At 43.5% G+C, this 125160-nt stretch overlaps 3 protein-coding genes across 8 annotated transcripts; all 3 read left to right on the top strand.

Annotated features, from left to right (window-relative positions):
- Nucleotides 1–14340: 14340 nt before the first annotated feature.
- LOC123995163 (centrosomal protein of 170 kDa protein B-like) lies at nt 14341–43207 on the top strand. 4 transcript variants are annotated; one of them, XM_046298567.1, is made up of 20 exons: nt 14341–14619; nt 16664–16801; nt 26429–26518; nt 27502–27580; nt 27723–27781; nt 27929–28040; nt 29494–29598; nt 29770–30297; nt 30399–31675; nt 32018–32206; nt 32633–32741; nt 32831–34609; nt 38218–38476; nt 38623–38794; nt 39047–39085; nt 39677–39814; nt 40067–40155; nt 40278–40371; nt 40485–40536; nt 40735–43207. In XM_046298567.1, exons 2-20 carry the CDS (start codon nt 16697–16699, stop codon nt 40989–40991), a joined length of 5532 nt encoding a protein of 1843 aa, XP_046154523.1. In that variant the 5' UTR covers nt 14341–14619; nt 16664–16696; the 3' UTR covers nt 40992–43207. The 4 variants fall into 4 exon arrangements, with proteins under 4 accessions (XP_046154523.1, XP_046154524.1, XP_046154526.1 ...); XM_046298568.1 differs by lacking the exon at nt 39047–39085; XM_046298570.1 differs by lacking the exon at nt 32018–32206.
- A 1270-nt stretch (nt 43208–44477) lies between these two features.
- Nucleotides 44478–64438, top strand: LOC123995164 (G patch domain-containing protein 2-like). Of its 2 annotated transcripts, none has more exons than XM_046298571.1 (10): nt 44478–44959; nt 46136–46379; nt 46757–47316; nt 47578–47642; nt 49774–49950; nt 50207–50330; nt 50464–50503; nt 50657–50721; nt 50862–50950; nt 61987–64438. In XM_046298571.1, the coding sequence occupies exons 1-10, from the start codon at nt 44910–44912 to the stop codon at nt 62154–62156; spliced, it is 1584 nt and encodes a 527-aa protein (XP_046154527.1). In that variant the 5' UTR covers nt 44478–44909; the 3' UTR covers nt 62157–64438. The 2 variants fall into 2 exon arrangements, with proteins under 2 accessions (XP_046154527.1, XP_046154528.1); XM_046298572.1 differs by having other exon boundaries at nt 44480–44959; nt 46757–47313.
- Nucleotides 64439–64771: 333 nt separating this feature from the next.
- On the top strand, nt 64772–113057 carry LOC123995166 (estrogen-related receptor gamma-like). 2 transcript variants are annotated; one of them, XM_046298574.1, is made up of 9 exons: nt 64772–64947; nt 69664–69844; nt 96010–96252; nt 96403–96560; nt 97818–97934; nt 105531–105641; nt 105791–105973; nt 111107–111376; nt 111548–113057. In XM_046298574.1, exons 3-9 carry the CDS (start codon nt 96023–96025, stop codon nt 111790–111792), a joined length of 1314 nt encoding a protein of 437 aa, XP_046154530.1. In that variant the 5' UTR covers nt 64772–64947; nt 69664–69844; nt 96010–96022; the 3' UTR covers nt 111793–113057. The 2 variants fall into 2 exon arrangements, with proteins under 2 accessions (XP_046154530.1, XP_046154529.1); XM_046298573.1 differs by lacking the exons at nt 64772–64947; nt 69664–69844 and adding an exon at nt 90194–90568.
- Nucleotides 113058–125160: the final 12103 nt, after the last annotated feature.

Raw genomic sequence — 125160 nt, forward strand, 5'->3', positions numbered from 1 at the left:
GCGTCAAAACAACATTAATGCGTGCAGCATTAAAACAACAATGCTTGCAGCATTAAAAAACAACATTAATGCGTGCAGCAGCATCAAAACAACATTAATGCGTGCAGTAGCATTAAAACAACATTAATGCGTGCAGCAGCATCAAAACAACATTAATGCGTGCAGCAGCATCAAAACAACATTAATGCAGCAGCATCAAAACAACATTAGTGCGTGCAGCAGCATCAAAACAACATTAATGCGTGTAGCAGCATCAAAACAACAATGCGTGCAGTAGCATCAAACAACATTAATGCGTGCAGCAGCATTAAACCAACATTAATGCGTGCAGCAGCATTAAAACAACAATGCGTGCAGCAGCATTAAAACAACATTAATGCGTGCAGCATTAAAACAACAATGTGTGCAGCATTAAAACAACATTAATGCGTGCAGCATTAAAACAACAATGCTTGCAGCATTAAAACAACATTAATGCGTGCAGCAGCATCAAAACAACATTAATGGGTGCAGCATTAAAACAACAATGCTTGCAGCATTAAAACAACATTAATGCGTGCAGCAGCATCAAAACAACATTAATGCGTGCAGCAGCATCAAAACAACATTAATGCGTGCAGCAGCATTAAAACAACATTAATGCGTGCAGCAGCATTAAAACAACATTAATGCAGCAGCATTAAAACAACATTAATGCGTGCAGCATTAAAACAACAATGCTTGCAGCATTAAAACAACATTAATGCGTGCAGCAGCATTAAAACAACATTAATGCGTGCAGCAGCATCAAAACAACATTAATGCGTGCAGCAGCATCAAAACAACATTAATGCGTGCAGCAGCATCAAAACAACATTAATGCGTGCAGCAGCATTAAAACAACATTAATGCGTGCAGCAGCATTAAAACAACATTAATGCGTGCAGCATTAAAACAACATTAATGCGTGCAGCATTAAAACAACAATGCTTGCAGCATTAAAACAACATTAATGCAGCAGCAGCAGCATCAAAACAACATTAATGCATGCAGCATTAAAACAACGATGCTTGCAGCATTAAAACAACATTAATGCGTGCAGCAGCATCAAAACAACATTAATGCGTGCAGCATTAAAACAACAATGCTTGCAGCATTAAAACAACATTAATGCGTGCAGCAGCATCAACACAACAATGCATGCAGCAGCATCAAAACAACATTAATGCGTGCAGCATTAAAACAACAATGCTTGCAGCATTAAAACAACATTAATGCGTGCAGCAGCATCAAAACAACATTAATGCGCAGCAGCATCAAAACAACATTAATGCGTGCAGCAGCATCAAAACAACATTAATGCGTGCAGCATTAAAACAACATTAATGCGTGCAGCAGCATCAAAACAACATTAATGCGTGCAGCAGCATCAAAACAACATTAATGCGTGCAGCAGCATCAAAACAACATTAGTGCGTGCAGCAGCATCAAAACAACATTAGTGCGTGCAGCAGCATCAAAACAACATTAATGCGTGTAGCAGCATCAAAACAACATTAATGCGTGCAGTAGCATCAAAACAACATTAATGCGTGCAGCAGCATTAAACCAACATTAATGCGTGCAGCATTAAACCAACATTAATGCGTGCAGCAGCATTAAAACAACAATGCGTGCAGCAGCATTAAAACAACATTAATGCGTGCAGCATTAAAACAACATTAATGCGTGCAGCAGCATCAAAACAACATTAATGTGTGCAGCATTAAAACAACAATGCTTGCAGCATTAAAACAACATTAATGCGTGCAGCAGCGTCAAAACAACATTAATGCGTGCAGCATTAAAACAACAATGCTTGCAGCATTAAAACAACATTAATGCGTGCAGCAGCATCAAAACAACATTAATGCGTGCAGTAGCATTAAAACAACATTAATGCGTGCAGCAGCATCAAAACAACATTAATGCAGCAGCATCAAAACAACATTAATGCGTGCAGCAGCATCAAAACAACATTAATGCGTGCAGCAGCATCAAAACAACATTAGTGCGTGCAGCAGCATCAAAACAACATTCATGCGTGTAGCAGCATCAAAACAACAATGCGTGCAGTAGCATCAAAACAACATTAATGCGTGCAGCAGCATTAAACCAACATTAATGCGTGCAGCAGCATTAAAACAACAATGCGTGCAGCAGCATTAAAACAACATTAATGCGTGCAGCATTAAAACAACAATGTGTGCAGCATTAAAACAACATTAATGCGTGCAGCATTAAAACAACAATGCTTGCAGCATTAAAACAACATTAATGCGTGCAGCAGCATCAAAACAACATTAATGGGTGCAGCATTAAAACAACAATGCTTGCAGCATTAAAACAACATTAATGCGTGCAGCAGCATCAAAACAACATTAATGCGTGCAGCAGCATCAAAACAACATTAATGCGTGCAGCAGCATTAAAACAACATTAATGCGTGCAGCAGCATTAAAACAACATTAATTAAAACAACAATGCTTGCAGCATTAAAACAACATTAATGCGTGCAGCATTAAAACAACAATGCTTGCAGCATTAAAACAACATTAATGCGTGCAGCAGCATCAAAACAACAATGCATGCAGCAGCATCAAAACAACATTAATGCGCAGCATTAAAACAACAATGCTTGCAGCATTAAAACAACATTAATGCGTGCAGCAGCATCAAAACAACATTAATGCGTGCAGCAGCATCAAAACAACATTAATGCGTGCAGCAGCATCAAAACAACATTAATGCGTGCAGTAGCATTAAAACAACATTAATGCGTGCAGCAGCATCAAAACAACATTAATGCGTGCAGCAGCATCAAACAACATTAATGCGTGCAGCAGCATCAAAACAACATTAGTGCGTGCAGCAGCATCAAAACAACATTAGTGCGTGCAGCAGCATCAAAACAACATTAATGCGTGTAGCAGCATCAAAACAACATTAATGCGTGCAGTAGCATCAAAACAACATTAATGCGTGCAGCAGCATTAAACCAACATTAATGCGTGCAGCAGCATTAAAACAACAATGCGTGCAGCAGCATTAAAACAACATTAATGCGTGCAGCATTAAAACAACATTAATGCAGCAGCAGCATCAAAACAACATTAATGTGTGCAGCATTAAAACAACAATGCTTGCAGCATTAAAACAACATTAATGCGTGCAGCAGCGTCAAAACAACATTAATGCGTGCAGCATTAAAACAACAATGCTTGCAGCATTAAAACAACATTAATGCGTGCAGCAGCATCAAAACAACATTAATGCGTGCAGCATTAAAACAACAATGCTTGCAGCATTAAAACAACATTAATGCGTGCAGCAGCATCAAAACAACATTAATGCATGCAGCAGCATCAAAACAACAATGCTTGCAGCATTAAAACAACATTAATGCGTGCAGCAGCATCAAAACAACATTAATGCATGCAGCATTAAAACAACAATGCTTGCAGCATTAAAATAACATTAATGCGTGCACCATTAAAACAACAATGCTTGCAGCATTAAAACAACATTAATGCGTGCAGCAGCATCAAAACAACATTAATGCGTGCAGCAGCATCAAAACAACATTAATGCGTGCAGCATTAAAACAACAATGCTTGCAGCATTAAAACAACATTAATGCGTGCAGCAGCATCAAAACAACATTAATGCGTGCAGTAGCATTAAAACAACAATAATGCGTGCAGCATTAAAACAACAATGCTTGCAGCATTAAAACAACATTAATGCGTGCAGCAGCATCAAAACAACATTAATGCGTGCAGCAGCATCAAAACAACATTCATGCGTGCAGCAGCATCAAAACAACATTAATGCGTGCAGCAGCATCAAAACAACATTAATGCGTGCAGCAGCATCAAAACAACATTAATGCGTGCAGCAGCATCAAAACAACATTAATGCGTGCAGTAGCATCAAAACAACATTAATGCGTGCAGCATTAAAACAACATTAATGCGTGCAGCATTAAAACAACATTAATGCGTGCAGCATTAAAACAACATTAATGCGTGCAGCATTAAAACAACAATGCGTGCAGCATTAAAACAACATTAATGCGTGCAGCAGCATCAAAACAACATTAATGCGTGCAGCAGCATCAAAACAACATTAATGCGTGCAGCAGCATCAAAACAACATTAATGCATGCAGCATTAAAACAACAATGCTTGCAGCATTAAAATAAAATTAATGCGTGCAGCATTAAAACAACAATGCTTGCAGCATTAAAACAACATTAATGCGTGCAGCAGCATCAAAACAACATTAATGCGTGCAGCAGCATCAAAACAACATTAATGCGTGCAGCAGCATCAAAACAACATTAATGCGTGCAGCATTAAAACAACAATGCTTGCAGCATTAAAACAACATTAATGCGTGCAGCAGCATCAAAACAACATTAATGCGTGCAGTAGCATTAAAACAACAATAATGCGTGCAGCATTAAAACAACAATGCTTGCAGCATTAAAACAACATTAATGCGTGCAGCAGCATCAAAACAACATTAATGCGTGCAGTAGCATCAAAACAACATTAATGCGTGCAGCATTAAAACAACATTAATGCGTGCAGCATTAAAACAACATTAATGCGTGCAGCATTAAAACAACATTAATGCGTGCAGCATTAAAACAACAATGCGTGCAGCATTAAAACAACATTAATGCGTGCAGCAGCATCAAAACAACATTAATGCGTGCAGCAGCATCAAAACAACATTAATGCGTGCAGCAGCATCAAAACAACATTAATGCGTGCAGCAGCATTAAAACAACATTAATGCGTGCAGCAGCATTAAAACAACATTAATGCGTGCAGCATTAAAACAACATTAATGCGTGCAGCATTAAAACAACATTAATGCGTGCAGCAGCATCAAAACAACATTAATGCGTGCAGCAGCATCAAAACAACATTAATGCGTGCAGCATTAAAACAACAATGCTTGCAGCATTAAAACAACATTAATGCGTGCAGCAGCATCAAAACAACATTAATGCGTGCAGCATTAAAACAACAATGCTTGCAGCATTAAAACAACATTAATGCGTGCAGCAGCATCAAAACAACATTAATGCGTGCAGCATTAAAACAACAATGCTTGCAGCATTAAAACAACATTAATGCGTGCAGCAGCTTCAAAACAACATTAATGCATGCAGCATTAAAACAACAATGCTTGCAGCATTAAAATAACATTAATGCGTGCAGCATTAAAACAACATTGCAGCAGCATCAAAACAACATTAATGCGTGCAGCATTAAAACAACAATGCTTGCAGCATTAAAAAACATTAATGCGTGCAGCATTAAAACAACAATGCTTGCAGCATCAAAACAACATTAATGCGTGCAGCAGCATCAAAACAACATTAATGCGTGCAGCATTAAAACAACAATGCTTGCAGCATTAAAACAACATTAATGTGTGCAGCATTAAAACAAAACTGCAGCAGCATCAAAACAACATTAATGCGTGCATCAGCATCAAAACAACATTAATGCGTCCATCAGCATCAAAACAACATTAATGCGTGCAGCAGCATCAAAACAACATTAATGCGTGCAGCAGCATCAAAACAACATTAATGTGTGCAGCATTAAAACAACAATGCTTGCAGCATTAAAACAACATGAATGCGTGCAGCATTAAAACATCATTAATGCGTGCAGCAGCTTCAAAACAACATTAATGCGTGCAGCATTAAAACAACAATGCTTGCAGCATTAAAACCACATTAATGTGTGCAGCATTAAAACAAAATTGCAGCAGCATCAAAACAACATTAATGCGTGCAGCAGCATCAAAACAACATTAATGCGTGCAGCAGCATCAAAACAACATTAATGCGTGCAGTAGCATCAAAACAACATTAATGCGTGCAGCATTAAAACAACATTAATGCGTGCAGCAGCATCAAAACAACATTAATGCGTGCAGCAGCATCAAAACAACATTAATGCGTGCAGCAGCATCAAAACAACATTAATGCGTGCAGCAGCATTAAAACAACATTAATGCGTGCAGCAGCATTAAAACAACATTAATGCGTGCAGCATTAAAACAACATTAATGCATGCAGCATTAAAACAATGCTTGCAGCATTAAAACAACATTAATGCGTGCAGCATTAAAACAACATTAATGTGTGCAGCATTAAAACAAAATTGCAGCAGCATCAAAACAACATTAATGCGTGCATCAGCATCAAAACAACATTAATGCGTGCATCAGCATCAAAACAACATGAATGCGTGCATCAGCATCAAAACAACATGAATGCGTGCATCAGCATCAAAACAACATTAATGCGTGCATCAGCATCAAAACAACATGAATGTGTGCAGCATTAAAACAACATGAATGTGTGCAGCATTAAAACAAAATTGCAGCAGCATCAAAACAACATTAATGCGTGCATCAGCATCAAAACAACATTAATGTGTGCAGCATTAAAACAACAATGCTTGCAGCATTAAAACAACATGAATGTGTGCAGCATTAAAACAACATTAATGCGTGCAGCAGCTTCAAAACAACATTAATGCGTGCAGCAGCATCAAAACAACATTAATGCGTGCAGCATTAAAACAACAATGCTTGCAGCATTAAAACAACATTAATGTGTGCAGCATTAAAACAAAATTGCAGCAGCATCAAAACAACATTAATGCGTGCATCAGCATCAAAACAACATTAATGCGTCCATCAGCATCAAAACAACATTAATGCGTGCAGCAGCATCAAAACAACATTAATGCGTGCAGCAGCATCAAAACAACATTAATGTGTGCAGCATTAAAACAACAATGCTTGCAGCATTAAAACAACATGAATGCGTGCAGCATTAAAACATCATTAATGCGTGCAGCAGCTTCAAAACAACATTAATGCGTGCAGCATTAAAACAACAATGCTTGCAGCATTAAAACCACATTAATGTGTGCAGCATTAAAACAAAATTGCAGCAGCATCAAAACAACATTAATGTCATGTTTTGTCATTTATTATCTTGTCTTGTCCCTGTGCTTCCCATTCTATTCGTTTCCCTCTGCTGGTCTTATTAGGTTCTTTCCCTCTTTCTATCCCTCTCTCTCCCCCTCCCTCTCTCACTCTCTCGCTCTCTCTTCTCTCTATCGTTCCGTTCCTGCTCCCAGCTGTTCCTATTCCCCTAATCAATCATTTAGTCTTCCCACACCTGTTCCCGATCCTTTCCCCTGATTAGAGTCCCTATTTCTTCCTTTGTGTTCCGTTCCTGTCCTGTCGGTTCCTTGTCTAGATTTCACCGTGCTGTGTTTGTGTATCGCCCTGTCGTGTCGTGTTTTCCTCAGATGCTGCGTGGTGAGCAGGTGTCTGAGTCTGTCTGGTTCAAGTGCCTTCCCGAGGCAACCTGCTGTTCACCTGCTGTTCAAGATCGAGTCTCCAGTTTGTCCTCGTCATTTCGAGTGAAAGTTGTGTTTTTTTGTTTGTATTCACTTTACTGGATTAAAGACTCTGTTTTCGCCAAGTCGCTTTTGGGTCCTCTTTCACCTGCATGACAGAAGGAACCGACCAAGGAATGGACCCAGCGACTTCAGACGCTCGTTACACTGCCGTCGAGATCCAAGGAGCCATGCTCGGCAGACACGAGCAGGAATTGTCTGCTGCTCGCCATGCCGTGGAGAACCTGGCCGCTCAGGTTTCCGACCTCTCTGGACAGTTCCAGAGTCTACGTCTCGTGCCACCTGTTACTTCCTGGCCTGCCGAGCCTCCAGAACCTAGGGTTAATAACCCACCTTGCTACTCCGGGCAGCCCACTGAGTGCCGCTCCTTTCTCACGCAGTGTGAGATTGTGTTCTCTCTCCAACCCAACACATACTCTAGAGAGAGAGCTCGGGTTGCTTACGTCATTTCACTCCTTACTGGCCGGGCTCGAGAATGGGGCACAGCTATCTGGGAGGCAAGGGCTGATTGCTCTAACAAGTTCCAGAACTTTAAAGAGGAGATGATTCGGGTTTTTGACCGTTCAGTTTTTGGTAGGGAGGCTTCTAGGGCCCTGGCTTCCTTATGCCAAGGTGAACGGTCCATAACGGATTATTCTATTGAGTTTCGCACTCTTGCTGCCTCTAGTGAGTGGAACGAGCCGGCGCTGCTCGCTCGTTTTCTGGAGGGACTCCACGCAGTGGTTAAGGATGAGATTCTCTCCCGGGAGGTTCCTTCAGATGTGGACTCTTTGATTGCTCTCGCCATCCGCATAGAACGACGGGTAGATCTTCGTCACCGGGCTCGTGGAAGAGAGCTCGCATCAACGGTGTTTCCCTGCTCCGCATCGCAACCATCTCCCTCCTCTGGCTCAGAGTCTGAGCCCATGCAGCTGGGAGGGATTCGCATCTCGACTAAGGAGAGGGAACGGAGGATCACCAACCGCCTGTGCCTCTATTGCGGAGTTGCTGGACATTTTGTTAATTCATGTCCAGTAAAAGCCAGAGCTCATCTGTAAGCGGAGGGCTACAGGTGAGCGCAACTACTCAAGTCTCTCCATCAAGATCCTGTACTACTTTGTCGGTCCATCTACGCTGGACCGGTTCGGGTGCTACATGTAGTGCCTTGATAGACTCTGGGGCTGAGGGTTGTTTCATGGACGAAGCATGGGTTCGGAAACATGACATTCCTTTCAGAGAGTTAGAGAAGCCTACGCCCATGTTCGCCTTAGATGGTAGTCATCTTCCTAGTATCAGATTTGAGACACTACCTTTAACCCTCACAGTATCTGGTAACCACAGTGAGACTATTTCTTTTTTGATTTTTCGTTCACCGTTTACACCTGTTGTTTTGGGTCATCCCTGGCTAGTATGTCATAATCCTTCTATTAATTGGTCTAGTAATTCTATCCTATCCTGGAACGTTTCTTGTCATGTGAAGTGTTTAATGTCTGCCATCCCTCCCGTTTCTTCTGTCCCTACTTCTCAGGAGGAACCTGGCGATTTGACAGGAGTGCCGGAGGAATATCATGATCTGCGCACGGTCTTCAGTCGGTCCCGAGCCAACTCCCTTCCTCCTCACCGGTCGTATGATTGTAGTATTGATCTCCTTCCGGGGACCACTCCTCCTCGGGGTAGACTTTACTCTCTGTCGGCTCCCGAACGTAAGGCTCTCGAGGATTATTTGTCTGTGTCTCTTGACGCCGGTACCATAGTGCCTTCTTCCTCTCCGGCCGGGGCGGGGTTCTTTTTTGTTAAGAAGAAGGACGGTACTCTGCGCCCCTGCGTGGATTATCGAGGGCTGAATGACATAACGGTTAAGAATCGTTATCCGCTTCCCCTTATGTCATCAGCCTTCGAGATTCTGCAGGGAGCCAGGTGCTTTACTAAGTTGGACCTTCGTAACGCTTACCATCTCGTGCGCATCAGAGAGGGGGACGAGTGGAAAACGGCGTTTAACACTCCGTTAGGGCATTTTGAGTACCGGGTTCTGCCGTTTGGTCTCGCCAATGCGCCAGCTGTTTTTCAGGCATTAGTTAATGATGTTCTGAGAGACATGCTGAACATCTTTGTTTTTGTCTATCTTGACGATATCCTGATTTTTTCTCCGTCACTCGAGATTCATGTTCAGCACGTTCGACGTGTTCTACAGCGCCTTTTAGAGAATTGTCTCTACGTAAAGTCTGAGAAGTGCTCTTTTCATGTCTCCTCCGTTACTTTTCTCGGTTCCGTTATTTCCGCTGAAGGCATTCAGATGGATTCCGCTAAGGTCCAAGCTGTCAGTGATTGGCCCGTTCCAAGGTCACGTGTCGAGTTGCAGCGCTTTTTAGGTTTCGCTAATTTCTATCGGCGTTTCATTCGTAATTTCGGTCAAGTTGCTGCCCCTCTCACAGCTCTTACTTCTGTCAAGACGTGTTTTAAGTGGTCCGGTTCCGCCCAGGGAGCTTTTGATCTTCTAAAAGAACGTTTTACGTCCGCTCCTATCCTCGTTACTCCTGACGTCACTAGACAATTCATTGTCGAGGTTGACGCTTCAGAGGTAGGCGTGGGAGCCATTCTATCCCAGCGCTTCCAGTCTGACGATAAGGTTCATCCTTGCGCTTATTTTTCTCATCGCCTGTCGCCATCTGAGCGCAACTATGATGTGGGTAACCGTGAACTGCTCGCCATCCGCTTAGCCCTAGGCGAATGGCGACAGTGGTTGGAGGGGGCGACCGTTCCTTTTGTCGTTTGGACAGACCATAAGAACCTTGAGTACATCCGTTCTGCCAAACGACTTAATGCCCGTCAAGCTCGTTGGGCGTTGTTTTTCGCTCGTTTCGAGTTTGTGATTTCTTACCGTCCGGGTAGCAAGAACACCAAGCCTGATGCCTTATCCCGTCTGTTTAGTTCTTCTGTGGCTTCTACTGATCCCGAGGGGATTCTTCCTTATGGGCGTGTTGTCGGGTTAACAGTCTGGGGAATTGAAAGACAGGTTAAGCAAGCACTCACGCACACTGCGTCGCCGCGCGCTTGTCCTAGTAACCTCCTTTTCGTTCCTGTTTCCACTCGTCTGGCTGTTCTTCAGTGGGCTCACTCTGCCAAGTTAGCTGGTCATCCCGGTGTTCGAGGCACTCTTGCGTCTATTCGCCAGCGCTTTTGGTGGCCGACTCAGGAGCGTGACACGCGCCGTTTCGTGGCTGCTTGTTCGGACTGCGCGCAGACTAAGTCGGGTAACTCTCCTCCTGCCGGTCGTCTCAGACCGCTCCCCATTCCTTCTCGACCATGGTCTCACATCGCCCTAGACTTCATTACCGGTCTGCCTTTGTCTGCGGGGAAGACTGTGATTCTTACGGTTGTCGATAGGTTCTCTAAGGCGGCACATTTCATTCCCCTCGCTAAACTTCCTTCCGCTAAGGAGACGGCACAAATCATTATCGAGAATGTATTCAGAATTCATGGCCTCCCGTTAGACGCCGTTTCAGACAGAGGCCCGCAATTCACGTCACAGTTTTGGAGGGAGTTCTGTCGTTTGATTGGTGCGTCCGTCAGTCTCTCTTCCGGGTTTCATCCCCAGTCTAACGGTCAAGCAGAGAGGGCCAATCAGACGATTGGTCGCATACTACGCAGCCTTTCTTTCAGAAACCCTGCGTCTTGGGCAGAACAGCTCCCCTGGGCAGAATACGCTCACAATTCGCTTCCTTCGTCTGCTACCGGGTTATCTCCGTTTCAGAGTAGTCTGGGTTACCAGCCTCCTCTGTTCTCATCCCAGCTTGCCGAGTCCAGCGTTCCCTCCGCTCAAGCGTTTGTCCAACGTTGTGAGCGCACCTGGAGGAGGGTGAGGTCTGCACTTTGCCGTTACAGGGCACAGACTGTGAGAGCCGCCAATAAACGCAGGATTAAGAGTCCAAGGTATTGTTGCGGCCAGAGAGTGTGGCTTTCCACTCGCAACCTTCCTCTTACGACAGCTTCTCGTAAGTTGACTCCGCGGTTCATTGGTCCGTTCCGTGTCTCCCAGGTCGTCAATCCTGTCGCTGTGCGACTGCTTCTTCCGCGACATCTTCGTCGCGTCCATCCTGTCTTCCATGTCTCCTGTGTTAAGCCCTTTCTTCGCACCCCCGTTCGTCTTCCCTCCCCCCTCCCGTCCTTGTCGAGAGCGCACCTATTTACAAGGTACATAAGATCATGGACATGCGTTCTCGGGACGGGGTCACCAATACTTAGTGGATTGGGAGGGTTACGGTCCTGAGGAGAGGAGTTGGGTTCCGTCTCGGGACGTGCTGGACCGTTCACTCATTGATGATTTCCTCCGTTGCCGCCAGGATTCCTCCTCGAGTGCGCCAGGAGGCGCTCGGTGAGTGGGGGGTACTGTCATGTTTTGTCATTTATTATCTTGTCTTGTCCCTGTGCTTCCCATTCTATTCGTTTCCCTCTGCTGGTCTTATTAGGTTCTTTCCCTCTTTCTATCCCTCTCTCTCCCCCTCCCTCTCTCACTCTCTCGCTCTCTCTTCTCTCTATCGTTCCGTTCCTGCTCCCAGCTGTTCCTATTCCCCTAATCAATCATTTAGTCTTCCCACACCTGTTCCCGATCCTTTCCCCTGATTAGAGTCCCTATTTCTTCCTTTGTGTTCCGTTCCTGTCCTGTCGGTTCCTTGTCTAGATTTCACCGTGCTGTGTTTGTGTATCGCCCTGTCGTGTCGTGTTTTCCTCAGATGCTGCGTGGTGAGCAGGTGTCTGAGTCTGTCTGGTTCAAGTGCCTTCCCGAGGCAACCTGCTGTTCACCTGCTGTTCAAGATCGAGTCTCCAGTTTGTCCTCGTCATTTCGAGTGAAAGTTGTGTTTTTTTGTTTGTATTCACTTTACTGGATTAAAGACTCTGTTTTCGCCAAGTCGCTTTTGGGTCCTCTTTCACCTGCATGACAATTAATGCGTGCAGCAGCATCAAAACAACATTAATGCGTGCAGCAGCATCAAAACAACATTAATGCGTGCAGTAGCATCAAAACAACATTAATGCGTGCAGTAGCATCAAAACAACATTAATGCGTGCAGCAGCATCAAAACAACATTAATGCGTGCAGCAGCATCAAAACAACATTAATGCGTGCAGCAGCATCAAAACAACATTAATGCGTGCAGCAGCATTAAAACAACATTAATGCGTGCAGCAGCATTAAAACAACATTAATGTGTGCAGCATTAAAACAACATTAATGCATGCAGCATTAAAACAATGCTTGCAGCATTAAAACAACATTAATGCGTGCAGCATTAAAACAACATTAATGTGTGCAGCATTAAAACAAAATTGCAGCAGCATCAAAACAACATTAATGCGTGCATCAGCATCAAAACAACATTAATGCGTGCATCAGCATCAAAACAACATGAATGCGTGCATCAGCATCAAAACAACATGAATGCGTGCATCAGCATCAAAACAACATGAATGCGTGCATCAGCATCAAAACAACATGAATGCGTGCATCAGCATCAAAACAACATGAATGCGTGCATCAGCATTAAAACAACATTAATGCGTGCATCAGCATCAAAACAACATTAATGCGTGCATCAGCATCAAAACAACATGAATGTGTGCAGCATTAAAACAACATGAATGTGTGCAGCATCAAAACAACATGAATGTGTGCAGCATTAAAACAAAATTGCAGCAGCATCAAAACAACATTAATGCGTGCATCAGCATCAAAACAACATTAATGTGTGCAGCATTAAAACAACAATGCTTGCAGCATTAAAACAACATGAATGTGTGCAGCATTAAAACAACATTAATGCGTGCAGCTGCTTCAAAACAACATTAATGCATGCAGCATTAAAACAACAATGCTTGCAGCATTAAAATAACATTAATGCGTGCAGCATTAAAACAACATTGCAGCAGCATCAAAACAACATTAATGCGTGCAGCAGCATCAAAACAACATTAATGCGTGCAGCATTAAAACAACAATGCTTCCAGCATTAAAACAACATGAATGCGTGCAGCATTAAAACAACAATGCTTCCAGCATTAAAACAACATTAATGCGTGCATCAGCATCAAAACAACATTAATGCGTGCATCAGCATCAAAACAACATGAATGTGTGCAGCATTAAAACAACATGAATGTGTGCAGCATCAAAACAACATGAATGTGTGCAGCATTAAAACAAAATTGCAGCAGCATCAAAACAACATTAATGCGTGCAGCAGCATCAAAACAACATTAATGCGTGCAGCATCAAGACAACATAAATGCGCGCAGCATCAAAATAACACGCATTAATGTTGTTTTGATGTTGGTAGTTCTTACGGATTTTTGCGCTAGAGGTTACAGCGGAAAAATAACTCTGAACAGTTTCTAAAGTTGTGATTTGTTTTCAGCAACCACATCGAATGAATAGCCGACTGTTGGCTACTACATAAATACGGGCGCGTGGATTTACAGGCCACCCAAAAGGGCGTGGTAAAGACATGTAGCCTAGCCGAACCTGACAGTTTGGATGGGATGAGAAAGCATACCCTTTTGGCCTACGTGCAGTCAATATCCGTAATAATAACACGTGCAACATTTGAAATCATGTCAGCATCTCCAAATTTGCTGTTAGTCTACACTACAATATTAATGTATTATAAAGGAAACAAAAGACTTGACGACATCACAGAAAGTGACCAATGTCCCTCACTTGAATAATAACATTTTCAAAAACATATTTTCTATATGCAATGCTATTTTCACAGGAATCCTCAACATCGTTTGATAATATTTATTTGACATAGACATAGCTAAATTCCTGTATTTGGCCTTCATTACAGCAGGTGCACCACCCGATAAAGCAGCGTTTGATATTCGCCTCTGGTGGTGTTGCGTCAACAACCTGCCGAGAGCTTGGAGGCGGCGCTGGTCCACGGTCGGCGACTCACCGTCACAGACAGAAATGCCATAACAGCAGCATCAATATCCCCACCCGAAGTTCGCATGTTATTCACCTGGACCCGCGTTACGACAATGATTTCAAGCCACATTTGACCACAAACTGTCAAGGGATTGCGCCAAGGCTGTTGCTGTCTAGTTGGTGGTGACATCGTTTGTTGCTTTCTGGTGTGGAGCAGCATCTGGAATATTGTAGGTAGGTCGCATGACTGGGCAAGGATTTCTGTAGTAGAGAATTACGTTGGTTTATGATGCCAGTAGCCAAGGCCTATCTTTGATGTGGTCGGCGCGGATATACTTGGGGTTAAAAGGAGAAAGATCTAGCTCGTCCGTGCTTCCATGAATGGGCCAGCAGCCTGCTACAGACTAGTATTGGCGTTTAACACGCATTTTTTATGTTACATTGTATCCAAGCATTCTTTCCATGGCATTTCCGACAGTGGCACCCTCTGCTTATATTATGCTATAGCGCCCTATATAGGATGTGTAAATAGCAATACTGTGTATCGTAGTAGCCTATGTGAAATAGCAATAGGGCTAGGCATATAAACCAGACATAGCATCATCATTATCATCCAGTCGTCTCGGTTTCTCCCTGATCCCTGATGCATTCGGGACCACAGCTGCGCTATCTGATTTCTCAAATGAAATGCTTTGGATTGAATTTTCACTGTCCTTCGTATTGGATAAACGGGTCGCCTCAAGAACACATGTAGGTTGAGCTTGAATGTAACCGGGACGGTGATTCAATTAGCCTGTATGTTTCAAGTAGGGCCTACAGACGAACGTGTTGAATCACGTGCACCCTATAGCCTGCTGACACTGGCGTGTAATGGAATGTGAAAATTGATGGGAATCGTATTCTCAGTGTGAATAATGAATCAAATGTGTATGAAATATGAAATATAATATTATTTGCTTACAAATATGTTTTATTGTTTCCATATGAGTTAGGCCTAACATGTGCTAGTCAATAGGATAAAGCTTATAACATACTAATAATAGCTTACTTATCACCATATAGGCCTACATTGTTATTTTGTATATATACAGTATATATGGTTTTGGGTGTCTTTTAGGGCCTATAGTATCTTTGTCTTGGTGTCAGAGCAACACCATATATGTCCATTAATGGACATCCTGTAGGCTCTCATTAAGTTTACAAGGCATCTGATGCTGTTTGCTGCTATCAAATACCCATTTATTCCTCAGTGAAATGGCTGTGCGGTATTGCGATCTCCTCCTAGCAGTATTAACACCCCTGATCTAACACACCTGATTCAGCTAATCAAGGTCCTGATGAGCAGCTGATGAGTGAAATCAGGTGTGTTAGAACAGGGCTGGAACAAAAGCCTGAACACCCAGTAGCTCTCCAGGAGAGGACTGGCCATCCCTGGTCAAGGGTGTGGTTTGAGTGTTTTTGATACAACATGTAGCATCTTGGCCCCTCTCAGTTTCACCTCCCTTGGCACCAGTACCAAAGCGCCCTGTGTCATATCAGATCTGACTTCTACCCAGGGGGCTGTGGGCTTACGTTCACCACAGCCCTAGCCACAGTACCGTTTTCTGTTGGTGACATTGAACCAATACAAAGGGCACACAGACAGTAGTTACTGATCATGCTCACCGAATTATTACTTATGGTGTCATTTAAAAATAGGCTCACAGTCATGTTTCCACCCAAGCATGTCTGCCATTGATTTTTCGATGATACCAATACCACCACCCTTTCTCATGTCATTTCCTGTGAATCAGCATCCTGCATAGCATTTTGGGAATGTTTCATTAGCCAGTGAAGTCAAATAACAGGTCAATCAATTGATGTCCTGCTCCCTCATATATATACATATCTAGCTAGGCCTACAGTGAGCTGATGGATGTACAATGTATATTGACAGAAAAAGCTTTGAAATCAGCTATTTATTGTTTGTTGGTTGTGGATGAGTGGATGAAGTGCTCTGAACTGTATTTGAACTTTATTTGCTGATGTAGCGGTATCTACAAGGCTTGGCAGTGTGCAGCACTGTGTGTGTTACCACCAAAACAATGGAACAATAAATGTAAACAATCAATATGTTCCACAAAATGTCTATGTAATGGAGAGATCTGTCCAATGTATCCCTTTTATGATGGAAAAAAGGTTTAGCATATTTTAAGGGACAATTGGTCTGTGGACCGATGGTTATGGCCATCGTTGTGTCCTACTCTGACTTACTTTATTTGTCCCCTGTGTGTCCCAGGATGCAAAGGGGTTTCCTAGGGGGCCTGTAAAGATGAGCGTGACATCATGGTTCCTGGTCAGCAGCTCTGGCACCCGCCACCGCCTCCCACGGGAGATGATCTTTGTGGGCCGGGAGGACTGTGAATTCATGCTGCAGGTAGGCGACGTGACCCTGCCCTCAACCGAAGACCTTCTTAAAGGCTTGATGTTTATGTTACTCTAATCAAATGTATAATTTTATCCTTAGGCACAGATAACTAGAGACAACATTGTCTGCTGCTATTGTATTCTCTGTGGTCCTCTTCTTCATGAGGAAGAGGAGAGCTCTGTGTGTAAAACATGGTGACTACTAAGATCATTCAGAGATGATGTCTGTGGCTGAAGTAAAGCAGGGCAGTAGATAAGGCTTCTGGTAGTTGTGCCCTTTGAACAGTGAGTAGTCCACCCAGTCAGACAACCCTCTTCAGCCCTCCTTAGCCACTGTCTCTTTCCTCTGTGTAGCATGAAAGACAACAAATTACTCAAAAGTCAGAAGATGTCTCTAGCTATCCTCCCTCAGAATGCATGCTCAGTTATTATCCCATCATGTCAAAGTTTGCTGTCTGGAGGAAAAACAATCTTTGACCTGTGTTTGTGTTTGTACAGTGCAGTAGCATAGACCAGTGTTTCTCGATCCCATTTAATTTTCAAGCCCATGTTTTATCATAATTATTAATCAAAAGATCTGTCTGCAGTTTTTTGTGGAGGGGGCACTGACTGGACCAGGCAAAGAGTATCCCCCCTATTCTCCCGAGTAAGGCAGGATGCTAGATACTCTAGTACGTGCAGTGTTGTCAGTGGAGGAGAAGAGAGAGTGTAGAGTGACACACAGCATTTGATTTACATTTTAGCTGCCTGTCATGGGCAGGAGTCACAGGAGGTATTATTGTACATGAATTATATCAAGCTATGTAGTCTATTCATTCCTTCTTGATAAATAAATAAAACAAAAACGTTTGTTTGCTAGATACTAGCCATCTAGCCATTTTATGAAGATGGCTTTAGCGAACAAGCTAAATAGGTTCCCAATCTCCCAACCTCATAATTAGCTACCAAGCCATTTCAGGCTATCAATCAATTTAGAGTAGTTTGTCTAACTATCTGGCAAGGTTGCTAGACTATAGAAAAGGAAGTAATTACTAAATGTACTAAATAAGACTCACATTCCTTTCAATCTTTGAACCTGATTTTAGCAGAGAAGCATATTTAGTTTCTTTAAATGAACAACCACCAGTCAGGTGGATACAGATAGCTCAAGGGGTATGCTTAGATATGCAGAAAAATACTTGATTTAAATGTAATCAGGTACCTTATGATAATATCATTATATTTGTGTATTAATTATGATGCTATGATATGTGTCTGTATTGATGATGCACTGTGTTGTAATTTGGATGTAATATCCTACTAATGTTAGTGTAGAATATTGAGATGTGTGATTTACAAAAGTCAGAATGACACCCTCATTAAAATGAAATGTAAACAGTCAATTGGGTATGCTTAGTGAACCTAGGCAGAAAAATAGTTATATATATATATTTTTTTTTTTTACATAGAATTCGGCATAATGATTATCTCACTAGATTGCAGCATAAAGTTGTTTAAAGTTCTTGAAAAATTCTCCAAATTCACCCACTCCCCTCACATCATCACATGCAGTGCCTTCAGGATTCATATCGCATGATTTATTCAACATGTTGTTGTGTTATAGCCTGAATTAAAAATGGATTACATTTATTTTGATATCACCCATCTACTCACAATACTCCATAATGACAAAGTGAAAACATGTCTTTAGACCTTTTAGCAAATATATTGAAAATGAAATACAGAAATATGTCATTTACATATGTACAGTAGAAGTCTGAAGTTTACATACACCTTAGCCAATTATATTTAAATTCAGTTTTTCAAAATTCCTGACATATAATCCCAGTAAAAATTCCCTGTTTTAGGTGAGTTAGGATCACCACTTTATTTTAAGAATGTTAAATATCAGAATAATAGTAGAGAGAATTATTTATTTCAGCATTTAATTCTTTCATCACATTCCTAGTGGGTAAAAAGTTTACATAAACTCAATTAGTATTTGGTAGCATTGCCTTTAAATTGTTTAACTTGGGTCAAACATTTCGGGTAGCCTTCCACAAGCTTCCCACAATAAGTTTGGTGAATTTTGTCCCATTCCTCCTGACAGAGCTGGTGTAACTGAGTCAAGTTTGTAGGCCTCCTTGCTCGCACACGCTTTTTCAGTTCTGCCCACAAATGTTCTATGGGATTGAGGTCAGGGCTTTGTAATGGTCACTCCAATACCTTGACTTTGTTGTCCTTAAACCATTTTGCCACAACTTTGTAAGTATACTTGGGGTCATTGTCCATTTGGAAGACCCATTTGCGAGCAAGCTTCCTGACTGATGTCTTGAGATGTTGCTTCAATATATCAACATCATTTTCCTACCTCATGATGCCATCTATTTTGTGAAGTGCACCAGTCCCTCCTGCAGCAAAGCACCCCCACAACATGATGCTGCCACCCCCGTGCTTCAGGGTTGGGATGGTGTTCTTCAGCTTGCAAGCATCCCCCTTTTTCCTCCAAACATAACGATGGTCATTATAGCCAAACAGTTATATTTTTGTTTCATCAGACTAGAGGACATTTCTCCAAAAAGTATGATCTTTGTCCCCATGTGCAGTTGCAAACCGTAGTCTGGCTTTTTTATGGCGGTTTTGGAGCAGTGGCTTCTTCCTTGCTGAGCAGCCTTTCAGGTTATGTCGATATAGGACTCGTTTTACTGTGGATATAGATACTTTTGTAACAGTTTCCTCCAGCATCTTCACAAGGTCCTTTGCTGTTGTTCTGAGATTGATTTGCACATTTCGCACCCAAGTACGTTCACCCAGAACGCGTCTCCTTCCTGAGTGGTATGACAGCTGCCTGGTCCCATGGTGTATATACTTGAGTACTAATATTTGTAAAGATGAATGTGGTTCCTTCAGGCGTTTGGAAATTGCTCCCAAGGATGGACCAGACTGTGGAGGTGTGGATGTCTACAATTCTTTTCTGAGGTCTTGGCTGATTTCTTTTGATTTTCCCATGATGTCAAGTAAAGAGGCACTGGGTTTGAAGGTAGGCCATGAAATACATCCACAGGTACACCTCCAATTGACTCAAATGATGTCAATTAGCCTATCAGAAGCTTCTAAAGCCATGACATAATTTTCTGGAATTTTCCAAGCTGGTTAAGGGCACTGTCAACTTAGTGTATGTAAACTTCTGACCCACTGGAATTGTGATACAGTGAATTATAAGTGAAATGATCTGTCTGTAAACAATTGTTGGAAAAATTACTTGTGTCGTGGACAAAGTAGATGTCCTAACCGACTTGCCGAAACTATAGTTTGTTAACAAGAAATTTGTGGAATGGTTGAAAAACGAGTTTTAATGACTACAACCTAAGTGTTTGTAAACTTCCAACTTCAACTGTATTTACATCCCTGAGTCAATACTTTGTAGAAACAACTTTGGCAGCGATTACAGCTCTGAGACTTTCTTGGAAAGTTTCTATGAGCTTTCCACACCTGGATTATGCAACATTTGCCCATCATTCTTTTCAAAATTCTTCAAGCTCTGTCAAATTGTTTGTTGATCATCGCTAGACAACCATTTGTAGGCCTTGCCATAGTTTTCAAGTAGATTTAAGTCAAAACTGTAACTTGGCCACTCAGGAATATTCAGTGTCTTCTTGGTAAGCATTTCCAGTGTAGATTTGGCCTTGTGTTTCAGGTTATTGTCCTGCTGAAAGGTGCATTAATCTCCCAGTGATGATTCCTCTAGGATTTTTTTCTTGTGCTTAGCTCCATTCCATTTATTTTTTATCCTGAAACTCTCCAGTCCTTAACAATTACAAGCATTACCATAACATGATGCAGCCACCGCTATGCTTGAAAATATGAAGTGGTACTCAGTAATGTGTTGTATTGGATTTGCCCCAAACATATCACTTTTTATTCAAGACAAAAAGCTAATTTCTTAGCCACATGTTTTTCAGTATTCATTTAGATGCATGTTTTGGAATATTTTTTATTCTGTACAGTATTGTGGAGTAACTACAATGATAGGAGAACTATCAGAGCCATTAATCTCTGTAACTATTTTAAAGTCACCATTGGCCTCATGGTGAAATCCCTGAACGGTTGGTTCTCTTCCTCCTCAGCGACTGTGTTAGGATGGGCGCCTGTATCTTTGTTGTGACTGGGTTTATTGATACAGCATCCAAAGTCTAATTAGTAACTTCACCATGCTCAAAGAAATATTCCATGTCTGCTTTAAAAATAATGTATCTACCAATAGGTGCCATTCTTGCGAGGCATTGGAAAACCTGCCTTTGTGGTTGAATCTGTTTTTTGAAATTCACTGCTCGACGAAGGGACCTTACCGTTAATTGTATGTGTGGGTCTATGCAACTTATGTGACTTGTTAAAGCTACAATATGCAGAACAACCTCTGCCATTTCCTGATTGGTAAAATTTGAATAGTTCGCCTAATTTCAGTTTATGGGAGTAAACAAACAATAGAGAATACAGTGTAGAGAATCATTGTACCATCTAAACCGCTGTAAAAAAAAAAAATCCTTTCAGTAACCTAAAATATTGTATTTTCAGCTGTTTTAAGCTGGTGTACAAAACCAAAAGTATAAGATGCAAAAACAAAACTTAAGAATAGGAAGCATAGAAATAGCAAATAGAACTCATCCAGAACGCCGCAGCCCGTCTGGTGTTCAACCTTCCCAAGTTCTCTCAGACTGGCTTCCAGTTGAAGCTCGCATCCGCTACAAGACCATGGTGCTTGCCTTGTGAGGGGAACGGCACCTCAGTACCTCCAGGCTCTGATCAGGCCCTACACCCAAATAAGGGCACTGATCCACCTCTGGCCTGCTCGCTCCCTACCACTGAGGAAGTTTCCCGCTCAGCCCAGTCAAAACTGTTCGCTGCTCTGGCTCCCCAATGGTGGAACAAACTCCCTCACGACGCCAGGACAGCGGAGTCAATCACCACCTTCCGGAGACACCTGAAACCCCACCTCTTTAAGGAATACCTAGGATAGGATAAAGTAATCCTTCTCACCCCCCTTAAAATATGTAGATGCACTATTGTAAAGTGGCTGTTCCACTGGATGTCATAAGGTGAATGCACCAATTTGTAAGTCGCTCTGGATAAGAGCGTCTGCTAAATGACTTAAATGTAAATGTAAATGTAGAACAGATCTACATCTTCCTAGACTTGCTTTCAATGAGACTGACAGATCTATAACTCACTTGTCTATGTGAATTTGGTATTGTCGCCCAAAAAGTTACATATTGCAGCTTTAAGCCTAATTTACCTCCTGAACATATTTCAAATTTGCCATAACAAAGGGGTTGAATACTTATTGACTCAAGACATTTCAGCTTTTCATTTTGAATAAATGTTAATACATTTCAAAAACCATAATTCCACTTTGACATTATGGGGTATTGTGTGTAGGCCAGTGATTTAAATTAACTTTTATTTATTATTATTTATTTTTTTTAATTCAGGCTGTAACCAAACACAATTTTGAAAAAGATGAGGGGTGTGAATACTTTCTTAAGGCACTCTGAAATAATGGGCGCATGGGCTGTGTTATGGTAAAACCTTTTTTAGAACAATCTGATTGACTACCATACTGTAGGAAGGGGCAGGAAGAAGGGGAAATGGACATCAAGCATGACAGAAATCAGGAAGCATACGCCTCTCAACAAAGGACTCTTATGTTGGGATGTTTAATGAGATGGTGTACTGTATGTCGAAATTGGTTGTCGTCCGGTTAGGGCTAGTGCTCTGTCTGTCGGCTGGAGATCACTACCTTATTGATATGTGGGTGGAACAGCAACAGTTTTATTTACATACTGCTATTTATAGCCAGATTGATGTCCCATTTCACTCCATAGCTCAGACAACTGTACTGTGAAAGACACGACTGGATTTTGAAATAGACGCTTTTTTTTATTGGCTTTTCTATTATATGTGTCAGGCTTTTGTCAGTCAAAGCCTCAGCCCTGGATATTCCAAAAATCAACCCCTGGATTTCAATACAAAAGATACACTCTGGTTAATCTTTCTAAAGACACCTTTAGAATGATTAGCCAGTCATCCATTTGTCTTGAACCAGAACTGCAGTGAAAAAGAGGCCATTAGAGCACAGTGTATATATATATACAGTGGGGAGAACAAGTATTTGATACACTGCCTATTTTTCAGGTTTTCCTACTTACAAAGCATGTAGAGGTCTGTCATTTTTATCATAGGCACACTTCAACTGTGAGAGACGGAATCTAAAACAAAAGTCCAGAAAATCACATTGTGTGATTTTTGAAAGTAATTAATTTGCATTTAGACGCCGTGGAGAACGTTCTGCTGCCTGCAACATCCTCCAGCATGACCGGTTTGGCAGTGGGTCAGTCATGGTGTGGGATGACATTTCTTTGCGGGGCAGCACAGCCCTCCATGTGCTCGCCAGAGGTAGCCAGAGGTAGCCTGATTGCCATTAGGTACCGATTTAAGTTCCTCAGACCCCTTGTGAGACCATATGCTGGTGTGGTTGGTCCTGGGTTCCTCCTACTGCAAGACAATGCTAGACCTCATGTGGCTGGAGTGTGTCAGCAGTTCCTGCAAGAGGAAGGCATTGATGCTATGGACTGGCCCGCCCGTTCCCCAGACCTGAATCCAATTGAGCACATCTGGGACATCATGTCTCGCTCCATCCAACAACAATGATGTTTCACCACAGACTGTCCAGGAGTTGGCGAATGCTTTAGTCCAGATCTGGGAGGAGATCCCTCAGGAGACCATCCGCCACCTCATCAGAAGCATGCCCAGGCGTTGTAGGGAGGTCATACAGGCACGTGGAGGCCACACACACTACTGAACCTCATTTTGACTTGTTTTAAGGACATTTTCCACTTTAATTTTGAGTGTGACTCCAAATCCAGACCTCCATGGGTTGATAAATTTGATTTCCATTGATAATTTTTGTGTGATTTTGTTGTCAGCTCATTCAACTATGTAAAGAAAAAAGTATTTCATAAGAATATTTCATTCATTCAGATCTAGGATGTGTTATTTTAGTGTTCCCTTTCTTTTTTTTGAGCAGTGTATATAAAGATATGGATGGCAACAATTTTTCACAATACAAGCTGGGTTTAGATACAAAGTATATATATATATATATATATATATATATATATATATATATATATATAGTCCCTGGCAGTTGCCGTGGCACCAGTTTGTAGATCCCGACGATGCAGAGCTGTCAGCCCTGCAGCTTCCTCTGATCTGGCCAGCCGTTGCCTATAGCAACAGCTGAGGTGGACTTTTTCCTCACACAGCGAATGGTGGGCCTGTTGCTATCCCAGTATAATATTGTGTTATTGGACTAATGCTTCCTCACCTGCTCTTTGTATCTAAACCCAGCTTGTATTGTGAAACATTGTTACCATCCATATCTGTCTCCATACCTGCACTTAAAGTCTTCTCATCCTCCTGGACCCCTCTGTAGCAGAGAAAGGCCTTCTCTTCCCCATGTTGTGTGTAATTTACACCCCCTCCATATTGTTGGCCACAGATAATAGGCCTTTGTCCTACCTACCGAGGCACAGCAGTGTCTGTGACTGAGGCCAGCACTATTCATCACCCCCCTTTTTGTTTAGAGGTGAAAGCTACCTCATACATCTGGCAACAATGATGTTATTGTGTAGCTCAAAACACTGTTTTGAATATATGACACACTGGTGCAGCTACACCATTTTATTTCACTGGATTATTTGTCATGATTTTATCGTTCATTAAAATCAGATACAATGTGTGTTCAAAAAGGTACTGTTTTGTTTCATTTTTATTTTATTTAACTAGGCAAGTCAGTTAAGAACAAATTCTTATTTACAATGACGGCCTACACCGGCCAAACCCAGACGACTCTGGGCCAATTCTGCGCCACCCTATGGGACTCCCAATCATGGGCGGTTGTGATACAGTTTTAAGAGACTGCTATTGTGGACCCTTAGCCATTTTAGTGCCATGACTGCCATAGAGTATTTAGTTCAGTCTTAAGGGGCCCACATCTGAGGTGGATCATGACTACCATCCTTTGTCTATTGTATCAGGCTTCAGAGTCACTAAGTCTTTCATCACTATATGTTTAACAGTGATTTCTGCAACTAACCCAGCAACTTGGCTTGGCAGAATGCTTCAGGTGACTGTCCGAAGCTCTCTGGATACTTGTCTGGAGAATGACTCCTGTCATGTGGTGGTTGAGTTTGTCTCTGACCCATTTCACTTCCTGGAAGAGACCCTATTGTAGCATTTCCCTTTTCCTTCCACTGTCTAGGCTTATCACGCATCATAGTAGGGATATCTTTATCAACTGACTTGGCCCACTGTTTAGTACTGTACTCATGAACTTGGTTTGTTGGTGGGAAATGTATTGAGAAACACTGCTCTTTATGAGTGACCATCAAGACAAAGCTTGCCATTGCATTAGTGCACGCTGCACAGCCAGGCACCTCCTAGGGTCTGACCTTTGTTGTTCACATTCAAGTTGGCATGTGAGTCCGTATAATGGAGGGATGGAGTGAGGGATGAATAAAGACATGAATTTCAACAGAAAGTCCTGTGATGAGAGATCGCTGTATGGCTGGCCCTGTTTGAAGTGTCATGCTGGAGTAGGTAAATAGGAGCGAGAGAGCTCAGTCGCTGGTAATCACCGGTTTTCATTATGAGGACGTTCTGTTCAAGCACAATTGTTAGTAGGAGGATGTGAATGTAGAGTATATTTTGCTCACCATTCATGCAATTCACCAAATACCACGAGATACCATTCATTATCTACATGTAAATCAAATCAGCGTTAATTTGTCGCGTCCACAGATTAGCTGATGTTAAAGCGGGTGCAGCGAAATGCTAATGTGTCTAACGGTGCAATACTATTACAAAAATACAAATACAAAAAAAAGAAATGAAGAAATAAGCCAGCCATGTCTAGTGAGTCATACTCCAGTTCACTTACCTCTGTAGAGGCCTGTTGGGCATGCATCTCTCACATTCCTGAGACAAAGACACAGAATGCGACAAGGCTTTTAGATAGTACGGTATAATTGAATTATTTGTCCTTAAATGGGTCTATGGTTGCGAGAGTACTCTAACTCTGCATAGTCAAGTCTCACAAACAAAATAAAACATGTGTGGTGAAATGGATGCCACGTGGCTTTGTTTGATGAGGCGTGTTAATGGTGAACTGTATTGAATGTAGCTCGTATTGAATTAAGTCTTTCCCTCACATGTAGTTGAGCTACATAGCTTCTTGGCCCAAGTTTGCACTTGGTTCAGTTCCATTGGTTCCAATAGGGACTGAATCAAGTGCAGAATAACTATTGTACATATGTACCTGTACCCATAAACTTCCAAGCATGAGAGTATTGAGTATCATACACAGTATTGACATGTTGCTTACTTCATACGAGTAATGGAGATATTGCTGAGTATTAAAAATAGTCTTGCAAATTGTATCAGTAATTGTGAGGAATTCCAGTCACTGTCCTATATATGTAATAATGGTACTTATTCATGTAGTATTGCATTATTTGAAAACATATTATAATTGTAGGGCACAGGTGAAGTAAACCTACTCTTTAAGTAACCATCCATGGTTCTCTCTTATCTCTTTCAGTCTCGAAGTGTGGACAAGCAGCACGCCGTCATCAACTATAACCCTGCTACAAATGAGCACCTGGTCAAGGACCTGGGCAGCCTCAATGGAGTGAGTATCCACGGGAGGGAGGGGCGGGGAAAAGTTGAAATGGTTTTCCTTTCTGTCTTTGGTACAAGGACTCCCCTCTCTTACTATACACAAAGACAATTATATCAAAAAGGCCCTATATGTTTCAGTATTCTATTAAGTAGTTCTAAGCCTGGCATCGTAGATAACCAGCTTAAGCAAGCACTCAATGGCACTTATCTCTTTTACATATGTAAGTTACTGCTAGCTAAAAGAAGCAGGTTTAATCTCTGTCCTATGAAGATAGTTTCTGCTTTTCTGTCCGCTGAAACGTAGGCTACTGTGCAGTAATAATGTAAATGCTGTGTCTTTGCTTGTTATGATTACATACATGCAACATGACAAATGCGGTCCAAAAGTGTTGCTTCCGTAGTAGGTGGAAACATTCCAAGTAGCTTTCACTGGACTGGATCGATCATGTCCAACTAGCACTGCGCTACAGTTAGGCTAAGGGCCTGTATCTAATTGTCTGTAACTACCTGGGGCGGCAGGCTGCCTAGTGGTTAGAGCGTTGGGCCCGTAACCGAAAGGTTGCTGGTTTGAATACCCGAGCCAACAAGGTGAAAAATGTGTTGATGTGACCTTGAGCAAGGCACTTCCCCCCCGAATTTGCTCCAGGGGTGCTGTACCACTATGACTGACCCTGTAAAACAACCTCTTTCACTGCACCCATCTGGTGTATGTGACAATAACAAATATCTATCATGCATCATGTGCATCATTACATCTCCAGTTGTTTTCTCTTTCTATGTGGTACAGTGGGCTTTGCCACTATGTTTCCCTGGCCTTAACCATACAGTTACTCATCTGTACTGGACTGAAATACCACTGACACTCTTGCTCTTGTGTTGATTGTTGAAGGTGCACAGTGTCTATCCCAGTACCTCATGGAGACTGTTGTCTTCATTCTTCATCCAGTATCTCCAATTTACAGTAACAACCAACTATGTTGTGTTCCCCTCTAGACCTTTGTGAATGACCTGAGGATCCCAGACCAAACCTACATCACCCTCAAACTGTCTGATGTCATTCGCTTCGGATATGATATCCTTTTTCCTCACGCATGTCATAAATGCATCATTCTTGTGCCATTTATGCATAATAACCTATATAAACATCAGCATTGGAATTTCATTGAAATGTTTGTCTGTGATGTGATTGGCTATTGCCTTAACCTAGTATTTACATTCCCATGTGTACATCCTAGAAAGGAGCCAACACAAAGTCCCAGAGGAGGCACTCAAGGTCAGCTTTCTATGCTAATGCTAACATCAACTATAATAAAACACTAAACCCTAACCTGGACTAGCTTTTTAGACAGTTCTAGTCTACCATCAATTCACTTTACTCTCTTTGGCAACTTGAGTTGTGTTGTGCCTCCTACTGTTTCAGCATGAGAAATACACCAGCCAGCTGCAGATGGGTCTGAAGGCCTCAGAGGGGAAGATGGCTGAGCACCTGGAGTCCAAGCTAGAGAAGACAGAAAGGAAATCTCTGTCTCAAGGTAAGTGTTAGTGAAGGCTTCAAACCTGTTTAAATGCTATTCCACCATATATTCCCTCTGTATATTTTTCTCTCTCAACAAAGCTCATCGCCTACTGGGGGGGGGGTCTAGGAACATGTAGTGCTCATATTGATGTAGTGCTCATATTGATATACCTGTTTGGATAGCTACATGCTTTGATATTATCTTTGAGCTCATGACAACTCTTGGAATTGGGTCACCATGCGACGTTAAACATGACCTTGGTTGCTTTCGCTTCATCATGCCACTGCTTAATGACACAGCTGTTTAACTTGGCAGAATATCCTAGATTGAATAGGTTTGATCATTCTGCTTATCAATTGTGACTCACTAATACCTGGAATGGTATGGTGTGTGAGGATCATGAGTATTTTAGCCTTGCTTTGCTCCTCTAAAGAAAATGAAAACGTCCCTGTCCTTTGACTATGATGTCAGCGTCAGCTCAACCTCTTTCAGTCAGAACATGTTCCCCTCCCCCTCTTTGTCACCCCCTCCCTCCCTCGCCCTCCATCCCTCTCTCTGCCACCCTCTCCCCCTCTGGCGGCTGCATTTGGTCACATAACGTCTCCATGGTGACAGCTTTAGCACCCATAGTCACAATTCAGCACTTACGGCCTGCTTGATATTTGCTCTATGTTACTCTATGTTATTCACACTGGCATACCCCCGTCAAGCTCTCTGCCAGAGGGGTCATTTCATCCAAGAAGCCATAAACATTACCTATTGACTAGTGGACGCTGATTCAACAGCTTTATCAGGATAGGCTGCGTTGTGCCCTCTCCTGCTGATGTGTTGTCCCTGAAAAACATTTTGCTTGCCCTGCGATGCTGTAATGACATACATATAAATGACTGGAATACTGCTGAATCCACACTCAAATCAACGCAGAGTTAATCTCCTTGTTTACGGCAGCCTCTGTGCTCAGATAAAACCCTGAATAAACACTGCCTAAAGGACTTCCACTGGATGGGTTGGACACACTGGATGAAATACTGTGTCATAAATAACACGCCTTATGCGTGTCTGATGTTAGCACTTGTCTTGATTAGCATCAAAAGTTATAAAAAGAAACCCTGAGTGGAAACATGGGTTGAATGATGATAGGGTATGTGAAATAAATCTGATACTGAAGAAAGAACAGATTCATAGGGTGTGATATCTAACATACTTTATCTTCATTTGGGTTTTCTACCAGTGCTCCCATAGTATCTAGCTTAGAGATGGATTCTAATCATTTTCCTGCAGTCTGATGATTTTATGTATTCTAGTGGGGTAAAGACAAACCTTGAATATTCTTCCTCTAAACTCCCAGTGGACCAATAGTAGATGGATGACTGCTGCAGTTCCGAAAAATTACTCCTCTCTCATTTGGCTGTGTGTGTGTGCTTGCGTACGTGTGCGTGCGTGTTTGTGTGTTTCCGTGCATTTTCAGAGGCTCCAACCTCCCGACCCACCCCATTATATGGCCAGCCCTCGTGGTGGGGGGAGGAGGATGCGGCCGGCAAAGGACAGCACAGGCCAGAGGAGGGTCACCCAGGTCGGTCCCACGTTACTAGAGGTCCTTTCCCTCAAATACTCTTAAAACTTTGGAAATTTCAAGTGAAAATGTTTCCAGTTCCTTTTTAGGGAATAGAGATGAACAAAACATGGTTTGTGGTTGTCCTTTAATTTGCTTGTTGGTGCTAATTGGTGCTTTATCCGTTTCCAGAGATTCCAAAGGAAGGTTCAGGCTTAGATCCAGAGGTGAATGGCTCCCTGTTAGAGTACAGAGACAATCAGGGCAAGTCCATCTTCCCCTACCACCGGGAGCCTAGCTACTTTGAGATCCCTACCAAGGAGTTCCAGCTGCATCCCAAGTCCCTGGGGGCAGAGCTCCATGAGATCCCCACCAAGGACACAGACACGCCCTCTGCACAAGCCCCTCCCACCCCCACCACACCCAGTCCCCCTGTGGTGCAGAGCCACGCCTCCTTCACCATAGAGTTTGATGACTGCACGCCAGGCAAGATCAAGATCAGGGACCACGTGACCAAGTTCTCCTCGCGCCAGAGGAAGCAGCAGCAGCAGGCATCCGGGAAAACTCTGGCCACCACACCCACTGAGGTGATGTCAGCTGAGTGCAAGGTGGTAGATTGGTTGGTGCACAGTGATGTCAGAATGATGAGGAGACGTCCCACGTGTGACGATGTTTACAGTGTCAAGAGTGACCAGGCCGTCAACATCAAAAGCCTCAAAGGTCAGAAGGGTACTTTTAGATAAATCTTTTATAGAAATCTGTAAGGGGTTGGTTATTTGTTCCCTGTCCCTTATTTGCGGTTTGAATGGTTCTGTTTCTAGGACACCACCATGACGATGGGACCCAGAGTGATTCTGAGGACCCGGTCTTAGGGAAAGGGAAGCGAAGCAAGTCACACCACCGGGTCCAGTCGCAACATTCGATCCAGTCAAAGGGTTCCCTGTCTGAGCTGTCGGAACCGTCACAACAGACAGTGCTGTCATACCAATTAGTCAAGTCACAACACACACAGCAGACAGTCCAGTCACACCAATTGATCCAGTCTGAGCAGTCAGTTATGTCAGTCCAGTCACACCAGACAGTCCTGTCAGTTCCGTCGCAGCAGTCAGTTTCGTCACAAAGGTTACTTCAGCCTCAGTTTTCCCCTCTCAAACTGACCCCAGTTTCTCCTGTGGCCCCTGAGAGGCCCCTGTCTCAAAGCCCGCCTGAGGCTCGCTCCCCCACCATGGGTCCCTCTAAGCCCGGCCCCCAGGAGCCCCTCACCCAGCAAGCCTTCATTATAGAGTTCTTCGACGACAACCCGCGCAAGAAACGCTCGCAATCCTTCACGGCCAATCCTGCCCACGCAGACTCTTACTCAGCCCTCAAGGCCAAGCTGGAGCGGAGGAAGGGTGGAGAGAGGCCAAACTCCATGCACGGCCACATCCCTCCCACCCAACAGGTGACTGTTCCTCTGAAGAGTCAGGGCCACGGCGGGTCCCAGAGGTCTAGCTCCCTGAAGAGAGAGAAGACGGAGGAGCCCCTGAGTGGAGGCAGTGCCTCCTCTTCCTCCGGTTCTGGGCCTTCCTCTCGCACCTCCTCTGGCATCACCATCAAGCCGTTTGGCAGTGTGGGGAAGAAGACCAAGCTAGCCCAGGAGTTTGCAGCAGAGTTCCTGATGAAAGATACAGTCCACAGAGCCTTGTCTCCCACCAGGGATAAGACGTCTCCTCCTCCCATGTCCGCTCCCCCGGTGATGGTGATGTCACCCTCTCGCACCCACATTCCGTCCCCCTTAGACCCCCCTTCCTCCGTCTCCTATCCCTCCACCCCCTTGCAACCCACTGCGCCACGTTCCTACTCTCCAACTCCTGCCCCTCATTCCCCAGTCCTAGCCATCTCCCACTCCCCCTACCGCAGCCCTGTCCAGACTGCCTCCCCAGCCCACTCCTTGCCCCCTCAGATGCCCCTGGGTCTGGGGTTGCGTGGGGTGGACCCTAAAGCCTCCAGGGTGGTGAGAAATGAGGAAGAGGACAGTCTGAGTGATGCCGGCACATACACTATCGAAACAGAGTCCCAGGACAAAGAGGTGGAGGAGGCACGCAACATGATCGACCAGGTGAGATTGTAGTAGCCAGAGGGTACTCATTCTTCATTTTTAAAGTCTCTGCCACCACCATTATATTTTGGGGTTGATGGTGGATCTTTTCACATGAGTGTAATTATTGTATGGTAGCTTTTTGGATTCTGACATTAAATGCTATGATTCTAACAAGTGGTATAATTCTACAATAAACCATATAATGCCTTGATGACAATACCTTGACGGACGCATGCTTTGAACATCCTCCCCCTACCCAGTACCCCCTCCCAACCCAGCCTTCCTTCTTCCCCTTGCAAAGTCCCATTGTCCAATCTCTTCTCCTACCCACTTCATGCATGCTCTGTCCCTCCCTGACAGGTGTTTGGGGTTCTCGACTCACCAGAGTACAGTGGTGCCGGAGTGTATAGACCCATCATTAATGATGGCAAAGACGAGCTGGCAATGCTCCGGCCTAGGGACGATAGTACTGTGGATCAAATGGCAGCAGTTTCTATGCATGGCTTTAACCCAGCCACCCTCAGTGGGGCCCCCTCAGGCCCCATCCAGGTAACATTACCGTCCTACGCTACTGGAGAAATTAGGGATCTAAAACATTTGCATGTTCCACCCCAAACTTATGCACGTTAATTATTTGTCCTGCCTTGATACTCCCTTTGGCTTCTACAGTGCCTCTCCTTGCAATGGAAGGAGATTGAAATTATAGTTATCCTTCAACATTGTGCTCTGTGTAGTTGTATGTGGGTGGCAGGGTAGCCTAGGGGTTAGAGCGTTGGACTAGTAACTGGAAGGTTGCAAGTTCAAATCCCAGAGCTGACAAGGTACAAATCTGTCGTTCTGCCCTTGAACAGGCAGTTAACCCACTGTTCCTAGGCCATCATTGAAAATAATAATTTGTTCTTAACTGACTTGCCTAGTTAAATAAAGGTAAAATTTTAAAAATGCAACCCCTTATCGTTTCCTCCACTGTTTCAGGTGCAGTCTGCTAACAATGCAGCACAGGAGGAGGGGCCTAAGTGGGTTTCTCGCTGGGCCAGTCTGGCAGACAGCTCTACTCCACCTCAAGGGGAATTTGCAGAGGGAGGTGAGATATCTGCAACCACTGACCGCTCTGCTCAGAACTTACGTGAGAAAACAGAAAAAAGCATGAATTAAAATGTTTCTCTTTCCTAGATGTGCAGTTGATACCTAGCCACAGCATGGATAACTCTGAGTTAGAGGGTAGCCAGAGTTGTAGGACCAGGAGGCTGCTTCCCCAGGTTCCACCTGGAGACAGAGACAAGCCAGAGAGCCTCAACCCCAGCATCCTGATCTACCCAGGTCCTGAACCCACCCTGGAGAGGAGTAGTGGTACACCCCGGCATCAGGACAACACTCAGAGTCTTTGTGTCCAGGAGGATGTAGACCCAGACAGCCTGAGTGACGCCAGCCGCTCTGACGATGGCTCTTTGCTGGAGAGGACCAGGAAGAGCCAGGGGAGGAAGAGTGGCGCTACCTCGCCCGGGGATACTGGACCTCAGTATAAGGGTCAAGATAAGCTGTCTCCGACTCAGTCTACCAAGTCCACCTCCTTTTACATTGGGTCTGAGGATGGCAGCTCAGGCAAGCCGGACCTGGCCCGAAGCCCTATTCTGTCTCAGGGGCCTGAGAGGGGGCGAGACACCCCTGCCAAAACCTCCCCCACCACCATCCTCATCAGGCACCTGAGCAGCCACGAGCCCCGGAGGTCGGGCGTAAAGCCTAACAACTCAGCCCCCAACCTCCACTCCCAGCAGGACAAAGACTCTAAAGACCCCAGTAAAGACATCCTGGGGTCCTCCTCGTTCGTCAGGCAGGAGAGTTTCACCAAGGAGCGACCCAGTGATGATGTCCAGATCAAGAGGCTCCCACACATCTCCAGTCACCCCACCTTGAGAGACATGGAGCAGAGAGAGACGACCCAGGACCCACAGCCCTTCCTCAGGGAAGAAGCAGACGCTGTTCTCTCCTCTCTGGAGGTCACGTTCCCTTCCTCAGGCTCCGGACGCAGCTCTAAGAGAGGAGGCTCCTCCAGTCACATGGACGACTCTCTGTCTGGGGAATCAGATGTGGATACAGCCAGCACCGTCAGCCTGGTCAGCAACAAGAACACCCCTGTCACCACAGGCCCTAAGAAGAGGATGACCGTCGGTGGCTTCCAGAAGGAGAGATCTTCCTCCAGTCAATCTGTCCAGGGGAAGGGCCACCGCCAGCCCACGGCCCGCGAGCGTCTGTCAGAGAAACGCCGCAGCCACGTGGCAGCCAGTGATAACTCCAGCAGCAAGGCCGAGCAGGCCAAGCGCTTCCAGATGCGGCGCAGCGTGGGGAACCGTGGCTCCCTGGACCTATCAGAGGGCCAGCAGGGTTCTGGTCAGCACTGGCCTGACACTGCCTCTGACCATGACACCGGTCCCCGCCCCACCAGCCGTAAGAAGAAGCTCATAGCGCCCCTACAGAAAGAGGACAATGGGAAGACCGCCAAGAGTGCAGCACAGCAGGCACTGATCCGCTCCAACAGCCTGTCAGCACCAAGGCCCACACGGGCATCCATGCTGCGCAGGGCACGTCTGGGAGAGACTTCTGACAACGAGGGAACTGAGACAGACCGGGGGTCCCAGAACTCAGACCACATTGGTGCCTCTAGCAAGGTGTCTGCTGATGGGAAGAAGCTCCTCTCCAGACTGGACATCTTGGCCATGCCAAGGAAGAGAACAGGCTCCTTCACTACGCCTAGTGACAACGAGTCCTCCACTACGACCCCTACAACCCGGCCTGGCTTCTCCAACAGGAGTGCAGAATCAACTGGGCCTATCAGAAAGACATCAGTGGGTGAAGCAGGGGCCAAGCAGGGGGCCACAAGAGGGGTCGGAGCCCCCGTGAAGCAGCTCCTCACCCGCACACGCTCCAACGGGGCTAAATACTCCAGCACAACCAGTGAGTATTATAGTCACAGTTCCCATCAAGTAACTTGCTCAAAGCACTGCAGAGAACACATTTTCTATCCTGAACTGTAAATCATGATTTAAAGGTAATATACTCTGTCATCAGATTATTGAAACAGAGCCTGACACTGAGTTGAAGTGACCTTTTCCACCCTTCAAAGTGAATGTGACTATTTGTCCTTGGTGAGATGCATGCGGGTATGCTGTATTGTGGCTTGTCCTATAGGAACTCAGTGTATTCGCTACGAAGCAGTGTGATGATGCCCTCTGTTGCCTGCTGCCGTTTCCATAGAAACATAGCTCCTGACCGTACATCATCACACAGCTATTTTTTGATGTGCATGTAAATGATTGTTAAACAGATTTGGACCCATATTATGCATACAGTGCATTCTGAAACTATTCAGACCACTTCAATTAATCCACATTTTGTTACTTATAGCCTTATCCTAAAATAGGTAAATATTTTTTTCCCTCAATTTACACACAATACCCGATAATGACAAAGTGAAAAACATTTTTTATATATATATATATATATATATATATATATATATATATATATATATATATATATATATATATATATATATATATATATATACACTGCTCAAAAACATAAAGGGAACACTTAAACAACACAATGTAACTCCAAGTCAATCACACTTCTGTGAAGTCAAACTGTCCACTTAGGAAGCAACACTGATTGACAATAAATTTCACATGCTGTTGTGCAAATGGAATAGACAACAGGTGGAAATTATAGGCTATTAGCAAGACACCCCCAATAAAGGAGTGGTTCTGCAGGTGATAACCACAGACCACTTCTCAGTTCCTATGCTTCCTGGCTGATGTTTTGGTCACTTGAATGCTGGCGGTGCTTTCACTCTAGTGGCAGCATGAGACGGAGTCTACAAACCACACAAGTGGCTCAGGTAGTGCAGCTCATCCAGGATGGCACATCAATACGAGCTGTGGCAAGAAGGTTTGCTGTGTCTGTCAGCGTAGTGTCCAGAGCGTGGAGGCGCTACCAGGAGACAGGCCAGTACATCAGGAGCCGTGGAGGAGGCGGTAGGAGGGCAACAACCCAGCAGCAGGACCGCTACCTCCGCCTTTGTGCAAGGAGGAGCAGGAGGAGCACTGCTAGAGCCCTGCAAAATTACCTCCAGCAGGCCACAAATGTGCATGTGTCTGCTCAAACGGTCAGAAACAGACTCCATGAGGGTGGTATGAGGGCCCGACGTCCACAGGTGGAGGTTGTGCTTTCAGCCCAACACCGTGCAGGACGTTTTTAATTTGCCAGAGAACACCAAGATTGGCAAATTCGCCACTGGCGCCCTGTGCTCTTCACAGATGAAAGCAGGTTCACACTGAGCACATGTGACAGACGTGACAGACTGGAGACGCCTTGGAGAATGTTCTAATGCCTGCAACATCCTCCAGCATGACCGGTTTGGTGGTCGGTCAGTCCTGGTGTGGGGTGGCATTTCTTTGGGGTGCCGCACAGCCCTCCATGTGCTCGCCAGAGATAGCCTGACTGCCATTAGGTACCGAGATGAGATCCTCAGACACCTTGTGAGACCATATGCTGGTGCCGTTGGCCCTGGGTTCCTCCTAATGCAAGACAATGCTAGACCTCATGTGGCTGGAGTGTATCAGCAGTTCCTGCAAGAGGAAGGCATTGATGCTATGGACTGGCCCGCCAGTTCCCCAGACCTGAATCCAATTGAGCACATCTGGGACATCATGTCTCACTCCATCCACCAACGCCACGTTGCACCACAGACTGCCCAGGAGTTGGCGGATGCTTTAGTCCAGGTCTGGGAGGAGATCCCTCAGGAGACCATCCGCCACCTCATCAGGAGCATGCCCAGGCTTTGTAGGGAGGTCATACACACTACTGAGCCTCATTTTGACTTGTTTTAAGGACATTACATCAAAGTTGGATCAGCCTGTAGTGTGGTTTTCCACTTTAATTTTGAGTGTGACTCCAAATCCAGACATAAATTTGATTTCCATTGATAATTTTTGTGTGATTTTGTTGTCAGCACATTCAACTATGTAAAGAAAAAAGTATTTAATAAGAATATTTCATTCATTCAGATCTAGGATGTGTTATTTTAGTGTTCCCTTCGTTTTTTTGAGCAGTGTATTTTTTTTGCACATTTACTAAAAATAGAAAACAGAAATACCTCATTGACATAAGTCTTAATGTCTTAAAAAATATATAAATATTAGGAGGAGCAATGTCGGAGTGGCATTGACTAAAATACAGTAGAATAGAATACAGTACATATGAAATGAGTAAAGCAGTATGTAAACATTATTAAAGTGACCAGTGATTCCATGTTATGTATACAGGGCAGTACCCTCTAAGGTGCAGTGTTGAGTAACCGGGTGGTCGCTCCGAGACAGGATTATGTCGATTCACAGATCTGGGGAAGGGTACCAAAACATTTCTGCAGCATTAAAGGTCCCCAAGAACACAGTGGCCTCCATCATTCTTAAATGGATGAGATTTGGAACCACTAAGACTCTTCCTAGAATTGGCCGCCCGGCCAAACTGGGCAATCGGGGGAAAAGGGCCTTGGTCAGGGAGGTGACCAAGAACCTGATGGTCACTCTGTGGAGATGGCAGAACCTTCCAGAAGGACAACCATCACTGCAGCACTCCACCAATCAGGCCCGTATGGCATAGCTGCCAGACAGAAGCCACTCCTCAGTAAAAGAAAAAACAGCCTGCTTGGAGTTTGCCAAAAGGAACCTAAAGGACTCTGAGACAATGAGAAACAAGATTCTCTGGTCTGATAAAAACAAATTGAACTCTTTGGCCAGAATGCCAAGGGTCACATCTGGAAGAAACCTGGCATCATCCCTACGGTGAAGCATGGTGGTGGCAGCATCATGCTGTGGGGATGTTTTTCAGTGGCAAGGACTGGGAGACGAGTCAGGATCGAGGGAAAGATGAATAGAGCAATGTACAGAGAGATCCTGGATGAAAACCTGCTCCAGAGCACTCAGGTCCTCAGACTGGTGTGAAGGTTCACCTTCCAACAAGACAACGACCCTAAGCACACAGCCAAGATAACAAAGGAGTGGCTTCAGGACAAGTCTCTGATTGTTCTTGAGTGGCCCAGCCAGAGCCTGAACTTGAACTCAATCGAACATCTCTGGAGTGATCTGAAAATAACTGTGCAGCGACGCTCCCCATCCAACCTGACAGAGCTTGAGAGGATCTACAGAGAAGAAATGGTAGAAACTCCCCAAATACAGGTGTGCCAAGCTTGTAGCATCATACCCAAGAAGACTCAAAGTTGTAATCACTGCCAAAAGTGCTTCAACAAAGTACTGAGTAAAAGGTCTGAATACTTTTCAAATGCACTGTAGATGGTGTATTACGTACTTATGTTTCAGTATCAATATTGTGGAGTAATCCCAAGGGTCTGGCAATGAATAATGTTGTTAATGTGAATGACTAGTCTACTGTTACGATCTTCCTATCTGAGAATTTTTTTAGAGTGTACTATTTTATTTTTTCTGGGAGGAATAATCCTGTAATTTAATGAGGTTGGTCAAATGAACTCTGCTGTTTTCTGGTAGGTTCCCGTCGAAGGCAGAAAGGTTCAGACTATACCTCCACATCTGAGGAGGAATATGAGGCCAGCTCTGGAACCCCCAAACACAAACGCTCCTCCCACACGTCTGCTGCCACACAGACCCCCCGGGCTCAGAAGGAGAAGGCTGCAGTAGCAGCAGTCGCTCGGTCCAAGTCCGGCTCACTGGAGACTGAGGAGGACGAAGTCCAGAATGAGACTGACCACTACCAGAACTGGACCACACACAGCGCCGAGATAGCAAAGTAGGGTGACATAATGGCACTAACTATGGGTTGACTGTGTATCACCTGAAACCACTTACCGAGCCTCATGATTGAAAGCTGTGGAACATGCATTCTGTACGTATGTATTTTTTAAATGGCCGTGACTTGTGTTTGTGTCTTCCCAGGCTCAGTCAGGACTTGGCCAAGGACCTTGCCATTCTGGCCCGTGAGATCCATGAAGTGGCGGGTGACGGGGAATCCCAGAGTTCCTCTGGAATGGGCACAAACCCCTCCCCAAGCTCGGCACCCAACACACCCGGGCCCGCCTCCACCATCCCCATCTCTAGCCGGGAAGAGGTGTGCCCGCCCACTACCCATAATGCACTTCAAATATGCCCTTCTGGCCTGTACCTCACATTATTTCCATCCTGTTGTAATGTTCCAATGCATAATACAATGGCACTGCAGCCTATGGGATTTTTTTTTTTTAAACCAATGTGCCACTAAATATTTTACATCAATATTCTGTACAGGCTCAGTGACAAGTGCAAAGGATCCCTTATCATGTCTTAGATTCTCATGAGCATGTCTCTGTTCTCTACTGTACAGAGGCCATATACATCTTTGCGAGGGGTCCTCCCATCTCAGGTGCACACCTCAGATACTTTAGACAGTCTCTCTCTCTGTCTCTCGCTGTCCTGCAACGGTTTCTATTTCTTTCCCTTCACCTCCGTGCTCTCACACAAGTCATGCTATCATCACTAATCCAAACACTGGTATTTTGTTGGATTGTCAAGCTACAGATTCTTATATTTTATGACACTGGGATGTTCTATGTTTCTAAGGACCTTCTATGGTGACAGCTTTTCAGGAACATAAAACCTGCCTGCCACTGTCTCACTACAGACTTTCACTGCAACTCTCAATGTAACAGGCACATTTTCACATTTCACTAATGTAACTTTGTTCCGGCTTGTATCCCAGCAAAACTAAAATTCACTGCTCACAGTTCAACTGCTCTCACCCCTGCATGTTGCCTTGGAGCATGTGATCACAAAGCACTAGTCACTCTGGTTGATTTTTCTCTAGGACAGTAAAACAAAGATATTCTTACTTCTTATTCTCGCTGTGCCCTTGAAGTACAGTAGAAGGCCTTGAGGCACTGACTCCCTCAGTAGTCATGGTCATGTCAGTTGTTCAGAAAGGGCGGACCATGCACTGATTCTATTCTCTTTCCAGCTGGTCCAACATATCCCTGAAGCCAGCTTAAACTACCAGAAGGTTCTACTATCGCCAGGTTCTACCGCTGTCATGGACCTGGATCCTAACATGAATGACCAAGACCCAAGCTCTAAGCCACGGTGGAACCGTGAAGAGGTCACTTTCCTGTTAACACTTGTTTGTCCCTTTTAGAATAGTACTTTCACTACCTATCAATGATTTGGAAACCTAGGAATATAACAAATAGCAAAGCTGGCTCATGCATAAACAAACTGGCCCTCAGGCTACACAAAAGGATCTGTTGCAGTTAGTTTTGGTCTGCTGGGAATTAGACTAAAGTATATTTAGGAGGGTGAAACTACTTTGGGAATACTTGAGTGTTTGACGTCCGCCATTTTCTCCCTCCAGGTGATTTTGGACAATCTGATGTTGAACCCTGTTTCTCAGCTCTCTCAGGCCATTCGGGAGAACACAGAACAGCTGGCTGAGAAAATGAAGTAAGGGAACTTGATGTACCTCAGAGCTCTCACCTTGTGTTTCTGTTAAATAGAAAAGAGCTAATCCATTATTTCATCTCTGCTTGGCTCAGTTAGATTATACTTAGTCTTTTTTCCATCAGGGTTTTATTCCACAATAAGACTGAGGCCTGGGAGGAGATTGAAGCGAAGATCAATGCTGAAAACGAAGTACCCATCCTAAAAACATCAAATAAGGTACAACATTTGCCAGCCACACATCTTACATTGGTAGACATTTTGGTGTATAATTGAGGTCATCATATATGGGGAAATGTTTAATTGTCATCATTTTAATTCTACTCTCACAGGAAATCTCCTCCATCCTGAATGAGCTGAGAAGAGTACAGAAACAACTAGAAAGTAAGAGTTACACATGGCTTGTTTTTTTGTTTGTTATAATCTTCCTAAAATGGATTGGGAGTGTAATGTTGAATTGCTTGTCCTGAACGGCCTCATATCTGCATAACATATTCAGAACATCTAAATAAAGCTGAAAGCTTATGATCCAGTTAGCCAATGAAATTGAATAGAACACTGAATGTTACTTTGGTTCTGTAGTGATCAACAGCATTGTGGAACCTGGTGGAGCTGGCATTGGGAAACCTAAGGTGGCAGTGGTGGCTGCTGCTACTTCTGCTGGACAGGCCACCAGGTCCCCCTTACGGCAGAAGAAAGCCCCAAGTAAGCCCACTGGGCCTGGAGACAGACAGCGTGGGGCCAGCCCCTCTACCAGCCCCACCACCTCCAAACACAACACCAACGAAAGCACCAAGAGGTCCACTCGAGGACACAAAGGGGCAAACGTTGTGGCCTGATCAGTGATCCCAGGGCTCTGCAGCATCTCTTGATGGTTATAATATAAAACCATCATGACACAGTATACTGTACATGGGTTTTGACTGGTAAAGGTGTAACTGAGTAGCGCTGTTTAGAATTGCTTCTTCCACATTGCACAAGCTCAAGTAAAAGTAGGCAAAGCTGGGTAAAAGAAGTGGTAACTTGTTGCTTGCTTTAAATAGTGGATTGTGGACAAAATCATGTCCATATGCCTTGTCTACTCTACTCTACTATGTGCGATGTGTGGTTGCCCAGTACTGTAGGCTTGGCCTAGTCTGGGTACCAGTCTTTTCAGCTAACATGCAGCTCTTAGCCACTCCTGTCATTTGGCAAATGATATGACTGGCAAGGAGTGGAATGTTATAGCTGATCAGACAGCAACCATGCTAGGTTTGGCAAGATGACCAAGATAAGACAGGCTACATCCTTGCCCATTCTTTGTTACCATAGTGATGATAATCATAATAAAAAAACACTACTAGTTGTCCATGAGAACATGTGCTGGACTGCTTCAATATTATGGCAGAATTAGAGTTATGTGCTTGTCTTGTAAAATATGATTAATTAAATGTTCCTGAGCGACTGGGACATTTTACTGCCTGGCAAAAAGCTACTGCTGAATGAACGGACCACCACTCTTACTTTTTTAAAAGTTGATTGTCTGATCGTGAAAATTCTGAAGATGTGTTCTATATGAATGTTGTGTGTAGAGAATGTTAGGATAGTGTATCAGAATGTTTGAGATTCCAAATAAATACAGTATACAATAAACAGCATCAGAGGGAGGGGAAAAACATACTTGGCAAAATATTTTCATATGCTGTCATTTTGAATGAATGAATTTGTCCATTTTGTCATTCTCTACCAAGCTTTGGATGACGCTGTATCAATGATGAAGCTTTATGGTTGTGATTTCATGTTATTGGCAGTGGCACTATATTTCTGTCAGGGTAGTCGATAGTATGGTACTGATGTAGCTTCTTCTGGTCTGTCTGAAGGAGAGAACGCTTAAGGATTCAAGAGTGAAGCGATTAATTAACCTAGATGCTTCAAATGAGTAAATTGCCCCAAATTGACTGTATCGTGGTGTGCTAGCTTTGTAAAAGGTAGAATGGAGCAGTTCTTTATTGTCCCCTGTATGTGTGTGTGTCACAGGAGGTTGGTGGCACCTTAATTGGGGAGGACGGGCTAGTGGTAATGGCTGGAGCAGAATCAGAGGAATGGTATTCCATTTGCTCCGTTCCGTTATCATCAGCCGTCCTCCCCTGGTGTGTGTGCACTAAGAGCACTTGTGAGTTCTGTATCTGTTGTGTGCTGAGCCAATGTCACAGTTTATTCCCGCCGTCTACCAAGGCAGCTGGGATAGGTGGGAATGTGTGCGAAGAATGCTTTATAGATGTAAGTTAAAGAATAAGAACTGACAAAAAAATATTTTGTGAAAGTGCATGTGTACCATAATTATGTAGTTTAGTTGGGTTCAGGCTAGTTCACCAAATGTGCACTTTTTCATTGAGATACACCTCATAACCCATGGGTGGAACTGAAAATAAAGCAGTACCTTTAATTAAGCAGTAAATACAATGACTTGTGGCTGAAATGTAGATTTCACAATGTTTTAACTTTCAAGGGCAGGCTGTTTTAGGGTAGTGCTTATCAGTTTGATTTCTGTCAAGTACTTAAGCCTACAACAGACCATATCTATGCTAAAAGCAAAGCTTTTTTTAACAATCATTAGTGCCATGGTGTTCACTGACCTTGAAGCCATTGAGAATGTATGGATTTGTCATCTACCCAGAACAGACATCTGACTATCGCGCTGATTGTCACTTCTGCTGCTAAGGGTGATGTCAGCATTGAGCTACTTGCTTCTAAATATACATTTTGTTACAATGCATGCAACTCAAGTATAAGCTGTATTAAAAATTGTTTTAAAAAATTACTGCAAAGTGCAAACCAAACTTTATGTGAATATTTGTCAGGTATATGTCAAAAGTTTTTTTTTCTTTCTATGACTGAGGTTATGGTCAGACTGAAGGCTACAATGTTGTTTCTAAATTAAACGGTTATGTTCTTCCAGATTTATTTAATTATTTTTGTTGTACTGAATATATTTATAGATGTCATGGACCAGTTTGTTCATCACCATGAACATTGATTTGTACCATCATATAATTTGTAATAAACTGATTTCAGTCATAAATGTATTTTATTCCAGATGTTATATTCAACAAAAAGTTGATGACATACAGAACAATTACACTAGTACACTACATCACATTGTTAGTAGACGGTACATTTTGGGAGGCAATTTGTCTAATGTTCCAGCTTAAAGTGAATGCAACAGTGCTATTGGTCTGGGTTTTCCAAGACTAGCATTGTGGGTAGGCCTACACTTTGGGAAGGACTTGGGAACAAAAGGTCAAATCTTAGATTTTTCTTGTTCTGATGGGAGGCATTGCAACAGAACTGTTCAAATAGACTAAACCTTCTTGGGTCATGGGCATCACATCACACTGTGGATTACAGATGTCTTGGGCCAGTCCCACAAGTCTCAATCTCTGCTACTGTATTTGACAATAGCTGTCCAATGATTCCCAACCAAACAGAAATGTAGCAGTTTTGTCAATGATGTTATTAATTGATAGCCTAATATTGCCTCGGGTGTACAAAGCATGGGGCGAAAGGTAGCCTACCAGTTAAAGGAGAGCCTCCAGCCGGAGGGTTGCCAGTTCGAATCCTGGGTTTGATGGAAAATATCAGGTGGTAAGTAAACTGGCAACCGGAAGGTTGTTGGTATTAAATCCTAGATGCCATTGCCTGCCGTTGTGCCCTTGAGCAAGGCACTTAAACCTCCCACAACAACTGCTCCACTAGTGCCCAATGGCAGCCCCCTGCTCCAACCTGTGTATGTATGTGTTTTTCAGAGGAGTTGAGTAAAAGCAGAAGTCGAATTTCAATCGTGTCTTGTGTACAATTGATGAAAAAAAGCTCTTAAAAGTAGACTTAGTGAAATTCCTTGTCAGAAGCAGCACAGGCGAAAATGGGCGCGTTCAAGCAGATCACTTTTGTCAAGTTGGTTGGTAACTGTCGTTGGTCACCACCTTCCAAAGTGTGTTGCATTACGGGGATGAACATTTTCCGATTTTTGCCTACATGAACTTCAAAAACTGTGATTAATGGTCATGAAGTTTCTGCACTTGCTCTTTACCAACTTCATCCTACAGCCATCACCTGCATCGTGGTTTTATAATCAACCACTTTTTTTCTTCTCACGCTCGTGTTAAAGACATCACTGAAATCAAGTTTGACGCGATTCATGTCTACAGCGGATATATACAAATGAACGTGATGTTTGAGGCTCTCACTGATCGTACAATGTAGACACATCATTTCAGTTCGACTGTGATATGGGAGTTGGAGACATTATTTTGATATTTATAAACAATGGCAACACTGCCATGTTGATCTGAGCTTTTGGAAAACCCTATTAGTGTCCGAAGATGCACCTTAAACGAGTCCACAGTCGGTTGCGTCAGCATTACCACTGAAAAAGCACCCATTGAGAGGAAAGTGCAACACTTCGAAATCTGTGCATCATCGCGTGGGTTTTCGTCACGGTAGCCAGGGCACCAAAACAGCAGAGAAGTTGAGCCTTGAGTTTCCACGCGTTTAGTTGCGGAAATGGTTAATTTTCTGAATCATAATCTACCAAAGTTAGTGACACCAGTACAGTAGGTGGCAGTAATGCGCAATTAACATTTATACTTGTTAGCCAACCACACCACAGAATGAATTGTGTTGCCTGCTTTCGCATATGTACTAGCAAGCTTTATTAGCTAGCTTTAGAAGGCTTCCCTTTGTTTTTGGTTAAAAGTAACCGGCTTTGAGGGGCTTTAATGTTCCGTGAAGCTCATTTAAAGACCATCGGTAAAGCGGGAACCAGCTGGTAAGTGATGTTGATTCATGGCTAGCATAGCACCCCTGCCTAACCCCTGTATTTTGATGAAACGACAGTGCCAACGTTAATCGGTTAACGTTACCTAGCTAAATATCAGATGTTGGCATTGTCAGCTAAATGGATCACTAACGTGTGACTGCCCGAATTGCGTTCTCGGCCTAGATTTAGCTCAAAGTTACCTAGCTTTTCTTTTGCGATTTAGCCAACAATACTAGCTAACGCGTTAGCTTTTAAAATGAGGCCAGATCTCCATGGATTGTGCCTGGGCCGTCTAGCACAAGTCTTGCATGCAAGTTAAGCTAATAGCTAGCTGGCACATACACGGGAACACCTTCCATTACAGATCATAAGATGCTAGGGGCGTATTAATTACGCCTTGTAACTAAAGTTAAGTATCAGAGCAAACGGAACGAGGCAACAACACATTTACCCAATAGAAACTGGTTTTCGTTACGTTAGATTATGCTGCACAATGCATACAGCCCTGCTCTCGTGGGACAGTTTCAGATTGACACTTAATAGGATACACACTAGGCTGTACACAAACAAGTGGATTGTATAAAGAGGTTGACTGGGTTAGAGTTCAGAATGCCACATTGACAACTTAATGCAGATTAAGCAATAATCCAGATAGTAGGGTTGTATTGGACACAGGCAGGACCACATGTGGAAGGGTTGCAGGATAATAGTTTACTAGGGAAAAACAAGGAGGTAACACGTTAACATACAAGCACAGACAAGTGCAAAAAGCAGAATAAACCGAAGTGTATCAAACAAACTGAGGATCTTACATACTGGACTTGCAGGAAATTGTACAAAATATGGCAGCAGCATATACACTTTGACAAACTCCAAGGATCTTAATGTTAACACATTTACAAATGTGCCAATAATGGAAAGTACAGCCACACACACATGGAAGAAAAAAATAGGATGTCCACCTCATACATTCACCAACAGGAACAAGCAAGTTTGGGGGGAACACTATTGCTTAAATAGACATGGGTGCTAATGAGCAGAGTGGAGACAGTTGTGGTGGAGCGTGGCCAGGGGGGAAAGGCGTGGCAAGAGGTTATGGATGAGGACATGAGCCTTCACAACACACACACATTAAATTCTTCACTGTTTGTTACACACTCGTACCTTGTTTCTCTCCTTCCCCAGGCACTTTAGCCGGGCGATGGACGAGCTGGTCCATGACCTGGTGTCGGCGCTGGAGGAGAGCTCGGAGCAGGCGGCACGGGGGGGCTTCGGGGATGGGGGGGACCACGCGCTGGCCGTAGGCTGCCTGCTGAAGAGACAGGCCCGGAAACGTCGTGGGAGGAAGCGACGCTCTGACAACCCTCACCCACCCTGGGAGACGGGCCACCTCAGTGAGGGATCTGAGTCCAGCCTGGACGAACACAAGGTGGGGAGGGGGTCTCGGGTAGGCCCTTAATGAAATGGTCTTGTTGTTATTGTAAAGGAATAGTCCCCCCCCCAGGAAATTATAGTAGGCAGATTCCTTAAGATAACAGAGACTGTCCATTTTACTGTCTAAGCTAGGTAGCCTAGTGGTTAAGAGCATTGGGCCAGTTAATGAAAGGTTTGCTGGTTCAAATCCCGAGCCAACTAAGTGAAAATAATCTGATGTGCCCTTGTGTAAGGCACTTAACCCTAATGTCCCCTGTAAGTCGTTCTGGATAAGAGTGTATATAAAATGTTTGGCTTTCTGAACGTCTCTTTGGCTAACCGTTTTTGTCTTTCCTCTTGCTCTCCTTCTCTTCCTCGCTCATTTCCTCTCAGGACTACCGCACCACCACAGGCGGCATTGCCAGCAGCAACAGCCATGCCCGTGATATCAGCGACTCTGATGAGCAGCTGGGGCCCAAGCGCCGTACTCCCCTGAACCCCGACACAGGACGTGCCAAACGGCCCATCTGGCAGGAGGACCTAGGAGGAGTGCCGGGTGCAGAGGGGTACCGTAGTTTGAGGCGGCGGCGCAAGGTCAAACGCATGGCCGTGGACCCCCCTCTGGAGCCGGTGACCTCCAGTAGCAACACCCCCATGCTCGGGCCCCCACCCGTCCCCAAGCCCCACGCAGGGTGCAGGATCCCTGGGGTGAGCGTGGCTGATGGCAGGGCGGGGATGGAGCTCGTTGGTGGTTGTGGTGGTGGTGGTGGGGTTGGAAGAGGGAAAAGCAGGGTAAAGAAGAGGAAACTGGCTGCCCACAGGCTGGGGCTGGAGGCAACTGATGAAGGGGTGGTGGTGGAGAGTGAGGACGCCATTATGGGGCAGGCGGGACCCAAGGACAAGATGGAGTTTGAGGAGCAGAAGGGCTCGGACGAGGACATGAGTGACAGGTGGTTAGTGTTTCTCTTGTCTGCTGTGTTTCCCTGCTCCTCGGTATAGGCCTATACGTTCACAGGTATGCTCACCTGGTTGGAAAGCAGTATTTAGGAGACTTGTTTGTTAAGTTATTCTTCTCATAGCTTCATCTTCCTGAGAGTTTTCCTTGTATGATGGGCAATGGAAATTGATTTCAGATTGTTCTCTTCTTCTTTTCCTATCACCTCTCCTCACACCCCATATTTTCTCATTTCTCTCTCTCTTTCTCTCTCTGTTAGTGAGACCAGCAGTGTCAGCAACAGTAGCGATGGTGGACTGTACACCAATGACGAGGGGAGGCAAGGTAACCATCTGTTTTGCTGGCCACCAAATCTTGTTATTTACAGGAATGTCGGAGTACCATTTTTATTGTTACATGCTTTGTAAAAAAAAACATGTGTAGACTAAAAGGGAAACGCTTACGGGTCCTTTTTCAACAATGCAGAGTCAAAGATAAAAATATAAATAGTCACACAAGGAATAATTACACAGTGAATAACAATAATGAGTCAAAAATAACATGCCTATATACCGGCAGTACCGAGTCGATGTGCAGTGGTACGAGGTAATTGAGGTAGCCATGTACATATACAGTGCCTTGCAAAAGTATTCGGCCCCCTTGAACTTTGCGACCTTTTGCCACATTTCAGGCTTCAAACATAAAGATATAAAACTGTATTTTTTTGTGAAGAATCAACAACAAGTGGGACACAATCATGAAGTGGAATGACATTTATTGGATATTTCAAACTTTTTTAACAAATCAAAAACTGAAAAATTGGGCGTGCAAAATTATTCAGCCCCTTTACTTTCAGTGCAGCAAACTCTCCAGAAGTTCAGTGAGGATCTCTGAATGATCCAATGTTGACCTAAATGACTAATGATGATAAATACAATCCACCTGTGTGTAATCAAGTCTCCGTATAAATGCACCTGCACTGTGATAGTCTCAGAGGTCCGTTAAAAGCGCAGAGAGCATCATGAAGAACAAGGAACACACCAGGCAGGTCCGAGATACTGTTGTGAAGAAGTTTAAAGCTGGATTTGGATACAAAAAGATTTCCCAAGCTTTAAACATCCCAATGAGCACTGTGCAAGCGATAATATTGAAATGGAAGGAGTATCAGACCACTGCAAATACCAAGACCTGGCCGTCCCTCTAAACTTTCAGCTCATACAAGGAGAAGACTGATCAGAGATGCAGCCAAGAGGCCCATGATCACTCTGGATGAACTGCTGAGGTGGGAGACTCTGTCCATAGGACAACAATCAGTCGTATATTGCACAAATCTGGCCTTTATGGAAGAGTGGCAAGAAGAAAGCCATTCCTTAAAGATATCCATAAAAAGTGTAGTTTAAAGTTTGCCACAAGCCACCTGTGAGACACACCAAACATGTGGAAGAAGGTGCTCTGGTCAGATGAAACCAAAATTGAACTTTTTGGCAACAATGCAAAATGTTATGTTTGGCGTAAAAGCAACACCCTGAATACACCATCCCCACTGTCAAACATGGTGGTGGCAGCATCATGGTTTGGGCCTGCTTTTCTTCAGCAGGGACAGGGAAGATGGTTAAAATGATGGATGGAGCCAAATACAGGACCATTCTGGAATAAAATCTGATGGAGTCTGCAAAAGACCTGAGACTGGGACGGAGATTTGTCTTCCAACAAGACAATGATCCAAAACATAAAGCAAAATCTACAATGGAATGGTTCAAAAATAAACATATCCAGGTGTTAGAATGGCCAAGTCAAAGTCCAGACCTGAATCCGATCGAGAATCTGTGGAAAGAACTGAACTGCTGTTCACAAATGCTCTCCATCCAACCTCACTGAGCTCAAGCTGTTTGCAAGGAGGAATGGGGAAACAATTTCAGTCTCTCGATGTGCAAAACTGATAGAGACATACCCCAAGCGACTTACAGCTGTAATCGCAGCAAAAGGTGGCGGTACAAAGTATTAACTTAAGGGGGCTGAATAATTTTGCATGCCCAATTTTTCAGTTTTTGATATGTTACAAAAGTTTGAAATATCCAATAAATGTCGTTCCACGTCATGATTGTGTCCAACTTGTTGTTGATTCTTCACAAAAAAATAAAATTGTATATCTTTATGTTTGAAGCCTGAAATGTGGAAAAAGGTCGCAAAGTTCAAGGGGGCCGAATACTTTCGCATGGCACTGTACCTAATTATTTTACAAGTTGACCAACAAATCGCCTTCCAAATGTCCGAAATTATAAGCGGAAACATATCTAAGTTAGGCTTTAACAAAATATTCAACACCTGCCGTCCCATGTCATTTATAGCAGTGTTATCAACAAGGATAAAAATGTGTGTCTTGAAAAAGATTGTTCCAAAATCTGAGTAAATATTTTGTATGAAAACTATTTTCCAAACCCTGACCGTTAACTTCTAACCTCTTCCTGTCTCCCAGCTGATGATGAGCAGAGTGACTGGTTCTATGAGGGGGACCCGGGGGGAGCGTGTGGGGTGGCGGGTGTGATTCCCTGGTGGGAGAGAGAGGCAGGGGAGGAACTGGACCTGGCTGACCCTGTCTTCAACAGCATCCTCACCGGATCCTTCCCCATCATGAGCCCCAGGGCACAGAGAGGTAGCTGGACCCAGACGTGTCAGTTTGTTTGTTTGTATCTCTGAGCCCAGTACCATTTTGATTCCTGGGCCCCCACTTGTCTCTGTTTTTCTTTGTGCAATAGTAGAACGAGTTACCCAAAGTCTATTGTAACCTGTCATTTGGCCAGTAGGGGGCAGCTACTGCAAAGGGTTTGTCTTGTAGCCTCTACAGCTGCCATAGTGTTTCTCCCATTCCAGTCTATGATGTGTGGACTGTGCTGTCTCTGCTGTGGCAGGGTTCCAGGCCAGGCTGAGCTGGCTGCATGGTGGGCCCCAGGGCCACGATTCCCAGGGCAGCCCAGGACAGGCCTTCAACGAGCGGCTGGGACGACACCACCAGGACACCCCCCACTCACACGAGTCGGTCTACCTTACAACCTGACTTGTAGAATACTTGTCTACACTTTGTTTCTTTTTTCCCTTATTCAGTTTTTTTCTATATTTGACTTGACTGTGTGCAAATAAACTAAACAAACGTATGTGTCGTCCACAGCCCGTGGTTTAGTCCGGGGTCTAGACGAGAACACGGACAAGTAAGGCATGCCTCTGTTAGTTCACCGCCTAGCTGCACTTTCAAAACAGTACCGACTGTTAAACAGTTGTGGATGATAATGCCCAGATAGACGTATTTTACATTTTCTAATAGCTGTTTAGTATATTCTCTCTGTCTCTCTCTCTCTATCTAGATGCACTGGGACTCACGGACAGACAGAGGGCATCGGAGGAGCTGCTCAGTGAAAACAGCCAGCAGGTACATTAGGAATAATCCAATCAACAAATTATCTCACAAATGATACAGTGGTTCCATCCACAACGGTACATTGTTTCTAGGATGTTGCCAACGCATGGATGCTAATGAATTATTCCTATGTTCTGGTTGTGGTTCTACAGACAGACGAGTGGTCACCTGGGGTCTCTGTGTACGGGGGAAGTCAAGAGGAGACGCAAAGCAGCACCCCTTGGCTTACCTCCACCCACAGGTAAACTCTTTCTGACACACACTACTGCACTCACTCACTTACACACACCCACCCCCCCAAACCCGGTCATTAACCAGCTTTAGCTCTTGGCCCTTCACCCTTCCTCCCTAACCTGGGCTGGACACCAGTCAGCTGGCAGGCTCTGCAGTCAGAGAGATACCAGATTAACCCGAAGCCAATCACGGCTGTGTATCACAGAAAGTTCCTGCTCCCCTTCACCTCTGTTAGTGTGTTTTAGGGGAGTGGAAAATGTTAATACCAGGAAAGGGAATGAGACTGGGGATATAAAGGGTTAATACGTCTTGGTCAGGTGCCCATCTTGGTTCTAGGAAGAGGATATAAAGGAGTGTATACCAATGGCTACTACAACTTGAAGTCATGCAACAGGAGTCTGCTCTATTGCCCACACCTCTCATTGTTACAGGGCCTTCAGAAAGTGTTCATACCCCTGGACTTATTCCACATTTGTTGCGTTACAGCCGGAATTCAAAATTGATTATAGATTTTTTTCCCTCACCAATCTACACACAATAACCCATAATGACAAAGTGAAAACATGTTTTTAGAAAATGTTGCTAATTTATTGAAAATGAAATACAGAAATCTCATTTACATAAGTATTCACACCCCTGAGTCGATACTTTGTAAAAGCACCTTTGGCGGTGATTGCAGCTTTGAGTCGTCTTGGGTATGTCTGTATCAGCTTCGGACATCTGGACTTGGGGATTTTCTCAAGCTTTGTTAAGTTAGATGGGGAGCGGCGGTGAACGGCAATCTTTAAGTCTTTCTACAGATTTGGATTGGATTCAATTGGATTCAACTCTGGGCTTTGACTAGGCCACTCAACGACTTTCACATTCTTGTTCTGAAGCCATTCCAGTGTTGCTTTGGCTGTATGCTTGGGGTCATGGTCCTGTCGAAACATAAATCTTCGCCCCAGTCTAAGGTCATTTGCGTTCTGAATCAGATTCTCATCAAGGATTTGCCTGTATTTGGCTGCATTCATTGTTCCCTCTATCCTTACCAGTCTCCCAGTCCCTACCACTGAAAAGTATCCCATAGCATGATGCTGCCACCACCATGCTTCACAGTAGGGATGGCGTTAGACAGGTGATGAGCTGTACCTGGTTTTCTCCATTCAGGACACAGAATATAATTTGTCTCATCAGACTACAGAATCTTTTGCGTTATGATCTCAGAGTCTTTCATGTGCCTTCTTGCAAACTCCAGGTGTGCTTTCATGTGCCTTTTTCTTAGGCGTGACTTCTGTCTAGCCACTCTCCCATAAAGCCCAGATTGGTGAAGGTGCTGTAGAGACTGTTGTCCTTCTGGCAGGTTCTCCCATCTCGGCCAAGGAACTCTGCAGTTTTGGTGGTCGTTGGTGGTCGTCACCTTCCTGACCAAGGTCCTTGTTGCCGATTGCTCAGCTTGGTCAGATGGCCAGCTCTAGCCAGAGTCTGGGTAGTTCCATATTATTTAAATTTCCCAATGATATAGACTTTCAACACTCTAGAAATGATTGTATAGCATTCCCCAGATATATGCCTCATCACAATTCTATTTTGGAGATCTACGGACAGTTCCTTGGACTTCATGTTATAGTTTCTGCTCTGACATGCACTTCTTCTATGGCAGGGGTGTCAAAGTCAAATGGACGGAGGGCCAAATAAAAAATTTAGCTACAAGCCGAGGGCCGGACTGTTCGAATGTTCATTGAAATTTTTTTAAATGACGCATATAGTCTAGTGAACCTAATTGAACCTACTGAAAACCTAACAAATATATTCCAATATGATCAGATAAATAAAGCAATATTTTCTTATGGCTCTGTCAGTAATCTTTAATTTTCAACAGACACAAAAGACAAATTTCCTTTATATAAAAATCCCCATAACATGAACATTAAATGAAAGAAACCGGTATTCAAGGCACCATCAGTAGCCTATATTTTCTATTTTAGCAAAAGTGGGCTAAATTTACTTCAAAGAAAAAAACAATAATAGCAATTTTCTATCATCCACTCAACTGAAATATTTTTAAAATATAATTGGATTGAAATACAATAAAATAAAGTGCAAAAATCTATTAATCAAAAACAACACTTTGTTTAAGGAGAAGTAACATGCAGTGAAAACAAATATTAAACTTTAACTTTTAAACTTGAACTGAGTAAAAACTCTAAATATGTGATTGCACAGTAATGTTCACTTGTTTGAGGTTGAGGGTGATACTTGGTGGTGTCCCATCTTTTCCACAAGTTCATCAATGTTCGGGGTAAGGCTCTGAGCTGAGGAAATCCTCAGAATTGAGTGGAGGTGTTCAGCAGTAAGTCGACTTCTGTGTGATGTTTTGTTCAAGTTCATCAAAGAAAACAGTTGTTCACACAGGTATGTGCTGCCAAACATAGACAACGTTTGAGCAGCCTGGATGCGCAGCTGGGGCATTGTGTCGGGGAGGAAACGGGCGAACTCCGCAGCACCCACTGCCGCATATTTTGCCCTCAGTGCATCATTGCATTGGAGGTCAATCAACTCCATTTGGAGGTTTGGTGGTGAGCTTTCCACGTCAACAGCAAATGGGTTACCGAGCAGTTCCAACCTGCTTTTTGTGCTTCAAAGTCAGCAAATCGGCGTCGAAAGTCAGCGGCAAGCATACCTATTTTATCAGCCAACTGTGCGCTCGGGAACGCACTGGTAGAGAGCTTCTCTTTCATGGTCTGGCAGCTGGGAAAGTGGCTCAAATTTTCTTTCCGCATCTGCGTCTCCCACAGAGTCAGTTTGGTTTGAAATGCCTTCACTGTACTGTACATATCAGAGATGACACGATCCCGACCCTGCAGCTGCAAGTTCATTGCATTCAGATGACTCGTAATGTCACACAGAAAAGCCATTTCACACAGAAACATTTCGTCTCGGAGTTGTGTTGTGTCTTTCCCTTTGCTGTCCAAGAACAGACAAATCTCCTCACGAAGCTCGAAACATCTTTGAAGCACCTTTCCCTGGCTTAGCCATCGCACCTCTGTGTGATAAGGCAAATCACCATGCTCCGTTTCTAACTCCGTCAGAAATGCCTTGAACTGGCGGTGATTCAAACCTTTGGCTCTGATAAAGTTAACTGTGCGCGTGATGATGCTCATTACATGCTCCATTTTCAAGGCTTTACCGCACAACGCTTCCTGGTGTATGATACAATGATAAGCTGTCAGCTCACCTGTCGCGTTTTCCTCTTGCATCTTTTCCCGTATCTTCGCCACCAGTCCGCTCCTGTGTCCACACATCGCAGGTGCTCCGTCGGTTGTCAAACCCACGAGTTTTTCCCAAGGCAGCTCCATCTCATTTACACATCTTGACACCTCTTCATACAAATCATGCCCCGTAGTTGTGCCATGCATAGGACGTAAAGCCAAAAACTCCTCTGTCACGCTTAGGCTGGAGTCCACTCCGCGGATGAAAATTGACAACTGGGCAATGTCAGAAATGTCGGTGCTCTCATCCACAGCCAAGGAATATGCAATGAAATCTTTTCCCTTTTTCACAAGCTGCTCTTTTAGATTGATGGACAACTGGTCTACTCTCTCGGCAATGGTGTTTCTGCTCAGACTCACATTTAAAAAGAGTTGCCTTTTTTCTGGGCAAACTTCGTCACAAACTTTAATCATGCAGTTTTTGATGAAATCCCCCTCCGTAAATGGCCGGGCTGATTTAGCGATCTCTTCTGCCAAAATAAAACTGGCCTTGACAGCAGCCTGGCCTTGTGATTTGGCTTTTTTGAACAGAGCCTGTCGAGATTTGAGGCCTCGTTTTAATTCCTCTGTCTTTTGTAGCCTTTGTTCCATGTCCATATTCTTGTTGTTGTCCACGTGTTTCGTTTCATAATGTCGTCTCAGATTATACTCTTTCAGTACCGCCACACTTTCTCCACACAGAAGACACACAGTTTTCCAGCTACGTCACCGTTGCATTGTGGGAAATGTAGTATTGGTGCGTGTAAAAGATCTGCGGGCTGCCGGCTTGCTGCGGTCTGCGGGCCGGTTCTAATAATAAATCAAGATCATCCCAGGGGCCGTAAAAAACCTTCTCGCGGGCCGGATGTGGCCCGCGGGCCTTGACTCTGACATATGTGTTCTATGGTATATTGGCGATCACACAATTTAATGTGCATCCCGCTACCTACTATGCAGGATGGAAACAGGATTCCTCCCAAAAAACAACCCCCCCCAAAAATAAAACAACTTTTCTGTTAAAAATAAATAAAAAAGATTTGATCCCAACACAGGCTCAAGGGGAACCTGGGAGGTGGGTCTTCCAACACCAGTACCCCTTGCAAGTATTTCGATGTAAAATCCTTGCGTCCCAAAAACATTTCTGCTATAGGCACAATCATGTCTAGTTTCTTTGACTTCTTTGAGGCTTGTGCTGTACAGTTTGACTGGCAGTGAATGCAACAAAATCCACCTTTATTATTTCTGGCAGTAAACATTTACTACAGGCTGAGTTGTATCCACTACCATCTCTTCACTAGCACCACTTGTTTTCTCAATTATTTTAATCGCCTCCATTGTAGATTCAATTGACTAACTTTAGGTACCTCAATTTACTTCACCCTTACAGGGCACTCCAGGAACTCAAGATCATGATCCCCACCACAATTGCAACACTGTTATCCTTTTACACACCTTTCTTCAGTATACTCTGTTCGTCTGCACACACTTGAAACATGGCCAAATCCTTTACAATTCTTACACTACAGTGGTTTGGCAACGAAAGCTCTTACGGCATAGCTTCAATAACCAAGCTTCACATGCGTAGGTATTTGCTCTTTATCAAAAAGAAGGGCCTACAGACTTTATCAAAAAGAAGGGCCTACAGACTTTATCAAAAAGAAGGGCCTACAGACTTTATCAAAAAACAGGGCCCACAGACATTCACCTAGCAGCGTATCAGACACTGGGCACCAACCACACAAGGAATTCTCTTCAGTTATTCAACTTGAACACCTGTCGTCACCCCTGAGATGACTCCTTTGACTGGTGCTCTACTCCGATGTTCAAAACACAAAATTTCTGTTGTCCGGATTCTATTGAAGCCCACTGCAATCTTCTTCTGCTCTTCAGAAAAACTATGAATCAAAATAAGAGCACTCCTGGTCACTCTGACAGACTCACCATTTGACACCTCAATCGGGTTTCCCACAAACGCATCACATCCTTACTCTACAAACGCATCCTTACTCTACAAACGCATCCTTACTCTACAAACGCATCCTTACTCTACAAACGCATCCTTACTCTACAAACGCATCCTTACTCTACAAACGCATCCTTACTCTACAAACGCATCCTTACTCCACAAACGCATCCTTACTCTACAAACGCATCCTTACTCTACAAACGCATCCTTACTCTACAAACGCATCCTTACTCTACAAACGCATCCTTACTCTACAAACGCATCCTTACTCTACAAACGCATCCTTACTCTACAAACGCATCCTTACTCTACAAACGCATCCCAACAAGAAGCGATTTATTTACACGTGTATCCTCTACTCCAATTTCAGGCCATTTCCTTTTTGTTCCAGTTTTCAATACTACTGTTGTAGTAACATTCCTCTTCACCAGATTTACTCGACACGCTGCTTAATTTCAACTCAGCATCCACTTCTTCTGCCATCTTCGTCTCCACAATTCCCTCTGACATGCACTGTCAACTGTGGAACCTTTATATAGACAGATGTTTGGACATGATTTAGAAAGAAACACAATTGTATTGGCCACAGGTGGACTCCAGTCAAGTTGCAGTGACGTCTCAAGGATTATCAAAGGAAATTGGATGCACCTGAACTCAATATGGACTGTCATAGCAAAGGGGTGTGAATATTTGTGTTAATGAGATATTTCTGTATTTCATTTTCAATAAATTAGCAAACATTTCTTAACTTGTTCTCACTTTGTCATTATGGGGTATTGTGTATAGTGTATATTGTGTATAGATGGAGATTTTATTTAATCCAATTTGAATTCAGGCTATAACACAACAAAATGTGGAATCAGTACTTTCTGAAGGCACTGTGCGTAAAGGTCAAGGAAAAAGAAGGGACAAAGGCCTCACCTGGTTCATTGGGTTAGAGGTAGAGTTCAGGGGTTAAATACTGTAGCTTTTTCAGCCCATTGAGCCTAATCAATAAGCCTTCATCAAGATCATCTGCTCTACTCTTAACTTGAAGGAGACCGGAAGAGCAAGAGATCTCTTTCCCTCTTATGTCTCCCACTAACATACTTTCGCATCCCGCCAACTTTTTCCCATCCAAAGCCTAAATGTTTATTTCCATGACCTGATCTAGTCATGATTGCGGTAAAGTTCTGCCCGCGGCTTAATATGAAATGTAGCCGTAATGCTGAGGCGACATTGGCTCACACTACGCTCTTAAGCTCTTGATGGCTGCTAGGCAGCACCAGTTACTACTAGGCTGTTACCATCCTTCTGGTAGTTCTAAACATTGAGGCATGTCACTTCACCCATCTCTTCACAGAGCACTGTTTTCTTAACCACAATTGGATGGAGTATTGAATAAAGTAGGCTAATGTATTTGAAGGCAAAGAATTGTTGCTTACTGAAACTCCCAAAGTCATCCTATTGTTATAAAAGCCTAACTGCGTTTGGTCAACTATTTCAGCACTGTTTATCAGCACTAATCAGAAGAATTTGCCTGCATGTTATGTAGTTTAACAAGTGGATTATTTTGCTCTTCACTCGCAATCGTTCAGTAGCCTAGGCCTACTCTTATGGAATCCATGTCATGCAGAATGTATTCACAAATATAAATCACCAATCCACAAATGTAAATGTAAATCACTTTCCACAAATGTAAATGTAAATCACTTTCCACAAATGTAAATCGCTATCCACAAACACCTTTTGATTTGTATTTGTAAATCGATGTATTGCATTAATCTTTTTATAACTGCAGATATGCAGGTCATTTCCAATATAATGCAATATATTGATTTACAAATACAAATCAAAATGTGTTTGTGGATAGTTAATTGCATTTGTGGATTGGGGATTGTAGTGAATACTCAGAGAAAAAGGTATAGATTCACGCGCAGAGCGCGGCAGGTGTTTATTTTGCCTTCGCAGAAGGAAGGAATCGTGGTCGCAGGCAAGGGTCATACACAGGTTGGGAAACAGGCAGGTAAATAAAAACTAGGACCGAAGGCTATAACTGGTTCTCACAAACAAGCTAGAAAAAGGCTTAGTAAAGTCAAAAAGAACAATACCTCAAGGCATAAACAGAATGAACTGAACTAAATAAGGAGCTGATGAGACCAGGTGAGTAACTAACACAGGTGAAATCAATGAACAAAAATGAAAGACAGGGCTACGTTCAAGAACACAAGGTTTAGAAAATAAATACAGAACCTTACAGTGATTTACATTTGTGGATTGGAGATTTACATTTGTGGATTGGTGATTTACCTTTGTGAATACATTTGGCATGATATGGATCCCATATACTCCTGACCAAAAGCCGGTGACTTGTCTTAATCGATCAATGTGGTTTTGTTTCAGTGAATCTCTGTCTGTATATTTGGTTTATTCACTGGCTGGGCAAATAAGTGGAGGTGGCAGCTCGTCTATTCGTTTCCTCATCTATCATATTGATCAGAAAACATTTAGCATGCAATAATGTAGCCTAATTCAAATGTAGACTTATTATTTGGCTTAATTGCCTAAAGGCAACTCCAAAAGCCCGTGGAGGTTGTGAAATATGTACACAAGACTTACATTCTTTAAAAAATATAGATATTCTATTATTTTCTATAGTTATCCTGTTGAATATACTCTCAATGTAAGACCCTACACCTGTTCCATAACAAAGCGGAGTGAGGGTAGGAAAGAGATGAAACGTGGATTTTCAAAAAGCATGGGCTTGGGCTCTGTTTCAAAATATCAGGTTTTTAGAAATGTTTGCACATTTATTAAACAAAAATACCTTATTTACATAAGTATTCAGACCCTTTGCTATGAGACTTTAAATTGAGCTCAGGTGCATCCTGTTTCCATTGATCATCCTTGATGTTTCAACAACTTGATTGGAGTCCACCTGTGGTAAATTCAATAGATTGGACATGATGTGGAAAGGCACACACCTGTCTATATGAGGTCACACAGGTGACAGTGCATGTCAGAGCAAAAACCAAGCCATGAGGTTGAAGGAATTGTCCGTAGGGCTCTGAGACAGGATTGTCTCGAGGCACAGATCTGGGGAAGGGTAGTAAAAACATTTTTTTGACAGCATTGAAGGTCCCCAAGAACACCGTGGCCTCCATCATTCTTAAATGGAAGATGTCTGGAACCACCAAGACTCTTCCTAGAGCTGGCCGCCCGGCCAAACTGAGCCGAACTCCAGGGTTCCTCTGCGGAGATGGAAAAACCTTACAGAAGGACAACAATATCTGCAGCACTCCACCAATCAGGCCTTTATGGTAGAGTAGCCAAACAGAAGCCACTGCCCAGTAAAAGGCACATGACAGCCCGCGTTTGCCAAAAGGCACCTAAAGGACTCTGACCGTGAGAAACAAGATTCTCTGGTCTGATGAAATCAATATTGAGCTCTTTGGCCTGAATGCCGAGTGTCACGTCTGGAGGAAACCTGGCACCATCCCTACGGTGAAGCATGGTGGTGGCAGCAGCATCATGCTGTGGGGATGTTTTTGAAAGGCAGGGACTGGGAGACTAGTCAGGATCGAGGGGGAATATGAGCAGAGCAAAGTACAGAGATCCTGGATGAAAACCTGCCCCAGAGTACTCAGGACCTCAGAGCCCAGGGTGAAGGTTCACCTTCCAACAGGACAACGACCCTAAGCACACAGCCCAGACAGAGTGGCTTCGGGAGAAATCTCTGAATGTCCTTGTGGCCCAGCCAGAGCCCGTACTTGAACCCGATCTAACATCTCTGGAGAGACCTGAAAATAGCTGTGCAGCGACTCTCCCCATCCAACCTGACAGAGCTCGAGAGGATCTGCAGAGAAGACTGTGAGAAACTCTCCAAATACAGTTGTGCCACACTTGTAGCATCATACCCAAAAAGACTTGAGGCTGTAATCGTGGCCAAAGGTGCTTCAACAAAGTACTGAATACTTATGTAAAGTTGATTTTTCAGTTTCACATTTTTTATAAATGTCCAAATATGACAAACTGTTTTTGCTTTGTGTGGGTGGACTGGTGAGGGGCAAAAATGTTTTAATCCCTTTTAGAATAAGGCTGCAATGTGGGAAAAGTCAAGGGGTCTGAATAGTTTGTGATTGCACTGAATGTAGAATGAATTTATTAAAATAGACTTCCACCCACATCGACCCATGCCTACTCCCACTCCTTAACTTGCCAACATGTGCACGGGTGGTATAAAAGGCTTATTCCGGCAATGTGGTAAAAATGGGACTGTATGAATTGGGTTCCTTAACATTGCCTGATTTATTATAATTTTCTTTACAAACAATATACAGTGCCCTTGACTTTTTCCTCGTTTTGTTGTGTTACAGCCTAAATTGGAAAAGGATTAAATTGAGATTTGTTGTCACTGACTTGCACACAATAAATACCCCATAATGTCAAAGTGGAATTGTGGTTTCCTAAATTTTTACAAACTAATTACAAATGAAAAGCTGAAATCTATAGAGTGAATAAGTATTCAACCCCTTTGTTATGGACTCACTCTGCAACAAGTGTTTAACATTTTTAAATGACTACCTCATCTCTGTACCCCACACATACAATTATCTGTATGGTTCCTCAGTCGAGCAGTGAATTTCAAACACAGATTCAACCACCAGGGAGGTTTTCCAATGCTTCACTAAGAAGGGCACCTATTGGTAGAGATGGAAAGAAATAGCAGACATTCAATATCTCTTTGAGAATGGTGAAGTTATTAATTTTACTATGGATTGTGTATCAATACACCCAGTCACTACAAAGATACAGGCATCCTTTGAAGAGGAAGGAAGCCTCGGGGATTTCAACATGAGGCCAAGAGTGACATTGAAACAGTCACATAGTTTATTGGTTTAATCAACAACATTGTAGTTGTTCCACAATGCTAACCTAATTGACTGAATAAAAAGAAGGAAGCCTGTACAGAATAAAATATTTCAAAACATGCGTCCTGTTTGCAACAAGGCACTAAAGTAATTTCCCTGAATACAAAGTGTTATGTTTGGGGCAAATCCAATACAACACATTACTGAGTACCACTCTCCATATTTTCAAGCATAGTGGTGGCTGTATCATGTTATGGGTATGCTTGTAATCGTTAAGGACTGGGGAGTTTTTCAGGATAAAAATGGAGCTAAGCACAGGCAAAATCCTAGAGGAAAACCACCTTCAGTCTGCTTTCCCCCAGACACAGGGAGAGGGATAACCTGAAACATAAGGCCAAATCTACATTGGAGTTGATACCAAGATGCCCTTGGCCGAGTTACAGTTTTAACTTAAATCTACTTGAAAATATATATGACACAACCTGAAAATGGTTGTGTAGCAATGATCAACAACCAAGTTGACAGTGCTTGAATTATTTTAAAAAGCATAATGGGCAAATGTTGCACAATCCAGGTGTGGAAAGCTCATAGAGACTTACCCAGAAAGACTCACAGCTGTAATTGCTGCCGAAGGTGGTTCTACAAATTATTGAGATATTTCTGTATTTAATTTTCAATACATTTGCACTAATGTATAAAAATATGTTTTCACTTTGTTATTATGTGGTATTGTGTGTAGATGGGTGAGATATTTGAAAAAAAATGAATTTAATCCATTTTGGATTCAGGCTATAACAATATGTGGAATAAGTCCAGGGGTATGAACACTTTCTGAAGGCACCCTATGTGGTCTATAAAGTCCATAAAGTCTCTGTAAAGTGTAATACTCTCCACATATGTCTCCCTCCACCTCTAACATGCTCTCTCCTTTTATGTTTCCATCTCCTCTTCTCTGTAGTAACTCTGTGTTCCTGTTCTTTTATGTCTCCTTCTCTAGGGGTGGTAGGTGAGAGTGCGGGGCCCATCCCAGAGACCAACATGGGGAACCGGATGCTGCAGAGTATGGGCTGGAGCCCTGGCATGGGCCTGGGTCCGGAGGGCAGGGGCATCACTGAGCCTGTTCGGGCCACACAGAGACCCAAGGGAGCGGGCCTGGGTTTTAACTGAGCCCCACGCTTTAGGCCCCAAACTGAACAGGCCAGGCCAGCAGGCCTCGATGGAGATGGACCCTACTGAGGGCAGGGAGGACGGTGGTCAACACTTCCTGGGAAAGAAAGACTGATAGAGCATCAGAGCTAGAAGAAGGAACAAATGCAAATGTTTTACTTAGAGGACGAACATCCTATGATAGGGAAAGTCACAACCCTGGTTAGAGAGGAAGTGCATGGAGCGTTAGGGTACCCATCAGGGCTCCTGAGTGGCACAGCGGTCTAAGGCACTGCGTCACTACAGTCCCTGGTTCGAATCCAGGCTGTATCACATCCGGCCGTGATTGGGAGTCCCATAGGGCGGCGCACAATTGACCCAGCGTCATCCGGGTTTGACCGGGGTAGGCTGTCCTTGTAAATAAGAAGTTGTTCTTAACCCACTTGCCTATTTAAATTAAGGTTAAATAAAATAAAAATATTTTTTTGTTAACTCGGATTTGTACTTGATGTCCAACATACCAGGGAAAAGAGAAGGAATGAAAAGAAGACAACCAGGCATTGTAGTTGGGTTTGATTGTGTGCAACTAGCCAGGCTATATAGTTGGACTGTGTGTACTACACACTAAAAGGCTCAGTTTCACAAGAATACAATTTCTCTTCTATCAATGTTCCATTTTCTGTAAGTATGGCAGAGCTAAATGGTTGTGTGATGTTGCACAGGATGACAAAAATATATTTCAGGTTAAAATAATTGTAAGCATCAAAATCACTCATGGATGTTCATGTGGTTGAAGTTATATTTTCTTTTAAATATTTTTTGCAATGCCACATTACAATGGCATTATTCCAAGGTTATACCACTATAGTTACCTATGTAGCTAGTACTTACTCTGGTTAGTACAAAAAGGTGATGGCTGAAGTGGTAGCTAAGTAGTGCATGGTAATTAAATGTATACTACTTGTAGTTGCATTACATTAGTGTTATACCAGAGTAACTGGCAAATGTAAAAAAAAAAGTTTAAATGTAATATATATTACATTTAAACTATCATATGCTTTCTTTGGAATATTGTTCAGTTATGTTGGAATGTGTAGATGGTATGCCTGAGGGAAGAGTGTGGTAAATTATTCAGGAAATTAATCATGGTATGGTTGTAAAGTAGAATGTTCAATCCCTGAAGATTCCAGAATAGTGTCTATTTTATTCAAAAGAAGCCAAACAAAAGTCCAAAGTAATCATGCTGTACTTGCTTGGTATGCATCACATGGAAATGCCTCCTTTCCAATAATGATTCACAGTGGTTGTGTCCAAAATCTGGCTTGCCCAATACTTAGTTAAATTGCATACTGTGTACTAATCGTACTACATCTGGTATTCCAAGTCGGGGTCGTGACCCCAATGCAACGGAGTCGCCAGATTTTCTTTGGGTTGAAGGGGCACAAGAAATGATTGTATGGGACAATGTATAACGTTTTTGAGTAAATGTATTTATTGGTTCCTATTCATTTTGATGAGAAAGCTGGAAATGTAAAGAGTTGAAGGTTGTTTGTTGATGTAAAAATCTAAATGTACAGTTTTTAAGGTTGTTTCGTTAGATTTTGGGGTGGGAGGAGGTTTGCCAGAAATGCTGGAGAAAATAATGGTATCCCCGCTGAAAGAGTTTGAATACCACTTTACTATATAGTATTTAGAACTTACTGTTTATTAAAAACGAATGCAGTAAGCAACATATCAGCTGTACTCGTCTCATCCTACTGAGAATGTCATCTAATGCGCAATTACGTTGATTCCCGCCGTTTGGTCATTTTAATACAGCGCGTCCTCAGCTGATAATCAGCTGTTGTCTAGCAAGACGATTCTCTTCCTCATGTGCAGCAAATTCTACTATATGAAAAGACTAAATGAGTATGACATGGCATTTAAAGCATACTAAAGAAATACAAAATCACACACTATAAAACCTTTTACAAATGTGCATACCCAAAATGCCTACTATTTTGAACTATTACAGGTATTCGGACACAGGCAATGACGTTGTTGTTATTTTAGTCTCTTCCATTTACCTGGTAAATACCAACTGAAATAGGATTGAAAAATAAAGTGTTGCCAATGTAATGTATGAAATAATCCCCTTCTATTATGAGCAGATGTGAGATCAATTTATCTTACCATGGTCTGGTCTTTAACAATTATTAGCAGAACTGTGCAAAACTGTTTTACATGTCAGTTCAATCAAGAAGGAACAAAGTAAAAAGAGAGACAGCCTATACTCTGAAACAATAAACACTGTTTAGAAGTAATATTCATGTTTGTTATTGTTTATATGGTTTACACAAACCTCAAGTAAAAAAAGAAAAAGTCCCTCAGAAAACATCAAAATACTAGTTTTCCAAAAACAGCTTCATAAATTGCATATCTTTATTGACATCTACACTTGCATCAAACACATGCTGACACAGAACCTCACTGAAACGTGATGCCATTGCCTCTCTCTTTCCCTCCCTCCCTCTCTCCCCCTCTCTGCAAGGCTGCTATAGCAATTCCCGTGTCTATGGGAATGCAGGAGAGCTGTGTCCTCTACTTCCTCTCTATCCTCTCCCCCTATCACACACACTCAGGACTCCCCTGTGAGTGGGGTAAGTGAACTCTGTGCTGCCTGGTCCGGAGTAGAGGAGAGAAAGGTCTGTGCTGCTGCTGCATCGCTGAGCCACAGAGAGGAGAGGAAGGAAGAGAGCTGGGTAGAGCTGAGGCATTTGTCCTTGAGACTGACTGACTGCAGCTGGCTGCAGTACTCTGGAGGAACCAGTGAGTAAGTACTGAGCAGGTGCAGGGGCTGGATGGGTTTTTAGGACATGGAGGGGTTGTTGTGGGATATTTAGACTGGGGGCATTTAGAGGGTATTTGGATGTATGTATCTACAGTGGGGTATTTTGACCAAGGCAATTGGCTAGAGGGCATTTGGGCTCGATTTAAATGTGTGTGTGTGTGTTACCTTTGTCCAGGTGGTAGAGATCTGTCCTGTACTCCGGTATACCCACCGTACTGTTTTTTTATCAGCTTTCTGCTCTCCTCTCTCAAAACAGTGTGTCGCTACACATTTTGTTTTGAGAATAGCTATTAGAACATTCCTCAGTCTTCCGCCTGCATTCTAAGGTCATGATTGTCAGTGATATAATTTTTCCAATACATTTGTATTATTCCCCATCTCGCAAAGTAAACATTTCTTTATAGAGATTTACTCCCTCCCTCCCTCCCTCCCTCCCTCCCTCCCTCCCTCCCTCCCTCCCTCCCTCCCTCCCTCCCTCCCTCCCTACTTCCCCCTCTCTCTAGTGTTGACAGATCGATAGTTATACATCTATAATTGGAAGCCATCAGTTATGGCGGTCCTCCAAAGCCAGTCATTATCGTGTGTAATCTTGCAGAAAATTACATTTGGATTGGTGTTCCTGGCGTAGCTGATACTCACTGGTCTGTGTTAGCCTGGCTAACTGGCTTCTGCTCAATCTATCCACCTTTATATGAGAGTTAGAGAGAGAGGGGGAGAGGTAGAGGGAAGGGGAGAGGGGGGTAGAGGGAAGGGGAGAGGGGGGTAGAGGGAGGGGGAGAGGGAGGGCGGAGGGGAGGGTGGTAGAGGGCGGAGGGGAGGGAGGGGGATGTAGAGGGAGGAGGGGAGTGAGGGTCGGGAGGTAGAGGGAGAAGGGGAGAGGGAGGGAGGGAGGGAGGGAGGGAGGGAGGGAGGGAGGGAGGGAGGGAGGGAGGGAGGGAGGGAGGGAGAGGTAGAGGTCATAGAGATGGAGAGGGACAGGTATGTGAGAGGGAGGAGACGGAGGAGGGACAGGAGAGGAGATAAAAGAGACAGATGGAGAGTTATTGGAGAGTGAGGAGGCAGAGGGAGAACATGGGATAGAGAGAAAGAGAATGAGGGAAAGAAAGTGGAAAAAAGAGAGTGGGTAGCAGCTAGAGAGAGCGGAGGAACAGAAGCGAGGTGGGAGGAGGTATTAGGAAATTGGCTCCTATACACCAGTATTACACCAGCCAGACAGTTAACTTTAGCACCTGTGGAGAGAGACCTTAACTGTGGGGTGATAGGTCAGGTAATCTGACCTTTAGTGTGTGTGTGTGCACGTGCAGTGTAGTGGAGGATAAACGCAAGTAAACAGAGTTTACCCAATTTTGGCTCAACAGTTTACCCAACTTTTCTGTGAACCACTACATCACTGTGTGTGTGTGTCAAAATCAAATCCAATTTTATTTGTCACATACACATGGTTAGCAGATGTTAATGCGAGTGTAGTGAAATGCTTGTGCTTCTAGTTCCGACAATGCAGTAATAACCAACGAGTAATCTAACCTAACAATTTCACAACAACTGCCTTATACACACACAAGTGTAAAGGGATGAAGAATATGTACAGAAAGATATATTAATGATGGTACAGAACGGCATAGGCAAGATGCAGTAGATGGTATCGAGTACAGTATATACATATGAGATGAGTAATGTAGGGTATGTAAACATTATATTAAGTGGCATTGTTTAAAGTGGCTAGTGATACACTTTTTACATAAATGTTTCCAATATTAAAGTGGCTGGAGTTGAGTCAGTATGTTGGCAGCAGCCACTCAATGTTAGTGGTGGTTGTTTAACAGTCTGATGGTTTTGAGATAGATCTGTTTTTCAGTCTCTCAGTCCCTGCTTTGATGCACCTGTACTGACCTCGCCTTCTGGATGATAGCGGGGTGAACAGGCAGTGGCTCGGGTGGTTGTTATCCTTGATGATCTTTTTGCCCTTCCTGTGACTTCGGGTGGTGTAGGTGTCCTGGAGGGCAGGTAGTTTGCCCCCGGTGATGCGTTGTACAGACCTCACTACCCTCTGGAGAGCCTTATGGTTGTGGGTGGAGCAGTTGCCATACCAGGCGGTGATACAGCCCCGACAGGATGCTCTCGATTGTGCATCTGTAAAAGTTTGTCAGTGTTTTTGGTGCCAAATTTCTTCAGCCTCCTGAGGTTGAAGAGGCGCTGCTGCGCCTTCTTCACCACGCTGTCTGTGTGGGTGGACCAATTCAGTTTGTGTACGCAGAGGAACATAAAACCCTCTACCCACTCCACTACTGTCCCGTCGATGTGGATAGGTGAGTGCTCCGTCTGCTGTATCCTGATGTCCACAATCATCTCTTTTGTTTTCTTGACGTTATTTTCCTGACACCACACTTTGAGGGCCCTCACCTCCTCCCTGGAGGCTGTCTCGTCGTTGTTGGTAATCAAGCCTACCACTGTAGTGTTGTCTGCAAACTTGTTGATTGAGTTGGAGGCGTGCATGGCCACGCAGTCGTGGGTGAACAGGGAGTACAGGAGAGGGCTCAGAACGCACCCTTGTGGGGCCCCAGTGTTGAGGATCAGCTGGGTGGAGATGTTGTTGCCTACAACACCAGTTTTGAGGGTACTATGGTGTTAAATGCTGAGCTGTGGTCGATGAACAGCATTCTCACATTGGTATTCCTCTTGTCCAGATGGGTTAGGGCAGTGTGCAGTGTGGTTGCGATTGCGTCGTCTGTGGACCTATTGGGGCGGAAAGCAAATTGGAGTGGGTCTAGGGTGTCAGGTAGGGTGGAGGTGATATGGTCCTTGACTTGTCTCTCAAAGCACTTCATGATGACGGAAGTGAGTGCTATGGGGCGGTAGTAATTTAGTTCAGTTACCTTAGCTTTCTTGGGAACAGGAACAATGGTGGCCCTCTTGAAGCATGTGGGAACAGCAGACTGGGATAAGGATTGATTGAATATGTCCGTAAACACACCAGCCAGCTGGTCTGCGCATGCTCTTATGACGTGGCTGGGGATGCCGTCTGGGCCTGCAGCCTTGCTAGGTTTAAAACGTTTAAATGTTTTACTCACGTCGGCTGCAGTGAAGGAGAGTCCGCAGGTTTTGGTAGAGGGCCTTGTCAGTGGCACTGTATTGTCCTCAAATCGAGCAAAGAAGTTGTTTAGTCTGTCTGGGAGCAAGACATCATGGTCCGCGACGAGGCTGGTTTTCTTTTTGTAATCTGTGATTGACTGTAGACCCTGCCACATACCTCTTGTGTCTGAGCCGTTGAATTGTGACTCTACTTTGTCTCTATACTGACGCTTAGCTTGTTTGATTGCCTTGCGGAGGGAATTGCTACACTGTTTGTATTCGGTCATGTTTCCAGTCACCTTGCCCTGGTTAAAAGCAGTGGTTCGCGCGAATGCTGCCATCAATCCATGGTTTCTGGTTTGGGAATGTTTTAATAGTTGCTGTGGGTACGACATTGCTGATGCACTTGCTAATAAACTCACTCACTGAATCAGTGTATTCATCAATGTTGTTTTTTATGCAATGTGGAACATATCCCAATCCACGTGATCGAAGCAATCTAGAAGCGTGGAATCAGATTGTTCGGACCAGCGTTGAACAGACCTGAGCACGGGAGCTTCCTGTTTTAGTCTCTGTCTATAGGCAGGGAGCAACCAAAATGGAGTCGTGCTCAGCTTTTCCGAAAGGAGGGCAGGGGAGGGCCTTATACGTGTCGCGGAAGTTAGAATAACAATGATCCAGGGTTTTACCAGCCCTGGTCGCAAAATCGATATGCTGATAGAATTTAGGGAGTCTTGTTTTCAGATTGGCCTTGTTAAAATCCCCAGCTACTATGAATGCAGCCTCGGGATATGTGGTTTCCAGTTTACGTAGAGTCAAATAAAGTTTGTTCAGGGCCATCGATGTGTCTGCTTGGGGGGAATATATGCGGATGTGATTATAATCTAAAATAATTCTCTTGGTAGATAATGTGGTCGACATTTGATTGTGAGGAATTCTAAGTCAGGTGAACAGAAGGACTTGAGTTCCTGTATGTTGTTATGATCACACCACGTTTCGTTAATCATAAGGCACACCCCCCGCCCCTCTTCTTACCAGAAAGATGCTTGTTTCTGTCGGCGCGATGTGTGAAAAAAACAGTTGGCTGTATCGACTCCAATAGCGTGTCTCGAGTGAGCCATGTTTCCATGAAGCAAAGAACGTTACAGTCTCTTATGTCTCTCTGGAATGCTACCCTTGCTCGGATTTCATCAACCTTGTTGTCAAGAGACTGGACATTGGCAAGTAGTATGCTCAGGAGCAGTGCGTGATGTGCCCGTCTCCGGAGCCTGACCAGAAGACAGCTTCGTCTGCCCCTTTTACGGCGTCGTTGTTTTGGTTCGCTGGCTGGGATCCGATCCATTGTCCTGGGTGGTGGGCAAAACACAGGATCCGCTTCGGGAAAGTTGTATTCCTGGTGGTAATAATTTTGAGTTGACGTTGCTCTTATATGCAGTAGTTCCTCCCGACTGTATGTAATAAAACCTAAGTGTGTGTGTGTGTGTGTGTGTGTGTGTGTGTGTGTGTGTGTGTGTGTGTGTGTGTGTGTGTGTGTGTGTGTGTGTGTGTGTGTGTGTGTGTGTGTGTGTGTGTGTGTGTGTGTGTGTGTGTGTGTGTGTGTGTGTGTGTGTGTGTGTGTGTGTGTGAAAGGTTCCTGTTGTCACCAGGTGCCTGAATCAGAGACATCCTGCTGAGAGGGTCAGGTGCTGACTAAAAGTATTCCACCTGTGTAAACACTACCCTGGCAGCTTCACACCTGAGATGGATCGGCTTGGGACACAAGTGTGTATGCCAGAGAAGAGGATGAGAGAAGGAAGAAAAGCGAGATAAGGTGTGGGGAGCTATGGGAACCTTGGGAATCTTCTCCCTCCCTCTTTTTTTCTCTATATCTCTGTTTATTATTTTTGAGTAGAGAGGTGAACAGAACAAAACAGAGAGATACAAAGAAAAAGAGAGAAAGGGAAGAATCGGGAAGGAGAGAGACAGAAAGGAGTGAAAGGCAGACAGAGATAAAGAGCGAGAAGTGAACTTGTCAATCCTAAACTCCTTGCTAAGAGGACATTTGTTTTTGTAATCTTCTCCAGTGGGTAAAGTCTGGTTACATAACCACCTGAAAATACAGGTGGGTGGCTTACCTGCCAAACACACTGACAGAGAGAAGGAGAGGGAGGAAGAGAGGGAGAGGTGAAAGCTTCAGATCAGTGATTACTCCAATGGAAAGAGTAACAAAGTTTTTAAGATGGCTTTTTAGGACTCCACTAGGGGGCAATCAAGACAAAAATACACTGAACAAAAATATAAACAACACAACATGCAACAATTTCAAAGGTTTTACTGAGTTACAGTTCATATAAGGAAATCAGTAAATTAAGCCCAAGTCTATGGATTTCACATGACTAGGAACACAGATATGTTGTTGATCACAGATACAGTGGGGCAAAAAAAGTATTTAGTCAGCCACCAATTGTGCAAGTTCTCCCACTTAAAAAGATGAGAGGCCTGTAATTTTCATCATAGGTACACTTCAACTATGACAGACAAAATGAGAAAAAAAGTCCAGAAAATCACACTGTAGGACTTTTAATGAATGTATTTGCAAATTATGGTGGAAAATAAGTATTTGGTCACCTACAAACAAGCAAGATTTCTGGCTCTCACAGACTCTGGCTCTCTTTTTGGTAACTTCTTCTTTAAGAGGCTCCTCTGTCCTCCTCCCGTCACCTGTATTAAAGGCACCTGTTTGAACTTGTTATCAGTATAAAAGACACCTGTCCACAACCTCAAACAGTCACACTCCAAACTCCACTATGGCCAAGACCAAAGAGCTGTCAAAGGATACCAGAAATGAAATTGTAGACATGCACCAGGCTGGGAAGACTGAATCTGCAATAGGTAAGCAGCTTGGTTTGAAGAAATCAACTGTGGGAGCAATTATTAGGAAATGGAAGACATACAAAACCACTGATAATCTCCCTTAATCTGGGGCTCCACACAAGATCTCACCCCGTGGGGTCAAAATAATCACAAGAACGGTGAGCAAAAATCGCAGAACCACATGGGGGGACCTAGTGAATGACCTGCAGAGAGCTGGGACCAAAGAAACAAAGCCTACCATCAGTAACACACTACGCCGCCAGGAACTCAAATCCTGCAGTGCCAGACAAGTCCCCCTGCATAAGTCAGTACATATCCAGGCACGTCTGAAGTTTGCTAGAGAGCATTTGGATGATCCAGAAGAAGATTGGGAGAATGTCATATGGACAGATGAAACCAAAATATTACTTTTTGGTAAAAACTCAACTCGTCGTGTTTGGAGGACAAAGAATGCTGAGTTGCATCCAAAGAACACCATACCTACTGTGAAGCATGGCGGTGGAAACATCATGCTTTGGGGCTGTTTTTCTGCAAAGGGACCAGTATGACTGATCCGTGTAAAGGAAAGAATGAATGGGGCCATGTATCGTGAGATTTTGAGTGAAAACCTCCTTCCATCAGCAAGGGCATTGAAGAAGAAACCTGGCTGGGTCTTTCAGCATGACAATGATCCCAAACACACCGCCTGGGCAACGAAGGAGTGGCTTCGTAAGAAGCATTTCAAGGTCCTGGAGTGGCCTAGCCAGTCTCCAGATCTCAACCCCATAGAACATCTTTGGAGGGAGTTGAAAGTCCATGTTGCCCAGCAACAGCCCCAAAACATCACTGCTCTAGAGGAGATCTGCATGGAGGAATGAGCCAAAATACCAGCAACAGTGTTTGAAAACCTTGTGAAGATTTACAGAAAATGTTTGACCTCTGTCATTGCCAACAAAGGGTATAAAACAAAGTATTGAGATAAACTTTTGTGTTTGACCAAATACTTATTTTCCACCATAATTTGCAAATAAATTCATTAAAAATCCTACAATGTCATTTTCTGGATTTTTTTTCTCATTTTGTCTGTCATAGTTGAAGTGTACCTATGATGAAAATTACAGGCCTCTCTCATCTTTTTAAGTGGGAGAACTTGCATAATTGGTGCTTGACTAAATACTTTTTCCCCCACTGTACCATTAAAAATCAGAAAACCAGTCAGTATCTGATGTGACCCCCATTTGCCTCACGCAGCGTGACACATTTCCTTCGCATAGAGTTGATCGGGCTGTTGATTGTGGCATGTGGAATGTTGTCCCACTCCTCTTCAATTGCTGTGCAAAGTTGCTGGATATCGGTGGGAACTGGAACGTGCTGTTGTACACATCAATCCAGAGCATCCCAAACATGCTCAATCAGTGACATGTCTGGTGAGTAAACAGGCCATGGAAGAACTGGGACCTTTTCAGCTTCCAGGAATTGAGTGGAGATCCTTGCAACATGGGGCCGTGCATTATCATGCTGAATCATGAAGTGATGGTGGTGGATGAATGGTACGACAATGGGCCTCAGTATCTCATCGTGGTATCTATGTGCATTCAAACTTCCATCGATAAAATGCAATTGTGTTTGTTGTCTGTAGCTTATGCCTGGCCATACCATAACCCCACTGCCACCATGGGACAAACTGCTCATCCACACGACGCTATATCATTTGGCTGGTTCAGTTGAAACCGGGATTCATCCGTGAAGAGCACAACTTCTCCAGCATGCCAGTGGCCATTTGCCCACTGAATTTGGTTGCAACGCCAAATTCAGGTCAAGACCCTGGTGAGGACAACGAGCACGTAGATGAGCTTCCCTGAGACGGTTTCTGACAGTTAGTGCAGAAATTCTTCAGCTGTCCAGGTGGCTGGTCTCAGATGATCCCGCAGGTGAAGAAGCCGGATGTGGAGGTCCTGGGCTGATGTGGTTACACGTGGTCTGCGGTTGTGAGGCGGGTTGGACGTACTGCCAAATTCTCTAAAACGACGTTGGGGGCGGCTTATGGTAGAGAAATTAACATGACATTTTCTGGCAACAGCTCTGGTGGACATTCCTGCAGTCAGCATGCCAATTGTGTTGTGTGACAAAACTTCACATTTTAGAGGCCTTTTATTGTCCCCAGCACAAGGTGCACTTGTGTAATGATCATGCTGTTTAATCAGCTTCTAGATATGCCACACCTGTCAGGTGGATGGATTATTGTAGCGAAGGAGAAATGCTCACTAACAGACATGTAAACAAATTTGTGCACAACATTTGAGAGAAATACGCTTTTTATGAGTATGGAACAATTGTGGGATCTTTTACTTTAGCTCATGAAACATTGGACCAACACTTTACATGTTGTGTTAATATTTTTGTTCAGTATATTTAGGGACAGCTGCAATGGGCTGGCTATACTCCAGTAGCCACCCAATAGGGTTTTTTCCTTCTGTATTCCAAACGAGACCATACATGGTCATGTGAGCAGTGGAAACCATTTAAAACCATTGAGTAGTTGGTTGACCCAGTACACTAAGTGAAGGTTCTATGGTCAGGTTCTACTACAGTTTCCCACACAGGGAGGGATCAGCCACCGGCAACAAGGCTCTGATAGCTGATACATCCTGTTTCCTGATCAATATTCAATGTATGACTGGTCAATATTTTGAGAAATCTGCTCACCCAGACATTCATCTATCAATCTATCTGTCTATCTATCCAAAGACACATCCATATAGTTTCTCCCTCCAGCTCTTTTATCCTACTCTTTCTCTCTTCCTCCACACCTCTTTGTTCTCCCCCTTCATCTCAACATCTTTAAACAACTTGCGTCAGATTGTCTGTACAATATATGTGCAGTGAGAATAGTGTTTGCCCACAATGTGTCTCTGTAATTGATGGATTGCACCGAGTTAGACAATAGCTGAGTTGATTATGCTCAGTGCGTCTCGCAGTGATGATGTCAGGAGAGACAGTAGGGGGTTGGGGACACCAGAGAGTGACGCTTTTGGTTTGAAACTCAGTCTGACAGCTGTCCCTATGGAGGGGGAGGGGTATGGGGTGCTTGGTTGCTGGGGTGGGGTCTGGGGTTTGCTTCCCCCACACTCACATTTGAGAAGAACAGAAGTAATCCATACCATGGTCAACACTGACTGCTTTGTGTTGTGTTACGGGTCTGTCCTTTGTGAAAAGATGCAGAATTTCAGTATCCAGTATCACTTGAGATTGTTCAAAGCTTTGGGAATGTAGGCTACATAGCATTGACCACTGAGTAGAGAGCTTATCGAGCATGAGAACATTTGATCTTTAGTTTAAATTAATCTTCCTTGAAAAAGCCAAGGTATTCAATATGCTTGACATGCATTTTCGTGAAGATCTATGAAAACTACATGAAACTTAGGTCATCAAATACAAAACAGTAGCCAGGTTTGTTTCATATGTTTTTATTCAGAAATGAAATGAAAATACATGCATGGGTAACTTGATATCACTAAGTAAAATGGAACAGTCACGTATAGTTATGTAGGTAGGCTATTATCATTAGAGTAAGCCAACAAAGTCATTTCTTGTGATCTTAAACTTAAGTGGCTAGCTAGACGCCACTGTGGCCCTGCTCTTGTGTGTCTAACTATTGTTGTATTCCATCCCAAGACGACTGCTTTGTGCCAGGGAAAATGTCAATCTAGCTCAAACAATGACTCAACTGATAAAATAATTAATCTTAGCTCTCCCCTCCTTATTACAATTGCTTATGGCTTTGTACTTGAAGTAGCCAATGTCTACGACCGAACAAAACAGCACAATAACTTGGCTCAGGCTATAAAGAATTCATTGATAATAACAGCTACAGCTAAGCCGTTGGGGCGATAGCCAAGAAACACTTCTTCCAATGTAAACATTATTCTTCCTAAATGGTTTATTCAAGATAATTTCCCTGTGAAGATTATTTTCATGTGTTACATTTACGTTTGTGATTAGGTTGAGATTTGGTTATGATTGTATAGGATAGCAGCACTGAATACAAATGCAGAGCCTTTGCCTTTCTGTTATTTTACGATAGCTGTTTATCTCTCCTGCGGAAGACTGGGCCCTTTAATGGTTATAGTGGTGGCCCGGTGAGGCCTGTTTCGTGTGTGTGTGCCTGTGCATATGTACTGTATATTGTTTGCGTATGTGTGTGCGTATATACAGTATGTGCAAATATGTGTGTGTGTTCGTGAGGTGTTTTATGTCTCATACGATATGTGTGTGTGAGAGGTGTTTTATTCCTCATACTGTATGTGTGTGTGAGGTGTTTAACGTTATGCGCGTGCGGCACATTACCCGTGTGATAAGAACCACTCCATGGAGTCTTGTGTCTAGGGCTTATCAAACAGCAGATTAGCAAAGCGATTTTGTCCATGCTACAGTTTGGTTTGGCAGGGGTCGCTTCAAAACATGATACTGTGTGTTGTGCGTATGAAAGACAGTGTCAGAGGGGGTGAGGGTTTGCTTCAGGACACTGAACACGACTCAGACTACTTAGATTTGAATCTGAAGTGTCCATTTCCACCGCTTTGATAGCTAAAACCACAGACAGACAGACACACATATTGTGTTGTTCACCCCTGCATCACCTTCCTTTGTATTAGAAGACCAGCTAATGAAAATATAATTGGATACAGTTATTCTAATCTAGACGTCAAAAAAGTAAGGAGTATGTGGACTCCCCAGCCATTTTTCTATTTTTTATTGTTGAATATTAAAACATACAATCTACGTGCGGTGAAGCCACTCAACATTTACATTACATTCAGTCATCTAACAGACTTCCATCTTGAGCGACCCACAGACGCAACCAGGATCAACGCACTTCCCAAGGGCACGTCGACAGATCTCCCACCAAGTCAAAATGGGGACCCGAACCAGCAACCTATCGTCTACCGGCCCAAGCTACCAACCGCCAGGCCACCAACCGTCCAAGATCCCCCCACAGTTCCCCGTGAGCTGCCCCTCAACCATCCAAGACCATTTACATTGGTATTTGAATTTGTATTTATTATGGATCCCCCTATTCTTCCTGGGGTCCAGCAAAATTAAGACAGTTATATACCGTTTAAAATATTACATGACATTACATTTCATAACACTTTACCTAAAACATTTAGTGTGTTCCCTCAGGCCTCTACTCCAATATCACATATTTACAATACAACATCCATGTGTACGTGTGTGTAGACTGCGTGTCTTATTATGGTGCTTGCATCAGTTACCTGATGTGGAATAGAGTTCCATGTAGCCATGGCTCTATGTAGTACTGTGTGTCTCTCATAGTCTGTTCTTGACTTGGGGATTGTGAAGAGACCTCTTGTGGCATGTCTTGTGGGGTATACATGGGTGTCCGAGCTGTGTGCTAGTAGTTTAAACAGACACCTCGGTGCATTCAGCATGTCAACACTTCTTACAAAAGCAAGTCGTGATGAAGTCAATCTCTCCTCCACTTTGAGCCATGAGAGACTTACAAGCATATTATTAATGTTAGCTCTCCGTGAACATTTATTAAGGGCCAGTCGTGCTGCCCTGTTCTGAGCCAATTGTAATTTTCTGAGGTCCCTCTTTGTGGCAAGTGACCACACGGCTTTCCAGGAGCGACAAAACTAGAGCATGTAGGACCTGCCTTATTCATAGTATTGTTAAAAAGCCATAGCATCACTTTATTGTGGACAGACTTCTCCCCTGCTTAGCTACTGTTTTTTTAGCTAGCTAACCAGCTATCAGTCAGCTAACCACTGCTAGCGTTCATCAGCTAACCTTTAGCTCGGAAAGCTCTCGCCAGTTCGTACAACGCGTTTCAAGCATATGCCTGCTAACTATCTGAATCGCTGTGTTCCCAGTCAGCCCAACCACTCACTGGACCCATATGTTCACTTGACTATGCATGCCTCTCTCTAATATCAATTTGCCTCGTCCATTACTGTCCTGGTTAGTGATTACTGTCTTATTTCACTGTAGAGCCTCTAGCCCTGCTCAATATGCCTTAACCAACCATGCTGTTCCAACTCCTACATATGCGATGACATCACCTGGTTTAAACGTCTCTAGAGACTATATCTCTCTCATCATTACTCAATGCCTAGGTTTACCTCCAATGTACTCACATCCTACCTTAGCTTTGTCTTTACACTATGCCTTGAATCTATGCCAATGTGCCCAGAAACCTGCTCCTTTTACTCTCTGTTCCGAACGTGCTAGACGGCCAGTTCGTATAGCATTTAGCCGTACACTTATCCTACTTCTCCTCTGTTCTTCTGTTGATGGAGAGGTTAATCCAGGTCCTGCAGTGCCTAGCTGCACTCCCACTCCCCAGGTGCTCTCATTTGTTGACTTCTGTAACCGTAAAAGCCTTGGTTTCATGCATGTTAACATTAGAAGCCTACTCCCTAAGTTTGTTTTACTCACTGCTTTAGCACACTCTGCCAACCCGGATGTCTTAGTCGTGTCTGAATCATAGCTTACTCGCTAACTATAACATTTTCCGTCAAGATAGAACTGCCAAAGGGCGTGGTGTTGCAATATACTGCAAAGATAGCTTGCAGAGTTCTCTATTACTATTCAAGTCTGTACCCAAACAATTCGAGCTACTACTTCTAAAAATTCACTTTTCCAGAAACAAGTCTCTCACTGTTGCCGCTTGCTATAGACCTCCCTCTGCCCCCAGCTGTGCCCTCGATACCATATGTGAATTGATTGCCCCCCATCTATCTTCTGAGCTCGTGCTACTAGGTTACCTAAACTGGGACATGCTTAACACCCCAGCCATCCTACAATCCAAGCTTGATGCCCTCAATCTCACACAAATTATCAAGATGTCATAGATGTTATCCTAACTAACTCACCCTCCAAATACACCTCTGCTGTTTTCAATCAAGATCTCAGCGATCACTGCCTCATTGCCTGCATCCGTAATGGGTCTGCGACCAAACGACCACCCCTCATCACTGTCAAACGCTCTCTAAAACACTTCAGCGAGCAGGACTTTCCAATTGACCTGGCAGGGGTATCCTGGAATGACATTGACTTCATCCCGTCAGTAGATGATGCCTTGCTATTCTTTAAAAGTACCTTCCTCACTAGCTTAAATAAGCATGCCCCGTTCAAAAAATGTAGAACTAGGAATAGATATAGTCCTTGGTTCACTCCAGACCTGTCTGCCCTTGACCAGCACAAAAACATCTTGTGGCGTTCTGCATTAGCATCGAATAGCCACCGTGATATGAAACTTTTCAGGGAAGTTAGGAACAAATATACACAGGCAGTTAGGAAAGCTAAGGCTAGCGTTTTTAAACAGAAATTTGCATGCTGTAGTACTAACTCAAAAAAATTCTGGGACACTATAAAGTCCATGGAGAATAAGAGCACCTCCTCCCAGCTATCTACTGCTCTGAGGCTAGAAAACAATGTCACCACCGATAAATCCACTATAATTGAGAATTTCAATAAGCATTTCTCTATGGCTGGCCATGCTTTCCACCTGGCTACCCCTACCCCGGTCAACTGCCCGGCACCCTCCACAGCAACCCGCCAAAGCCCCCACCATTTGTCCTGTACCCAAATCCAGATAGCTGATGTTCTGGAAGAGCTGCAAAACCTGGACCCGTACAAATCAGCGGTCATCCATTTTGTTGGAGTCAAAGCAAAGGCCAGCTTTTTCAGGCAGAAATTTTCATCCTGTAGCTCTAACTCCAAAAAGTTATGGGACACTGTGAAGTCCATGGAGAACAAGAGCACCTCCTCCCAGCTGCCCACTGCACTGAGGCTAGGTAACACGGTCACCACCGATAAATCCATGATTATCGAAAAATTCAACAAGCATTTCTCAACGGCTGGCCATGCCTTCCTCCTGGCTACTCCAATCTCATCCAACAGCTAAGCCCCCCCCCCCCCCGCAGCTACTCGCCCAAGCCTCTCCAGGTTCTCCTTTACCCAAATCCAGATAGCAGATGTTCTGAAAGAGCTGCAAAACCTGGACCCATACAAATCAGCTGGGCTTGACAATCTGGACCCTCTATTTCTGAAACTATCCGCCGCCATTGTCGCAACCCCTATTACCAGACTGTTCAACCTCTCTTTCATATCGTCTGAGATCCCCAAGGATTGGAAAGCTGCCGCAGTCATCCCCCTCTTCAAAGGGGGAGACACCCTGGACCCAAACTGTTACAGACCTATATCCATCCTGCCCTGCCTATCTAAGGTCTTCGAAAGCCAAGTCAACAAACAGGTCACTGACCATCTCGAATCTCACCGTATCTTCTCCACTATGCAATCTGGTTTCCGAGCCGGTCACGGGTGCAACTCAGCCACGCTCAAGGTACTAAACGATATCATAACCGCCATCGATAAAAGACAGTACTGTGCAGCCGTCTTCATCGACCTTGCCAAGGCTTTCGACTCGGTCAATCACCATATTCTTATCGGCAGACTCAGTAGCCTCAGTTTTTCTGATGACTGCCTTGCCTGGTTCACCAACTACTTTGCTAGACAGAGTTCAATGTGTCAAATCGGAGGTCATGCTGTCCGGTCCTCTGGCAGTGTCTATGGGGGTGCCACAGGGTTCAATTCTCGGGCCGACTCTTTTCTCTGTATATATCAATGATGTTGCTCTTGCTGCGGGCGATTCCCTGATCCACCTCTACGCAGACGACACCATTCTGTATACTTCCGGCCCGTCCTTGGACACTGTGCTATCTAACCTCCAAACAAGCTTCAATGCCATACAGCACTCCTTCCGTGGCCTCCAACTGCTCTTAAATGCTAGTAAAACCAAATGCATGCTTTTCAACCGTTCGCTGCCTGCACCCGCACGCCTGACTAGCATCACCACCCTGGATGGTTCCAACCTAGAATATGTGGACATCTATAAGTACCTAGGTGTCTGGCTAGACTGTAAACTCTCCTTCTAGACTCATATCAAACATCTCCAATCTAAAATAAAATCTAGAGTCGACTTTCTATTCCGCAACAAAGCCTCCTTCACTCACGCCGCCAAACTTACCCTAGTAAAACTGACTATCCTACAGATCCTCGACTTCGGCGATGTCATCTACAAAATAGCTTCCAACACTCTACTCAGCAAACTGGATGCAGTTTATCACAGTGCCATCCGTTTTGTTACTAAAGCACCTTATACCACCCACCACTGCGACCTGTATGCTCTAGTCGGCTGGCCCTCGCTACATATTCAACGCCAGACCCACTGGCTCTAGGTCATCTACAAGTCCATGCTAGGTAAAGCTCCGCCTTATCTCAGTTCACTGGTCATGATGGCAACACCCACCTGTAGCACGCGCTCCAGCAGGTGTATCTCACTGATCATCCCTAAAGCCAACACCTCATTTGGCCGCCTTTCGTTCCAGTTCAAAATCAAATCAAATCAAATGTATTTATATAGCCCTTCGTACATCAGCAGATATATCAAAGTGCTGTACAGAAACCCAGCCTAAAACCCCAAACACGCAAGCAATGCAGGTGTAGAAGCACGGTGGCTAGGAAAAACTCCCTAGAAAGGCCAAAACATAGGAAGAAACCTAGAGAGGAACCAGGCTATGTGGGGTGGCCAGTCCTCTTCTGGCTGTGCCGGGTGGAGATTATAACAGAACATGGCCAAGATGTTCAAATGTTCATAAATGACCAGCATGGTCGTATAATAATAAGGCAGAACAGTTGAAACTGGAGTAGCAGCACGGTCAGGTGGACTGGGGACAGCAAGGAGTCATCATGTCAGGTAGTCCTGGGGCATGGTCCTAGGGCTCAGGTCCTCGGAGAGAGAGAAAGAAAGAGAGAATTAGAGAGAGCATATGTGGGGTGGCAAGTCCTCTTCTGGCTGTGCCGGGTGGAGATTATAACAGAACATGGCCAAGATGTTAAAATGTTCATAAATGACCAGCATGGTCGAATAATAATAAGGCAGAACAGTTGAAACTGGAGCAGCAGCACGGACAGGTGGACTGGGGACAGCAAGGAGTCATCATGTCAGGTAGTCCTGGGTCCTTGGGCTCAGGTCCTCCGAGAGAGAGAAAGAAAGAGAGAAGGAGAGAATTAGAGAACGCACACTTAGATTCACACAGGACACCGAATAGGACAAGAGAGAAGTACTCCAGATATAACAAACTGACCCTATCCCCCCGACACATAAACTACTGCAGCATAAATACTGGAGGCTGAAACAGGAGGGGTCAGGAGACACTGTGGCCCCATCCGAGGACACCCCCGGACAGGGCCAAACAGGAAGGATATAACCCCACCCACTTTGCCAAAGCACAGCCCCCACACCACTAGAGGGACATCTTCAACCACCAACTTACCATCCTGAGACAAGGCTGAGTATAGCCTACAAAGATCTCCGCCATGGCACTACCCAAGGGGGGGGGCGCCAACCCAGACAGGATGACCACATCAGTGAATCAACCCACCCAGTAAGCCAGTGACTCAGCCACTGTAATAGGGTTAGAGGCAGAGAATCCCAGTGGAAAGAGGGGAACCGGCCAGGCAGAGACTGCAAGGGCGGTTCGTTGCTCCAGAGCCTTTCCGTTCACCTTCCCACTCCTGGGCCAGACTACACTCAATCATATGACCCACTGAAGAGATGAGTCTTCAGTAAAGACTTAAAGGTTGAGACCGAGTTTGCGTCTCTTACATGGGTAGGCAGACCATTCCATAAAAATGGAGCTATATAGGAGAAAGCCCTGCCTTCAGCTGTTTGCTTAGAAATTCTAGGGACAATTAGGAGGCCTGCGACTTGTGACCGTAGCGTACGTGTAGGTATGTACGGCAGGACCAAATCAGAGAGATAGGTAGGAGCAAGCCCATGTAATGCTTTGTAGGTTAGCAGTAAAACCTTGAAATCAGCCCTTGCTTTGACAGGAAGCCAGTGTAGAGAGGCTAGCACTGGAGTAATATGATCAAATTTTTTGGTTCTCTTCAGGATTCTAGCAGCCGTATTTAGCACCAACTGAAGTTTATTTAGTGCTTTATCTGGGTAGCCGAAAAGTAGAGCATTGCAGTAGTCTAATCTAGAAGTGACAAAAGTATGGATTACTTTTTCTGCATCATTTTTGGACAGAAAGTTTCAGATTTTTGCAATGTTACGTAGATGGAAAAAAGCTTGCTGCCTGTGACTGGAACGAATTGCAAAAATCTCTGAAGTTGGAGACTTTTATCTCCCTCACCAACTTCAAACATCTGCTATCTGAGCAGCTAACCGATCGCTGCAGCTGTACATAGTCTATCGGTAAATAGCCCATCCAATTTTTACCTACCTCATCCCCATACTGTTTATATTTATTTACTTTTCTGCTTTTTTGCACACCAATATCTCTACCTGTACATGACCATCTGATCATTTATCACTCCAGTGTTAATCTGCAAAATTGTAATTATTCTCCTACCTCCTCATGCCTTTTGCACACAATGTATATAGACTCTTTTTTTTCTACTGTGTTATTGACTTGTTAATTGTTTACTCCATGTGTAACTCTGTGTTGTCTGTTCACACTGCTATGCTTTATCTTGGCCAGGTCGCAGTTGCAAATGAGAACTTGTTCTCAACTAGCCTACCTGGTTAAATAAAGGTGAAATAAAATAAAAATAATAACAAATAAAACTCCCAGGTCTCCATGTTAGACAACAAATGTTCGTTTTGTTCGATAAAGTTCATCTTTATGTCCAAATACCTCCATTTTGTTGGTGTAGATTTTCCTCTGGTTTTTGCCTGCCATATTAGTTCTGTTATACTCACAGACATTATTTTAGCAGTTTTGGAAACATTAGTGTGTTGTCTATCGATATCTACTAATTATATGCATATCCTAGCTTATGGGCCTGAGTAGCAGGCAGTTTCATTTGGGCACGCTTTTCATCCAAAATTCCGAATGCTGCCCCCTACCCTAGTGAAGTTAAAGAACACCCCTCTGTGTTCTGTTAGACAGGTAACTCTTTATCCACAATATAGCAGGGGGTGTAAAACCATAATGCATACGTCTTTCCATCAGCAGGCTATGATCGATAATGTCTAAAGCCGCATTGAAGTCTAACAAAACAGCTCCCAAAATCTTTTTATCATCAATTTCTCTGTCAATCATCAGTCATTTGTGTAAGTGCTGTGCTTGTTGAATGTCCTCCCCTACAAGCTTGCTGAAAGTCTTTTGTCAATTTGTTTACTGTAAAACAGCATTGTATCAAACAAAATTTGAGCCAGTAAAGGGGGCTTTACTATTCTTGGGTAGCGTAATTACTTTTGCTTCCCTCCAGGCCTGGGGGCATGTGTGTATGTATGTGTGTGTCCGCGTGTGTGTCCGCGTGTGTGCACATGTGTGCGTTTTGAATGTGAGTTTGTATATATGCATGTGTACACTCATACAAGCACCTATCATCAGCCTCAGGCAAACAAGGCATTGGATGAAACAACCTCCTCAGTGTTCCTTTACGCCCACATGGATCACCATGTATGATAAAATAAGAGGGAACATCACTAGTGGGTAATGTTTTATTACTTTTTCTCGTTCTTTCTTTCTTTCTTTCTTTCTTTCTTTCTTTCTCTTACCTTCTCTCTCTTTCTGTGTTTCTGGCTGTGTGTCTATCTGTGCGCATGTGTTTGTTTGTGTTTTTGTTTTTGTATACCTCTATTTACTTTTACCTCTTGGCTTGTCTAATACATGAATCCAGTTGAGTGGCTTTGTGGGGTGAGTTCTTACCTCTGAGCTTGCCTAATACATGAATCCAGTTGAGTGGCTTTGTGTGGTGAGTTCTTACCTCTGAGCTTGCCTGATACATGAATCCAGTTGAGTGGCTTTGTGTGGTGAGTTCTTACCTCTGAGCTTGCCTAATACATGAATCCAGTTGAGTGGCTTTGTAGGGTGAGTTCTTACCTCTGAGCTTGCCTAATACATGAATCCAGTTGAGTGGCTTTGTAGGGTGAGTTCTTACCTCTGAGCTTGCCTGATACATGAATCCAGTTGAGTGGCTTTGTGTGGTGAGTTCTTACCTCTGAGCTTGCCTAATACATGAATCCAGTTGAGTGGCTTTGTGGGGTGAGTTCTTACCTCTGAGCTTGCCTGATACATGAATCCAGTTGAGTGGCTTTGTGGGGTGAGTTCTTACCTCTGAGCTTGCCTGATACATGAATCCAGTTGAGTGGCTTTGTGGGGTGAGTTCTTACCTCTGAGCTTGCCTGATACATGAATCCAGTTGAGTGGCTTTGTGGGGTGAGTTCTTACCTCTGAGCTTGCCTAATACATGAATCCAGTTGAGTGGCTTTGTGGGGTGAGTTCTTACCTCTGAGCTTGCCTGATACATGAATCCAGTTGAGTGGCTTTGTGGGGTGAGTTCTTACCTCTGAGCTTGCCTGATACATGAATCCAGTTGAGTGGCTTTGTGGGGTGAGTTCTTACCTCTGAGCTTGCCTGATACATGAATCCAGTTGAGTGGCTTTGTGGGGTGAGTTCTTACCTCTGAGCTTGCCTGATACATGAATCCAGTTGAGTGGCTTTGTGGGGTGAGCCACCGACTGATCGCAGGCAGAATCTGTTAAGTCGATCACCATTCAGTGATCAGAGATTACTGTATGTAAGACTCAACTGGAACTGTTGCTGCGGGCTGAGGATGGTGCTGAGTTCTAAAGTAAGAAAAGGAAGTTGCGTGCCTTGTAAAGACACTAGTGGAGCATCTTCGAAGTATGGGTTAAGCATGTAGGCATAGACATGTGTTGATGATGGTCTTATATTTTATATCAAGTTAATGTGCTCCAATTCTAACACCCCCTTTTCAGCTTTTATGTATTGTTGCTCATCTTTGAGACACATTCCTCGGTCATAACTATACAGTTGAAAACAAGTGACTCTGAAATAAATGTGTTATCTGCTCGTGTGCCAGGAGTGGCAAGTTGCCCAGAGTCACACTGTGTGTGTGTGTGCGTGTGCGTGTGCGTGTGCGTGTGCGTGCGTGCGTGTGTGTGTGTGTGTGTCAGTCAGTCATGGAGAGGTCAGAGCGTCACATTAGGGATATGTTACTGACAGATGATCAGATCCAGGTTTACTGCCAGGGTATATTTGAGTTAGACTAGAGAGGCTTGCATCACTGAGTTACTAAACTTCCTTTAGGGCTTTAAATTAAGGAAGTTGACAAGCGCGTGTATGCGTGTTTATGTAATAATACTTTTTTTGGGGGGGGGGGGGTTAGGGGAGTGCTGTGGCACCTGTTGTACAGTAGGACACAGACACTTAGTGACACACATGCATGCACACACACGCCACACAAAATATACACACAACCTAGAGGTATGTATGTCCTTTAGGATCATGTATCATCAGAGTAGGACAAAAGCCTTCAGAACCCACTGCCCTCTTACCACACACGCACGCACGCACGCACGCACGCACGCACGCACGCACGCACGCACGCACGCACGCACGCACGCACGCACGCACGCACGCACGCACGCACGCACGCACGCACGCACGCACGCACGCACGCACGCACGCACGCACGCACGCACGCACGCACGCACGCACGCACGCACGCACGCACGCACGCACGCACGCACGCACGCACGCACGCACGCACGCACGCACGCACGCACGCACGCACACACACACACACACACACACACACACACACACACACACACACACACACACACACACACACACACACACACACACACACACACACACACACACACACACACACACACACACACACACACACACACACACACACACACACACACACACACACACACACACACACAAAGTTTTTAAGCCAGTTAGGATGACCACTTTATTTTAAGAATGTGAAATATCAGAATAATAGTAGAGAGAATGATTTATTTCAGCTTTTATTTCTTTCATCACATTCCCAGTGGGTCAGAAGTTTACATACACTCAATTAGTATTTGGTAGCATTAACTTTAAATTGTTTAACTTGGGTCAAACGTTTCGGGTAGCCTTCCACAAGCTTCCAACAATAAGTTGGGTGAATTTTGGCCCATTCCTCCTAACAGAGCTGGTATAACTGAGTCGGGTTTGTAGGCCTCCTTGCTCACACACGCTTTTTCAGTTCTGCCCACAAATGTTCTATTGGATTGAGGTCAGGGCTTTGTGATGGCCACTCCAATACCTTGACGTTGTTGTCCTTAAGCCATTTTGCCACAACTTTGGAAGTATGCTTGGGGTCATTGTCCATTTGGAAGACCCATTTGCGAGCAAGCTTCTTGACTGATGTCTTGATGTTGCTTCAATATTTCCACATCATTTTCCTTCCTCATGATGCCATCTATTTTGTGAAGTGCACCAGTCCCTCAGCACAACATGATGCTGCCACCCCAATGCTTCACGGTTGGGATGGTGTTCTTCGGCTTGCAAGCATCCACGTTTTTCTTCCAAACATAACGATGGTCATAATGGCCATTCAGTTCTATCTTTGTTTCATCAGACCAGATTACATTTCTCCAAAAGTAGGATCTTTGTCCCCATGTGCAGTTGCAAACTGTCTGGGTTTTTTATGGTGGTTCCAGGGCAGTGGATTCTTCCAAGCTGAGCGACCTTTCAGGTTGTTGATATAGGACTCGTTTTACTGTGGATATAGATAATTTTGTACACATTTCCTCCAGCATCTTCACAAGGTCCTTTGCTGTTGTTCTGGGATTGATTTGAACTTTTTGCACCTAAGTACGTTCATCTCTAGGAGACAGAACGTGTGTCCTTCCTGAGTGTGCTGTGTGGTCCCATGGTGTTTATACTTGCGTACTATTGTTTGTACAGATGAACATGGTACCTTCAGGTGTTTGGAAATTGCTCCCAAGGATGAACCAGACTTGTGGAGGTCTACAATTATTTTCTGAGGTCTTGGCTGATTTATTTTGATTTTCCCATGATGTCAAGCAAAGAGGCACTGAGTTTGAAGGTAGGCCTTGAAATACATCCACAGGTACACCGCCAATTGACTCAAATGATGTCAATTACCCTGTAAGAAGCTTCTAAAGCCATGACCTCATTTTCTGGACTTTTCAAAGCTGTTTAAAGGCACAGTCAACATAGGGTATGTAAACTTCTCACCCACTGGAATTGTGATACAGTGAATTATAAGTGAAATAATGTGTCTGTAAACAATTGTTGGAAAAATTACTTGTGTCATGCACAAAGTAGATGTCCTAACCGACTTGCCAATACTATAGTTTGTTAACAACCTATGTGTATGTAAACTTCCGACTTCAACTGTAAATACACTCAGACAGCAACTATATTCAAATGCAACAACTACTTTAAATTGTCAGCCTCCCTGGCTGCAATTTATTAGTGGAGAATGTTTTTATTAGGACAACGAGAGCTATTCTGACTAGAAAAGTCAGATTTCAATGAATATGCTCTGATTTAGAAAGGTGACTGATTTCACTGTCAACCTGTGCCCCTTGCCAGGGCTGTTTCTTGCATTTTGGGAGCCCTTAGCAAGATTTGGTTGGTGGCCCCAGCATCACCCAACTCGCGGTCAAAACATTTTAGTGGCATCCCTCTTTGGCGGAGGAAAGTAAAGAATGTGCAGCTTGTCCTTCAATTCTACACATTTTCCCATGGAGTTAGGGTGACCAAATGTCCCGGATTGTGTTGGACAGTCCTGCATTTTGGCATTTTGTTCTGCAACCAAACAATCATGTCCTGGATTTTATCATCAAGTTCAAACTCCACTAATTTCGGGGAAAAAAAAGGTCGATTTGTCCCATATTTCAGTCAGACATTCCAACCTGTCTCTTGCAGTCACGTTGTGCTTCTGAAAATATATACATCATAAGGATGTTGTATTGGTGATGTTAGACACTTCTCAAATCCTTGTTGTGATCTGATATTTTGATGTTGCGGACTAAATTCCAGCTCAACTTGGAGAGGACAGTTTGGTGTAACTACTTCTAAAAAGCTGCTTCTGATGAAGAGCTACAAAAGTAAGTAAATAGTCATATTAGCCTAAAAAGATATAAGGTGATTTTGTCCCTTGTGAGGTGCTCCATCCTCATTAGTTGCTTATTCAACTTATTTGCTGCAACTTCACTCAATCCTGTTTAATACTGGATTAGTTTATATTCCCTGAGACCAACCAGAAAATGTTTCCTTGGCCAAATATTTCTAGATTTTCATAAAACATGTTGTCTTTCTGCATGACGCAGAAGAATAGGCTATAGTTGCTTCAATGAGCTTGTTTGATGAAGTGGGAGCAGGGGTGCAGTGCTGCCAGAGGACTCGTTGCCATTTTTCGCTCCCCACAATGGTGCTCTTTTAGTAAAGTTAGATCAAAGCTGAATCTATTTTATCTTTATTTAACTAGGCAAGTCAGTTCAGAACAAATTCTTACCCTAGGAACAGTGGGTTAACTGCCTGTTCAGGGGCAGAACGACAGATGTGTACCTTGTCAGCTCGGGGATTTGAACTTGCAACCTTTCAGTTACTAGTCCAATGCTCTAACCACTAGGCTACCCTGCCGCCCCAATGTCTTGGAAGATCACATGATTAATTGGAATTCTACATAACAGAACTAAATATAATAGCATAGTTAGCTGAATAGTCCAAAATTAATTATCATGTGGCCAAAACTCAACAGCACGCGCCGCTACCCAGAATTTGCTTGGATTTAAACAAAATACAGGAAGGCTAATAGTTTGAATACCATCTGCTCTAATTTGCTAACAAAAAAAGTAATTGAAGAAATTCTAAATGCATATTCCCATGAAACTGATTGAGATCAAATGATTGGCATGTGATGCTGGCAACACTTTAAATGTCCAGCAAAATCATCCTGTTGTCCGGCATTTGGGTATTTTAAATGTGGTCACCCTACATGGGATGTTTTTTATTTATTTATTTATTTTTATTTCACCTTTATTTAACCAGGTAGGCTAGTTGAGAACAAGTTCTCATTTGCAACTGCGACCTGGCCAAAAATAAAGCATAGCAGTGTAAACAGACAACACAGAGTTACACATGGAGTAAACAATTAACAAGTCAATAACACAGTAGAAAAAAATGGGCAGTCTATATACAATGTGTGCAAAAGGCATGAGGAGGTAGTCGAATAATACAATTTTGCAGATTAACACTGGAGTGATAAATGATCAGATGGTCATGTACAGGTAGAGATATTGGTGTGCAAAAGAGCAGAAAAGTAAATAAATAAAAAACAGTATAAAAACAGTATGGGAATGAGGTAGATGAAAATGGGTGGGCTATTTACCAATAGACTATGTACAGCTGCAGCGATCGGTTAGCTTCTCGGATAGCTGATGTTTGAAGTTGGTGAGGGAGATAAAAGTCTCCAACTTCAGCGATTTTTGCAGTTCGTTCCAGTCACAGGCAGCAGAGTACTGGAACGAAAGGCGGCCAAATGAGGTGTTGGCTTTAGGGATGATCAGTGAGATACACCTGCTGGAGCGCGTGCTACGGATGGGTGTTGCCATCGTGACCAGTGAACTGAGATAAGGCGGAGCTTTACCTAGCATGGACTTGTAGATGACCTGGAGCCAGTGGGTCTGGCGACGAATATGTAGTGAGGGCCAGCCGACTAGAGCATACAAGTCGCAGTGGTGGGTGGTATAAGGTGCTTTAGTGACAAAGCGGATGGCACTGTGATAGACTGCATCCAGTTTGCTGAGTAGAGTGTTGGAAGCCATTTTGTAGATGACATCGCCGAAGTCGAGGATCGTAGATCAAATGTTGCAGTTTTAAAGCTAATGTCTTGCAATTTTACACATTTTGCCATGACTTATGCCATATTGATATGATATCTGAGTGCGAGTGACAAACAAAATAGTTACCTAGCAATCTATATAATGTTAGCTGACATGGGCTAATTAAGTTACTTTCAGTGACTGACATAACAAGAGGGAAACTGCTGAGGCACTACCAAATTCCGAAATTGCACGTTGTGTATTCTACCATCCTAGATAGTTGAGACCCCGGCTGACTTCCCCCCTAAAAATTATAAAATTATAAGCTTTATGTCGCTTATGTCTAGAAACGGCACTGCCCCGTGCCCCACAACCACATTATTTATTGTTCATTCATCCTTCTCTTTCTTATACTATCACTCTCTCCCTCTACTTTTTTGCATCTCACTACTGCCACCTGTCCTGTCTCTATGTACCCACAGTTATTGGCCGGCTCTCATTGGAGTAGCCGGTGGCCAGTCAAATACTGGCATTGTGGTACAGAGGGAGGGGCATGTAAAATGGTTCCTGGATATTCATGAGCACCAGCTGTAGCTTTGAGTGCTCTATCATAGACTGAGCCACAACAGTTAAGACCTCACTGGCTGGAGTCTCAACACTGCTGTTAGAGGGAAATTCAGCAAGAGCATGAGAGACACACAGATAGAGACAGAGACACACAGAAACAAAGACAGACAGACAGAGAGTGACAGGAAGAGCTAGAGAGACAGAGAGAGGGAGACACTGTTGCTCCAGTGAAAGTGTGTCAGAGAGTGAAACAGAGATTGACAAAGACTGAGAAAGAAAAGGAGACAGACAAACTAAAGAAAGAGAGAGAAAGCTCAAAGGGATCTTTGCTAGTGAGCAGGTTTTCTCCTCAGAGTATGGTGGCAAAGAGCACATGGATTTAGTAGAGCTGTACCTCCCTGAGTGTTTCACCTATCACTCTGACACTGAGTAAGTACATGCACTATTCTGATTCATATTCTGTATGTATATAAACTGTCTGTAGAGTGTAAAGAAAATGTAATAGCACAGTAATGCTATCTAGGCAATGTTAAGCATTGAACTATGTACATGTGCAGTGCACTACTATTTGCAGTCTTGTTCTCAAATTAAGATCGTAGTTTTGGAGTTTTTAATTTGCTATTTGGTGTGATGGTGGCTTCTATGTCAGTGTAAGCAGCTCTGTGTAAAACAGAGGTAGTGGGAGCAAGTGTCCCTCTTGGAGTTTTGCTGAAAAAGAGAGTGTCTGAATGAGAGGATGAGGACTTTGACGGATGAGACCCAAACCTGCATTGTGTATGCAGAGCTAAGGGAGTGGGTCTGAAAGTGAGGGAGGGGAGGTAGAGAGAGTGATAATGTGAGGGAATGAAAGGTAGAGTTGAGAGAGATAAACAATACTTTAGAGAGAGGTGAGCGTCTGTAGGTCACTGGTGTTATTAGCTCTTTGTTGGTGTTTTTAGCTATTTTTTGCACCACTGCAAAGCAAACCCTGTCTTGAACACAATGTCAAAATGTAGATTTTCTCTAAAAATACATGAGATGGCCCTTACCAATAACTAGTAATTCTGCATAGTTCTAGATTGGTCTGGAACTCACCTTTCTGGTCAAAATAGATATTCATTGCTGAGGTGTACTCACTTTTGAGGACATAAATTGAACAATATTGGCACCATTTCATGTAACTGACAACATACTTTTCAGCCAAGCATCCTCTGAGTGATGCAGAGACACCGTCTTATTACTTCAGCTGTGACCAAGAGAAAGTGGTCGTGTTTCAATTCTCCAAAATTGTTTCGTAGTTTTTCATGAGAGCTTTAAATCCGGCCGAGAATATCACAGTGAGATGAATCCACTGCTGGATTCACTAGACTGTCCCGTTTAATAGGCCATCTCCCAAGCTGGTCTGCATCGCTCAGAAACAGAGGAAATCGATGCTTTGTCTGGATAGGCCAGAAAATGTGATACGTCACTACCTATGCAAATGTAGGGTGTGAAACCTGACACAGAGTGGAAGCAGAAAAACAGACAGATGAGGCTTTCTGGCACTATAAGGCACTGGACCCTGCGACATTCACAGAGTGCTCTGTACACCAAAATATCAGTCGGAACTGCTTCAGAACCTCTCAAAGTAAATAGGGGGCTTAACATCTAAGAGGTTTTAACCCTGTGATAATATTAGACAACAGCTCAGATAAGACCCTAACCAGAGGATAGCAGGAGAGTGACTGCCAGATGTAGAGGATGTGGAGACAGAGCATGTTTTTATGTTTTTGTGTTACTGTGTGTTGCTATTAGTGTAATTACAGTGTTAACATACAGTTATAAGAAAAGTCTTACCATGTTCGGTAGCAAAATATGAAGAGCGATTATTTTCACCTGTTATTACATTAGCGTCAGATACTTTAAAAAAATGAATTGCTTTCTCATGCCAATAAAGCTTTTTGAATCGAAATTGAATTGAAGTTAACAGCAAGTGATATATGGAGAGGGATAGAGAAAGATGGGGTTGAGAAGGGAGACAGGAAGTGAGGGAAACAAAGATAGGGTGAGAGCAAGAGAGCAAAAGAGATAAAGAGAGACTTATCAAACTGATTTGACCCAAGCCCATTGAGACACTTAAACTAAGACTCTTATCGGTGGTGCTGGTTTTTCAGCTCAGGACTGATACCTCCTCATCTCCTATTGGCCCATTAGGAATCACTGTGCACACATCCCCTCTGACCCAAATCACTGACCAGGGGGTTATGGATAGGAGTTAGGGGGTAATTGAAGAAGTAATTTACATTTCAGTAATATGTGTCTCTTAGAGCCTCTTCACACTTACTACACGTTTTGTAAAAATACCATCGGCTACACATATTACTCCAATGTAAACTTGCGTACTTGCTACGTCTCAACCGCTACTGCCAGAGGTAGCGACAGTTGAACCCTTTGAAGCAGGATAGTGTAAACAGCCAACGCTCTAGCAGTATAAATGGTAATAGCAGAGAAAGATTTTTTGAAATACCTGAAATGCATATGCAATATTTGAGACTTGTTTTATTGAGTTTTCAGCTGAAATTGCAGTAACAGCCTGTTACATTCTTACATTTTCGCAGTAGCTGCTGCCTGCTGCACTGAGTCATGCAAAATAATGGGACCCCATGACCACCACCAAAAGCATGTCAAATGTAGATCATACAAATAGGATATGTTTAACAAAAACAATAAACATTGTGTGGTGAGACAACAAAGTGAAAATAACTGTGATTGGACAAAAAGTAACAGGGCTCATTTGGATCTTTGCATCTGTAATTAAAAAGTTACTCACACAGTATGTTATCATTATTGTGTTGATTGATTCATTAATTCCGGTCAATCATTTTGGATTAAGAAAGGCCTACATTTGATCCCGTTTAAAAAAAATTCAGAACACAATTAAATGGGCCTATTTTAGGCTATAAAAACAAGACGTTCCATTTCCCTTGGCCAGGCTCAGATGCGATCCCATAGGTTTCTCTAGGCTACCTGCGGCTTGTGGTTGTTATCAGTAGGCTGTAGTTGATCAAACTGAAGTACAGACTAATTGGGCACGTTGACAAATCATGAGGCATTTTATTTTATTGGTGGGTTTCCATATAAAACTGCTCGTTGTGGTGAATTCACTTATACCCACATTTTCAATCTCAATTTGCTTTTACCATGATTTGCATAATATTGATAAAAATGAAGTCTGGTTTGTTGTCATGTTGTACGGTAGGCCTGCTGTACTTTTATTATCACATGAGAGGGTTAATCATTATTATTCAATAGTGTAATATGTTTTAAAAGAAAAGTTTATGTCATTGATGAATAGTTTGTTCTTACTCGCTAGTGGCTACTGTAATATTTACGGTCAATTTGAGGTGCAGACCAAGAATGTCAAGTTGCCAGCCACAACGAAAGGTAAGGCAGGGATGTAATGTGAATTGAAAAGTATAATTGTCTTTCATCATCCCGCTCCTCAGACTCTCCATCATATCTCATAGTGGGAATAGGGCCCCAAAAAGGGTGCATAACTAGAGTAACCTACATCCACATGAACCTATACTTAACATCTTAGATACATTTTGTAATGTTTGTAAAAAAAAAATTCAGAATGGACTATTAAACTAAAATTAAATAAACCCAAATAATCCATTTATTGAGACATTCCCTCTCTCCCTCTACCTCTCTTTTTGCTTCGCTGAGTGCGTGTGTGCGTCTGGTTGGTCATTGGCTGTATTGTGACTGCTCATTTGAGAGTGAGTGTTGCCTCCTCTCCTTTCATTCTACACACCCCGGGTAATGGCCCAGCGATAGACCCCTTTCTCTCTCTCCCTCTCAGCTAATAATGTTTATCCCCTCTCTCTCTCTCTCTCTCTCTCTCTCTCAATTAGAGTTGTTTTGGATATGGGCAGACAGAGAGTGTTGTGCGCACACACACACACACACACACACACACACACACACACACACACACACACACACACACACACACACACACACACACACACACACACACACACACACACACACACACACACACACACACACACACACACACACACACACACACACACACACACACACACACACACACACACACACACACACACACACACACACACACACACACACACACACACACACACACAGTTGTTTGATAATGTACCTCTGAGTCTGTGATTTACACCCAGCGTCTATGGGAACTGCACTGACAGGGCTTTGATTAGCTTTTATGAAGAGCTGTAGATTATAGCTCTGTCAGGTTAGATATCACATCACGTCTTACCATTCCACTCTAATGCTATTGCATTATGAGAGAAAAATCTACTGCCACTAAGTAATGGGAGAATGCCTCAATTCAGGTCTAGGTGGAGCTGACACAGCAATATCTACCTTTGTGATGGATAGCTGATGAGAGAACAGAATGGTCTCCTCACACTCCCTTGTCCTCTGCCAGCTTTACTGGACCACTTTCGAGTGAACAATATATCACTATCTATTTTAATATAAAACTGAAGTAGAATGAGGTTGACGTTTGAATGACTCTCTCTCTCTCTCTCCCCCTCTCTCTCTCTCTGAGTCTCTATCCCTCTCTCTCTCTCTCTCTCTCTCTCTCTCTCTCTCTCTCTCTCTCTCTCTCTCTCTCTCTCTCTCGCTCTTTCAATCTCTCTCTCTGTATTTCGAGGGGCGATAGAGCGTGGTCATGGTTGACTCTGGTGGTGTTTAGGGCAGCCAGATAGTTTGCCTGTCAAATGAGTGGTGGTCATGACCGTGTGGATTTACATGGCAGGAACAGAGCTTGGGTTCCTGCCATGAGCTGGGAGGGGGTATGGCGACACACAATGGCATGCAAGCATGTGTGTGTTTTTGTTCAAGTGTTTACGATGACACATGACCACATTTGAAAGCATGTCTGAGTGTGAATGAAGCGTGAAGTGTGTACAGTATGTGTAGGTGGTAGGAGCCTATGGTCACATGGGTCAGCATGTACGTGTGCCTGTGTGTGTGTGTGTGTGAGCATTATTTTAGAATACTGTCATGTGCATTGTAGCCCACTGTAGGGGGATGAACATACCTCCATACAGTAGAATGTGAACACACGCTGTTTGTACTAGCATAGAAAAACAACACATTCCCAAAATGAATACCTCTACAACGCTCAAGTAGACAGAGTTAAAAATCTAATCTATAGACTTTGTTTAGGTAACTGAACACAATTGGTAATATCTACTACAGCCAGGGGCGCAACTTCAGTTTTAGAAGTGGGGGGGACATAATAATAATAATAATAATAATAAACCATATCCCCCCCATCCCCAGTGAAAGTTTTGCCCCTGACTTCGGCATACCTTCCCCAAGAGGTCTGGAAGAAAAAAACTATCTGGTCCAGGATCTTTGTTTGGATTTCCATATGTTAAGCAATCTCCTGTGTGTGTAATGGACCTCAGCTTTGCATATGTGGGAAATTGCAAACGGCTGGGTGGGTGAGCGTGGAGATGGCTAGATAGACAGAGAGAGATAAAGGGATCAGGAGAGAGGGATAGGGGTACGAGGCACAGAGGAATAGGGAGAGTGACAGGGAATGGAGAGAGGGGGGAGACGTTTCCTACCCCTTTTCTGTTTGTCCCTGTGATAGATGGAGTAAGGGAAAGGATAAAGGAAGTTTAGTGAAAAAGGGTGCTGGAAGATGGTTGGTCAGTGTGTATGTGGTCAGGACAGGTATGAGGTTGTAAGGGAATGCATGGGTGGGTGTATTTGTGTAGGTCTACGTTGAGGTCAAGTGTTGTAACTGACTGATAGATCTAGACAGAAAGGGCATGTTAAATCCATCATGCCATGTTACCAGATGTTACCATAAATGTATCCTACTGTACCCCCTCCCTCAGACTCCTTGGCAGGATGTCAGTGAGGGGCTTGGACCCCCCCTGTCCCCCTTCCATAAAGCATGAGCCCTCCAGCCCCAGCTCCCAGGGGGACAGTCCAGCCCAACCCAGTCCCGGGGGATCCTCCTCGGACACCAACTCCAGCTATGGCCCCCTGGGCAAGGGCCACAACCGCACCAACGGCTTGGACTCACAAGGGCTCTATGGAAACAAAGCGGGCATGGGGAACAACGGCACAGCCAACAGGCGGGTGTTTGTGTGTTTGTGTGTCTTTTTGTCTGTCTTTGTGTGTATGTACCCATTTGTGTATGTATGGGTTTATGCTTGGGTGCATGTACCATATATGTGAGTGTAACCTCTCTCTCTCTCTCTCTCTCTCTCTCTCTCTCTCTCCAGGAGGTTGTGTGGTGAGGATGGCCAAGTGAAGTGTGAGTTCATGCTGGGTTCTGTGGCTAAGAGGCTGTGTCTGGTGTGTGGAGACGTGGGGTCCGGGTACCACTACGGAGTGGCCTCCTGTGAGGCCTGCAAGGCCTTCTTCAAGAGGACCATTCAGGGTAAGGCCAACTCACATAAGCATTGAGGTTAAGAGCTCAACTGAAGTGCCCACGTGTGTAAAAAAGTATATGGTCAAAGGGCAGAGGTGTATGGCTTTATACAGATAAACCTGCAGTAGGACATATGAGTTCCAACAGCCTGTTTTAGTATCAACACCTGATCAACTCTAAGGATGCAAGCTTACAGGTTCCCATGCCTTCTCCGCCTATACAGTAAAGGCCTTAGTGGTTGTGTTCAAATCAAATCCAAATCAAAGCGCCGAATACAACGGGTGTTTTCTTTACCATGAATGCTTGCTTATGTGCCCTTCCCAATGATGCTATCATAAAAATAGTAACACGAGGGATAAAATACACAAGAATGGAGCTACATGCAGGGAGTACCAGTGCCAGGTCATTGTGCAGAGGTACAGGGTAAAGTGATGGCATCAGGATAGATAATAGTATGAGTAAAATAAAGAACAGAGTAGCAGCAGCATATGATGAGTGTAAAAGTGCATGTGTATGTACACATATGGTACGTAGTGTATATGCTTTACACGGTGGTGATCACGACAGCATGTGTTGCCAACCGCTGAGGACTGTTTACACAAGAGGAAAGTGTGGGAATGTGCTGGCCCTGTGTGTGTTTGTGGGTGTGGCTCATCCATATGTTTGCAGCATGTTGTGGTGTTGTTTTAATGTGATTGTCTGTCAATGGGTCATGGCCCTGGTAGGCTAAGACCCACTTTAGGCTAGTTTAGCCGCCAACGCACACAGATGAGCATGACAAGGGTCATGCTTACAGTAGATCAGGTGATCAGATGCTTCCTGGATGTAATAGGACGTGGCAGCTTAGAGTGCTGCTTTTTTGTCATTGTTTCTTAGAGTTCCCTGTCTCTTTTCAGCATGATGTTTGTTTTGAAGTGGTTGAATGAAAGGTTTTGTAAGTGATCGAGAAAATTGCCTCCTTTTCTTGACTGGCTTTTTGTCTCTACATCTCTCCTCCCCTCTCTCCTCTCTCTGTCTTTCCACCTTTCTCTCTATCTTCACCCCCTCTCCTTTCTCTCTATCTTCACCCCCTCTCCTTTCTCTCTATCTTCACCCCCTCTCCATCTTCACCCCCTCTCCTTTCTCTCTATCTTCACCCCCTCTCCTTTCTCTCTATCTTCACCCCTCTCCTTTCTCTCTATCTTCACCCCCTCTCCTTTCTCTCTATCTTCACCCCCTCTCCTTTCTCTCTATATTCAACTCCTCTCCTTTCTCTCCAACCCACAGGTAACATCGAGTACAGCTGCCCGGCCACCAGTGAGTGTGAGATCACCAAGCGGAGGAGGAAGTCATGTCAGGCCTGTCGCTTCATGAAGTGTCTCAACGTCGGGATGATGAGAGAAGGTGAGGAAGGAACTTCTCTACTCCTCAATGCCAAATACATGTACTCCTTTATTTACCTTGAAATATATATACTCCTCCATATATGCCAATATATACTTTTCTGTATCCCAATAGAACTTTATCCATTAAGTCGTATTACAGTGTTATAATACAATGAATAGAAAAAAATATACAAATCAAGATCCTGGATATTTTTGTGGATATAAACGTCCTCTCAACAAATAGATGTGTATTGATTTCAGTGTGAAATGTAATTCCTTTGCCTGTTAAACAGGTAAACACTGCTCAGTGTTCATGTATGGTGTATCTTTATCGGATGCTACTGTACCTCCAAAATAGACCATGGCTGTCTGCTACATACAGTGGATCTCTATTCCTTCTGACTCACTACTCTCACACACAGAATAGAAATAGATTATCCAGAACAACACACATATCGTACATTCTACATGGCCCCCAAAACACTCAGGAGAGTTTTACAGTGAGTGTCTGGGGCAGCGCTCTCATGGTCTTGTGGTCAGGACTGGAGTGTGTGACTGGTGACATATTGTTGGCTAGATAAAGAAGTGACCCAAAAAGGCAAAGCTTCACTGTATGAGCCACTTATTGAAGGATGCATGTGAGTAATCGGCAGCTGTTAATAGAGAGAGAGAGTTTACTGCCACCTGCTCCCTCCCCCTTCAGCTCATCAGCTTTGATTTAATCATCCGTCAACCAGGGTGAGAAGGATTCAGCATCTGTTTTCTGTCATCCTGTGTGTGTTTGTGTGCAAGCATGTGCGAGCGTGTGCGTCTCCTTTTTTAATTAGCTCCTTTTAATAGGGGAAGGGCATCTCCCGCACCCAGCTCTGGCTCCTACAGCCTTGCCCCCTCCACCCCCCCACCCCTCGTAAATTCCTCCAGATGCCTTATGGGATTCCTGGACCTCCATGAAATGTGAACCGCCCCTCGTAACTCCCATCGTAAACCCCCTGGTAGTGGTCCTTGTAACGCACCCCATTGTGCCGCGTAATGCCCCTCTTCCTCTGGGGGGCAGCAGTAAAGGTAGAGACAGGGGGGGGGGGTGCCTTTTAACAGGCGAGAGTGGTCCATGTAAACACAAGAGGATAGAGATCCTCGGTCAAGAATAGAGACCTGATGAGAAATTGATTAAGCATGGAACCACTGTTCGATTTTAGAATTCAGTAGGGCAGTGGACTAACAAACGTTCTAATTGTTCCACTACTTGGAACACTGGTCTTTCCTCATAGGGTTAAACCAGAAGAAGGGCTTTATGCATATTCTCTCTCCCCTGAGAATTGTTTATCTATCAGGTTTGTCCTTGTGTGTCGAGGATATGACAGTAAATCATATCACAGAGGTCTAATCACATGGGAGACTTTTTAAAATTTAAATTCTGGGCACACAGTTGAAATAGAATGAGTAGAATTTGAATTATATGGCTAAGGCTTGGCCATATTATATACATAATAATAGCTATTTTCATTCATTTGTTTATCTCTTCAAAAGAATCAGAGTTTTTCACATCCTTTCATGACCCAGTGCATGACTAACAAGCTTCCAGTAGGCCAGGGGTGTCTGACTCATTCCATGGAGGGCCTAGTGTCTGCGGAATGTTTGTTTTTTCCTTTATATTAAGACCTAGACACCCGGGTGAGGGGAATTCTTTACTAATTAGTGACCTTAATTCATCAATCAAGTATAAGGGAGGAGCGAAAAGCTGCGTACACTCGGCCCTCCGTGAAATGAGTGTGACAGATGTGCAGTAAGCTAATAAGAAAGGGTATTTGTTAACATCAGATCATTATCCAGGCAGCTTTACATAGTTCCTCCCTCAGTGACTTTGCTACTACACATACACTACCAGACAAAAGTTTTAGAACACCTAGGGTTTTTCTTTATTTTCACTATTTTTTACATTGTAGAATAATAGTGAAGACATCAACACTATGAAATAACACATATGGAATCATGTAGTAACCAAAAAAGTGTTAAATAAATCAAAATATATTTTCTATTTGATATTCTTAATAGCCACCCTTTGCCTTTATGACAGTTTTACACACTCTTGGCAATCTCTCAACCACCTTCACCTGGAATGATTTTACAACAGTCTTGAAGGAGTTCCCACATATGCTGAGAACATGGCTGCTTTTCCTTCACTCTGCGGTCCAACTCATCCCAAACCATCTCATTTTGGCTGAGGTCAGGGGATTGTGGAGGCCAGGTCATCTGATGCAGCACTCCATTGCTCTCCTTCTTGGTAAAATAGCCCTTACATATCCTGGAGATGTGTAGGGTCATTGTCCTGTTGAAAAACAAACGATAGTTCCACTAAGCCCAAACCTGATGGGATGGCTTTGGCGGCAGAATGCTGTGGTAGCCATGCTGGTTAAATAAATCACAGACAGCGGCACCAGCAAAGCACCCTCACACCATAACACCTCTTCCTCCATGCTTTTCCTCCAATACACATGTGGAGATCATCTGTTCACCCACACTGTGTGTCTCACAAAGACACTGCGGTTGGAACCAAAAATCTTGAATTTGGACTCCAGATCAAAGGACAAATTTCCACCGGTCTAATGTCCATTGCTTGTGTTTCTTGGCCCAAGCAAGTCTCTTCTTCTTATTGGTGTCCTTTAGTAGTGGATTCTTAGCAGCAATTCGACCATGAAGGCCTGATTCACACAGCCTCCTCTGAACAGTTGATGTTGAGATGTGTCTGTTACTTGAACTCTGTGAAGAATTTATTTGGGCTGTAATTTCTGAAGCTGGTAACTCTAATGAACTTATCCTCTGCAGCAGAGGTAACTCTGGGTCTTCCATTCCTGTGGCTGTCCTCGTGAGAGCCAGTTTCATCATAGCGCTTGATGGTTTTTGCGATTGCACTTGAAGGAACTTTCAAAGTTCTTGAAATTTTCCATATTGACTGACCTTCATATCTTAAAGTAATGATGGACTGTCATTTCTCTTTGCTTATTTGAGCTGTTCTTGCCATAATATGGACTTTTACCAAATAGGACTATCTTCTGTATTACCCACCTCCCCTACCTTGTCACAACTGATTGGCTCAAATGCATTAACAAGGAAAGAAATTCCACAAGTTAACTTTTAAGAAGGCACATCTGTTAATTGAAATGCATTCCAGGTGACTACCTTATGAAGCTGGTTAAGAGAATGCCAAGAGTTTGCAAAGCTGTCATCAAGGCAAAGGGTGGCTTGTTGAACACTTTTTTGGGTTACTACATGATTCCATAGGCTTTTTTCATAGTTTTGATGTCTTCGCTATTATTCTACAATGTAGAAAATAGTAAAAAATAAAGAAAAACACTTGAATTGGGTAGGTGTTCTAAACCTTTTGACCGGTAGTGTACATGCTGACTGCAAATGTTTCATTGGTGCTCCACTTGTTGTGCCCTAGAAACTAATATGTAACCCTGTAAATACAGTTTATTATATTATAAATTATTATTATAAATAGCTAAATGTTTATACAAATACCTGTCATTGAAATTAAAAAGTAATTTGTGGAATATTAGGTTGTATAAAAACAATTTTACCATTGAGATGCATTGCATTGAAATTTGTACAGTGTCTCTTTAAGAGAAACATTGCGTTTTGAACTGTTTAGGCTAGAAACAAGCCGTTTTCTCTGTAGTATGTGTTAACTTTTTTCTTTACGGCACTCGGAAATAAGTTTTATTTGTTAAAAAAATTTGCAGTGGTGCTCCCGAATTAAAATTCCAGGTCGCACAGCCTGATGCCATGTAGAATGTTGCCCTGGTCCGTTTCCTGCTCCGTGGATATCTTGCTCTTGATCCTACCCCCTTCGAGGGGTGCAGGGGGACATGAAACAGGGGTGAGGGCAGAGGGGAGGGGCAGTGACCCAACAACCGCCTCCTTATCGGACCCCTCAGATCAATCCAACCGTGTAGAGTGTGTGTGTGTGTGTGTGTGTGTGTGTGTGTGTGTGTGTGTGTGTGTGTGTGTGTGTGTGTGTGTGTGTGTGTGTGTGTGTGTGTGTGTGTGTGTGTGTGTGTGTGTGTGTGTGTGTGTGTGTGTGTGTGTGTGTGTGTGTGTGTGTGTGCATGTCTAAGAGCATGGTCTGAGAGTTACTCATACACATCAGAGCTAAGTGTAACTCTTCAGAGCGGAATGTGCTGACAACGAAAGGGACAAAAATAGCAGTGGAGGATAATCAGGATAGCAGAGTACACACACACACACATTTACATTACATTTGACATTTGAGTCATTTAGCAAGCACTTTTATCCAGAGTGACTTATAATTAGTGCATTCATCTTAAGATAGTTAGGTGAGACAACAACACATCACAATCGTAATAACTACATTTTCCCTCAACAAAGTATTTACCAGCAAACTCAGTGCTAGTAAGAAACGACAGTTGTTTTTGTTTTGTGGGTGCAATGTGAGAGTTGTTTAAGATACTCTTCATAGAGGTAGGGAGGGCCAAGAGACCAGAGGTGGCGAACTGAATGCTTGGCTTGGGATGTAGGGTTTGAGCATAGCCTGAAGGTAAGAAGGGTCAGTTTCCCTCAGGGGTGGACTGGGACAATAATTTGGCCCTGGCGTTTTATCCATTCATTACAGGAATCATGAAGCTAATGCACTTTACTGTTTGAAAAAAATCCTGGTTTTAGCCTCCCCAAAAATAGGATGTTTTGAGTAAGAGGGTGGAAGGATGATAGATCCTCCGGAAGTTTAGTTTTCTTCCGTTTCCACTCAGCTGCCCGCAGCTCTGTTCTGTCAGCACGCAGTGAGTCACTCAGCCACCGAGCGGAAGGGGAAGATGGAACCGTCTGGGAGGAAAGGTAGACAGTGAGAGTCAAAGGATGCGGAAAGGGAGGAGAGTAAGGTCGAAGAGGCAGAGACAGGAGGGAGGAGGATTTAGCAGAAGGGAGAGATGATACAATAGAAGAGGGGAGAGTAGTTTGAGAGAGAAAGTGAAGATTGCTGTGATGCATGACCATCTGGGTAGGAAAAGGGGAATACCTTGTCAGTTGTACAACTGAATGCATTCAACTGAAATGTGTCTTCCGCATTTAACCCAACCCCTCTGAATTACGCATTTTTCGTAATGAATCTTGTTCTGGAGGCAGCACTGCAGTTACTACTAGCTGGCACAGCCACAAAGTCATAAAATCAGATTTTGAACCTAACCTTAACCACACTGCTAATCCTAATGCCTGACCCTAGCCTTAAATTAAGATAAAAAATTGAATTGTTGTTTTCATTCATTTTTTTTTTACAATATAGCTAGCCAATTTGACTTTGCAGGTGGCCCATCTAGCGGATATCGCTGAGTTCTGCCTTCAGGGCAAAATTCATTATAATAAACGTCAACCTGCAATGTCAGTCCTTCCACTGTGGTCGGAAATATGGTCTGGATTAGTCTAGCAGTTGGCAGTTTCTACAGTTTGAGGTTTGGGATGAGGATGTGTGTGTAGGGAGGGATTTCACTGTGTTGACACATACACTGGATGATGTGAAAGCAAAGGGGCAATAGTGTGTGTGTCAACACAGTGAAATCTCTCCCAGTACACACATCCTCATCCCTCATCATCACCTGTCTCAAACTTCAAACTGTAGCACCTGCCAACCGCTAGACTAACCCAGACTGTGTTTCCAACCACAGTGGAAGGACCAACATCACTAAAGCTCCAGGTGTCCTAGCTTACCCGCCTGTTCACCCCTTAATACCCCTCTCATCTCCTCAGGCCAGAGGGGAGACCAAGTCTCTATAATTTCAGGTCAAAAGTAAGTCTCAAGTCGAGTACCAAGTAGAACGGGTAGAGTCTCGAGTCGAGTACCAAGTAGAACGGGTAGAGTCTCGAGTCGAGTACCAAGTAGAACGGGTAGAGTCTCGAGTCGAGTACCAAGTAGAACGGGTAGAGTCTCGAGTCGAGTACCAAGTAGAAAGGGTAGAGTCTCGAGTCGAGTACCAAGTAGAGCGGGTAGAGTCTCGAGTCGAGTACCAAGTAGAACGGGTAGAGTCTTGAGTCGAGTACCAAGTAGAACGGGTAGAGTCTCGAGTCGAGTACCAAGTAGAACGGGTAGAGTCTCGAGTCGAGTACCAAGTAGAACGGGTAGAGTCTCGAGTCAAGTCCAAGTCGTGTATTCTAAGACCAAGTCAAATCGAGTGGAGTTTCAAGTCAAGTAAAAAAAAGAAACATGCAATTACTTATTTAAATACAAATCTTTGTCTATTTATTGAGGCTACCAGACAACCCTTTTGATTATTTTGTCTGCAACACATTTGGTTATGTAATAATTATTTTAATTTTTTAAATCCAAATGCAAGCTTCATAAGTACATTTCAAGCCATTTTGACATACCAAAAGACAAGTAGCTCTGTGTTAGTAATTGTTGCTTGATGCTCCGTTGCTGGTGAGCTTGCAAAGTAAACAGTTAATATTCTTGGTCACCTAAACCATTTTTGGAGCTGCATATTTATTTATGGCAATCCTCTCCTACAATTTGAAGTTTGTGCTGCACCCGATCGATCATATAGCTGTACAGAAAATCAAAATTGACAGTTTGCTGGTCCAATCAGAGGGCCGACTGCACGTTTCACTAGCCAATCTGTTGCACGTTTTCTTTGCAAGTGCGATGCCGTGACTACTGTCTCTGGCTGCGTGCAGTGTAATCCACGGTGACTCTGTGCCACAAAATGAGTGACAAAACTTTACAAAAAGCTTCAGTCTCAAGTCAAAGTCTAGTCCCCAGTCTTGAGGTTACAAGTCCAAGTCAAGTCTCAAGCTATTTTATTTTCTATCAAATCGAGCCTCAAATCATTAAATTTGTGACTTCAGTCAGACATGAGTTCAAGTTATGTGACAGGAGTCTACACAGCTCTTATCTTACTATTCAGGGACTAGTGATGTGTCATCAGGGAGTTAAGCATAGCATATAAAGAGAAATTGGCATGCTCAGCTCAAATTTTGTAGTGACGAAACAAAGGTGTTGGGTTCAAAAGGCATATATTTGAAGAAAGGAAAAAGTCCTGCACTCACTGAAATTGTCTTTAAGTTTCCATGTATTTTTTTCTAGCAGCAGAGGTCAGAACAAATGGACTTGTTTCGGCAGCAGCCTTTGTTCTGACCTCTAATAAAAGCTATCTAGGTCACATTATGCATTCTCTTTTGGAGGGGGATAGGGTGTCACTGGATGGTGGAGTGTGCCAATGTGCTCGCGCACATGTCCGTGTGTGTGTGTGTGTGTGTGCTGTGGCTGTGAAATATCACCCTAAATTCTACCCCCACCACGTGCCCCTTTTTACCCCCCTAATCTTGCTGTTAGCTCCTTATCTCCATGTTGATGGTTACAGCTGAGCTTGTTAAGATGACCAGTCGTGTGCCTATGTGTCGTTGCTTATTGTGTTACAGGGTTGTGACATCTCTAAGGCTCCCTATAATCTTACAGATGTCACAAATGTCAATCAAATGAACTCGAAGAGTGCATCACTCTCCTGGTTTTGAAATTGTGGTAGTGTGTTAAACAGGAATACAGTGTTTTTGTGTACACATGTAAGTGTTTAATGTACCTAAAGTTGAGTGCGTGTGTGTCCCCCAGGTGTGCGTCTGGACCGGGTGCGTGGGGGCAGACAGAAGTACAAGAGAAGGATAGACTCTGAGAACAGCCCCTACCTCAATCCTCAACACGGCCTGCCACAGAAGAGAACATGTAAGAATACAAAAAAAACACTCTCCCTTTCTTTCTTTTTCTCTCTCTGTCTTTCTCTCACGACAGGCTCACATTTGTGCATTTAGATATTAATAAAGCCTATTTTAAATGAACATCTCTCGTTCTCTCTCTCCTTCTCTCTCTCTCAGTTCCTCTAGGTGGTCTGGTAGAGAATAAGGTGGTCTCTCTCCTGCTGGTGGCTGAACCAGAGAGTATCTTTGCCATGCCGGACCCCACCGTCCCCGACAGTGACATCAAAGCCCTGACCATACTGTGTGACCTTGCCGACCGCGAACTGGTGGTCAACATCGGCTGGGCCAAACACATCCCTGGTAGGAAAACATGCAGATACAGGAATACATGGGTATACTGTACATACACACACACAGACACGCACGCACACACAGGGGCATAAACACACATCATAGTCAATAAAACTCCTATCAGCTCAGAGTGGAGATTGTTGCCCCCTGAGTTGGATTAAGACTTTAGTCCAGACACAGAAAACAGTATGAATCTGTGTGTATGTACATGTCTGTGCTCTGCTAAACCAAGGTATGGATGTGTCACTTGCAGTGGCGTGGCGCAGTTCCGTGGGGCCCCATTATCCCTTAGGTCTAGAACAACAAATACTTAAATTGTTTGAGCATATGTTGCAGAACAGTGATTTCAATATTTTTTCAGAATATTGACAAAAGGGGGTTAGCCATCAATGACAGGGTTGACAACAGATACTCAAAACACACATATTCTGTCTTATTTCGGTCTAAGTTCAATACAAACATCTGTAAAATATGGAAAATGATTCATTTAAAAATCCCCAATGCAAAAATAACCATTCTATCAGGACTTTCATCACTCTGAAGTTGATGTTAGACACAAATTTGACGGAGTTCATGTGTTATGGTGTTGACAAAAATGTATCTTTTATTTTTCATTCAAGTGGTATATATAGCAGCAAATGTGTTTGCTTTGTGACTAAAACCTAATTAAATTGAACATATTTGAACCAAAATTCCTATTCTATTTGAATCTTTCAGGCAGATGGAGTTGACTGTTTATAGTTGTGACCATGGTGATTCAAATATTGTTTGTTTAAATCTATCAAAAGTAGAGAACTTTACAGACCATGAGTGGTCCTGTTGCACTACATGTAATGAGGACATGAATAAGGGGTCCTTAAGGGTATCGCTGACCCTGCTCATCCCTGATTCATTTAGGATTTTAGACAAATCTGACGGAGTACACCACATCTCCGTACACATCTTTTAGGAATCACAAAATAAATATTATTTAAAGTCACAGAAAGAAACTACATACATTCAGTTATATTGTTTTTTGGAGAGTTTGAAATTTGCATCCTTTGCTCTGGACAATGGCATTTCCAGGCATAGAGCTCACATGGAAATGAACAATATAAATCTCTCCATTATAAATTTCCCCTAAATTTAAATGTTAAACTCAAATAATCCCTGAGCTAATTTCTTGCTATTCTACACATTTTGCCATTAGACTGAGAAAAACAAAAATATAACACAAAAGTGTTGGTCCCATGTTTCATAAATTTAAATAAAAGATCTCAGAAATGTTCTATATGCACAAAAAAACGTATTTCCCTTAAATGTTGTGCACAAATGTGTTTACATCCCTATTAGAGAGCAATTCTCATTCGCCAAGATTATCCATCCACCTGACAGGTGTGGCATATCAAGAAGCTGCTTAAACGGCATGATCATTACACAGGTGCCTTGTGCTGGGGACAATAAAAGGCCACTAAAATGTGTAGTTTTGTCCACAACACAATGCCACAGATGTCTCAAGTTTTGAGGGAGCTTGCAATTGGCATGCTGACTGCAGGAATGTCAACCAGAGCTGTTGCCAGAGAATTCAATGTCTCTACCATAAGCTGCCTCCAAGTCATTTCACAATCGCAGACCACGTGCAACCATGCCAACCCAGGACCTCCACATCCGGCTTCACATGCCAACCCAGGACCTCCACATCCGGCTTCACATGCCAGCCCAGGACCTCCACACCCGGACAGGTGAAGAATTTCTGCACAAACTGTCAGAAACCATTTCAAGGAAGCTTATCTGCATGCTCGTTGGCCTCACCAGGGTCTTCACCTAACTGCAGTTCGGCGTCATAACCAACTTCAGTGGGCAAATGCTCACCTTCGATGGCCACTGGCATGCTGGAGAAGTGTGCTCTTCACAGATGATTCCCTGTTTCAACTGTACCGTCGTGTGGGCGAGCGGTTTGCTGATGTCAACGTTGTGAACAGAGTGCCCCATTGTGGCGGTGAGGTTATGGTATGGGCAGGCATAAGCTACGGACCACAAACACAATTTAATTTTATCGATGGCAATTCGCATGCACAGAGATGCCATCCATCCACTGCAATCACCTCATGTTTCAGCATGATAATGTATGGCCCCATGTCGCAAGAATCTCTACACAACTTCTGGAAGCTAAAAATGTCCCAGTTCTTCCATGGCCTCATCAGACATGTCACCCATTGAGCATGTTTGGGATGCTCCGGATCGATGTGTACAGCGTCTTCCAGTTCCCGCCAATATCCAGCAACTTCGCATAGCTATTGAAGAGGAATGGGACAACTTTCCACAGGCCACAATCAACAGCCTGATCAACTCTATATAAAGGAGTGTCGTGCTGCCTGAAGCAAATGGTGGTCTGATACAAGGTATCTGTGACAAACAGATGCAGATCTGTATTCCCAGTCATGTGGAATCCATAGATTAGGGCCTAATACATTTATTTAAATGGACTGATATGAACTGTAACACAGTAAAATATTTGAAATTGCTGCATGTTGCATTTATATTTTTGTTCAGTGTAATGACAAGTTCATATGCTATCTGGGGAGCCTGACAATATAATAATATTTTTTGTTTTGTTTTTTGTTTTGGGGGGGGGGGTATTTTCTCCGCCATTGGTCACTTGACCATGTGCCAGAGCCTAGTACTACCTGAAAGTATTAGTACTCTAAATGATTCCCTCCTTCCTCCCTGCCACTAAGAGGAGTGTGTAGGGAGGACTCCTCCTAATTAGTGCTCTCCTGGATGGAGGGCATAGGAAGCTAAATAAGCTGTTTAAGCCTGCTTAAGCAAGCCAGGGTTTAGTTGTGTAGTGACAACACATATGGATCACCGGACACACGCTAATGGTGGCGATAAAGAGGAAGACGCCATCTTTCTTCGCCCCCCCCTGTTGAGTTTGCATTCCAACCTGTTGTGGATACATGGTTGAGCTTGTGACAGCCCTGTCTCTGTCACTCTCTCTCTGGGAAGTCTTTGTTTTGGAAAAGCCCTTGGGTGTGGGCCAGCTGTGTTGATCTGGGCTAACTGGGAAAACTAGTCCCTCCCACAACTTCACCCATTGTGACAGACAGGATTAGATATCTAACTGTATAATTGTCCTGCCTCGTTTAACCAAACAACGTGAGATTTTGTTTCATAAACTTTAATTGTATTTGATATTTCCTGTTGAATTTCCTAACATAAATGCTGTTACATAATTTGTCAGGGTACACAAACTTTAAGGAATCTAATGGCTTTCCACAAAAATATGGCAGCCAAGTAGATAGCAGTGATGGTAGATATGACCATATACCCAGTATCTTTTTCACCTCTCTCTCTTTCCCCAAGCTTTGTCTCTCTCTCACTCAGATGAACGTCTCTCTCCTCTATCAGCAGTTAATGTCCTGTTCACACCCAAAACATCACTCGGGAAACACCTGTATTTTTGTTGATTTTTGTCCAGTAATGCTTACACAACAAGCTACCTAAGCAGGTGTGTGTGTGCAGACTTTCCTGATCAGCACTTTCATTGTTCTCAAAGAAAGGAGGAAGAGCAACAAATCGTTCCCCTATTGGCTGCCTTAGACCCCTTCTTCTCTGCTTGTCACCAGTGTTTACTGTCAGAGTGGGAGTCAAACACAGTCAGTCATATGTTTGTATGTATTTGTAGCCCTTTGCCAGTGGAGTGTTTTCCTGTCTGGGGGACTGGAGCAGTCATGAGAAACAACCAGAGCAGACACACCAGGGACCCACCTCAGGGGGTGACAGAGAAGGAAAGAGACTGAAAGAGAAACTGAGAGAGTGGGATGATAGTGATTGAGAGAGAGATTGCGATAGATGTTGTGAGAGGGAGAGAGAGAGATACAGTAGAAAAGGACAAAGAGAGGAGGGACAGAGGGAAAGTACTCTCAGCTCTACACTAATTGTAGCACCGTAATGGTGGTGTCACATCAGCTCTGTGTGAGTGGCAGGCTACAGCCCATGGCTGGAGGAACCAGTGTCCTGGCAGAGGGGCCCAGGCTGTATTTGCTACTGCCCAGGGGGAGGTGAGTCCCCCCCTCCCCTCCCCTGTCTGGTTCTGTCATGAAGACTGACATTGATTCTGTCTGAGGGCCAGGCTAGGAGAAGATGAGCTGGCTTAAGACCCTCTCTCACCCCACGCTTTGGCCTTTTTTAGCCTGCCGTAAGTTGGCTGTGAGGTAGGTATGTCTGCGTGTCTGTAGGGGCTCAGCTGAACCCTTCAAGCCTAGATAACCCTCTCAAATTGAAGCCTGTGAGCATATCATTGTCCCAAGATCTCCACATACCCGCAACCCTTACAACAGCTTTGAGAATGCCATCCCATGGTTAAAAAGAGGAACTCTTTGTTTGCCTCTGCTGGCATTGTCTTGTCTCTGTGGGACAGAAGATGTTGCTGATGCTCCTTTACAGTGTGCGTCCCATTGTGTGTGACCATATAGAGGTGTCCTCAAAGACAAAGACACAGGTTTACACAATGCTTCTCCCTCCTCTACTGATCAATCGTTCAATACTGGAAAGCAGATCCCTATCGACCAATGAAAGAGTCCACAGACGGCGTTCCAATCAATCTGGGAGAGATAAGAGAGGGGCGGGAGCCACAGGCGTCACCGTGGTGATTGTAAAAGTGCCCGGACCCTGATAAGAATCACTGATGGTGTCAAAAATAAAAGCCTCCCCCCTCCTTCATTCTGTAAAGTAATCAAAGTTGTTTTAAATGTATTATGCTGTGTGGGTGTGTGTGAGGAGACTATAGAGTGTGTGGATCTAATCATGCTCACATGGGGTGTGTATTTGTCGCTCAAACCCGGTGTCTTTATTGGATGGACAACTTAGGACTTTCACTATTAAAATGCTCTACACCTCCTGCCTCTGTCCCTCTACCCCAACTGACCCCTCGGCCAGTAACCCTTCGTGACCTTGGTCTAATATCTCCAATAGGTCCAGCCATTCTGACTGAAACCATCACAATTACATTGTGCAGATGTTTTTGAAACCTTTGTATTTTTCATTTGTATCTTTTCATTTAAGATATGTCTTCATTTCCCTTTCTCTCTTTATCCCTAATTTGACCTAGCTAGCTCTTACCTCTCAATTTCTCCCTTTTCTCCATCCCTCTTTCTACAGGTTTCCCCTCACTCTCGCTGGCAGACCAGATGAGTCTACTGCAGAGCGGTTGGATGGAGATTCTGATCCTGCGCGTGGTGTTTCGCTCGCTGGCCTTGGAGGATAAGCTGGTGTATGCTGAGGACTACATCATGGATGAGGAGCAGTCCAAACTGGCAGGTGTACTGGACCTAAACAATGCCATACTGCAGCTGGTGAAGAAATACAAAGCCATGAGAATAGAAAAAGAGGAATTTGTTATTGTCAAGGCCATTGCGCTGGCTAACTCAGGTATGGAACTTCACTGTTGATGTTGGTATAATTTACGTTGAGTCAGGCATGTCTTTTCCAATGGCTATTTGGCTTTTCTTGCGTTCAATCTCTGCATACAGTATATGCCAACAACATCTTAACCCTACCTCTCCCTTTCTATCTGTCTTCCCTCTCCCCCTCTCTCCACAGACTCCATGCAGATAGAGGACGTTGAGGCAGTCCAGAGGCTCCAGGATGTGCTCCATGGGGCCCTGCAGGACTATGAGAGTGCCCAGCACACAGAGGACCCTCGGCGGGCAGGCAAGATCATCATGACCCTGCCCCTGCTCCGGCAGACGGCTGCCAGGGCCGTCCAGCACTTCTGCAGCATCAAGCAAGAAGGCCGTGTGCCCATGCACAAGCTCTTCCTGGAACTGCTGGAAGCCAAGGCCTGACCAGCCATGTGGGACTAGGATCACATAAAGGAAGGATAGGGTAGTGATGTCATAAAGGTCTAAATTAATGCAGGGAGTGGTACTTGACAAGGCTAACACAGCCCTGCTCACAAACTCAGGAGGAGAGGAGAGGAGAAGAAAGGAGAGGAGGAAGGACTGACATCACCTCAGTGACAGGGAGAACTACCTTCCAAGGGATTTTGATGGTAGTTATTGATATGTACGTAAACATTGCTAGTGAAAAGGAAGAAAGACACAAAACTTGAAGATCCTCTAGGATTATTATTTGTGTGAAACCAGCTCTAAGCCTGTTCATCTTGCATTGTAGTGCTTTAATAACTCTTCTTTTTTTAAATAAAAAGAACTGTGGACAGTCTTGCCAAAGAATGGTGTGGGATACACAGTTAAACAATGAGGCAAATGGTCCCAATAAAGAACGGTGTCCCGTAAGACACATAACTAGCAGAAGTTAGGGTCACTTGATATTACTGAAATATTTTCAGGGAAAGACATGAAGTAAATTTGACCCACAGATTATGAAGGTGAGGGGAGAAATTGAAAATGAGATGTATTTATTGTTGGCTTGATTATTATGTTGTTTTGTTTTTTATTTACCAGTGTGGCATTAATGGAAAATAAGAGGAACAAATATAGATCATTTTCGTAAGATTTTTAAGTACTTTTGTTTTAATAAGTAAATGAAACATTTTGTACTAGCTTCACAACTAAACTCATGGCACTGATACCTGTACTATAACATAGCATCTAAGGCAATATAATAATGTACAGTGCATTGAAACATTGTATTTTTTGCATTGAGTTGTAGATTACAGAATTGTGCAAAACACTGCTTTTCTTTCTTATGATGAAGATCTGGTGATGGTATTTCAAATATGTCTCTGTGTGTTTCTGTTCCAGGAACTAGAAATGTCTGAAAATCATAAATGTTCAAATGAAGGGAAACTAAATTGGTAGGAATGTTACTACTGACAACTGTCATGCATTTATCTCAGAAGTCCATTATTTGCTCCATCTGTGCACTGTAATGGAATAATCTGTATATTTTTGTGACAAAGTATGTTATAAAGTGTGATCCAGCAATACTGTGTGGAGGGGATGTAAATGTATGTATTCTGTAGGCCTATATAAAGTCCAGCGCCAACAGAGATGTAACCCATGTTCAGATGAGATGTACGCTACTACTACTACTACTACTACTACCATTCTCAGGATTCTAGGGCAATAAAGATGCTTCAAGTTTGAAAGAGTCTTCATCCTATTCTAGGTTTATGACACATTCATAATTCCCTGTCAGACTGCTGGGAGGGGGAGATCCTCACAAGCCTTGTTTAAACCTGGTTCGAACTTGCGTCCCTTGTCCTGATCTTGTCCACATTCTGATTGTGCCACATTTTTAGACGGGTGTAGACAATCAAAAGACACATTGTGATCAGATCATCCTGACCACCTCTGGAGGTAGTCAGACATGCATTGTCTGGACATCTTACAAGTATAGACGGATCTGGACAGAGAAACCATTGACTGATTACATCGATATGTGTCTTACAATAAACAAAAATATTTTGAAAGAATAGCTTTGAAATCATTTGCATAAAGGAAGGTGCCAGGAAATGTGGTCAAAATGCAGACACATTGGACGGATAACAGACATTTTAATACCATGTGTAGACACATTTCCGGAAATATGGGTACAATCAGAATGTAGACAAGATCGTGACAAAGGACCCATGTTAGCAACAGGTATAAACAGGGCTGCTGATAAAGAGAGGGGAAATTAAAGGAGGGAAGGTAAGAGGGATATAGTGAAGGAATGGAGAGGGGTAGAAATGGAGGTGATCAGTGAGGAGAAGAGAAGAGGTGGAGTAGAGAAAGATGGAGGCACTCTGTGGGACCTTAGTATAAATTATAGACACCCAGAGGCTACCGGAGTGACTTATGTCAGACAACAGGCCGCTGTCACTTTGAACCATTGTCTATGGCAGCGCCTCCTGTCCCAAGGTGGCCATGATTGTTGGATTGAGGCGTGCCTATTGGACAGGTGAGTAGGAAGTGTATGGGCTGGGAGGAGGGGGAGTGTCCCATAATAGAGGATCCATAATTAAGTACATTGTTTTAATGAAGTGTAAAATCCACTCCTGGGAACAGTGTGTCAAGGTTTTTCAGGAAACAAATGAAAGAACGCAGGCACGTGACAGGGACAATCACAGACCGCATGTTACTGCACAAACCTGACAGGGAAAACTTGGCACAAATAAGAAAATAATTATTGAAATATCAACCTGGTTTATAATTGCTTCAGTATCAAACCATAAGATTGAATGATTGCCATTAACATGGGTATAGAGGGGTATATCTGCTATATGGTGGAATAAATAACCCCTATGGGAATGTGGGTCTGTTGATACACACCTACATGTAATGCTAGGACTGAGTTGCAAGTCACACTATTGCATTATATTCCTTCAAAGGAAATCGAATCCAATCCAAGTGAAACCCTTCTCAGTACGATATAATGATTTCATCCAGCACAATGTAACTAAATGAATTACAAATCATCACTCAAAAGGATGAGTGTAGATGTTCATTACAGAAAAAAAGTAATTGGAGAATTAAAATCATGATGAACCATTGTGTCTTTCATTTTCAGAGTACAGAAGGATGGAGCAAACCTTTCCATTGCATTACACGCTCAACTATTGTGTTCAGAGTCAATAATGGAAGCATTAGCTACGGTTGCATGCCTTTAGATATCAATATATCATTACTGGTTATTACAAATGCAGTGAGCGCTCATTACATCTACAAATAGGATTCAGACACGGTGACTACAGAATTGTGCATTGTAATTGTCAAGTACTCTCTTCATTATAACAAAAGTTAAGAAAACCCATTTTCAAGAGGAGAGTAGAGAGGACAAGAGGGGATGAGAGGAAAGGGGACAAGGGAAAAGGGGAGAAGGAGAGGACGGCCCAGGTCAGAGTGTCAGCTGTGAGACTAATTGCACAGAGCATACTCAAGGTGGATGGACGGATGGATGAAAGAATGAGTGTAGCCGACATCCATCGGTTTACTTACCAGTCATTCAAGCTGAAATGGGGCATCGTGGGAGTCGGGCAGCCCCCCAAAAATTAGCTACATTGGCTGCGTCTAAGCGAGTTAGTAATGGCGGGTGACATCCCAATATGTCACCTTCCCAAAGTGAGTTAGTGTGTGAGTGACATCCCTATATGTCACTTTCTCTAAGTGAGTTAGTGTGTGTCCGCCACCTCTGTCTCCTGGACACCCAGTGATGGATGAGGCCTGGAGGAGATGGGCTGTAAAAGGCTGATTCTACCACTCTGCAATGAGATCACTTCCACAATAAAAAGCCATTGTCTCGAATCATCCCGGCGAGGTGTGAATGCTGATTAGGGTATTATAGGGATGAGCGGCGCTCCCTCCCATCTAAATACATCAGACGAGCTGTGGTTGGATACAAGGGCCTCTTCTCGCTAGTCAGACCATGATCCAGCAATTACCAGAGCCACCAGGAGGAAGTCAATACAAAACAACACCTGCACAGTGTTGTCTCAGCCTTTACCGACAGCAAACAATGCTTTTTAGACTTGCATCACATGCATCTGCATAAGTGCTTTGCTTTCTCAAAATAAATTCATAGGATAGCTTTATCTCGCACACTCTGATGTACAGTGCATTACTATTAGGGGGCTTCTTTTCATATAGCTTATAAAGCGATGTGTTCCCCAATGTTCCACATGCCATAATAGAACACATAATACTAGACATCAGAGCACGTACTGCACAGTAACAGGCCATGAGGTAATATTGATTGTTACTCAGCGCCACCATGTGGCAAAACAACTCATTACACACAACACTGCATTCATGTCCCTTTGACTTGGATCTGTTGTGCTATGCCTGCCTGCCAAGGTCTATTGTGTGTTTACCACCACTCCTATATTTCTCATCTTGGAGCACACCTCGAAATCCATACAGAACAGGGTAGACATTTTGAAAGTGACCTTCACCAGAACATTCCAACTCCTGCAAATCATAAAGAGAGTGGCGGTGTCCGAATACCCATTGTAGCATACTACATACTTAAACTGCATACTAAGATCTAGTAGAATCATAGAGATAGATAGAGGACTCATCTTTATGTCTGTGCTATTATAGTGTCTTTGAAAGCATGGGCAGTGCCATTGAGACTACAACTCGTTGGAATCGGGAGAGGCTATACAGACTATGTCGCACAGCTTTGAGTTGAGATCATGGATTCGGTTCAGTCATCATCCCGATAAGCCCTTCCCAGATAGTTTATGCTGGCAACAGCAGCAGCATGAGGCTAGTTAAAACTTGTACATTTTGATTTTGATGGGTGAAGGAGAAATAACTTTTAGTATTGGTCACCATCTCCAATTTGTTCCATCCAGCTTGATTTGAATTAGAGTAGGACAGTTATTTCTACACAATAAATAACTTGTAATATTGGTAGTAACCATCTGGATGTCATCGTGATACAGTCTATACTACACTGCCGACAACACAACAACATGGGCACAGTGTCCTTCGATCCCACTTGCTGTAAGGAGAGGGAAGTTGATAGATAGTGTAGCCAATATCAGGCCAGGGTGCTAAACCACATTTTTTGTAGTGATTTTCACCATTAATATATAATAATAATAATATATGCCATTTAGCAGACGCTTTTATCCAAAGCGACTTACAGTCATGTGTGCATACATTCTACGTATGGGTGGTCCCGGGGATCGAACCCACTACCCTGGCGTTACAAGCGCCATGCTCTACCAACTAAACTACTAAAGAAAACTAAATAGTCAGATAAAAATGGAATGATTCTGAACACTCCCAACTTAGGCAGACAAGTTTAAACTCTCGCTGAAGTTTTTAGCCAAGAGCATAAACTAGCTAGCTGGGAAGGGTTCATCAGGATGACTGACTGGACTAAACTGAATCTGTTCCGTCTTCACTCGACTCTTGCCACATGACAAACGCTTACCACTGACATTAGTTTCAGGGTTTATGCAACAACCCTACAAAAATGCTATTATTTTTCCCCATAGGCTTTGTCCAACTCCATGGCGGAATTAGTGACTACAAAAAGACGCCCTTACTATTTCTCTTATGGCACTGCTCATGCTAAAACGTCCTTTTGGCCTCTAGAGGCCTCTATCAGTCTCTATGAGTAGAATTCACTCATCTTTTCTGACTCAGGTGTTTGGCAACAGCTGATAATCAGATAAATTGAAGCACTGTACCAAAATGAACAAATAGATTTGGAAGAGGAAGAAAGCAGGGGGAGGTCAGAGATAGCCTGACTTGTAAAATGGGTGAAGGAACAGAAGTTGGGATTTGGAGAAACGGCATTAGTGTGTGTTCTGCAAGCAATACAGCGGATGAAGGCGCAGCTTGAGTGTGGTTAATGGATAGATGTGATTATAGACAGCGAGGAAGAAGAAGAGCCGAGTAGGAAGATCTATGTTTTTGGAAGAATGGTGTCAGACATGACAAAGAAGAAGCTATTTCCCTCCTTCCCAGGAGGACATTAGCCCTAGGACTATGTCTCAGGACTACCCGGCCTGATGACTCCGGGCTGTCAACGGTCCACCTGGTTGTGCTGTTGCTCCAGCTTCAACTGTTCTGCCTGCGGCTATGGAACCCTGACTTGTTCACTAGATGTGCTACCTTGTCCAGGACCTGCTGTTTTCGACTCTCCCTCTCTCTCTCTCTCCCGCACCTGCTGTCTCAACCTCTGAATTCTCAGCTATGAAAAGCCAACTGACATTTACTCCTGAGGTACTGTTCTGTTGCACCCACTACAACTACTGTGATTATTATTAGACCCTTCTGGTCATCTGTGAACGTTTGAACATCTTGAAGAACAATCTGGCCTTAATGGGCATGTACTCTTATATTCTCCACCCGGCACAGCCAGAAGAGGGCTGGCCACCCCTCAGAGCCTGGTTCCTCTCTAGGTCTCTTCTTAGGTTCCTGCCTTTCTTGGGAGTTTTTCCTAGCCACCATGCTTCTACATCTGCATTGCTTGCTGTTTGGGTTTTAGGGTGGGTTTTTGTATAAGCACTTTGTGACATCTGCTGATGTAAAAAGGGCTTTATAAATAAATTAAAAGTGGAGTGGAATTTTTGGAGAAAGTGGACACTTGCCTTTTGGCTGATCTATTTGTGGTTTCATGGTGGGTGAGAAAGGAGTTGGGGTCAGTTGAATCTGTGAAGGTAATCTGTAGTGGACTTGTGATATTTGTTTGTGTTTCTTCTGACCAGTGGGAACAGGCGCTCAGTATCAGCCAACTTGGGTCAATATCGGGTTCTTGCTTTGCTCTTAGGAACAGGGCACCATTGAAAGGAGTGAATTCTAGGGTAAAGTTAAGCGAGGAGGTAGAGTAAATGAAATGGAAAAGTCCTGGTGTTTGTGACGCCTGCCTGTTTGGTGCAACGTAGAGGTGGGGAGCGTGGTGAAACAGAGGCGTCATTGTCAGTCCTCTTGAGTTTTGAGTCTCTACCAGACAAAGTCATGTTAGGATATCAGTTGTCAGAATCCATTGTGCGGTTTCAGGTGCCACATGGTCATGTTGCAGCAGTGTAGGAGGGAGATTCCAAGATGTGGGAAGTGTGCAGGATTGTGTAGTTTTGGTGTATTAAGTTGTCTGTGTAAACTGTAGGGGTGCTCATGTTGCTGGGGATTGGAAGGGGTCCAGTGATAGAGGCAGGTTGAAGTGGCCAAAGTCAGAGTAGTGCAAAGGGTGTCATATGCTGAGGCAGTGAAGAAAGTGGAGGAGGATGGGTCAGGGTGAGGGATCCTTAGAAGATGCCAGTGAGTAGTAGATTTGTGCCAGCACAGAGGGATAGGGCGTTCATAGCAATGGTTATTAACTGTAATGCAGGAATTGGAACATAAATCACAGATAATTTATGTTGTGGTGGTGCTGCAGAGAAATATTTGGGTATACAAGATTTTACTTCAGAAGAGTTCCAGGGTGCGTTGAGGGGTGGTATCCATCCTCCCAGGCCATTGACATGGTGCAGGAGTAGATAGGGTCAAAGTAGTGGAATAGGGTAGTGGGGTTTTAAATGAGTGAAGGTGGTGGTGTCTAGGGTTATATTTCACTTTCTTAGAGGAGCAGGACGAATGAAGAGAGTTGAATGTAGGTAGGCCTTGACAGTAGGTGGCGTTGTATTCACCTAAAAATTGGATGCGATCAGCCAACCAAATCCCAAAGAAGAAGAATTGAACGAATGGCGGAAGTCAACTCAATCGCGCATTAGATTAGTATTTTAGAAATTTCACATACTATGAAACAATTTTTTTTTGCATGAGTTTTGGAATAAACACAGAAAACAAGGTCTGTGGTAAACACAGGCTTAGAAAATCGTATACGTTTTATTCTAAGAGTCTCTTTTTGTGAATTTTAAATCATTTTTGTAATAATAAAAAACACAAAGCTTTCATAATTCATAAAGGTAATTTGTTTTTACCTGTTTTCATGACATCCCGTTACAGTCTTGTCCCATCGCTGCAATTACCGTAAGGGAGATGCGAAGGACAAGAACCATGCGTCCTCTGAAACACGACCCTGCCAAGCTGCATTGCTTCTTGACACATTTTCCCATGAAATATCATCAATCAACATCTTACAGCGCTCACAACTACTTTTGTTAAATATTCTACATTTAATGCTACTAATCATTCCCATCTGTTAATTTTCAGCTGCCAAAGAGAAGTGGAAAATTGGAAAGTGGTCAGAAGTATCAGTATAAAGTATACCAGTATTAGACACATTATTCAAAGAATTTGTAAAAAAAAAACATTATCAATAAGGGTGTCAGATGAAATGGTCACTCCTGTGGGCTTATAGAGGAGGGGATACAGATAGCTAGAGTATAAAGTATTCAAAAAGTCAGATGGCAGTAGTTCTGTCACACCCTGATCTGTTTCACCTGTATTTGTGATTGTCTCCACCCCCCTCCAGGTGTCGCCCATCTTCCCTATTTTCCCATGTATTTATATCTGTGTTCTCTGTTTGTCTATTTGTAGTTTTATTCGTCAAGTCTCCCAGTGTTTTTTCCCTTGCTCCTGTCTTTGCTATAGTTCCTGTTTTCTAGTGTCCCGGTTTTGACCATTCCTACCTGCCCTGACCCTGCCTGCCGTCCTGTACCTTTGCCCCACCTATCTGGATTACTGACCTCTGCTGCCCTTGACCCGTACTTTTGCCTGCCCCTGTTCGAATAAAAAACGTTTGTTACTTCGACACTGTCTGCATCTGGGTCTTACCTTAAACGTGATAGGTTCTCAATTTTAAATAAGTTTATGTTGTAATCACCCAATAGAAAACACACTGTATCTTCATTATTAATCAAATCCAAGGTTGATGCAAGGATATCAATTAAACTACCAATGTCAGAATCGGGTGGCAGATAGATGCATCCAATTACATTTTTTTTACCACCAAATAAATGAACAGGAGGGAATTTATATGAAAAGAGATTCAACATCAATGTTATCAGATGTAAGTACGAGGTTCTCTCTTACAAATAATTGAAAACGTTTATGAACAAATATGGACACTCCTCCCACTCTTGATGTTCTACAGTGGTGAACAGCATTATAAGGAGACATGTTATAAAGCATGGTTCTCTCTTCAGTCATTTTCAGGAACATTTTTGACTGAAAGAAGACAGATAATTAACAAAATGGTCATGATTTTTAGGAAGAATGTGAACGTTCAAATTAAAGGCAGGAAATAAGCTTGTCTTTGAATTATAATATGATTATCAATATCATTAATATCTAATGGGACAGTGTTATCAGGGTTGATATCCTGCCAACTAAGAGAGATACACAGTCGGCATCATCCAGAGAGCGGAATGGAAAATGGTGCTGGAGGGGATGGCTTCTGTTTTACGGGCTCCTAAATAACTATGCTATTTTGTGTTTTTTTTTGCATTGTCTGTAACTTATTTTGTACATAATGTTGCTGCTACCATCTCTTTTGACCGTAAAGAGCTTCTGGATATCAGAACATTAATTACTCACCTCAAACTGGACGAAGATTGTTTCTTTAATGAGTCCGACGCGAAGGAAAAATACTTCTCCAAGACCAGGCCCAAATCCCTGTCATTCGGCATGAAGAAAATACTGAAATACCGAGGGCGGAGATCAGGGTGCCTTGTGAGAATTTGTCGCGAGTGGGTAATCCGCCTCTACGATCTGTTCTACTGGCCAACGTGCATTCACTGGAAAATAAACTGGATGATCACCGCTCAAGACTATCCTACCAATGGGACATTAACAACCATAATATCTTATGTTTCACCGAGTCGTGGCTGAATGATGACATGGATAATATACAGTTGGCTGAGTTTTCCGTGCATTGGCAGGACAGAATAGCTACGTCTGGTAAGACGAGGGGTTTTGGTGTGTGTCTATTTGTCAATAACAGCTGGTGTTCAATGTCTAATATTAAAGACATCTCTATGTATTGCTTGCCTGAGGTAGAGTACCTCATGATAAACTGTAGACCACACTGTCTATCAAGAGAGTTTTCATCTATATTTTTCATAGCCGTCTATTTACCACCACAAACCAATGCTGGCACTAAGACCGCACTCAACGAGCTGTATAAGGCCATAAGCAAACAAGAAAAGAATCATCCAGAAGCGGGGCACCTAGTGGATGGGAACTTTAATGCAGGGATACTTAAATCTGTTGTAGCCTCATTTCTACCAGCATGTCACATGTGCAACCAGCAGAAAAAAAAACTCTAGACCAACTTTACTCCACACACAGAGACGCATACAGAGCTCTCCTTTGCCCTCCATTTGGCAAAGCTGACCATAGTTCTATCGTTCTGATTCCTGCTTACAAGAAAAAAACGAAAGCAGGAAGTACCAGTGACTTGCTCATTACGTTAGTGGTCAGATGACGCGGACACTATGCTACAGGACTGTTTTACTAGCACAGACTGGAATATACTCCTCAATGGCATTGAGGAGTGTACCACCTCAGTCACAGTAGTGGAGCGGGTCGAGAGCTTCAAATGGTCAACCGAATCGTTTCTAGTCATCACTCCTCCATCCAGGAGTTTTATTCTCTTGACTTTATATTGTGATGGGCAACTTTCATAAATTAGGTGTATTACCGCCACTGACCTCGTTCGTCTTTCAGTTACCCACGTGGGTATAACCAATGAGGAGATGGCACGTGGGTATCTGCTTCTATAAACCAATGAGGAGATGGGAGAGACAGGACTTACAGAGCGAACTGCGTCACAAATAGAACTGACTTCTATTTTAGCCCTTAGCAACACAGACGCCCATTGGTGCGCGCGAGCAGTGTGGGTGAAATAATTGAATAATATAGATTTCTAAATTTATTTTGCAATGCTTGCACATGCGACGTGAGTGGTGTGGTCAGCCTGTAACTCGCAAATGAGTGCTGTGGATACACCAGTCAAAGATGCTTTGGAGAGTCAGTGGTAGGAGCATTCACTTACCCATGGAATGAGCAGCATAAACAAATAAAGCATTGCATCGTATCATCGCATTTGTGGAAAAATTTGCCCTTATATAAATGCATTTCATGTAATTCTACATAATTTTCCATGACTGGAGACTTGGGTAGAATCTTTTTTCATACCGCACAAATTATGGAAAGGACAGGCTACTTCGACACTGACAAACTGAAAACTGTCTTGAATACATCAATAGCCTAGTCCTAGGTTTGTGAAGACACATATTGTAGGCTACAATATGAGAAGGAAATTATAGTCCTAAAAATGCTTTCCAGTTTCCCAATGATGCAGAGCTCACTTTCTGGTGATGGCCAATGCACTTGTGCCAAAACTCTCTCTCTCTCTCTCTTGTTTTACTTTGTAAAATAATATTTTGAAATGTATCAAATATGTTGGTAGCCTACAGCAGACAGATTAGAGTCTTCTCTCTTCAGCAGGAGCCATTTTCTTTCCAACCTGTGCATTCCCATGATTCTGTTAGAAATATTGAGAAAGGCCTGTTTTGTCAACATGCTGTTTGTTCACTGACAGATTTACTGCGCATTCCCAACTGTAGGCTAGTTATTGGGCTACACTCCACAGCTAGGCTATTATTTTTTAAAGAAACTATTGATCATCTGTGGCTAAATTATAGGCCTTCTGGTGGTGTAGTAGGCTATTCAGAATTATTTCATTTATTTCCGAACACACAGTATTAATTCTATAACTTTGGCATATGTATTAGTTCTTCCAGAACCCTACGTGTGCAGCTATGATTCTGTAAGGAAATAAATGATCAAGTGTAACGCTGGAGAGATGAAAGTTGCAGGCTCATGTCTATCAGAGCAGAGAGAGGGAGAGATAACATAGAAAGAACATCTCATTCAAGTTCTGTGAGAGATACAGGCACGCTTTTCACAAAGCCCTGGTCTCAAACCTAGGTTACAACCGCAGACCACTTGTAACCATGCCAGCCCATGACCTCATCTGGCTTCTTCCCCTGCAGGATTGTCTGAGGCCAGCCACCCGGACTGCTGATGAAACTGTGGATTTGCACAAGCGAATCATTTCTGCACAAATTGTCAGAAACCATCTCAGGGAAGCTCATCTGCCTGCTTGTCGTCCAGGGTCTTGACCTGACTCCAATTCGTCATTGTAACCGTGGGCAAATGCTCACCTTCGATGGCCACTGGGACGCTGGAAAAGTGTGCTCTTCATGGATGAATCCCGGTTTCAACTGTAATAGGCAGATGGCAGACGTGTGGGTGAGTGGTTTGTTGATGTCAACATTGTGAACAGAGTGCCCCATGGTGGCAGTGGGGTTATGGTATGGGCAGGCTTAAGCTATGGATAACGAACACAATTGTATTTTATCGATGGCAATTTGAATGCACAGATACTGTGACGAGATCCTGAGGCCCATTGTTGTGCCATTCATCTACCGCCATCACCTCATGTTTCAGCATGATAATGCACGGCCCCATGTCGCAAGAATCTGTACACAATTTCTGGAAGCTGAAAATGTCCCAGTTTTTCATGGCCTGCATATTCACCAGACATGTCACCCATTGAGCACGTTTGTGATGCTCTGGATTGGCGTGTACGACAGTGTGTTCCAGTTCCTGCCAATATCCAGCAACTTGGCACAGCCATTTAAGAGAAGTGGGACAACATTACACAGGCCACAGTCAACAGCCTGATCAACTCTATGCGAAGGAGATGTGTCGCGCTGCCTGAGGCAAATGGTGGTCACACCAGATATTGACTGGTTTTCTGATCCATGTCCCTACTTTTTTTTTAAAGGTATCTGTGACCAAAAGATGCATATCTGTATTCCCAGTCATGTGAAATCCATAGATTAGGGCCTAATGAATTTATTTCAATTGACTGATTTCCTTATGTGAACTGTAACTCAGTAGAATCTTTGAAATTGATGCGCAAAGAATTTTAACAAACAAAGAACAGAAATGTCACAGCAGTGGGTTAGTAATAGATGGTCAATCGCAGAAAAAGTACCCAACTGTCATACTTGAGTAAAATATACCTGAATAGAAAATGACTCAAGTAAAAGTCAACTAGTAAAATACTACTTAAGTAAAAGTATTTGTTTTAAAATATACTTATGTATAAAAAGAAAAGTTAATTGCTATAATATACTTAAGTATCAAAAGTAAAAATATAAATAATTTTAAATTCCTTATATTAAGCAAATAAGGGGCACACTCAGACATCATTTACAAATGACGCAAGTGTGTTTAGTGAGTCCGCCAGATCAGAGGCAGTCTGACTGAAGTCTGAGATTTCCCACTTCCGAGTTTCAAGTTGTTTTGAACATGGCAGAAATCATGCTAGATTGATAACATGGCCAATGTATTCAACCTTTTCTGGTCCATGGTTTTGCGTGTGAATGTTATGTTTATCCTTTAAAGCTCAGAAAAGAGACCCTTTCAGACAGATGTTTTAAATCCTTTAAAGCCAGACCTGGACCACACATCCTCTCCACCTAATAGCGGGCAGGGGAAGAAAAACAGTGATTGCTTTGCGGCGCTCGCAGTTAGCCATCGATTCTTTCCAAACCACTCGTTGAACTTGCGATTTCCGACTTGTGTAATGTTTATGTCCTATGAACACCGATACGTGTTATCTATAATTTCTCTTCATATAGTACCAAGGATTGAAAAGCATTTGCCAGTAGATTGTCGACGTGATTCATGATGACTGCTTGAGCCTATCACGGCGCAAATAGAGAAGATTACCAATGCCCACCCTTGTATTTTCGCTTGCTGCACCGAGCTAGGCTGAAACACCTACATTTTGGA

The sequence above is a fragment of the Oncorhynchus gorbuscha genome, linkage group LG14, assembly GCF_021184085.1.
Source record: "Oncorhynchus gorbuscha isolate QuinsamMale2020 ecotype Even-year linkage group LG14, OgorEven_v1.0, whole genome shotgun sequence".
In the NCBI taxonomy this organism is placed as follows: Eukaryota; Metazoa; Chordata; class Actinopteri; order Salmoniformes; family Salmonidae; genus Oncorhynchus; species Oncorhynchus gorbuscha.

Coding starts and splice junctions, on each gene's coding strand:
- LOC123995163 (XM_046298567.1), top strand. CDS start 16,697: ATGAGCGTGACATCATGGTTCCTGGTCAGCAGCTCTGGCACCCGCCAC. Junction 31,676..32,017: donor CACGCAACATGATCGACCAG/GTGAGATTGTAG, acceptor CCTCCCTGACAG/GTGTTTGGGGTTCTCGACTC. Junction 32,207..32,632: donor CCCCCTCAGGCCCCATCCAG/GTAACATTACCG, acceptor CCACTGTTTCAG/GTGCAGTCTGCTAACAATGC.
- LOC123995164 (XM_046298571.1), top strand. CDS start 44,910: ATGTTCCGTGAAGCTCATTTAAAGACCATCGGTAAAGCGGGAACCAGC. Junction 46,380..46,756: donor CCAGCCTGGACGAACACAAG/GTGGGGAGGGGG, acceptor ATTTCCTCTCAG/GACTACCGCACCACCACAGG. Junction 47,317..47,577: donor GAGGACATGAGTGACAGGTG/GTTAGTGTTTCT, acceptor TCTCTCTGTTAG/TGAGACCAGCAGTGTCAGCA.
- LOC123995166 (XM_046298573.1), top strand. CDS start 90,513: ATGGATTTAGTAGAGCTGTACCTCCCTGAGTGTTTCACCTATCACTCT. Junction 96,253..96,402: donor AACAACGGCACAGCCAACAG/GCGGGTGTTTGT, acceptor CTCTCTCTCCAG/GAGGTTGTGTGGTGAGGATG. Junction 105,642..105,790: donor CCTGCCACAGAAGAGAACAT/GTAAGAATACAA, acceptor TCTCTCTCTCAG/TTCCTCTAGGTGGTCTGGTA.